Source organism: Amblyraja radiata, chromosome 1 (assembly GCF_010909765.2).
Source record: "Amblyraja radiata isolate CabotCenter1 chromosome 1, sAmbRad1.1.pri, whole genome shotgun sequence".
NCBI classification, from domain to species: Eukaryota; Metazoa; Chordata; class Chondrichthyes; order Rajiformes; family Rajidae; genus Amblyraja; species Amblyraja radiata.
The window spans coordinates 189,138,779-189,282,957 of NC_045956.1; the positions used below are offsets into that span (position 1 = coordinate 189,138,779).

A 144,179-nucleotide genomic window follows, 5' to 3' on the forward strand; every position below is an offset into this window, starting at 1 on the left:
TGTTTCAGAATGCTTCAATCTATAATAACTAAAAATTTCATTCAGTTCTCTTAATATTTAAGAAAGTTATTGGCTTTTGTCTTCGATCACAGCTTTTGAGTTAAGAATGGAAAAAGCAATAGGGAACAAGATGCTAATTTCAGAGTATGAAAATGGTCATAAATGTTTTAATACAGATAGATAGCCTTTATTGTCATTCAGACCGAAGTCTGAACGAAATTTCGTGCCTGCAGTCATACATATAATACAATAAAAACAACAATAAACACATATTAACATCCACCACAGTGAGTCCACCTAGCACCTCCTCACTGTGATGGAGGCAAAAGTCTTAGGTCTGCAGTCTCTTCCCTCCTCTTCTCCCTCTGCGCTGAGGCGATACCCCACCGGGCGATGGTACAATCTGTCAATACTGCTGGCTGTGTCAATACTGAAGATATGAAAGTGAATTAGGTGTCAAATTAAACTTCTTTTTATGCTTTATCTGATGGGATAAATTGCAGACTTGATTTTTAAAATCTCAAAGTTTTGTAATATAGTTAATATTTGTATACGGTATATCTGATCTGATTGCACAGCCTCTGCACAACAAAGCTTTTCACTGCACCTGGGTACACACGTCAATAATAAACTAAACCTAAAATAAAACCCCATGTCCCGGGGGATTATGTCCTGATTCCCCCGCTATTGAGGGGAGGTTTGCCGGCCTGGGGTGTGAGGGCGGCTTCTCATTCCGCCGCTGATGAGAAGGGGGGGAGAGTAAAATGTCGAGGTAGCATTGGGATCAATGGGTGTCTGAGGGGGACAAAGTGGGACAACACTCACATTCACTCATTCACTGTCACAGACAGGTTGCGGTTACCGGAAGTGAGGCGACCACACGTCTTGTCCGCGGGTGAACTCTCTGGGGGGGAAACGGCGCCGCTCCCTTCCCGCCAAACGGCCGCCCAGCACACTGCGCACGCGCCGCAACCGCCCGCCAGTGACCATTGGTGGGAGGAGATGCTTGTGCGCCGGGGCCAGCGGTTTGATGCGCGTGCGCTGGTACATTTGGTCTGATGGATGTGGGCATTCGGATGCCGGCCATCACTGGGGGGGATGGGGGAGATGAGGATGGGGAGGGGAGGTAGATAGATGGAGAAGGGTGTAGAGGATAGGGAGTACTGGAGAGGGTGAGGGATGGAGAGGAGGGGGGGTAGATGGAGAAGGGTGGAGAGGAGAGGGGGGGAGGGAAAGGACAGGTGTGAGGGAGAGGGGTGGGATGGGTGAGGAATGGAGAGCGTGGGTGGGGGGGTGACGGAAATTGAGGGATGAAGGGAGAGGGATGGGGGTAAGGGATGGAAGGAGAGGGAGGGGTGGAGGGATAGTGCGGAATGGAGAGCGAGTGATGGATGGAGGGAGGGGGGGGTGATGGAGGAGGTGATGGATGGAAGGTGAGGGAGGGGGTGAGGGATAGAAGGCCGAGGGATGAAGGGTGGGGTTAGGTGAAAAGGGTGGGGTTAGGTGAAGCTTCACTCAAATCCATTTTATTTTTCATTCACTTAATGAATTTGAAAGCCACCATTGAAGCTGATCTTGGTTCCCCTCATTGCTGTTATGTATTGGGAAAAGGGGAAGTACAACAGGATTGGGGGGGGTCCTTGTACATCAGTCTATGAAAGTAAGCATGCAGCTACAGCAGGCAGTGAAGAAAGCGAATGGCATATTGGCCTTTATAACAATTGGAGTCGAGTATAGGAGCATAGAGGTCCTTCTGTAGTTGTACAGAGCCCTAGTGAGACCACACCTGGAGTATTGTGTGCAGTTTTGGTCCCCTAATTTGAGGAAGGACATTCTTGCTATTGAGGAAGTGCAGCGTAGGTTTACAAGGTTAATTCCCGGGATTGCAGGACTGTAATATGCTGAGAGAATGGAGCAACTGGGTTTGTACACTCTGTGGAGTTTAGAAGGATGAGAGGGTATATCATTAAAACATAAAACTGGGCTCGGACACGCTAGAGGCAGGAAACATAGAAATTAGGAGAGTACCCTCTGTGGCAGAGAGTTCCAGAGATTCACCACTCTCTGTGTGAAAAAAGTTTTTCTCACCTCAGTTTTAAAGGATTTCCCCCTTATCCTTAAGCTGTGACCCCTTGTCCTGGACTTCCCCAACATCGGGAACAATCTTCCTGCATCTAGCCTGTCCAACCCCTTAAGAATTTTGCATGTTCCCGATGTTGGGGGAGTCCAGAACCAGGGGCCACAGTTTAAGAATAAGGAGTAAGCAATTTACAACGGAGACGAAACATTTTTTCTCACAGAGTGGTGAGTCTGTGGAATTCTCTGCCTCAGAGGGCGGTGGAGGCAGGTTCTCTGAATGCTTTCAAGAGAGAGCTAGATAGGGATCTTAAAAATAGCGGAGTCAGGGAATATGTGGAGAAGGCAGGAACGGTGTACTGATTGGGGATGATCAGCCATGATCACATTGAATGCTGGCTCGAAGGGCTGAATGGCCTAATACTGCACCTATTGTCTATGGTATCGGCACCTTGCAGGTCATCTGATGCTGTGGGCTGCAGCAGTCAGCAAAGAACAAGTGGTTGCAGGGGAACGTACCTGGGAGGGAGTGATTTGGGTGGGAAGGGACGAAATGATCAGGGAGTTACAGAGGGAACGGTCTCTGCGGAAAGTAAAAAGGGGTGGAGATGGGAGCATGTGGTTAGTAGTGGGACCCCGTTAGAGGTGGAGAAAATGTTGGAGGATTTTATTTGGAAGAAGGATCCCAACCCGAATCATCACCTATCCATGTTCCCCATAGATGCTGCCTGACCCACTGAGTTACTCCAGTACTTTGCATCTATTTTTGTAAACCAGCATCTACAGTACCGTATGTATAGAGGCACAGTGTACATAAAAAGGCTCTCCACTTCAACTTGACCATGGCAACCAAGATGCTCCATCTAAGCCAGTTGCATATGCCTGCCTTTGGCCCATACCCCTCATAATCTTTCCTATCCAGAAGTCTTTTAAGTGTTGTTATAGTACATCCTCTGGCAGATTGTTCCACACTTCCACCACCGCTTCTCTCTTTGGTATAGGGAGGTTGCACAAGAGGTCACTGGGTCATAGGGCTCAACGCACGGAGCCGCTAAATCCAACTGGAAGATATCCGTCACTTCCGGTATATGTTATTAATGCTAAAAACGCGTACTTTCCTACCTGTTAAAAACCGCCAAAATGTTGAATTTTTGCGCTGAAAAAATTGTGGGAGTCGGGGTAAGTGTGAGAGACATGTACCCAACTTTAGAATTCCAAACGTGAAGCGAAATGAAGGTATAGAGAAGCGAGAACTGAAGGGACTACAGCAGCTAAAGTGCTTGGTAAACATTGAAAATATTGGGAATTATCACGTTTGCTCACTGCATTTCATCAAGTAAGGTATTATTTGTGTTTTTTCTTGATTCCTTTGGCATCTAAAAATTCTCCGAAGTGATAAATCTGGCTGTAAAATTTTCTTCAGATGTGTTTTCATTTTGTATGTAAAAACCCACGAGAACCATGGGTGATTTAAAAAGATTACAGCCAGATTTATCACTTCTGAAACGTTTTAGATGCCAAAGGAATCAAGCAAAAACACAAATAATGCCTTACTGTTGATGAAATGCAGTGAGCAAACGGCCAATGCTTGCAATACAGTACAATACGGTTTATTTGTCACATTGCACATAAAGTGCAAGTGGAATGAAAATGTCAGCAGCGATACAATGATAAAGAGCACACACAAAAACACAATAAAAATTTAACATAAACATCCACCACAGGATTCATCAGTGTGGTGGAAGGCACACAATTTGGCCAGTCCTCCTCCATTTTCCCCCGTGGTCGGGACCTCAACCCTCCGCAGCGGGCGTCCAGATGGTAAGGACAAGGTACGAGTCCAGGTAAGTCCAGAGTCGGCTCTTCCTCACCGGAGACCGCGGCTTTAAGTTGGTGTAGTTGGTGCAGGCCGCCGGTCGAAGATTTAAAGTTCCCTCCACGCCACAGCCAGAAGCACCGCAGACTGCAGGGCCGGCGGTCGAAGCTCCCCTCCTGGGGTGATGTTAAGTCCATACCTCGCCCGCGGTAGAAGACGGCCGTGGGCCGGCGGTGGAAGCTTCTTCTTACCCCGGTTCCCCCCCCCCGAGGATCCCGGGCTGTAGACGCCGCGCCAGCTGGAGCTGTGCAGACTGCGGCTTCAGGCTGCCGGCTGCGGAGGGCCAACGAAACGGAGCGCTCCCCCCCAGCGAGGGCTCACCCGCTCCACACTGACAATCCACGCTGCACCCGCTGCTGGAGCCCCGAGCCCCGAGCACGTCTCCGGGAAAGGCCGCGCTGATCCTCGCTGATAGGCCACGGGGAGGCGACCTGGAAAAAGTCGCCTCTCCATGGAGGAGGCGACTGAAACGGTTTCCCCCTCACCCCCCACACAAAACACACAAATAAACATTAAAAACATACTTTAAAACATACTAAAAAAGTTGAAAAAACTAACGCGCTGCTGCAGGGCTGCCGCCATTGCAGCGCCCCCACCGGCCGACCGACACGGCCAAGCACACTGTCTGTTGTTGTCCCTTCAGCTCTCGCTTCTATCTACCGTCATTTATCCTCACTTTTGGAATTCTGAAGTAGGCTAAATGTCTCTCACGCTTATCCCGATTTCCATAATTATTTACAGCGCAAATTTGACAATTTCAGGGGGTTTTAACGGGCCCGCTACGCTGGAAACAATGGTAAGCGCTCACCTGCAGTTCATCGCGTGTACTCCACTTGGAGTAGCGTAGCAACAGTACGGGTCATGGGTCGTGACCCGATATGACACCTATTCCATTTCACCAGAGATGCTCTCCCCCTCCCCGGGCACTTTCCGTTGCAACCGCAAGAAATGCAACACCTGTCCCTTCACCTCCCCCCTCGACTCCATTCAAGGACCCAAGCAGTCGTTCCAGGTGCGACAAAGGTTCACCTGTATCTCCTCCAACCTCATCTACTGCATCCGCTGCTCTATATGTCAGCTGATTTACATCGGGGAGACCAAGCGTAGGTTGGGCGATCGTTTCGTCGAACACCTCCGCTCAGTCCGCAATAACCTACCTGAACTCCCGGTGGCTCAGCACTTCAACTCCCCCTCCCATTCCCAATCCGACCTCTCTGTCCTGGGTCTCCTCCATTGCCAGAGTGAGCAACAGCGGAAATTGGAGGAACAGCACCTCAAATTCCGTCTGGGGACCTTGCGTCCGTATGGCATTAACATTGAATTCTCCCAATTTTGCTAGCCCTTGCTGTCTCCTCCCCTTCCTTAACCCTCTAGCTGTCTCCTCCCACCCTCCCATCCGCCCGCCCTCGGGCTCCTCCTCCTCCTCCCCTTTTCCTTCTTTCTCCCCCCATCAGTCTGAAGAAGGGTTTCGGCCCGAAACGTCGCCTATTTCCTTCGCTCCATAGATGCTGCTGCACCCGCTGAGTTTCCCCAGCAATTTTGTGTACCTTCACCACAGATGCTGCCTGACCTGCTGAGTTACTCCAGCATTTTGTGTCTATCGTCGGTTTAAACCAGCATCTGCAGTTCCTTCTTACACAACTCTACTTCGCCATTCAATGATTCAATCGTGGCTGATTGATCTCTCCCTCCCTCCCAACCCTATTCACCTGCCTTATCCCCATAACCCCTGACACTTGTACTCATCAATAACACCCGTACACATCAAGAACACTGGATGAGGTTTATAAGGAGTTTGACGCCAGTTTCCCCCACACACACATACACGTGTAGGTAGTTTATTTATTTATTTATGTATGTATTTATGTGGTGATTTACCTCACTTCTCCCCCATATTGACCCAATCCCGCTGCGCTGCTGATTTACAACATTATTTACCTCAGGTCCGTCGGCAGCGACGTCACCAACTGCCGCTTCTCCGCCGCCATTTCCATGCGGTCGATGGGGAGACTCGGCCCGGGGCGGGACCGGGACTAAAGATCATAGAGCGGAGAGAGGGAAGGAACGGGCGATGTTTCAGGTAAAGATCTTGTAGTGAGTGAGTTTAGTATCTTTGGTTTCAGGGTCAGCAGCGGGATCGAGGAGCGGCCAATGGGAGCAGGTCCCGCCCCCCTGTGTGACGGACAACGCCAGCGGCCAATGAGAGCAGGTCCCGCCCCCCTGTGTGACGGACAACGCCAGCGGCCAATGGGAGCAGGTCCCGCCTCCCCGTGTGACGGACAGCGCCAGCGGCCAATAGGAGCAAGTCCCGCCTCCCCGTGTGACGGACAGCGCCAGCGGCCAATAGGAGCAAGTCCCGCCTCCCTGTGACGGGCAGCGCCAACGGCCAATGGGAGCAGGTCCCGCCTCCCCGTGTGACGGACAACGCCAACGGCCAATGGGAGCAGGTCCCGCCTCCCCGGCCGACGTCACAAAGGACCAGGTCCCGCCCCCTCCTTGCGTCTGTCCCCCCCCCCCCCCCCCCTCCTTGCGTCTGTCCCCCCCCCCCCCCCATGCTGAAGTTCCTCCCCTTCCTTAACCCTCGAGCTGTCTCCTCCCATCCCCCCCATCCTCGGGCTCCTCCTCCTCCCTTTTTCCTTCCTTCTCCCCCCCCCCACCCCCTATTAGTCTGAAGAAGGGTTTCGGCCCGAAACGTCACCTATTTCCTTCGCTCCATAGATGCTGCTGCACCCGCTGAGTTTCTCCAGCATTTTTTGTGTACCTGCTGAAATTACTCAGCGGGTGAGGCAGCATCGATGGAGAGAAGGAATAGGTGACGATTCAGGTCGAGACCCTTCTTCAGACTGATGGTGTGGGTGGGGAGTAGCTGCAGTCACCTGGTTCAAGGAGGAAGGGGAAGACCCAGTGATAAGACCCACTGATAAAGTTCCAATTAGGGCACATGGTATTGGGGGTAGAGTGCTGACGTTTACAAAATTGGTTGGCAGACAGGAAACAAAGAGTAGGGGTTAATTGGTCCCTTTCAGAATGGCAGGCAGTGACTAGTGGGGTACCGCAAGGCTCAGTGCTGGGACCGCAGCTATTTACAATATACATCAATGATATAGAAACATAGAAAATAGGTGCAGGAGTAGGCCATTCGGCCCTTCGAGCCTGCACCGCCATTCAATATGATCATGGCTGATCATCCATATCAGTATCCTGTACCTGCCTTCTCCCCATACCCCCTGACCCCTTTAGCCACAAGGGCCACATCTAACTCCCTCTTAAATATAGCCAATGAACTGGCCTCAACTACCTTCTGTGGCAGAGAATTCCAGAGATTCACCACTCTCTGTGTGAAAGGGAAGGGAAGGGAAGGGAAAGAAGAAGGGATTACAAGTAACATTAGCAAATTTGTAGATGTCACAAAGCTGGTTGGCAGTGAATACTGAGGAGGATGCGATGAGAGTGCAGGGTGACTTGGACAGGTTGGGTGAGTGGGCCGATGCATGGCACATGCAGTTTAATGTGGATATATGTGAGGTTATCCACTTTGGTGTAAAAAACAGGAAGGCAGACTTTTACAGCGAATGGCATGTTGACCTTCATAATGATGTGAGAAAAGGGTTAATAGAGATGGTTGATTTATACTAGAACTCTGAAATATAACTTAGAAAGAAATAAGGTGTCAGCAGAAGCCAGACTGCTAGTAGAATAGAAAGTAATGATATAAAGAACAGAGAGAAATTCTAGATAAAAAGTAGCAATAGAAATACTTCAGTAGAAGTTTTAAAAGAAGTAAGTGAAAGGGAGAAAGTACATAAGGGCAAACAGATCTGCGCAGGCCTAATGAGATTATATGAATATGTACTCACGCCCACTATGACAAGATGCTTAATTTAAATGCACATGTGATGCATGATAGGGGAGGTGTCTTTGACGTTCTCGTGGGAATCTGGGCTTTATGTTATGATTGGAAGAAGCTCAATGGGGAGGGATGAGGGTGTGACAATAGTGAACTGAAATGTATAAAGATAGAAAGCATCTCCATCTTCGTTGTGTCTCTAGAGGGCGATAGAGGAGGGACACCCTTTTCTGCGCAGAAATGTAATAAATGAGATAAACTTGTTTCTCTGACTTTGTCTCTGAGCATTTGTGAATTTGAATCTCACAACTTTGGGGGCTCGGTTTCCGGGATCAAATACTCTGGCCAGCTAACGGGAGTAGACGGACGAAGGGAAGGTGCACCCTGCTGAGTTCAGCGGTCTCAGACTCCTTGCTTGCCGTCAGCTGTTTAAGCAGTAGTATCCGGACCACACAGAGACTCGAGAAACAAGTGATAACAAGTGGGAGTAGTTGGAAATCGCGAAAAATCAATCGAGCAATTCCAGTGCACGGAACCCAGGTAGGAAAATGACTATTCAGTACTTCCTGGGCAATTGAAGAATATAAGACCTTGTACGGGCAAGGCAGGTATGATGAACACGGTATGATGAACACGGTATTAAGAATAATGATAAACACGGTGTTAAGAAAAAGGGAGGGGAAAGGCTGTAGGCCAAATCCACGCATTATGCCCAATAGTCCGTTGGGGCAAATGCAGAGCCGCAGGGGGCCAAAATACCCAGGGAAGAGAGAAGACAGGGGCCGGGGTGGATGAAGATCACCCGGCCACTAGGGGGCCAAAATACCCAGGGAAGAGGGAAGACAGGGGCCGGGGTGGACGAAGATCACCCGGCCACCAGGATGGGGAGTCAAAAGGTCGGAAGGGAAAGAGAAAGAAGATCGGGAAAAATTAGACCCCTGAGGGAGGTACCTAGGAGAGGACCCCAAGGGGGAAGGGGGTTTGTTAATGTCCCCTGTGAGGAACTTCAGGAAGGAGATGAAAAAGCCTCCTTGAAGATCCTTTAGGTCTGACAAGAACAGTTAGATCAATTCCTTTGGCCAAACACTTATACATGGGAGGAGTTGATGGCCATCAAGGGTTAATCTCTTCACAGAAGGGAAAGAAAAAAATTTGAATAATCTATTTGAAGTAAGAATGGAACGAATGTGATTTGTATGTAAAAACCGGTTTGGAATGAAAGAGGAAGTTAATATATGTGATAATTATTTTGTTTATTGCATTTGTAGATCACATTGTAAATGTTAGTAAAGTTAAAATAAACAAATTATAAAATTGAACACAGACGCCCCCCCATGGCAGAAACAAGAATTTCCACTGTAATTAAAAATACTGCAAGCCATGGGGGATTACGAACAAGCTGTAAAATTAACTCTTTGTATCCTCATAACCTGAAAAGGGGAAGTTGTAAAAATCAGCTTTTGATTTTCTTTTAATCTTTTCTTGATGTTCTTTTAGATTTCTTGTCAGTAAAGTTAATTTGGAAAATTGTTACTAGTGCTAGGAATTGGACATTTAAAATAGTGGTGAATATGGATTGAAATAATTGGAAATAAGTTAATTGATGAAACATGACCGGCTTTTATGGTTTGTTGTTTTACGGTAGACATTCAAGATGAGAAACACAGAAAGAGAGAGAGAGAGACACACACACAGACACACACACAGACACACATACAGACACAGAAAGAGAGAAACAGACACAGAGAGAGAGATACAGACACAGAAACACAGAGAGGAAAGACAGAGACACAGTGAAGAGAGAGCGAGAGAGAGAGACAGAGAAACAGAAGTAGGAGACGACAGGATGACACAGATTATTCCTTTTGAGAGGGCTAATTTTTTTTTTTAAATTAATAATAAATAAATAAATAAATAAATAAATAAATAAACCTCACCCTATATCCCTGATGGGGAAGGAAATGGATTAGCGCTTTGGAGGAGGAGAACGTGGGACAATTATTGGCCATGGAAGATTTGAAGGCACCATTGGTAAAAGTGATGGGAACCGCTAATTGGCACATAAAGATGGATGATATAAACTTATACAGCCGGCCGGCAAAAGACTACAAACATTGCCGCCGCTCACAAACTTACCGGCAACAGCGCCACTGTCAGGTCAGCTGCCGTCACTGCAGCCTGACTACCGGCCACAGCACCATCTTCTAGTTGGATGCCGTCACTGCAGCCTGACTACCGGCCACATCGCCATCTTCCAGCCGGATGTCGTCACTGCAGCCTGACTACCGGCCACAGTGCCATCTTCTGGTTGGATGCCGTCATTACCCACTTAAGGTGAACCCCAAGGAACAAAGGGGAAATACACAAGGAAAGGCAAATAATGTAGCCTATCTAATAAAAATATTAACAGCACCGCAAAAGGCATGACTTAAATAAAAATGTTGCATCAGAAAAAAAAAAAAAAGCTGGCTACGCTTACCCTCCAGGGCAGAGAGGGAGTGGGGGGTGGGCGGAGAGGAGAGGGGTGGAGAGTTTGAGGTGTTGAGGGGGCGCATCGTCAGAAGTGAGGGCTGGTTCTTGAACGCAATAATCACTCGCACCCTCACTGCAAGAAGACAGCGTGTTTTTTTTTCAAAGGCCTTGCGAGCAATGCGACTGGCAGTGTGTGTGGTTAGCAGCGGGAGGGAAGGGGCGGGGGAGGCTCCCGGCTGCAGGGTTCAGGCTTCAGGGCCTGAATAAGGGGGGGAGTGGTCGTTGGGAAAGAGGTGTGGGGAAGAGGAGGAGGAAGGGGAGAGAGGAGGAAGGGAGCGCGAAGTGGGGAGCATAACTGGCTGCGCATTGAAAGCCTGGGCAGCTGGTTGCGAGCAGCAAAGGCATTGTGAAGTCAGCAACTGGCCAGCGGCGATATTTGAAAAAAAACGGCCAGTTTGGTGAACAATTTTAGTGAAAATATCGGGAAATGATTGACCAAATTTACAGAGGAGTGGATTTCTAAAATCATAAGATGAATCGCTACTGATATATGTAAATATTTCCTCGTTTCGATGTCTGGTTTTCGAGGAGATGTGAATCAAAGAAAAAGTTCAAGCAAGCATCCCTACAAGTAAACATCCAAGATCAGAGTTTTATAATATAACTAGACCAAGGGCTCCTCAATGCGCAGTTGCGGGGGGAGGGGCGCTGCGACGTCACACACACACTACCAGCCCCCACACACACAGGGGGGAGGGGAGTGGGTGAGGGAAGTGGGGGACAAAGAGGGGGAGAGAGGGGAAAGGGGGAGGGAGGTGAAAGTGGGGAGTGGGGGAGATGGGAGTGGGGGAGAAGGGGGAGGGGAGAGGGGGAGATCGAGAAGGGGCAGAGGGGGGGAAGGGGCAGAGAGGGGAGAGGGAGGAGGGGAGAGAGAGAGAGGTGTGGAGGGCGGAGAGAGGAGGTGGGAGGGAGGGGAGAATTGAGAGATGGGGAGGGGGGAGAGTGGGGAGGGAGGGGGGAGAGAGGGGGAAGAGCGGGGGGGAGGGGGAGAAGGGTAGGGGAGAGGGAGAGGGGGAAGAGGGGATGGAGGGGAAGAAGGGTAGGGGAGGGATGGGAAGAGAGATAGTGGGGAGGGGGTTGGCGTGGAAAGAGAGTGGGAGAGAAGGGGGCTGTGGGGGAGAGGAAGGGGGGAGAGGGAGCGTGAGGGGAGCAGAGAGTGAGGGGGAGGGAGAGTTTGAGGGGTTGTCAGAGGTGAGGGCTGGTTCTTGAATGCATTAATCACTCGCTCCCTTACTTCAAGAAGAGAACCAGTCTTTTTTCAAAGGCCTTGCAAGCGAAGCGACAGGCAGCGGGTGTGGTTAGCAGCGGGAGGGAGGGGGCTGGGAGGTTCCCGGCTGCAGGACTCAGGCTTCTGGGCCCGAGTAGGGGGGGGGGGGAGTTGTTGAGTGAAAGAAGTGGGGGAAAGAGGAGGAGGAGGGGGGAAAGGAGGAAGGGAGCGGGGAGTGTGGAGCGTAACTAGCTGTGCATTGAAAGTCTGCGCAGCTGGTCGGAAGCAGCAAAGGCATTGTGACGTCACCAGCTGGCCAGCGGCAATATTTGGAAAAAACAGTCAGTTTGGTGAACAATTTCAGTGACAATATCGGGGAAAAATTGACCAAATTTACAGAGGAGTGGATTTTTAAAATCATAACACTAAGAAACACTAAGGGGCAGAAAACGCTAGTGGGTGTTGTGTACAGGCCACCTAACAGTAGTAGTGAAGTTGGGGTTGGCATCAAACAGGAAATTAGAAATGCATGCAAAAAAGGTAAAACAGTTATAATGGGTGACTTCAATCTACATATAGATTGGGTGAATTAAATTGGCAGGGGTGCTGAGGAAGAGGATTTATTGGGATGTATGCGGGATAGTTTTCTAAACCAACATGTAGAGGAACCAACGAGAGAGCAGGCTATTCTAGACTGGGTATTGAGTAATGAGGAAGGATTAGTTAGCAGTCTTGTTGTGCGTGGCCCCTTGGGCAAGAGCGACCATAATATGGTTGAGTTCTTCATTAGGATGGAGAGTGACATTGTTAATTCAGAAACAATGGTTCTGAACTTAAAGAAAGGTAACTTTGAGGGTATGAGACGTGAATTGGCCAAGATAGACTGGCAATTAATTCTTAAAGGGTTGACGGTGGATATGCAATGGAAGGCATTTAAAGACTGCATGGATGAACTACAACAATTGTTCATCTCAGTTTGGCAAAAGAATAAATCAGGGAAGGTAGTGCATCTGTGGATAACAAGGGAAATCAGGGATAGTATCAAAACAAAAGATGAGGCATACAAATTAGCCATAAAAAAACAGCCTACCAGAGGACTGGGAGAAATTCAGAGACCAGCAGAGGAGGACAAAGGGCTTAATTAGGAAAGGGAAAATAGATTATGAAAGAAAACTGGCAGGGAACATAAAAACTGACTGCAAACGTTTTTATAGATATGTGAAGATAAAGAGATTAGTAAAAACAAATGTAGGTCCCTTGCAGTCAGAAACAAGTGAATTGATCATGGGGAACAAGGACATGGCGGTCCAATTGAATAACTACTTTGGTTCCGTCTTCACTAAGGAAGACATAAGTAATCTGCCGGAAATGGCAGAGGACAGTGGGTCAAATGAGATGGAGGAACTGAGTGAAATCCTGGTTAGCCGGGAAGTGGTGTTAGGTAAATTGAATGGATTAAAGGCCGATAAATCCCCAGGGCCAGAAGGCTGCATCCCAGAGTACTTAAAGAAGTAGCTCCAGAAATAGTGGATGCATTAGTGATAATGTTTCAAAACTCTTTAGATTCTGGATTGGTTCCTGAGGATTGGAGGGTAGCTAATGTAACTCCACTTTTTAAAAAGGGAGGGAGAGAGAAAACGGGGAATTACAGATCAGTTAGTCTAACGTCGGTAGTGGGGAAACTGCTAGAGTCAGTTATTAAAGATGGGATAGCAGCACATTTGGAAATTGGTGAAATCATTGGACAAAGTCAGCATGGATTTACGAAAGTTAAATCATGTCTGACGAATCTTATAGAATTTTTCGAGGATGTAACTAGTAGAGTGGATAGGGGAGAACCAGTGGATGTGTTATATCTGGACTTTCAGAAGGCTTTCGACAAGGCTTGACCCCTAGTTCTGGACCCCCCCAACATCAGGAACATGTTTCCTGCCTCTACCATGTCCAAACCCTTAGTAATCTTATATGTTTCAATAAGATCCCCTCTCATCTTACTAAACTCCAGAGTATAAAAGCCCAGCCGCTCTATTCTCGCAGCATATGACAGTCCCGCCATCTCGGGAATTAACCTTGTAAACCTACGCTTGACTCCCTCAATAGCAAGAATGTCCTTCCTCAAATTAGGGGAGCAAAACTGCACACAGTATCCCAGGTGTGGTCTCACTAGGGCCCTATACAACTGCAGAAGGACCTCTTTACTCCTATACTCAACTCCTCTTGTTATAAAGGCCAACATGTAATTCACTTTCTTCACTGCCTGATGCCTGCTGTACGTTCATTGACTGAAGAACAAGGACCCCCAGATCCCGTTGTACTTCTTCTTTTCCCAACGACACCATTTAGGTAGTAATCTGTCTTCCTGTTTTTGCTAACAAAGTGGATAACTTCACATTTATCCACATTAAACTGCCTCTGCCATGCATCTGCCCACTCACCCAACCTGTCCAAGTCACCTTGCATTTTCATAGCATCCTCCTCACAGTTCACACTGCCACCCAGCTTTGTGTCATCTGCAAATTTGCTAAAGTTACTTTGAATCCCTTCATCTAAATCGTTGATTTATATTGTAAATAGCTGCGGTCCCAGCACCGAGCCTTGCAGTACCCCACTAGTCACTGCCTGCCATTCCAAAAGGGACCCATTAATCCCTACTCTTTGTTTCCTGTCTGCCAACCAATTTTCTATCCATGTCAGCACTCTACACCCAATACCATGTGCCCAATTTTGCCCACAAATCTCCTATGTGGGACCTTATCAAATGCTTTCTGAAAGTCCCGGTACACTACATCCACTGGTTCTCCCTTGTCCATTTTCCTAGTTACATCCTCAAAAAATTCCAGAAGATTAGTCAAGCATGATTTCCCCTTTGTAAATCCAAGCTGACTCGGACCGATCCTGTTACTGCTATCCAAATGTGCCGCTATTACAGCTTTTATAATTGACTCCAGCATTTGCCCCACCACCGATGTCAGGCTATCTGGTCTATAATTCCCTGTTTTCTCTTTCCCGCCTTTCTTAAAAAGCAGGATAACATTAGCTATCCTCCAATCCACAGGAACTGATCCTGAATCTATTGAACATTGGAAGAAAATGGGTTAATTGCGGACAGTCAGCGTGGGTTTGTATGCGGCAGGTTGTGTCTTGCTAAACTGCTCAAGTTGACCAGAGTAGGGGAATCGAGGACCAGAGGACATAGGTTTATGGTGAAGGGGAAAAGATTTAATAGGAATCTGAGGAGTAACTTTTTGACACAAAGAGTGGTGGATGTATGGAACAAGCTTCCAGAGGAGGTAGTTGAGGCAGAAACTATCCCATCGTTTAAGAAATAGTTAAACAGGTACATGGATAGGACAGATTTGGAGGGATATGGATCATAGAAACATAGAAAATAGGTGCAGGAGTAGGCCATTCGGCCCTTCGAGCCTGCACCACCATTCAATATGATCATGGATCAAATGCAGGCAGGTGGGAAAAGGGTGACCAGAGAGAGAGGGTGGGACACCTCAGTAATCAAAGCAGTCAACTCTGTGTGGAGCCACAGGAGATGGGCATGGTCCTCAATGAGAATTACTCAATGAGAAAAACAGGAGGATGGAGGAACTTGGGGCAGTAAATGGAAGTGCCTTGTGAGCAGTCAGTGTTATGGTCTAAGAGCTGGTGATGGTACTATGGTGTATGAAGGTAGACAAATCTCCAGGGCCAGATCAGATATATCTGAGGACATTGTGGGAAACTAGAGAGGAAATTGCGGGAGCCCTGGTTTAAATTTTTACGAGTTGTCTTTAAATATAGGAGAGGTACTGAAAGACTGGAGGGTTGTGTTTCTATTGAAGATTTGCTGCAGGGGAAATGCTGGGAAGCCAGTGATCTTGTGGGCTGTAGTTGGAAAGTTACTAGAGGGTATTCTGAGGGATGGGATATACATGTATTTGGATGGACAAGGGCTGGTTAGAGATAGTCAGCCTTGTTTTGTACCATCTGCTTGAGTTTTTTGAAGGGGTGACCAAAAAGTTTGATGAGCTGTAGATGTTGGATATATGGACTTCAGCAAAGCATTTGACAAGGTTCCACATGGTGGGCTGCTCTGGAAGGTTAGATCACATAGGATCCAAGAAGAGATAGCTGTATGGGTAGAAAATTGGCTTCATAGAAGATGGAAGGCTGCTTCTCGGACTGGAGGACTGTGAATGGTGGTGTGCCTCAAGGTTTGGGGGCTGGGCCCGTTACTTTTTGTCATCTATATCAAAGATTTGAGAACATACCTGGCAAGATTAGCTAGTTTGCTGATGATACAAAAATAGGTGGTTTTTCAGGTAGTGAAGATGGTTGTCAAATATTGCAACAGGATCTTGATTGATTGGCCAGGTGGTGGAGGAATGGTTGATGGAATTTAATACAGAGAAATGTGAGGTGTTGCATTTGGGGGTCTAACATGGACAGGACCGACACAGTGAATGGCAGGCTTCTGGGAAGTGTGAGGGTGGAATCGCAGGTAGATCGGGAGGCCAAAAAGTATTGAGTACAGAAGTTAGGAAGTCATGTTGCAGTAACGATATGATAGAACTTTATTTATCCAAGGAGGAAAATCAATCTGCCAACAGTCATAAAAACATGAAATACATGAAACATGAAATTAAAGTGACAAGTGAAAAGGATTGGGGATGTGCAAAGATTGGGGAAGGGGGAGAGTCAGTCTCGGTCTCAGTCTACCCCACGACAAAAGGGCGAGGAGTTTTGCAGTTTGATAGCCACAGGGAAGAAGGAACCCCTGTGGCGTTCTGTGTTTGTCCAGGATGCTCCAAAGTTTGAGGAGCATCCTCCTCTCCATGACCACCACCCATGAATCCAACTCCACCTCCAGGATGGAGCCAGCCTTCCTGATGAGTTTGTTGATCCTATTGGTATCTGCAGCCTTCGCCCTGTTGCTCCAGCACACGGCATCGAAGAAGATGGCACTGGCAACCACCGATTGATAGAACATCTGCAACATCTCACTGCAGACGTTGAAGGCGCGGAGCCTTCTCAAAATGTACAGCCAGCTCTGTCCCTTCTTGTACAGGGCCTCAGCGTTCCTGGGCCAGTCCAGTTTACAATCCAGGTACACTCCAAGATATTTGTACTCCCTGGGAAACTGCACATGCACCATTGATGGAGACAGGGGGCAGGGTGTTCCTCTCCTCCTAAAGTCCACCATTAACTCCATAGTCTTGTCGGTGTTGAGCTGCAGTTATATAATACGTTGGTGAGGCCACATTTAGCATATTGTGTTTAGTTCTAGTTACAGTGCCATAGGAAAGGAGGTCAAGCTAGAAAATGTACAGAGGGGATTTACGAGGATGTTGCCAGACTTGAGGGTCTGAGCTATAGGGTGAGGTTGAGTAGGCAGGGACTCTATTCCTTGGAGCGCAGGAGGATGAGGGGTGATCTTACATCGGTATACAAAGTCATGAGAGGAATAGATCGGGTAGATGCACATTTTTGCCCAGAATAATTCTTGACAAGAGGACATAGTTTAAAGGTTAAAAGATTTAATAGGAATGAGAGGGGTCAATTTTTCATACATAGGGTTGTGGGTGTATGTAACGAGCTGCCAGAGGATGTAGTTGAGGCAGGGATTATCTCAACATTTAAGAAGCATTTAGACAGGTACACGGAGAGGACATTTGGAGGGATATGGGCCAAATGTTGGCTGGTGGGAAGAATGTAGCAGGGACATGTTGGCCGGTGTGGCCAAGTTGGGCCAAAGTGTCAGTTTCCAAGCTGTGTGACTCTGGGACACAAGGGCCAGATTTATAAGAATAGATTGGGCTGGTTAGGACTTTATTCCTTGACTTGTAGGAGGCTGTGGTCTTATGGAGTCATACAGCCGGAAACTCACGCTTCTCTATGTTCTCTGTGGCTCCCCATGTCGGGTCCCTCTTTGTTCTTTCGGCTCCTACCCCCACCCACCACGCCAGGATCCTCTTTGTTCTCGGCAGCCCCCAATGTTGGGTCCTGCTCTGTTCTAGATGGCTAGCGGGGCTGACGCGGCCCGTCCTTGACTGAACTCCGGCACTCACCGACCGCCGGGGCTGCTGTGGCCCATCCTCGACCGACCGACCAACCGCAGGCATTCATGCAAGCGACGGCTCTCCGACACCCCTCCACTCTCACCGATGTCCCTCCTCACTCGACCGCCGGGCTCGTTCTTAATCACGGGAGCCACCGGCCGAGTCTGGCCTTAATCGACTCCGCGCCAGCCGGGAGCACTATTATAACCTCTCCCTATAGCTCAGATCCTGGCAACATCCTCATAATTAGATTGTGATATTGTATAGGTGTCAAAATTATGAGGGAAATAGACAGGGTGAATGCCGTCTTTTACCCAGGATAGAGGAATCAAGATCTGGAGGATGTAGGTTTAAGTTCAGAAGGTTGAGGATTATATAGAACAATATTGAACTTCCTGAGCCTTTCATAGAACAGTACGGATTATTTCATAGAACAATCTGATTCATTTTGTGATTCGTCTCTTATTCTAGGAATTCACTTTGTCATTTCATTTAAACAATTTCCAATAATCCTATACCCTTTCTTAAACAAGGTGACCATAACTGTTCTATACAATTATAACCACGCTTCTTGATACCTTTGTGTAGTGGCCATTTGGCCTGTTTTGCATGTCATTGATGATGGCATGTGCCTTTAAAGTTTAGACTGCCCGTTATATTGTGGGTGGGATTTATGACGTGTTTTTGGGCGTGTTTGGAGCTTAAATGCTTGCGCAGAAGTTTCGTTTTTAGTGTAGTTTGGAGCGAGCCAGGGAGAAGGTTAACCCTTGGACCAGGCGAGCCATATAAGAGATCATGCCAGATCATGCCAGTGTTACAGAGACACAAGGAGTTTTCTTATGTTTAAAGTAATAGCTGAAGTTCGATGAAGATTGTAGTAATGAGTCAGAAGAAATTTAGATGTATCTTACTGTTTTCTATCAACAATAAAGCATTTATTAATCAAAGGACTGTGTTTTTGAACTTATCGGTGAAGAAGCTCTGAAGGTCTCTGTGAGACAGATCGCATGCGTATCGAAGATATTCCTCTTATCCCTGCTCATTCAAATAGTGACTAGGGAGTTAATTTCCTGAAAATATATGAAAATCTGCCGCTACACTTTGCAATAACCTCATATCTGATGGAGATAATTCACAATGTTAACCAGCATTGCAGATGTATGAAGGAAGGAACTGCAGATGTTGGTATATACTGTAGACACATAATGCTGGAATAACACATCGGAATGACCCACATATCATTTCTATACATGCGGCCAGAAGGCTTCCTGACGGGCTGCAGCTGTAGACTGGGAACACGGCCGGAATCCTTTATCGGGGCGCCAGGGTCTCAATGCCTCCCGGATCGCCGCGTAGAAGCCCGGGTCGGGACCCGGCCGGGACCTTGGGGTAGAAACCCGCGGCTGGGGTCCGGATTGGCACCACGGAGGCGTGAAGTGGGGTGGTGCCAGCGGTGAGGCCTCGCAATGATAGGGCCTCAGCGGAGGTGAAGTCTCGTGGCGGCGGTGATGCCTCGAAGGTCGACGGTCGATGAGAGTGAGGAGGACCACTGTGAATAGGGAGTGGAAGAACAATGGAGGACTTGGCGTGAGGGAGGGGAGGGGAGGACAATGGACAATTGGGGGGGGGGGACAAATGACAAGGGGACCCGGCTTGGGGGAACTGTTGGAGAGGGCAACAAAAGGGGGAGCCGGATTTGTAACTTTGTCAGCGATGTAGGTGGCTGCTATTTGTATACATTGTGTATGCAAGCAAAAAATCTCACTGTACCTAGTCACATGGGACAATAAACTATTCCTATTCCATCCGAGTCAGGCAGCATCTCTGGAGAAAAGGTATAGGTGACATTTCGGGTCAGAACCATTCTTCAGAGTAAACAGGGATGCAACAGATGACCTCAGGGAGGGTGGAGTCCATAATGGCCCATTGATGGCCGGAGAAGACGTGTTAATGACAAGGTTACATGGGAAGCAAAAAGTGGAACTAGTGGGATAGACAATAGGTGCATGAGTAGGCCATTCGGCCCTTCGAGCCAGCACCGCCATTCAATGTGATCATGGCTGATCATCCCCAATCAGTACCCCGTTCCTGCCTTCTCCCCATATCCCCTGACTGCGCTATTTTTAAGAGCCCTATCTAGCTCTCTCTTGAAAGCATCCAGAGAACCTGCCTCCACCATCCTCTGAGGCAGAGAATTCCACAGACTCACCTCTCTGTGAGAAAAAGTGTTTCCTCGTCTCCGTTCTAAATGGCTTACTCCTTATTCTTAAATTGTGGCCCCTGGTCCTGGACTCCCCCAACATCGGGAACATGTTTCCTGCCTCGAGCGTGTCCAAACCCTTAACAGTCTTATATGTTTCAATGAGAACCCTCTCATCCTTCTAAACTCCAGAATGTACAAGCCCAGCTGCTCCAATCTCTCAGCATATGACAGCCCCGCCATCCCGGGAATTAACCTTGTAAACCTACGCTGCACTCCCTCAATAGCAAGAATATCCTTCCTCAAATTAGGGGACCAAAACTGCACACAATACTCCAGGTGTGTTCTCACTAGGGCTCTGTACAACTGCAGAAGGACCCCTTTGCTCCTATATTCGATTCCTCTTGGTATAAAGGCCAACATGCCATTCGCTTTCTTCACTGCCTGCTGTACCTGCATGCTTACTTTCATAGACTGATGTACAAGGACCCCCAGATCCCGTTGTACTTCCCCTTTTCCCAACTTGACGCCATTCAGATCTAGATAGGATGATGAGGGGAGGAGTATGGGGGGTGGGGGGGGGGGGGGGGGGGGGGGGGGGGTGGGGGGGAATGCGGGAGATACTTGGAAGTGCAGAAATGAATTGTATGTGGCCTCACTGTGACAGTGGAGGAGGCCCAGGACAGAAATGGGTCAGTGTGGGACTGGGAATTAAAATGTTTGGCAACCGGGAGAGCACATAGGTCATAAGCCATTCGGACCATCAAGTCTACTCCACCATTCAATCATGGCTGATCTATCTCTGTTCCAACCTCATTCTCCTGCCTTCACCCCATAATCTGTGATAGGCCAAGTTCGACTAAGTATGTGTTCAGTGAAATGATCACCAAGTCTATGCTTGGTCTCATTGATATAGGAGCGCACACATAGGGCAGAAATGAGGATTAATATAGTATTATTATAAAGAAGCTGCACTTGAAGTGCCTTTGCACATCAAGCTATGTGATAGAAGGCTAATGGTGGAATTAATGAGATGGGTCCCCACTGGTCCACATGAACATGATGGGCTGATTGGCATGTCGTACGACAAGAATCAAACTAATTATGAACGTGTGAATTTATCCCAAGCAATATTTATTATTTTAAGTGTGTATAAAATAAAATACATTTCTTAGCTGGGGCCAAATTAAATAAGCAGCGGCTGGGACGTTCCCGACAAACATGCTCAGTTCTCCCACCACCGTCTTCAGCGGGACCGGGAACGCGCCCGAGTCTCGCCGTTGGTGGGACCTCGCACCACGGCTCGGTAGACAGAGTAACCGGGAGGGAGCTGGAGAGCGAGGGCTGGTAGGAGGGTGAACCACGGTAATGCCTCCAGTGCCTTCAAGGTCGGCTGCAGGTGTCCCCAGGCCACAAGGATGGTGAGGGGAGGAGAGGGGATGAGGGAGATAGAGAGGAGAAGAGGGATGGGGGGGAGGGGGTAGGGTAGGTGAGTGGAGGGGGAAGGGAGGCAAGGTTCAGGGACATTGGTTTGAGGGAACTGCTCCAGTACATCAAGCTCGCAGGATGACCACATGTGTAATAATGCAAAATGAATTTTATTGTGCAGTTGTATACGTGACAAATAAAGCACTATTGAACTATTTAAAATATAATTTCTTTCCAAGCTCCATTGAATGACTGTGCACTACTGTTTTGAAGGAGTGAGGGAGAGCATGAGGGGAGGGAATGAGGGGAGGGAGAGAGTGAGGGAGGGAGAGTGAGGAGGGGAGGGACAGTGAGGGTATGTGAGGGGGAGGAAAGGGGTGGGTTGGGGTAAGGATGAGGAGAGTTGGAATGAAAGGGTGGGAGTTTAAGAAAGGCAGTAGAGAGAACTCAGGGAACTCTAGGCCTGTGAGTCTTCGGCAAACTATTGGAGAAAATTCATAGAGATTGGATTTATTTTCATTTTGAAGAGAATAGGCTAATTAGGGATAGTCAACATGGCTTTGTAATCATAGTCATATTCGAAATTTATAAGCCAAGTATGTTTTGCAACATACGAGGAATTTGATTTGCCATACAGTCATACTAATAAAAAGCAACAAGACACACAACTACATAACATTTGGCATAAACATCCACCACAACGGCTCCTCCACATTCCCCACTGTGATGGAAGGCAATAAAGTCTTATCTTCTTTTCTCTTTTTCTCCCGCGGTGGGGGAGTCGAACCATCCAGAGTCGGGGCGATTGAAGGTCCCGCAGCCGGTGATCGAAGCTCTCACGTTAGGGCAGTCGAAGCTCCTGCGTCTTGGAGCTCTCTAAGTCGGTCCCTAACTACGGAGCATGAGCTCACGATGTTAAAGCCTACAGGCTCCGGCAATTGGAGCTTCCAAAGGTTAATTCCTGACAGGGATCACAAGCACCGAGATGTTAAGTCCGCAGGCTCCCGCGGTTGGAGCTCCCAAAGACGGTCTCCAGCAAGAGGCTCCACCAGCTCCACCACGGTAGGTCGCAGTGTGTACATGGAGATACTACATGGAAATATTCACATCTCCGTTGAGGAGAGATGAAAAACATTCCCCCACACCCCCCGCACATAATACAAAATTAAAGATAAACTAAAAAATACATTTTACAACAAACTAAAAACACCAAAGGAAATAGACAAGACAGACCGTTGGCGAGGCAGCCATCATTTGTGCCACCTGGTGTTCGTCAGGTCTTGTCTTACTAATGAGTTTTTTGAGGTGGTGACGAAGGAGATTGATGAAGGTAGGGCAGTGGATGTTGTATACATGGATTTTAGAAAGGCTTTGGATTAGTTCCTCATGGTAGGCTGATCCAGAAGATTCAGATGTACGGTATTCACAGTGACTTGGTCGTATGGATTCAGAACTGGCCTATTCAGAGAATTCAGAGGGTTGTGGTGGAAGGTAGATATTCCAACATGAGGTCTTTGACAAGTGGAGTTCCGTAGGGACCTGTGCTGGGACCTCTGCTGTTTGTGATCCATATAAATAAGGGCGGCTTGGTGGTGTAGTGGTAGAGCTACTGCCTTACAGTCCCAGAGACCTGGGTTAGATCCTGACATGGGAGCTAGTCTGTACGGAGTTTGTACGTTCTCCCTGTGACCGGCGTGAGTTTTCTCCAAGATTTTAAGTTTCCTACCATATTCCAAAGACGTACACGTTAATTGGGTTGGTATAACTGTAAAATTGTCCGCAGTGTGTGTAGGGTCGTGTTAATGTGTGGGGATCGCTGGTCGTTGGGACCCAGTGGGTCAAAGGGCCTGTTTCCGTGCTGCATCTCCAAACTAAACTAAAATGACCTAGAGGTAAATGCGGGTGGTTTGTGAGTAAGTTTGCTGATGATACCAAATTTGGAGGAGTTGCAGACAGCAAGGAAGGTTGTCAGAAGATGCAATGGGATATAGATCAGCTACAGAAATGGGCAGAGAAATGGCAGATGAGGTTTAACCCGAGCATGTGTGAGGTGTTGCACTTTGAGAGGTTGAATGTAAGGAAAGTATACAGTTAATGGCAAGATTCTTCAACAGCATCAATGTGCAGGGGGATCTTGGAGTCCAAGGTCATAGCTCACTGAAGGTGGCAGCACAAGTAGATAGGGCGGTAAAGAACACATACGGTATGTTTCCATTCATTGCTAGGGGCATTCAATATAAGAGTCAGGAAGTCAGGCAGTTGGACATTTGGGGTATTGCCTGCAGTTCTGTCACCCCGTTACAGTAAAAGTGTGGAGGCTTTGGAGAGGGTGCAGAGGAGGTTCACCAGAATGCTGCTTGGATTAGAGAGTTTCAGCTACAGGGAGAGGTTGGATATACTTGGATTCACATGTTCACAAGTTATAGGGATAGATTTAGGCCATTTGTCCCATCGAGTCTATTCCGCCATTCATTCATGGCTGATCTGTCTCCTAATCCCATTTTTCTGCCTTTTCCCCATAATCCTTGTCACCCGTTTTAATCAAAAATGTGTCCATCTCTGCCTTGAAAATATCCACTGACTTGGCCTCCACAGCCCTCTGTGGCAATGAATTCCACAGATTAACTAGCCTCTGACTAAAGAAGTTCCTCCTCACCTTTCTTAAAGAACCCCCTTAAATTCTGAGGCTATGACTTGTCCTAGATTTTCCGACCAGTGGAAACATCCTTTCCACATCCACTCCATCTACACCTTTCACCATTCTGTAAGTTTCAATCGGGTCCCCCCGCCCTCAACCTTCAAAACTCCAGCGAGTACAGGCCCAGTGCTGTCAAATGCTCATCATATGCTAACCCTCTCATTCTTGGGATCAATCTCGTAAACCTCCTCTGGACCCTCTCCAGAGCCAGCACATCCTTCCTCAGATATGGGACCAAATTTGCTCAAAGTATTCCAAATGCAGCCTGACCAGCGCCTTATAGAGCCTAAGCATTACACCTCTATTTTTGCATTCCAGTCTTCTTGATATAAATGCTAGCATTGAATTTGCCTTCCTTACTACAGATTTGACTTGCAAATTAACTTTTTGAGAATTCTGCACCAGCATTCCCAAGTCCCTTTACACCTCTGATTTCTGGATTCTCTCTGCATTTAGAAAATAATCTTTATTTGTATTATTACCAAAATGCATGACTCCGCACTTTGCTACACTATATTCCATCTGCCACATCTGTGCCCACTCTCCCAACCTGTCCAAGTCCTTCTGCAGAGCCGTTGCTTCCTCTACACAGCCGGGCTCCACCTATCTTAGCATCATCTGCAAATTTGGCCACAAAGCCTTCAATCCCCTTATCCAAATCATTAATAAACAATTGTTTTCTCTGCAATGTTGGAGGTTGAGGGGAAGTATATAAAATTATAGATAGGGTAGACAGTAACAACTATATTCCCAGAGTGGAAATGTCCAACTCCAGAGGACGTAGCTACAAGGCAAGGGGGGAAATATAATAAGAGATGTGGGGCAAGTTTTTTTTTTACACAGAGGTTGGTGGGTAAATGGAACGTATTGCCAAGGGTGCTGGTGGAGGCAGATACGATAGTGATGTTTAAGAAGCTTTTAAATAGGTACGTGGGTTTGCAGGAAATGGAGGGTTATGGAGGCAGATTAAATCAGTGTAGCTAGGTTCCATGTTTGGCACAAAGATTGTAGCTGAAGTGCCCGTTCCTGTGTTGTCCTGTTCTATCTTCTTATAAAACACAAACAGCATGGATCTCTGGGGCACACCACTAGTCACAGGCCTCCGGTTCATAATACAACCTTATACCACCACCTCTGCTTCCTTCCATGAAGCTAATTCTCTGTCCAGTCAGCTGGCTTTCCCTGGATCCATGCGATCTAACCTTCTGGAGCAGCCACCTATGCGGAATCTATCAAAGGTTGGCTGAAGTCCATTACAGACAATGTCTACAGCTTTGCCCTCAATCCTTTTTGGTTACTTTCTGCAAAAGCAATTTTAATAAGAATTGGTTGAAACTCTGCTCTGCTTTTATGATTTGTGATTTATAATCAGATTTGAATTTTAATGTTGAGTGATTTTCTCTGCCATTTCCTTTACAGGAAAGTAGACCATTTCTACCGTCTAACTGAGTGATGTCATGTAAAGGCACCTCACCAAGACTGAATGTTTAGTGTTATACGTCTTATTCAGGTCTCCCCTCACTACATCCCAGTCAATGTTCCAGGCTTTCATCGATCTTTGCAGGATTTGCTTTGTATTTTTCAGCAAACTGCTTATTGTAAGTGTAGAAAACCTTCTTCCAATAGGATGCTGCCTGTGCGGAAATTTCCCGCTGGATGGATCCAGGATTTGTAATAATCATTGACAGTTTGATAATCCTTGAAGGGTTTCAATTCCTAATTTGTGTCGTCATTTTTAAATGTTCCATGACCTGCAACTGAAGCTGTGCAGACGGCAATTGAAAGAAGTTTCACTTCCTACGAAGTGATAGCTATTGAGTCCTCCAGGTCTGTGCTGCTTACAAGAGTGCTGTGAAGTGTACCGGGGTCTCTGAATCACAGAAAACCCCACAGAAAGGACATTTCTTAGTACAATTGAATAACCCTTTGAACATCTCATCCCTGGGTTTAATGGATAATTCTTCAATCTTTGCTTGGACATCCCAGCCTGTTACCTCACTGAGGAGTCTCTGCTCCACTTCTTCAATAGATGGCAGAACTGCTTCTGCCCATTTCTTGCCATCACCGTCATTGTGAAACAGAACGAGTTTCATTTCATCTTTGGGCATTGAGATCCTGGTCTTTAACTTTTCAACAAACATGTCCAGGAAGCTCTGAACATTTCCAGCAAAGTTCTGCATCACTGCATCCTCAACAATCTTTTTAGCTTTCCCAGTGATCTGTGTGAGGATTCCTTTAGCCAGACGGGTAAACGTGCTCTCTCCATCACGTTGTGTCTTGCAGTGTTCAATAACCTGGTGATGGAGCCAGTCTTTGGCCAAATTCTCAAGGTCAGTGATATACCGGTGATAGTCATCAAATGTACCCCTTTGTTTCAAGGTGCACCAGGAGGGCCACAGTGAAGTTGTTGCGGAGACTGTACTTGCTCTCAGGGTCATTTGTTTCATATCATCTACGATGTTCACTACTGAGAGCCTTGAGAGTGGCGTCTCTGAGAGCTGGCAAGAAACAAGATTGTGCAAACCGTTCTGCTTGTCTCTGGTTCTCATCCTGCTCTGTGTAAATATCAATGAAGAGATCAAAGTATTGACCCTTCATGTTTTCCAGTCTTTGCCGCGGGTCGTGTTTCTGGATGAACCTCGTCTGCATGTCTTGGAATCTTGGTACAGCGAAACCACACAGGTGAAGTTTAAACTCAGCCCTGAATTCCTCACTCATTGTGAAGTTTGGGTGTGAAATATTGTTAATTTTCTCCTGTATAATATTCAAAAGATCAATACAATATCTATTGTCATAATCCATGTCCATTTTTGTGATGTCACTGATCCATTGATGGCATTCAAGCTCGAGGGACTGTGTTATCATTTCTGCTTGATTAACATCTGATTGGTTGGCGGACATACTGACTGTTTTAGCACGTCTCGTCCATGTCGTGTTGATGTGTTTCCCTTCAATTTGAAAGCACTGAGTTCCCTGATTACAGAGAGGTTTTCTTTTTAGCATTTCATTAATCACCCTCCCTTGAGTTGCTGGGTTCTCTCTGAGAAGATTTTCAATCTCCAGTTCAATGTTTCTTTCTCTACAGGGCTGATAGTCCAGCTGTGACAGTGTGTCTTGCCACATCTTTCCAAAGGCAGTTTGCAGTTCCTTGTCACCCAACACCTGATTTACCCCTTTACACTTTAATAAAAGCTACTTGACCTGTTGTTCGATCTTCTTGTGAGATTTATTCCAACTAGCATCCACTCCCTGCAGTCCCACACGTCTGTTCACAGCATCCTTACATCTCTGCATTGAATCGTTCTGAAGCCGTCTGCATAAACTGGAGATACTGAGCTTGAATTCCTCCCTGTATTTCTCCATCAGCTGCACGTTATCAGCCCCACTTTCAAACAGAGCTTTTAGTTTATCCAGAGTCTCACCCTCCCTTTTGTTAATCTCCTTCATGATCTCACGTTCTTGTGTTTGGAGCAGTAGGTTGAGGTCACCACTGGCATTGTTTACTGTGTTTTCAGCCTTGTTTCCCCAGGAGTGTGTGAATTTGTGTAGCTCCCACTCCCAGTCCTTGTACTTCACAGAGAGCTGGTTGTAAGCCTCTGCGACTAGACTGTTCTGGAAGCTGAAAATGAAATTCTCATGTTTCACCTGCTCCCAAAGGCCAGTCATCCATTTGGTAAAGTCTGGGATTGTGAAAGCTCCTTGTTCTAGTTTCCCTTTGAGTAAACATTGAATGAGACTTTTCTTCAGTTGGAAGACGTGTTCACTATAGCCAGTGTTGACGGCAGCCATTGGGGGTGTACCTTGCCACAGACCAGGGATGTACCAGTTGTCCTTGTCAGCATCATAGTCAATCACATCATTGAACGTAACTCCCTCCACCTTCTCCAGTTTTGCTGCAGCCTCTGTCATCTTATCCAGCTGTTCCAGCAGTTTCTGACGGCCTCTCAAATTCTGATCATGTGCACTCACATCTCCAACATTCTGGTGGACAAATATACACTTTGGTCTTTTCCCCGTCAGTTTCATGCGGAGTAAGGAATGAACAACAATCTGTAAAATATCTTTCATCTCTGCGATGTTTTCCATGCCTATGTTTACCAACGTTATGTTGCTTAATCCCACCACGAATGTTGCCAGCTCATTGTCGTGTTCATAGCTGTCTGTTAGTGTTGCAAGTTCTGGAGCTCTCAGCCCCTCCGTGTCAATGACCAGGATGAAGTCACAGCCCAGCTCCTCCGCCAGGCTCCCTGTGACCTTCATCAGCTGCATGTAGGCCCCTCGAGTACATCGGCCGCTGCTCACAGCAAACCGCAAACAGAACATTGTATTGAGGAGCGTGGACTTGCCTGTGCTCTGAACTCCAATCACTGTCAGCACAAACACTCGGGAAGCACGTCCCACCTTCTCGGCCACTGCTTCCAGTACAGCAGTGATCCATGAAACAGGAACGTTGGAGACGTCTCCATCAATGAGCTCCAGTGGGAACCCATCCAGCAACAGTTCAGCAGCAACACCCGGTAACTGAAGCACATGTGGGTGGATCTGTGTTTGTTGCTTGATGTTGTGTTGTGTCACTGAGAGTTCATAAACCTGGCCCAGTTCCCTCATGAAGTGCTCAAGTCCCAGGGAACTATCAGTCATCTTCTGATCCATGTCCTTCAGCTCCTTGACCTTCTGCTTTGAGTGTTTGCTCAGTTCTTTATAATCCCTGCGCAATCCTGCCATGATTTCCCTTGATTTACTGTCCAACATCAGCTTCAGCCACTGCAAAGAAATGGCCCTGTCATCCCCACCAGGACACGTGAGGTGGTCAATGAATATCCGCATCTCCTCCGACAGGCTCTGTCTGAGCTGAGCTTCCCGGATTATTTTCTTGTCTTGGTCCAACTCGTGGTTATACTTCTCTGTGGATCTGTCCCCACGGAGTTTCATCCGACACTTCTCTTTCTCAACTTTAGACAGTCCTTGCCAGGGCTCTCCATGAAAGGGCAGCACTCTCTTTTTATACCCAGTGATGTCTGCAGGGTCTAGAATGCCCAGTATTTTGGTCAGGTCCTTGGCCCGTTGTATTTCAGGCTGATGTTCATCGACCTGAATCCCACTTTCTCTCGCAATGTCACCCATTTGTTCCAGACTCAGGAAGCTCTGGTCCCTGTCCCTCATTAGAATCACTTGTTTTACCTGAAAACAAAGTTTTTCCACAAATTTGGCCTCGTTTACATTTGTCCGAACAATGCATTGTTGAGGTTGTAACTTCAGATCTTTGAACAGTTTCTTTACCTGCTGACTGATGTTAGTGTTCACTATCAGAAAGAGTTTTGCCGGTGACTGTGCGAGAGAGATGAGGAATTCTCTTTCCTTCTCACCGATAACGTCAATGAAAATAAAGAGGGCAGCAGAGACTTTTGCCAAAAACCGAGTGTGTCCCTGGTAAGTTTCAGCGTCACCTCGGAGGTTGATGAATGCAGCAGCCTCCGTGAAAATGTCCATGTTGCTCTTCCCAGAAGGTAGATACCAGCTGATCTCAGCCATCCCATCCGATATCCCACGGGGCACATTCCCACATTCCATCCCGGAGTGCAGGAAGATGTTCTGCTGCAGCTGGGTCTGGCTCAAGGTGAGATTGAGGACTCTGGATTTGGACACCGTGCACCTTCCGAGTCTGAGGAAGGAGACAGTTGGCACGGTTGCTGTCACGATGGGCATCTCCACAACGGGGCTGTTCCCTGTGGGAGATTGTGGGCACCACATTTTAACAATGGGCCTCATGGCCCAGAGGAGAAGGGTGGCACCAGGCCCTTCCATGGGTCCCCTCACCTTGTCCCTGGGATAACTGGGCCCTTCCGGCAGCAGAAAGGGTAATGCAAGTTGGCACAGAGACATCTTCAGCATCAGTTCCTGCTGGAGAGAATGGTCGGCACAGAGGAAAATGGCAGCAATGATATCCAGAGGGTTAATCCCAGAAATCTCTGGCTCTTTCACTTCAAAGAAATCGTTGAAATCTTCAACATCATCTTTCTTGTCTTCCAAGGACTGAGCAGGGGGCCATTCAGGATTCCTCGCCAGTGAATTAGCTGAGAGGATCCTTTGGAGAAATCGCCAAGGAATATCTTCTGGTCGAGTTGGTTTGTTGTCATCCAGTTTACCCCAGGATACCTCCCGCATGGACACCAGTGACAGTTTGTGAGGATAATGATCCTGTAAACCCAAATCCCTCACAAGTTGTGGAGTATTCAGGTTTTCAGACCAGCTATTTACAGTTGATGAAACACTCGCCATTCCCACTGACTGGGTGAATGTACTTCCTGGGATCTGTATGCTCTTTCCCAGAGAGGTGGTTCTTATCCTGGAATTCCCAGGAAGTCAGGGCTCCTGTCTTGTATATTGCAGTTGGGTGAATCTTCACCAGTTGTACGTTTCTGTCCCAGTATCTACTTTGAGGCCTGGGCTCCTATTCCACAATATAGCACGGTGCCTGGATACTGGCCCAGGATTTATCGAGTTGTCCGGTCTCCTGTCCCGGGATATTTCACAGAGCTCAGATGTGTTGGGGTGCTGGAGTTCCTATCCTGGGATCACAGGGCTGGTCACTTCTTTGGCTCTGACTGACGATCCTCTTGTTGTATTGGCACCGTGTGTTTCAAGTACAGTCAGTGTGTGATCATCGTGGGTACCTGGAATTGGTCACCAGAATTATACATGGCCTTGAAATTGGATTATTATTGTCACATGTATCAAGATAGTGAAAAACTCTGCATACTATCCAGTCAAATCATACCATACATGATACAATGAAGCCTTACAAAAGTACAAGTAGCACAAAAATAAATATACCAGTGTAGAATGTAGTCTACCGTGTTGCAGTTACAGTGACAGTGCAGATTAAAAAGTACAAGAACCTCAATGAGCTATTGCTGTTTGTTTATTATTGGTATTACAGTTGTTAGATTGTGAGACTAGGATTATCCCTTTATTTTATGGGAGGACCATTCAACAAACTGACAGAAGCAGGGAAGTAGCCTCTGCCTGACGGAAGAGTGGGAAATGAGGGAATGACCCTGGTATGAGCGGTCTTTGATTATGTTGGCTATTTTCCTGGGGCAGCATGAAATGTTAATGTAGTCCATGATTGGGGGGGGGGGGGGTGGGGAGGGGGGAGACTGGTCTGTGTGATGGATTGGAATATGTCCACAACTCTGCAATATCTTATGGTCTTGGGCAGAGAAGTTTCCAAACCAAGTCGTAATGCGTTTGGATAGAATGCTTTCTGCTGTGTATCTTTTTTGAGGCCACATCTGAAGGACTGTGTGCAAACCTCGTGCCCTTACCTAATGAAAGGTGCACTTTCTATAGAGGGAGTGCATTGAAAATTCTCCAGACAGTTTCCTGCGGTAAAATCAGAGAATCCGGGAAGTGCTCACAGATTTAGGCGGCGTCTGTGGAGAGAAAAACAGTCTAAGTTTCAGGTTTACAAGGGTTTGTCACACGAGGGGAAATAGAGTAAAGCTGCCCTCTATTCTTGGTGTTCAAAAGACTGAGCGATCTTGTAGAAACTTGTGAAATTCTACCTTGATAGACTTGACACAGGGAGGAGGTTTCTTCTGGCTGTGGTTTCCAGGGCCAGGGGCACAATCTCAGGGTAAGGGTGGGCTATAAATGACCAAGATGAGGAGAAACCTCTTCACCTGGAGGTTGGTGTATCTTCAGAGTTCTCGACCCCAGAGTTCTCTGGAGACTCAGTCACTGAATTCATTCAAAACAGTGATTGGTTGAATCCTACAGGCCAAGGGAACTAAGTCGGCAGCAGTGGTGAGTGAGGTGGACCTGGAAGAGAGGATCTGGAGAGACGGATGCATAAATAGATCTCACCCAGCTCCCGGAGTCCAGCAGCAGAGCTGGAGGGGATGTCACAAATCAGACAGTGATGCCTGGCAGTGGTGGCAGTGACATGGTGAGTAACAAATGTGGATAATTCTGTCTCTGCTTCCTACCATCATTCACTGATGTAAGAGCAAAGGTAGAGGTGGTAAATTGTAACAGGTAGAATTGAGAGGAAGAAGGTGGTTAGTGTAATCAGCACTCTAAATTAAAGTGAGTGACAAAGGGCTTAGTCCAAGGTGCCCAATGTGGGGAATTGGAAATTTCCAGTTTCCTGTTGGCCATGTGTGCAGGAGGGATGACCCGCTTCAGCCCCTGACTCAATGCATTGGCCATTTGAAGTCATAGATTCATAGAGCTGTATGACACAGAAACAGGCCATTTGGATGAATTCCAACATGTTGCCCAACCAAGCGAGTCCCTCTTGCCTGTTCCTTGCTGATATCCCTCCAAATCTTTCCTATCCATGTACCTGTCCCAGTATCTTTGAAAGGATGTAATTGTACCAGCCTCCACTTTTCCCCCTAGCAGCACGATCCATAAACGCACCATCCTGTGTGGAAATAATGCCCCTCGGATCCCTTTTCCAATCTTTCCCCTCTCACCTTGGACCTGTGCCCTCTAGTTTTAGAATCCTCTATCCTGGTCAAAAAGACTGGATTTTTACCATATCTATGTCACCCCTCAGCCTCCTGCACTCCAGGGTAAACAGGCCCAGCATACCTAGCACAGTATTTGTGGATATTAGGTATATTTGAGGACACTGTAGGAGGCTAGTGAAGAAATTGTATGGGCTTGTGGCTGAGACATTCGAATGAATCATCACTAGACAGGGGTGAGGTGCGGAGACTGGAGGGTGGCTAATGTTGTGCCTCTATTTAAGAAGAAGTGTAAGGAGAAACATGGGAACTATGGACATCTGTGGTGGACAATTCACGAGAAAGTCAGAGTGTCATACAGCATGGAAACAGGCCCTTCGGCCCAACTTGGCCATGCTAACCAAGATGTCCCATCTAAACTGGCCTCCCTGTGTGCATTTGGCCCATATCCTTCTAAACCTTTCCTATCCATGTACCTGTCTAAATGTCTTTAATGTTGTAACAGTACCTGCCTCAACTACCTCTTCAGGCAGCTTGTTCCATACACCCACCACCTTCTGTGTGAAATAGTTGCCCCAGATGTTTCTATTAAATCTTTCCCCTCATGATCTTATACACCTCCCTATGATTACCCCTCATGCCCCTGTGCTCCAAGGAATAAAGTCCTAGACTGCTCAGCCTCTCCCTATAGCACAGTCCTGGCAACATCCTCTTAAATCTTTTTTGCACTTTCCAGCTTTCCATCTCTACAACAGGGTGACCAAAACTGTTGTGAGAAATTATGTGATCAACGAAAATTTCAAAACTCATATAAAAAACTGCATGGGCCGCGGGTGTTGGATAGCCGGGGCTGAAGCAGCGGCGGGAACAGATGCCGGGAGCGAGGCTGGCAAGTGTTTGCCGGGTTGGCGAGTGTTTGCCGGGCTGGCAAGTGTTTGCCGGGCTGGCAAGTGTTTGCCGGGCTGGCGAGTCTCTCGTTGCAGCACCGGCTATGGAGCAGCTTCAGTGCAAGAGTCCCGGGCCGTCGGAGGTGTCGGAATCGTTGCGCCGCTGCCGTTATAGTCTCTGTGCGGAAGCGACAAAGGGAGGGAGAGAGAGAGGGGAAGGAGACAGAGAGACGGGGGGGGGGGGGGAGAGGAGGAAAAAGATGGGGAGGGAGAGGAGGAAGAGGGAGAGAGAGAGATAGAGAGGGGGAGAGAGAGGTAGGGGGGAGAGACGAGAGAGGGGAGGGGGAGAGTGTGGTGGGAGAGAGGGGGAAGGGAGAGGGGGTTAGAGGAGAGAGGGTAGGAGAGAAGGGGAGAGGGAGGGGGAGAGAGAGGGGCGGTAAAGAGAGAGGGGGAAGAGGGAGAGAGGTAGAGAGGGGGGGAAAGAGAGAAATGGGAGAGAGAGAGAGAGATGGGGAGGCAAAGAGAAAGAGGAGATAGAGAGAGGAGAAAGAGAGAGAGGGGAGAGAGGGTAGAGAGAGCAAGGGGGAGAGTGAGATGGGAAGTAGAGAGGGGGAGAGAGAGGGGGGAGAGAGAGAGAGAGGGGACATAGAGAGGTGAGAGAGAAAGGTGAGAGAGAAGAAAGAGGGGGGTGAGAGAGTTAGGGGAAAGAGAGGGGGAGCGAGAGTTAGGGGAAAGAAAGGGGAGAGAGAGGAGAGAGGGTGAAGGGGGAGAGAGGAGCGAGGGGGCGAGAGAGTGGGCGAGTGAGGTGGGAGGGAGAGTCGAAGACAGGAGATAGAGAGAGGGGAGAGAAGAGAGGGGAAGGGGAGAGAGAGGGGGGAGACAGGGGAGAGAGAGAGGAGGGGGAGAGAGAGAGGAGGTGAGAGGGGGGATGAGAGGAGAGAGAGCGGAATAAAGGGGCGAGAGAGATGGGAGAGAGGTGGGAGAGAGAGAGGGGAGGGAGAGAGAGGCAGGGCTGCCAACTCACATGCATTGAGTGTGAGAATCACGCATTTCGCCAAATTCTCACGCTGATCACAAATTTCTCACGCTCTGTCGTGAGAAATTCTGTGATCAACGAATATTTCAAAACTCATATCAACTGCATGGGCCACGGGTGTTGGAAGCAGAAGCAGAAGCAGCGGCGGGGACAGATGCGGATGGGGAGCGGGGCTGGTGAGTGTTTGCCGGGCTGGCGAGTCGCTCACTGCAGCTCCGGCAATGGAGCGGCCTCAGTGCAAGAGTCCCAGGCTGTCGGAAGCGTCTCGAAGCGTTGCGTCGCTGCCGTGAGAGTCTCAGTGCCAAATTCGCTCAGGTGACTGGCATGGATCAGGCTGCGGCTCGGTGCATCCTGGAGGACAGCCAGTGGCTACTGGAAGTACCAAGCACTGGGTAGAAACGGTGGAAGATAGTGGACTTCAAATGGAAGTGGCTGGATAAAGCATCCTGCTTGTCTGCTACATTTTCACTTACTGTAACTGCAAGAAAAATGTTCCCGATGTTGGGGGCGTTCAGAACCAGGGGTCACAGTTTAAGAATAAAGGGTAGGCCAATTAGGACTGAGATGAGGACAAACTTTCTTCACGTAGAGAGTTATGAATCTGTGGAATTCTCTGCCACAGAAGGCAGTGCAGGCCAATTTACTGGATGTTTTCAAGAGAGAGTTACATTTAGTTCTTGGGGCTAATGAAATCAAGGGAAACAGGAAAGAGGGTAGACAAAAATGCTGGAGACACTCAGCGCGTGCAGCAGCATCTATGGAGCGAAGGAAATAGGCGACGTTTCGGGCCGAAACCCTTCTTCAGACTGATGGGGGGTGGGGGGGAGAAGGAAGGAAAAAGGGAGGAGGAGGAGCCCGAGGGCGGGGGGATGGGAGGAGACAGCTCGAGGGTTAAGGAAGGGGAGGAGACAGCAAGGATAGCAAAATTGGGAGAATTCAATGTTCAATGCCATACGGACGCAAGCAACCCAGGCGGAATATGAAGTGCTGTTCCTCCAGTTTCCGGTGTTGCTCACTCTGGCAATGGAGGAGACCCAGGACAGAGAGGTCGGATTGGGAATGGGAGGGGGAGTTGAAGTGCTGAGCCACCGGGAGTTCAGGTAGGTTATTGCAGACTGAGCGGAGGTGTTCGGTGAAACGATCGCCCAACCTCCGCTTAGTCTCACCGATGTAAATCAGCTGACATCTAGAGCAGCGGATGCAGTAGATGAGGTTGGAGGAGATACAGGTGAACCTTTGTCGCACCTGGAACGACTGATTGGGTCCTTGAATGGAGTCAAGGGGGGAGGTGAAGGGACAGGTGTTGCATTTCTTGCGGTTGCAACGGAAAGTGCCCGGGGAGGGGGTGGTACGGAAGGGAAGGGAAGAATTGACAAGGGAGTTGAGGAGGGAGCGGTCTTTGGGGAAGGCAGACATGGGGGGAGATGGGAAGATGTGGCGAGTGGTGGGGTCAAGTTGGAGGTGGCGGAAATGGCGGAGGATTATTTGTTGTATTTGCAATGTCCTCGCTCTTCAGGGAACGGGGATTCCCCTCCGCCACCATAGATGAGGCTCACACCAGGGTCTCATCCATACCCCGCAACACTGCTCTCTCTCCCCATCCCCACACTCGCAACAAGGGCAGAGTCCTCCTAGTCCTCACCTTTCACCCACCAGCCGGCAAATACAACAAATAATCCTCCGCCATTTCCGCCACCTCCAACGTGACCCCACCACTCGCCACATCATAACCCATTATTTCCTTCAGTTAAATATTTGGAAGGTAGCACTATTGTCATTTGCCACTCAACTATTATGTTTGTTTACCTCACTGACTATTTCTAAACACCCCCCCCCCCCCCAAATTCCTTTGACAGGTTGAATAGAAATGTCCCCAATCTCATTGTTTTATTAATTCAACGCGTAGATGAACATCCTCAAGGAGTGTAATCAGATGGAAACTGATTCAGATGCGATGTTTAAGAGCTTGTTCAAAGAAGGGGCATATTTTAAAGGAGTGACAGATATACCTGCAGGGGAATGTGTGAGGAGGTTATTATTTGTCTTTAGTTTTAGCTTGAAACAGGACATCTGAAGATTCAAAGTTTAATATAGTAATTGTGCTGATACTGACTCTAACCAACCACGTAATGAACATCATCCGTTCCGGAGGTTTTATTTAAACTTCACTTGGATTTAAATCACTTCAATGTAAAAGTAATTGGAAAGGGGAGCATTGGAACAAAAATTTGCCTTTGGTACATATTAACTGTAATATAATAATGTATGCATGTTGATAGGTGCAATCGAAACAAAGATCTTTTTATCATTGTGTTATGAATACCACAGAAAATATTATGTACTCTCAAGATCACATTAAATAGAATAGTATTGCTTAAATATATAGTTATTGGACTTTGCATTTCGGAAAAGTCCGCTGAGAGGAAGACAGCAAAATATTGAAAATATTGGGGGTGAAAATGACTTCAGGACAGTTTGTTAGGAAAATGAAAGAAATGGTAACAGAATACTTATACAGCTGAGTGAGTATAATTTTATGGATGAGAAATTGTGTTCAACCAATTGATGACTTCTTTGACAAAGTAACTAGCAAGTTAGATAACAAGAAAGCCAATTTGGTTTGTGAAGTGCCCCATAAAAGATTACCGCATTAGATAAGCACTTGTGGACTTGAACGTAATAGGTTAAGTCCAGGGGGGGTCAGATATGGGGCTTTATGTGTGGACCAGATATATTGCCAGTGCAGAGGGGCTAGGAGCAAGGCCAAGTGTGCATCCAGAGTCAAGATCTGGAATAGTACTAGGTGTGCAGTCAATGCTGGGACAATGGGAGTGTTCAGCACTGGGAACCTAAGCAGGTAAGCAGCTTTGATCAGGCTAGAATGGGGGGGGGGGGCAGGTGTAAGGCTGGACTCAGGGTCAGGAATGAGAGAAGGTATGCAACTGGAGTCAGGGTCCGGAGGAGTACCAGGTGTGCAGTGAGACCCAGGTTGGTTAACATGGGCCAAGTGTTTGATTATAATCTGATTTTCATACATGAATATACTACGATCATTCATGTGCTGCACGTGTTGATCAGAGCCTGGGCTCTACTGCGAAATGTAATTAGGAATGTATTTAAGTCTAACCTTATTCACAGCTAATCCAATTTAAAGCATATATATTGCATTCAAGTGCAAGTTAAAAGTCTCGCCACAGTATGCACCATATTGCACAATTTCAAGCAGAAAAATGCAAAAGCTCCCTACCAATGGGAGGGGGGACACCCTCCTCCCACACCCTCCCCCGGTTGCTACGCTCCCTCGGGCTTGGTCTCTTGCAATTTCTCACTCCCAACACTCACCCAATGTTGGCAGCCCTGTGAATGCAGTCCCTGAACACACTCATCATTTCCACCCATCGATGCCCTTAACACTTTGGTAGTCCTAGTCTGTATAAAGAAAGTTAAAATATCCTATTACGACCAGTCTGCTGTTTATACAACTCTCCATAATCTCCTGCCATATTTCCTCTAATTCCTGTTGCCTATTTGGAGGCCTATAGAACGGCTTCAACGAGATGATCATCTCCTCCTTATCTCTCAGCTCCCCCCATAAACCAGGTTGTGCAGGACTCCCACCCTCGTGGCCATCCTTGTCTCAAACAGATATACCATGCTGGTTATTCCATGGGTGTGGTCTCTCAAAGGGGAAAACACACATGTGGCACATCTGTAGCATTACAGCTGACTCTGCTGCACATAGAACATACATCACAACAGCACAGGAATAGGACCTTCAGCCCACTGTTTATGCCGTACATGTCGGCAAGATAAACAAATCTCAGCTGCCTGTACATAATCCATATCCCTCCATTCCCTGCATGTGCCTATCTAAAAGCCTCTAAATGCTACCATCATTGCTGCTTCCACTAGCAGCCCTTGTAGCACTTTCCAGACACACACACCATCTGAGTAATAAACGTCCCACACATCTCCTTTATGCTTTGCCCCTCTAACCTTAAACCTCTGTCCTCTAGTCTTTGAAATATCCACCCTGTGGAAAAAGATTCTGACTATCTAACTTCTCTGTCTTTTATAAATGTATTTACTTTTATCAGGGGAGAGAGGAGGGGGGAGAGAGGAATGGGGGAGAGAGGAATGGGGAAGAGAGGGGGTAGAGGAGGGGGGGTGTGGGGGGAAGAAAGGAAGGGGATGGAGGGCAGAGGGGTAGTGGAGGTGGAGGAGGGGTGGAGGGGGTGTAGTGAGGGAGGGGGTGGGCAGAGTGGGGAGGGAGGGATAGAGAGTGGGAGAGAGGGGGTTAGAGGAGGGGGTAGAGAGGAGGGGGGAGAGAGGAAATGGGAGGGGAGAGGGGAGGAGGGGGGGAGAGGGAGAGGAGGAGGGGAGCCGGGCTAGCGAGCGGGCTGTGAAAAGCGGAGAGAGCCCGGGGAGAGAGAGAGAGAGAGAGAGAGAGAGATGAGGAGATGAGGAGAGAGAGAGATAGAGAGATAGAGAGGAGGAGAGAGAGAGAGAGAGAGAGAGAGAGCTCTAGTACAGGGCCTGACTCTAGAACACAGCTTTCGGCAGCTCTCGGGAGTTATCGGGAAAACCGAGCCGAGGCGCTAGCATGCGTCGCCCGTCGACCTCGGAAGCGCTCGGATGCTCTCGGGAAACCTGAGATGGGGCGCTAGCGTGTCGTGCGTCGACCCAAGCTCTCGGCAGCTCTCGGGAGTTCTCGGGAAAGCCGAGCCGAGGCGCTAGCATGCGTCGACCTTTGGAAGCCCTTGGGATTTGCAGAACAGAGCCCACTTGTTCATTCTTTCTACATCTTTTGTACAACCGGGGGGGGGGTTAACATAACTCGCAGCTCATGCAAAATCAGTGCCTAGCAGGCTGCGCTCTGAAAACTCTGCGCAGCTGGCCGCGAGGAGCAGAGGCATTATGACGTCATCTTGCTCGTTAGATTTATAAAAGATATCAGATTTGTGAACAATTTGAAGAAATAAGTCGGGAAATAATGAATCAAATTTTCAGGAGGCGATTTTTGAGATCATGAGGTAAATCTCTACCGGAATATGTATTTTCACCTTTAGTGTGCTGGGTTTTCGAGGAGAAGTGAATCACAGAAAAAGACACAAATACACAAGCAAACAGACAAATACGTAAACATCCAAGAGTTTTATAATAATACTAGACTAAGTGGGACCCGTTGGGTCCCATGTTCACACGGGTGGGCTGGTCCCCCGACACAATATTCCACCTCTCCTCCAATTCTAATATTGATGGCCAGTGGCGGGGGCTTTCTGGAGCACTGGTATAGGTTCTTGGGGTGGCAGCTCAGTCCCTGAAGCCTGATGTGCTGGCAGCTCACTCACGGCTAGTGGGCTGGCAGTTGACTCATGGCTATTCCTTGAAATTACATTTCTAGCAGGGTGCAAGGCCACCAAATTCAAATCCATTTTCCTACCATTTCAGGCAGGGTGCAAGGCCACCGAATTCAAGTGCAGTTTCATACCACTTCAAGCAGGGTGCAAGGCCAAACAATTCAAGTACAGTTTTATACCACTTCAAGCTGGATCCAAGGCCACCAAATTCAAGTGCAGTTTCATACCATTTCCAGCAGGGTGCAAGGCCACCAAATTCAAATGCAGCTTCATACCATTTCATGCAGGGTACTACGCCACCACATTCAAATGCGGTTTCATACCATTTCATGCACGGTGCAAGGCCACCACATTCAAATGCAGTTTCATACCATTTCCAGCAGGGTGCAAGGCCACCAAATTCAAATGCAGCTTCATACCATTTCATGCAGGGTACTACGCCACCACATTCAAATGCGGTTTCATACCATTTCATGCACGGTGCAATGCCACCACATTCAAATGCAGTTTCATACCATTTCAAGCAGGGTGAAACCACCATAAAACCACACAATACACCAAACTCACAGTTCAGTAGACATTCAGTGTGTTCAGTTAATTCACAGCTCAGACAGAGTCGTGACCTCTCCCTCCCCCATCATGCAGAGACTAAGCCACACCCACACTTCTGGGTTTTATAACCCCTCCCCCTCCGACCGGAAAAGGTATGGCCTTCATGGCGTGATTGACAGGAGAGAGATTCTCAACATTTTTTAAACACTAATAACATTTTTATTTTTCATTGATGGGAAGAATCCTCTGCGCCTGCTGAGGGGAGGGGGACTAAGATGGCCAAAAATCACAGCCGTAAGTGGTAGCGTTTTATCTAAAATCAATATACAGTGCAAACAGGAAGTTACCCAAAGCACCCAAACCACCATTTGCAGTAGTGCCTTTTAACTTCAAGCCAAAGCACCCAAACCACCATTTGCAGAAGTGCCTTTTAACTTCAAGCCAAAGCACCCAAACCACCATTTGCAGGAGTGCCTTTTAATTTCAAGCCAAAGCACCCAAACCACCATTTGCAGGAGTGCCTTATAAATTCAAGCCAAAGCACCCAATCCACCATTTGCAGTAAGTAGTGCCTTTCAACTTCAAGCCAAAGCAACCAAGCCGCCATTTGCAGTAAGTAGTGCCTTTCAACTTCAAGCCAAAGGAACCAAGCCGCAATTTGCAGTAAGTAGTGCCTTTCAACTTCAAGCCAAAGCACCCAAGTCGCCATTTGCAGTAAGTGGTGCCTTTCAACTTCAAGCCAAAGCACCCAAGCCACCACTTGCAATAAGTAGTGCCTTTCAACTTCAAGCCAAAGCACCGAAGCCACCATTTGCAGTAAGTAGGGCCTTTCAACTTCAAGCCAAAGCACCGAAGCCACCATTTGCAGTAAGTAGTGCCTTTCAACTTCAAGCCAAAGCACCCAAGCCGCCACTTGCAGTAAGTAGTGCCTTTCAACTTCAAGCCAAAGCACCGAAGCCACCATTTAACAATTTTGATGGGTACATGGATCAGACAAGTTTTGAGGGATATGGACCAAGCGCAGGCAGGTGGGACTAGTGTAGCTGGGACATTGTTGGCCAGTGTGAGCAAGTTGGGCCAACTTTCCACAGGGCTCGGTGTTGGGGACGTTACTCTTCGCGTTTTATATTAATGATTTGGACGAGGAGATTTGTGGCCAAGTTTGCAGATGATATGAAGATAGGTGGAGGGGCAGGTAGTGTAGAGAAAGCAGGGACCCTGCAGAAGGACTTGGACAGGTTGGGAGAGTGGGTAAAGAAGTGGCAGATGGAATATAGTGGAGCAAAGTGTGGAGTCGTGCATTTTAGTAGTAGGAATAAAGGCGTAGGCTATTTTCTAAAAGGGGAGAGAATCCAGAAATCGGAGGTATAAAGGGACTTGGGAGTGCTGGTGCAGGATTCCCAAAACGTTAATTTGCAAGTGGAATTAGTAGTAAGGAAGGCAAACGCATTAGAATACAAAAACAGGGATGTACTGCCGAGGCTCTATAAAGCACTAGTCAGGCCACTTTTGGAGTATTGTCAGCAAATTTGGGCACCACATCTGAGGATGTGCTAGCTCTGGAGAGGGTCCAGAGCAGGTTTACAAGAATGATCCCAGGGATGGGTAGGTTAACCTATGATGAGCGTTTGACGGCACTGGACCTGTACTCGCTGGAGGTTAGAAGAATGAGGACATACAGAATAGTGAAAGGCTTGGGCAGAGTGGATATGGAGAGGATGTTTCCACAGGTGGGAGAATCTAGGACCAGAGGCCGTAGCCCCAGAATAAAAGGATGTACATTTAGATTCTAGGACTAGAGGTCATAGCCTCAGAATAAAAGGATGTTCCTTTAGGAAGGAGATGAGGAGGAATTTCTTTAGTCAGAGGATGGTGAATCTGTGGAATTCTTTGCCACAGAAGGCTGTAGAGGCCAAGTCAATGGATATTTTTATGACAGTTAGATAGATTCTTGATTAGTATGGGTGTCAAAGTCAGCAGAATGGGGTTGGGAGAGATAGATCAGCCATGATTGAATGCCTGAGTAGACTTGATGGGCCGAATGGTCTGATTCTGCTCCTATCATTTATGACCTGATGACCCGTTCACACTAGGGTCATAGAGTGATACTGCGTGTAAACAGGCCCTTCGGCCCAACTTGCCCACACCGGCCAACATGTCCCAGCTACACTGGTCCCTACTGCCAGCATTTGGCCCATATCCCTCCAAACCTGTCCTATCGATGTACCTGTCTAAATCTTTCTTAAATGTTGGGATAGTCCCTGCCTCAACTACCTCCTCTGGCAGCTTCTTCCCTGCATTTACCACCATTTGTGTGAAAAAGTTACCCCTCAGATTCCTATTCAATCTTTTCCATCTCAGCAACGTCTTATACAACTGCAACATGACCTCCTAACTTCTATACTCAATACTCTGATGAAGGCCAATGTGCCAAAAGCCTATCTGGTCACCTTATCTGCCTGTGACTCAACCTTCAAGTAACCTGCACCTGCACTCCTAGATCCCTCTGCTCGACAACACTACCCAGAGATCTACCATTTACTGTGTAGGTCCTCCCCTTGTTCGACATCCCAAAATGCAATATCTCACATTTCTCTCCATTAAATTCCATCAACCATTCCTCTGCCCGCCAGCCCAATTGATCAAGATCTTATCGAATGCCTTACTGAAATCCATGTACACAACGTCTACAGCTCTGCCCTCATCGATCTTTTTGGTCACGTCTTCAAAAAAATAAATAAGATTTGTGGAGGTACACAAAATTGCTGGGGAAACTCAGCGGGTGCAGCAGCATCTATGGAGCGAAGGAAATAGGCGACGTTTCGGGCCGAAACGTCGCCTTTTCCTTCGCTCCATAGATGCTGCTGCACCCGCTGAGTTTCCCCAGCAATTTTGTGTAACTTCGATATTCCAGCATCTGCAGTTCCCTTTTGAACAATAAGATTTGTGATTAGTGTGTCCTGCTTCAGCTCCTGACTAATGTACTGTACATCTGACAATAGACAATATGTGCAGGAGTAGGGCATTCGGCACTTCGAGCCAGCACCGCCATTCAATGTGATCATGGCTGATCATCCTCAATCTGGAGCTGAAGATGGTCTCACTGAGGATCATCCATGGTGCTGAGGACATTGTGGATGGCATGTAGAGTGAGCTGGTCACCCTGTAAACAATGGGTAGAAATGCAGTGGGTGCCCACCAGGGATCAGTGGGCACAGGCGGGTGCTGCAGGAGACCGTCCCTCTGTTAAACAGGTAGACCATATTGGATATGTTTGGGGGAAGCCTCTTTGGATGGGAAGAAACGGGCATTTTTGTGGCACTAGGACTAGCTCAGCTGCACAATGAGCGAGGACAAAGATCAGCAGAGCTGCAGGAAATAGGGGCTCAATTGTAAAGGGAGCAGTTGGGTGAACAAGACCCTTGAATCCTGTGTTGTCCTCCTGGTGACAGGTACTGGAATATCTCAAAACGGTTGCAGTACATTCTCATCAGCGAGGATAACCAGTCAGTGGTTGTAATATGCGTCACAAGTAACACAAGTAACAAGTAGCCTTTATTGTCATTCAGACCTTGCGGTCTGAACGAAATTTAGTTGCCTTGCAGTCCTACATATAGTAAAAATGACAAAACACACAATAAACACAAATTAACATCCACCACAGTGAGTTCACCAGGCACCTCCTCACTGTGGTGGAAGGCAAAAGTCTTAAGTCTTTGTCTCATCCCTTCTTATTCTCCCTCTGACACCATCATGTCACCACCAATGACATGTAAATAAGGGATCAATGGCTACAGGATGAAATCGTCAGTTACACAGAGTGATGGTGCACAGAAAAGGTGCTATTCCTTGCAGTGCAGGAGGCTGAGGTGTGATCTTATAGAGATAAATATAATCATGAGGGGATATTGTGAATGCACTGAGTCTTTACCCGGGGTAAAGGAATCAAGAACCAGAGTTATTTGGTTTAAGGTGAGAGGGGAAAGATTTAATAGGAGCCTGATGGACAACTTTTCATTCAGGGGGTAGTGAGAACATGGAATGTGTTGCCAGAGGGGGTAGTTAGGGCAAGTACTATATCAATATTTAAAAGACATTTGGACAGGTACATGGATAGAAAAGGTTTAAAGGGATAGAAACATAGAAAATAGGTGGAATAGTAGGCCATTCGGCCCTTCGAGCCTGCACCGCCATTCAATATGATCATGGCTGATCATCCAACTCAGTATCCTGTACCTGCTTTCTCTCCATACCCCCTGATCCCTAGCCACAAGGGCCACATCTAACTCCCTCTTAAATATAGCCAATGAACTGGCCTCAACTACCTTCTGTGGCAGAGATTTCCACAGATTCACCACTCTCTGTGTAAAAAATGATTTTCTCATCTCATCTCAGTCCTAAAAGACTTCCCTCTTATCCTTAAACTGTGACAGGGCTCGAAATTAACGGTTGCCCGGGTGCCAATGCCCACTCAAAGTGCCGCCAGGCAACCTAAACGGCGAGTCATTTTGCCCGGCTTGGCAACTTAGTTTGTACCGAAGATAGACACAAAAAACTGGAGTAACTCCGCGTGTCCGGCAGCATCTCTGGAGAAAAGGAACGTGACGTTTTGTGTCGGCGACGGTTGTGGGAAAGATGCTAAGTGTGGCGTGACGGAGGGTCGGAGCGAATGACGGGCCCCGCACAGCAGCAGCGGCGGCGGCGACGGCTCCATCTCCTCCCCCTTCCCGCACCCCGCCCCGCCCGGCCTGTTAGCGGCCGCTGCTGCCACTCAGCCAACCAAAGATTATAGAGGAGCCAACGGTGCTTTCAAAACAGACCGTTGGAGGAGGGAGGTGTCGGTCAGAGGCGGAAGTAGAGTAGGGGGGGGGGGGGGGTGATTGGAGGAGGGAGACGAGCAAAAACACTCTCGGCAGCCCTGCACCGCAGCCAGGACCGATCCCGGTCTCCGACGCTGATCGCTGCCGAACCGCCACTGGACCATCCCCGTCCCCACCCGAGAGCCTCCACACGCCCGGGGGTGGCCAGAGGCGTCAGGAGTCAGACGGGCGCGGCGCCCCCAGACCCCCAGCCCGCGCAAAACCCAGCTCACTCTGTCTGTCCCGCCAGGTTAACCAACAGCCCTGTGTGGATTGAGACGGGGCTGTAGGCGAGACAGGCAGAGTTGAGCTGCATTTAGCACTGGATTGAGCTGAAATTACCGTTCACAGAAGCCTCCGAATCCTCACTCGTGTGTGTGAGTGTGCGCATGCGCACGCGGCCTCCAAGATATTCTGTCCACGGTTGCGATTTCCGTGCCTGACAGGTGTTGTCCGAGGAGCGTTGGCCTTCCTTCCCACCTCCTCTGCCCCTTCCTCTCTCTCTCTCTCTCTCTCTCTCTCTCTCTCTCTCTCTCTCTCTCTCTCTCTCATACGCCCCCCTCCACTCCCCTTATCCTGAGACCCCTCCTCTCCATCCCACACTGATCCCCATTCCAAGTCACCTTGCAGCTTCCGAGCATCCTCCTCACAGCTAACACTGCCCCCCAGCTTCGTGTCATCCGCAAACATTAGAGATGTTGCATTCAATTCCCTCGTCCAAATCATTAATATGGGCCAAACGTGAGAAAATGGGACTCGCTACTATAATCAGTATCTTGGTCGATATGGAAATATTACGTAGAAAATAGGTGCAGGAAGTCATTCGGCCCTTCGAGCCAGCACCGCCATTCATTGTGATCATGGCTGACCGTCCCCAATCAATAACCTGTGCCTGCCTTCTCCCCATATCCCTTGATTCCACTAGCCCCTAGAGCTCTATCTAACTCTCTCTTAAATCCATCCAATGACTTGGCCTCCACTGCCCTCTGTGGCAGGGAATTCCACAAATTCACAACACTCTGGGAGAGAGAGAAGGTAGAAAGTTTTTTCTCACCTCAGTCATAAACGGCTTCCCCTTTATTTTAAGACTGTGGCCCCTGGTTCTGGACTCGTCCAACATTGGGAACATTTTTCCTGCATCTAGGTTGTCCAGTCCTTTTATAATTTTATATGTTTCTATAAGACACCCCCTCATCCTTCTAAACTCCAGTGAATACAAGCCTAGTCTTTTCAATCTTTTCTCATATGACAGTCCCGCCATCCTAGGGATCAATCTCGTGAACCTACACTGCACTGCCTCAATCACAAAGATGTCCTTCCTCAAATTCGGAGACCAAAACTGGACACAATACTCCAGATGTGGTCTCATCAGAGCCCTATACAACTGCAGAAAAACCTCTTTACTCCTATAATGAAATCCTCTTGTTATGAAGGCCAACATTCCATTAGCTTTCTTCACGGCCTGCTGTATCTGCACGCCAACTTTCAGTGACCGGTGTACAAGGACGCCCAGGTCTCACTGCACCTCCCCCTTGCCAAACCTAACCCCATTGAGATAATAATCTGCCCCCTTATTTTTGCCGCCAAAGTGGATAACCTCACATTTATCTATATCATACTGCATTTGCCATGCATCTGCCCACTCACTCAACCTGTTCAGGTCACCCTGCAACCTCCTAACATCCTCTTCACAGTTCACACTGCCACCCAGCTTTATGTCATCCGCAAACTCGCAGAATCATGAGCAGGACCTTCAAGATTGTAATCTCTGCATTGTTTCTGGTGTCACATGCTCCTGAATATAGGAATACAAAGATAGGCCAGATGAATATGTGGCCATAGGGATGGTGTAGGAGGGATGGCTGGATGTTGGGGCATAGACATTTCTGGAATGGGTGCAGCCTATACAAGCAGGTCAGTTTGCACCTGAATGGGGCAAGGTCCAATATCCTTGCTGGCAGTTTTACCCCTATTTATTGTTGAGAAGGTTTGAAACTAATTTGGTCGGGGGAAATGGGACTTAGACTACATGTGTGATTGAGGGTAAGTTTCAGTCAATTGTAGAAACACTAGGTTAGTCATTAGGTAGAACTGACATGGGAATGATGTTGTACATGGTAGGATGAGAAGGTCAAATTACATCTTTTTGTAAAGATTCTGACCAGTAAAGCACATGAACTTAGTGCTGATCAGCATGCGGGTATATGGTATTTTTGCAATCACTGAGACATAGTTGAAAGACCAGCAACTCAATGTTAAAAGGTATAGAAGTTCCAGGCATGACAAGGGCAGTGTAAGAGGAGAGAACATTGCATGATTTGTGAAGGACATCATCATTGCACTAATGAGGGAGGATGATTGAGCAGGCACTTCAAATGCAACAATATGGGTAGAGGTTAAAAAAGGGGAGTAGATTCCCAACAGTTAGCAGAAGATAGAGGAGCAAATATCAAGGAAAATTGCAGAGAGAAATTGTATCAGTGTCGATGATGCCCTCATTTACATGCTGCAGAGGGTGTACACACATTTGGACACTACTGATGCATCTGTAAGGATTACATTTTTTGACTTCTCAAGCGCCTTCAACACAATTCAGCCCCGACTGCTAGGGGAGAAGATGGAGAAGATGAAAGTGGATCCATCACTGGTACTGTGGTGTTTGGATTACCTTTCCCTCAGACCACAGTACGTGCGCCTACAGAACAATGTCTCAAGCACCATCTTGAGCAGCACAGGGGCTCCACAAGGAACTGTGCTGGCTCCATTCCTGTTTACCATCTACACAGCGGATCTCCAATATAACACCAACAGCTACTTTTTGCAGAAAATTTCGGATGACACAGCTGTTGTCGGCCTCATCAAAGGGGGCAATGAGGAGGAGTATAGAGACATAATAAGTAACTTTGTGGAGTGGAGTGCACACAATAACCTCCATCTTAACACCACAAAAACCAAGGAGATAGTTGTGGACTTCAGGAGGGGGAGGAGGAGGACTCAACCAACACCAATCACCATTAAGGGCACTGAGGTGGAGGTGGTCGCCAACCACAGGTACCTTGGGGTGCAGCTTGACAGTGAGCTGGACTGGAAGAGTCATATGAAGGCGGTGTACAGGAAGGGACAAAGTCGACTGTATTTTATAAGGAGGCTAAGGTCATTCAACATCTGCCAACCCCTGCTGTGCAGTGTCTACCATTCAGTGGTGGCCAGTGCTCTGTTTTTTGCTGTGGCCTGTTGGGGAGATGGTGCCCGCATAGCGAACAAAAACAGACTGGACAAGCTGATCAGGAAGGCCGGCTCAGTGGTCGGGGCTGAGCAACGAACGGTCCAGCAGGTGGCAGAGGCCAGAACTCTGAACAAACTGGGTTCAATAATGACCAACCCCACTCACCCACTCCATGCCCTGAAGGTTATCAAGAGCAGCATCTTCAGTCAGAGACTGATTGCACCAATGTGCAAAACTGAGAGACATAGGAAGTCTTGTATACCAGCTGCTATAAGGTTATATAATGCGCATAAATAACTGCACTTTTTTTTTTCATTCATTGTATTTTAACTTGTATTTTAACTTGTATTTTAACTTGTTAAGTATGGAAGCTATTTGAGGAAATGTGTGGTGTTATGTCTGTCTTGAAGCTGTCGTGGCACTGTAATTTCCTGTAAAGGATTATTAAAGGTATAATCTAATCTAATCTAAATCTATTGGAATAATCGGGGATTTGAATTTCCCCAGTATTGTGGGATCATCTTCATGAGATAGGATTACAAACGGTAGAGTTTTTAAAGCGTATCCAAGAATGTTTTTTTGTGCCAGAAGATAGATAGTCCACCTATGGATGGGGCCATGCTGGGCGTAGTCCTATGGAATGGTCAGATAAATGGGTGAATGTCAGTTGGTGAGCACTTTGACATTAGTGGCCGTATCTCAGTAAGTTTCTGTTTGGGTTTAAACCTCAGCAGAAGCAGTTTGACTTCACAATCCCTCCCAACATGGCCGCTCCCACTCTAGCTGGCCCTCCTTCTATACCTCCGTTGTGGCAATCCCACAGCTGCTGCCGGTCTCTGTCCCCTCTCTTGTCCTTACCTCTCACGAGAGTGATGTCTGTGGCTCCGATCACACGATCTCACCGCTCACGCTCTGCCAGAAATAACATTGGAAGTTGAGTGAACTGAACACCAGAGATAGCACTGGATAAGTGTAACACAGACCAATAGACAGCAAAACGCACAGTGACTGATTACCAGCTCCTTCCTTCAGTGTCCCGCACAGGGGTCTGGCTGCTTCAGATTGTCAGTGTGACTTCTGCTCAGAGTGTGCCTGGTATTACTGACAGCTTCAGTGCTTTCAGTTTCACCACAACCACACCCTTCGCTTTTCACAGAAATCATGTGACTGTCTCTATGGGGGTTGATTTGCAAAAACAAAACCCCCCCCCACCCCCCGTGCAACACTCACAGACTCTGCTACCAGAAGGCAGACTATTAAATCAATCCCAAGTATCTAACTGACACTACACAGAGCATCCAGAGAACCGGCCTCCACCGCGCTCTGAACCACAGAATTCCACAGACTCATAACTCTCTGTGTGAAAAAGTGTTTCCTCATCTCCGTTCTAAATGGCTTACCCCTTATTCTTAAACTGTGGCCCCCAACATCGGGAACATGTTTCCTGCCTGTAGCATGTCCAAACCCTTAATAATCTTATATGTTTCAATAAGATGCCCTCTCATCCTTCTAAATTCCAGTATAAGAGCCCAGCTGCTCCATTCTCTCAGCATATGCAGTCCCGCCATCCCGGGAATTAACCTTCTAAACCCGAGAATTCCAGAGATTCACCACTCTCTGTGTAAAAAATGTTTTTTTCATCTCAGTCCTAAAAGATTTCCCCTTTATCCTTAAACTGTGACCCCTTGTTCTGGACTTCCCCAACATGGGAAACAATCTTCCTGCATCTAGCCTGTCCAACCCCTTAAGAATTTTGTAAGTTTCCATAAGATCCCCCCTCAATCTTCTAAATTCTAGCGATTACAAGCTGAGTCTATCCAGTCTTTCTTCATATGAAAGTCCTGACATTCCAGCAATCAGTCTGGTGAACATAGAAACATAGAAAATAGGTGCAGGAGTAGGCCATTCGGCCTTTCGAGCCTGCACCGCCATTCGATATGATCATGGCTGATCATCCAACTCAGTATCCCATCCCTGCCTTCTCTCCATACCCCCTGATCCCTTTAGCCACAAGGGCCACATCTAACTCCCTCTTAAATATAGCCAATGAACTGGCCTCAACTACGTTCTGTGGCAGAGAATTCCACAGATTCACCACTCTCTGTGTAAAAAATGATTTTCTCATCTTGGTCCTAAAAGACTTCCCTCTTATCCTTAAACTGTGACAGGGCTCGAAATTAACGGTTGCCCGGGTGCCAATGACCACTCAAAGTGCCCGGGTGCCAATGACCACTCAAAGTGCCGACATCATCATTGCACGAATGAGGGAGTATGATTGAGCAGGCACTTCAAATGCAACAATATGGGTAGAGGTTAAAACAGGGGAGTAGATTCCCAACAGTTAGCAGAAGATAGAGGAGCAAATATCAAGGAAAATTGCAGAGAGAAATTGTATTGGAATAATCGGGGATTTGAATTTCCCCAGTATTGTGAGATCATCTTCATGAGATAGGATTACAGACGGTAGAGTTTTTAAAGCGTATCCAAGAATGTTTTTTGTGCCAGAAGATAGATAGTCCACCTATGGATGGGGCCATGCTGGGCGTAGTCCTATGGAATGGTCAGATAAATGGGTGAATGTCAGTTGGTGAGCACTTTGACATTAGTGGCCGTATCTCAGTAAGTTTCTGTTTGGGTTTAAACCTCAGCAGAAGCAGTTTGACTTCACAATCCCTCCCAACACGGCCGCTCCCACTCTAGCTGGCCCTCCTTCTATACCTCCGTTGTGGCAATCCCACAGCTGCTGCCGTCTCTGTCCCCTCTCTTGTCCTTACCTCTCACTAGAGTTGTGTCTGTGGCTCCGATCACACGATCTCACCGCTCACGCTCTGCCAGAAATAACATTGGAAGGTGAGTGAACTGAACACCAGAGACAGCACTGGATAAGTGTAACACAGACCAATAGACAGCAAAACGCACAGTGACTGATTACCAGCTCCTTCCTTCAGTGTCCCGGACAGGGGACTGGCTGCTTCAGGTTGTCAGTGTGACTTCTGCTCAGAGTGTGCCTGGTATTACTAACCGCTTCAGTGCTTTCAGTTTCACCACAACCACACCCTTCGCTTTTCATGTGACTGTTTCTATGGGGGTTGATTTGCAAAAACAAGGAGCGGATGGAGTTTATTGATGGGGAAGTGCAATGAGATCTTCGTCTCCTTGCTCATCAGCAAAGATCATAGAGCAGAGCAAGATAGACAACTCAAGCAAAATCAAATGGACTGACGTGTAGTATGCAACGGAGTGTAACATCCGCCATTTCAGTAAACCCGACGACTTTAGTTATGCCTCTCGCAGTGTAATCAGCGTTGCGGGGAATAGTTTGTGTTTACTATGTTTATAGTATGTTAATAGTATCTTTGCTTGGAGCCCTGCACGCAGACTGCGAGTCGTGCCCCCCCCCCCCCCCCTGTGCAACACTCACAGACTCTGCTACCAGAAGGCAGACTATTAAATCAATCCCAAGTGTCTAACTGACACTACACAGAGCATCCAGAGAACCGGCCTCCACCGCGCTCTGAGCCAGAGAATTCCACAGACTCACAACTCTCTGTGTGAAAAAGTGTTTCCTCATCTCCGTTCTAAATGGCTTACCCCTTATTCTTAAACTGTGGCCCCCAACATCGGGAACATGTTTCCTGCCTGTAGCATGTCCAAACCCTTAATAATCTTATATGTTTCAATAAGATGCCCTCTCATCCTTCTAAATTCCAGTATAAGAGCCCAGCTGCTCCATTCTCTCAGCATATGCAGTCCCGCCATCCCGGGAATTAACCTTCTAAACCCGAGAATGCCACAGATTCACAACCCTATGTGCGAAAATGTGTTTCCTCATCCCTGTTCTAAATGACTTACCCCTTATTCTTAAACTGTGGCCCCCAACATCGGGAACATGTTTCCTGCCTCTGGCATGTCCAATCCCTTAATAATCTTATATGTTTCAATAAGATCCCCTCTCACCCTTCTAAACTCCAGAGTGTACAAGCCCAGCTGCTCCATTCTCTCAACATATGACATGAATGCATGGCGGAGTAGACTCGGGGCTAAATGGCCTATTTGTCCTATTATAACATGTAAACATAAAAGAATGACATAGACCTCCAGTTATAGAGTGGGCATACTTTGAAGAGACTTTGCATTGGGCCAGTAAAATGGAGACACAAGTTACTTAGTTTAGTTTATTGTCGCGTGTGCCGAGGTATAGTGAAAAACTTTTGTTCATAAGTTCAGAAGAGATCAGAGCAGAATTAGTCCATTTGGTCCATCAAGTCTACTCCACCATTCAATCATGCTTGATCTGTCTTCTCCCCTGATACCTGTTGCGTGCTATCCAGTAAGCTGATAGACTATACATGATTACAATGGAGATGTCCACCATGCACATACACAGGATAAACAGAATAACAATTAGTGCAAGATAAAGTCCAGTAAAGTCTGACCGAAGATAGTCCAAGGGTCTCCAATGAGGTAGATTGTAGCTCAGGACCACTCTCTAGTTGGCGGTAGGTTGGTTCAGTTGCCTGATAACAGCTGGGAAGAAACTGCCCCTGAATCTGGAGGTGTGCGTTTTCACACTTCTGTACCTCTTGCCCGATGGGAGAGGGGAGAAGAGGGAGTGGCCGGGGTGAGACTGGCCCTTGGTTATGCTGCTGGCCTTGCCGAGACAGCGTGAGGTGTAGATGGAGTTGATGGAGGAAGGGAGGTTGGTTTGTGTGCTGGTCTGGGCTGCATCATAGCTGTGATAGCAGTGAATGATGGTTGTGGGAATGTGGTTGGGTGATTGGGTTGGAGGCACTGCCTCCCGACATATTATCAATGGTGGGCTGGGGGGGGGTCCGTGATGAACCGAGCTGAGTTCACAACTCTGTGTCTGCCTCCTGCGTTACTGTGTGTTGGAACAGCGATGGAGCACTGCAAGGTCCAAGGATGAGATGGCATACCTAATCAGTCTCCTAATTGGCCAGCGGGGCCTGTGGACATTAACACCGTGAAGCCACGGCCTCCGGTAAAAAGAGGCCGACTCGGGAGCTCCATGCCACGGAGTGTTCCGATCCATCCCGATGCTGGAGTTTCCATCATCCCGACGCGAGGGCTTGAACAGCGGACCGTCCGTCGGCAGCGGTGAACTGCGGAGGGATCAAAGGTCCCGAACCGTGACGGGGAACAAAGGAGGAAGCTAATTGAACTTTATTACCTTCCATCACAGTGAGGAATGTGGATTCCACTGTGGTGGATATTTATGTTAAATTTTATTTGATGTGGCTGTGTGTGTTGTTGCATTTCACTTAGTATGGCTTTACGGTAACTCAAATTTCACTGTATTCATTGGTTGTGACAATAAACGCGAACTTGAACTCGAAATCAAACTTCTTTTCATAGAGTCATTGAGTGATACAGTGTGGAAACAGGCCCTTCAGCCCAACTCGCCCACACTGGCCAACATGCCCCAGCTATACTAGTCACACCTGCCTGCATTTGGTCCATATCCTTCCAAAACGTTGGGATAGTGCCAGCCTCAACTACCTCCTCTGGCAACTCATTCCATGCACCCACCACCCCTTTGTGAGAAAAAGCCACCCCTCAGATTCCTATTAAATCTTTTCCCCTTCACTTTAAACCTATGGATGTTGCAGCTTCTGTGTCGTCCACTCCATGAGGAGCTGCGATTGGAAATGGTAAATGTTCAGAGATGGGTTAGTTAAGATAAAATGACATCCCTTCAGAAAGAGATTTTTAATTTGGCTTCACTTTTCAAAGCTGGTTCAAGTGGAAGGGGGTTGGAATGAGCGAAACCTTATGGATTTGTCACAGTGTGGGAAGGAACTGGAGATGCTGGTTTACACCGAAGATAGACACTTTACAGGTCGAGCAGGAACATCACCCATTCCTTCTCTCCAGAGATGCTGCCTGTCCCGCTGAGTTCAGAGCATGTCCCACGAGCATGCGACTCCATGCGGCAAGCGCGACCTAACGTGGTGGCTTGAGCCGTACGGCCTCGTGGGGCCGGTCCCACTTCGATCGCCGGAGCCGTATGGAGTTGTGCGGAGCTGGTCCCGACATCGCGCAGGGCTTCGAAAAACTGACACTGTCCAAAAATTCCGCGCGGCAACGGCCTGTCGGCCCGCAGCCGCATTGAGGCCGCACGCAGCGTCTTGACGGCGTACACCTAGCGCGAACTTCCCGCGGACCTTACTCGAACTTCACGTCAACTCGTACGGGATCGCTCGACCTCCGCGCGGCCCCCACTTCCGGTTTGGTCGTGCTCGCCGCATGCAGCCGCATGCTGGTGGGACAGGCCCTGTATGGGAATCACTCGACCTCCGCGCGGTCCCCGCTTCCGGTTTGGTCGCGCTTGCCGCATGCAGTCGCATGCTCGTGGGACAGGCCCTGTATGGGGATCACTCGACCTCCGCGCGGTCCCCGCTTCCGGTTTGGTCGCGCTTGCCGCATGCAGTCGCATGCTCGTGGGACAGGCCCTGTACGGGGATCACGCGACCCCCGCGCGGCCCCCGCTTCCGGTTTGGTCGCGCTTGCCGCATGCAGCCGCATGCTGGTGGGACAGGCCCTGTACGGGGATCACGCGACCCCCGCGTGGCCCCCGCTTCCGGTTTGGTCGCGCTTGCCGCATGCAGCCGCATGCTCGTGGGACAGGCCCTGTACGGGGATCACGCGACCCCCGCGTGGCCCCCGCTTCCGGTTTGGTCGCGCTTGCCGCATGCAGTCGAATGCTCGTGGGACAGGCCCTTTACTCCAGCAGTTTGTGTCTGTCTTCGGATTTGTCAAAGGATTGTATGGAGCAGGACACATCTTTAAGGTAGGGTTTAACCTGATGGAGGGTCTTTCAGCTCTTCACATGGTAACCATGGCTATGCTTCAATAAAAAGACACTGGACTAACTCAGTGTTTAAGAAAGCACTGCAGATGCTGGGAAAATGGAAGGTAGACAAACATGCTGGAGAAACCCAGTGGGTGAGGCAGCATCGATGGAGAGAAGGAATAGGTGGCCACATCGGCCAACAATGCCCCAATCTGGAGGTTGTGCGTTTTCACACTTCTGTACCTTTTTCCCCGATGGGAGAGGGGAGAAGAGGGAGTGGCCGGGGTGAGACTGGTCCTTGATTCTGCTGCTGGCTTTGCCGACCGAGGCCGGGTGGCACAGAAGGGGTTAAACCCCTCAGCGGGGGCTTTGCGCTGACCTGTCCCGTCATGTACCCTGGATACTCCTCGCTATATTACAAAAGTATTAACCCAGGATTATGGATGGAGAACCAAACATCAGCTTATTTACATTGCAGACCCGTGGTGATGGAACAAGCTCATTAATCATACTACAGCTATTTATCTTTCCTTAACATGCTAATCGAAAATACCTGGAGGGAGTCAAATCCAATTTAAACACAGTGGAAATTGTGCTGTTTATGTAGCCGCTTGTCAGAGGAACTGAGGCCTGAAAGTTTAGGATTACCAAGTTTACTCCCTTGATATCTAGCAGGTGACAATCTAAACAAGCCCAGCGTTAGTTTTGTCTGTAAGGACTGCGACTTCCAGGAACATTGCTTATTCTTTGACACGTGATGTTGTTTCATGCCAGGAGAGGGAATATCACCCCAGTGAAGTGTTTATTTTGCAAAATTGATCCCGGGCCACTTCGTTACGCTCTGATTGGGAGTTGTTTAGCATTCTATAGAGTCATAGAGTCATAGACACAGCGTGGAAACAGGCCCTTTGGCCCAACTTGCCCACACCGGCCAACATTCCCCAGCTACATCAGTCACACCCGCCCGCATTTGGTCCATATCCCTCCAAACCTGTCCTATCCATGTACCTGTCCAACTGTTTTTTAAACAATGGGATAGTCCCTGCCTCAACTACCTTCTCTGGCAGCTCGATCCCCTTTGTATGATAAATTTACCCCTCAGACCCCACACTAGGTTAGTTTAGCAGTTACTTTCCAGACACCAAGTTAGTTTAGTCTAGTTTAGAAACAGGCCCTTCAGCCCACGGAGTCCGTGCCGACTACCAATCAGTTTATACACTAGTTTAGTTTAGTTCAGTTCAGAGATACAGCATGGAAACAGGCCCTTCGGCCCACCTAGTCTGCACCGACCAACGAGCTAGCATACTCTAACACTATCCCACATACTAAAGAAAATCACTAATTTTCCAAGCAATTCGTCGACAAATGAAGATTGTTAAGGGCTTGGACACGCTAGAGGCAGGAAACATGTTCCCGATGTTGGGGGAGTCCAGAACCAGGGGCCACAGTTTAAGAATAAGGAGTAAGCCATTTTGAATGGAGACGAGGAAACACTTTTTCTCACAGATAGTGGTGAGTCTGTGGAATTCTCTGCCCCAGAGGGCGGTGGAGGCCGGTTCTCTGGATACTTTCAAGAGAGAGCTAGATAGGATCCTTAAAAATAGCAGAGTCAGGGGATATGGGGAGAAGGCAGGAACGGGGTACTGATTGTGGATGATCAGCCATGCTCACATTGAATGGAGGTGCTGGCTCCAAGGGCCGAATGGCCTACTCCTGCACCTATTGTCTATTGTCTATTGTCTGTTGTCTATTGTCAATGAGGAAATGTTTTAAACGGAGGGTGGTGGGTGTATGGAACGTGCTGCCAGAGGAGACAGTTGAGGCAGGCACTATCATACATCCAAGAAACATGTTGACAGGTACGTGGATAGGACAGGTTTGGAGGAATATGGCTCAGGTGGGACTAGCGTAGATGTCGGCGTGAGCAAGTTGGGCCGAAGGGCCTGTTTCCACGCTGTGCGACTCTTTGTGAGGTGACGTTTAAGATCGTGGCCCTTCGTCAGGCTCCAGAGACGTTGACTGGTCTGCTGCGGTACTCCAGCACTCCAGCCAGCATCTGTAGTTCTATGTTTCTGTATATAAATGAAACATAGAAACATAGAAACATAGAAAATAGGTGCAGGAGTAGGCCATTCGGCCCTTCGAGGCTGCACCGCCATTCAATATGATCATGGCTGATCATCCAACTCAGTATCCTGTACCTGCCTTCTCTCCATACCCCCTGACTCCGCTATCTTCAAGAGCCCTATCTAGCTCTCTCTTGAAAGTATCCAGAGAACCGGCCTCTGAGGCAGAGAATTCCACAGACCCACCACTCTCTGTGTGAAATTTATCAAGTCGATCCATTTATAAGCCTATTCGATCTTTTGTCCAGAAGGTAAGATGGTGACCCCTAAGTTTTAAACAGTGAAATCCTACTTTTAGATTCCCTCACAAGAGAAAACATCCTCTCTGCACAATCCTTCAGATTTAAATATGTTTCAATCCAGTCCTTTCACATTCTTCAAAACCCTAGCCTGTCCAGGTAAGAATTTCATTATTCTGTCTGGGACATATGACAATAAAACGTCATTTGAGCGTCATTTACGCAACAACATTTACGCGTGACAATGCACGACATGTGCGTCGTGACGTGCCCATGGCGTGCATCACGCGCGCATGGCGTGTGGTGAGGTGTGGTGGCGTATGCAGTGACGTGCGGTAGCGCGCGGCGCCCCAGGATTTTCGGATTCTCGCGCGCCACCTGCGTGACGCACAAATATTCCACTCATAAATAAATAAATTCCTTTCACGATCTTGTACACCTCTACAAGATCACCCCTCATCTTCCTGCGCTCTGATGAATAAAGTCCTAACCTGCTCAACCTCCTCTTATTGCAGCTGAAGCCCTGGGGCCCTGGCAACATCCTCGTAAATCTTCTCTCACCCTCTCCAGCTTGTCGGAGAAATGTAATTCCATTTAATTCACAATCCATTCATTCATTGTCCATCACTTTGGATCAGCGGCCAGCGCAACACCTCGCCTCATGACTTTCCCTTCTTCTTCGGCGCCCGCGGGGACAGGAACTCAAAGACAAATACAGAGCAAGGCTAACAGAAGCCTGTATCAGCTCAGCTGTGTTAGCTGTACAGGTTGGAGCAGGAGCTCTAGTCCATTTTAAATTGTCCCTTCCCGAATCGCTAAAGGAAATAAATCTAGCGCTGTGGTATTCCGCTAAACTCACAAGCAGGGCTGAGATTGGAAATGATCCACGTTGGTTTGAAAGGGGGTAATTGGCGTGGCATCAAATATTAGTGAACAATTACATTTGGTGTTGGAGGCAAAGTGCCAGATTACAAAATGTGTTGAGTCGGTTGAATTGGATCGGGGAGACGGATAATCCCTAAACTGCAAGGATCACTGAGCCAGGGTGATGGCATGCCACACACGGCGTTACGGTGGTGCAGCGATAGGGTCACTGCCTCGCAGCGCCAGAGACCCGGGTTCGATTCTGACTACAGGTGCTGTCTGCACGGAGTTTGCAAGTTCTCCCTGAGACCCTGTAGCAGGGACTGTCGCAAGGTTTATGAAACATTTACACGGGTACATGGATTGGACAGGTTTAGAGGGATATGGGCCAAACGCAGGCAGATGTGACTACTGTAGATGGGATGGTGAGGGGAAGTTGGGCAGAAGAACCTGTTTCCACATTGTATGACTCTGTGACCACGTGGTTTTCTCCGGGTGCTCCGGTTTCCTCCCACATTCCAAAGACTGCCTGCAGTCCGTCCTTTCACCCTTTTTTATTTTTATTTTTAGGCCCTAAAACAAAATGTTAGTTGGAGGTCTTCTTTTATGTGGTTGGTGAGGGGAGGGGAAGGGGGAAACGTTATTTCCTAGTCCCTACCTGGTCTGAGAGGCAGCTTCCCTCCGAGCTGCTTCTTCGCCCCTTCCTCGCGGCCTACCATCGGACTGGAGCGGCGTTTCCTGTCGGGACCGGCCAGGGGACTACAGCTTCGGCGGCGGCACAGCGCTGGAACACCGTCACAGAGCGGGCGATGCCTTGCCCGGGTTGCCGTGCGGTTAGCACCGGAGTGCTGTGACCACCGACTCCAACATCCGAGGAGCTGTGGCTGCGGACGTCCAGCCGAGGGCGGCACTGGATTTGGAACACAGCGGAGCCTGGGATCCGAGATCGCCAGAGTCGGAGCTCCAACCAGCACGGCCTGAGGACTCCGGGGAGGAAGTGGCCGCTCCAGACATTCCAAGCCGCTGAGGAGTGTTCACCCGACGCTGGAGTTCCAATTTCTCGGCAAGAGGGCCTACAACATCGGACTGGCTGCGGAGGCCACAAATAGTCCCCGACCTCGGGTGATTCACAGAGGAAGAGGACTTAACTTTCTGATGTCTTTCCCCACACTGGAACATTTTGATTCTGTTGTGCGGGGACGATCATGTTGAATTCTATAATGTGTTCTGTCAATTTTGTTTTTTTTTATTTTTCTATAGATGTATGGAAACTTAATTATTTCTTCTATGTAAAACACTTTGGTTTCAACGCGAGTTGATTTTAACATGCTATATCAATAACATTTACTTACTTACTTACTTACTTACTTACTTACTTACTTACAAAGACGTGCAGGTTTGTTGGTTAATTGGCCTCTGTAAATTGTCCCTATTGTGTATGATAGAACTAGTGTAGGGGTGATCGCTGGTCAGTGCGGAGTAGGTGGGAAGGGCCAGTTTGGAAAGAGGATGTACTTGCCTACAGACAAGAAGAGACACAGCTGGTGCCTATAGAAAGGAAGTGACATAGCTGCCATCCTGGTGCCATCACAGCAACCTAGAGTTCAATGCTCTTAAGACAGTTGAATTGATTGTAAACTTTAGGAGAGCTCCCCCTCCCCTCACCCCACTCACCATCAACACCACAGTCACATCTGTGGAGTCTTTAATTAAAGAAGTTCCTGGGAACCATCATCTCCATGGACCTTAAATGGGGGGCCACCATCGACTCCACAGTCAAAAAGGCACAACAGAGGATGTACTTCCTGCGGCAGCTGAGGAAGCACAATCTGCCACAGGCAATGATGGTCCAATTCTACACGGCCTTCGTAGAGTTTGTCCTCACCTTCTCCATCATGGTCTGGTTTGGCTCAGCCACCAAGCACGACACCTGGAGGCTGCAGCGAATCGTCCGATCAGCTGAGAAGGTTATTGGCTGCAACCTTCCCTCCATTGATGAACTGTACACTGCAAGGGCCAGGAAGCGAGCGGGCAAAATCATCTCTGACCCCTCTCACCCTGGCCACAAACTCTTTGAATCATTTCCATCTGGAAGGCGACTCCAGACTGTCAAAGCTGCCACAGCCAGACATAAAAACAGTTTTTATAGTAGCTCTACTCAACAGCCAAAAATCTGTAGCCTCCCTTTGATCTGGTATTTTATTTAATTCACATGCTTAATCAATAATGTTTTATTATTAATGTTTAATGTTTTATGTGTCATTCCTAACTGTCACTGTATGTCATGTTGTCACTTGCGGGTGGAGCACCAAGGCAAATTCCTTGTATGTGAATACTTGGCCAATAAACGTATTCATTCATTCATTCATTCATTCATTCATTCATTCATTCCACGCTGTATCTCCTAAACTAAACTAAACTAAACTAAATGAACAGTGAAGTTATAGTGGGGATGCTGGTGCAAATATCTGCTTTTTTATTCTCCCCGACTGTGACTCTGGAGCTCCAATCGCAACCTCTAAATACAGTGTGAGGTGTTGAGATGAAAAGATAGAATACGTGAGACAAAAGGATTGAAGAGTTGTGAATTGTGAAGCTAGAGAAATGAAAATGGGTGGAGGGGGAAGAGGAGGGGAGCAATAGGTTTGAGTCCAAGTGGGCGAGAGACAGGGCCGGTGCGCGGGGAAGGAGCTGGGATTTTCATAAACCTCCCAGTTCCTTTTTTCTGTATTATACTAGACTAAGTGGGACTTGTTGGGTCCCAGTCACACTTTTGAGGCCTGGTCCCCCAGCGCAACCCGTTCCCCAATGCAATATTCCACCACTCACCCGATCCCCCAATGCAAACAGTCCCCCCAACGCAATATTGCACCACTCACGCATAGCCCCCAACTGGGCAGGTGCGGCTCATTTCCGCTCATCTCCCAGCACTCCCTCCCCCTCCTCTTCGCCCTCCCTCTTCTTTCCCCTTTCCTCCTCCCTTCCCCCACTCCGTCCCTCACCACTCCCTCCCTCTCCTTCCCCTACCCTCAGTCACTCCCTCCCTCCCTCCATAACTCCACTCCCCTCCGTACCCCCCTCCTATCCCTCTACCCCCCCACTCCTCACCTCCCCCTGTCCCCCCCACTATCCCTCCTGACCTCACCCACTGCCCTCCTCTCCCTCTATCCCCCACTCCCCCCTCCTCCCCATCTATTCCCCCTCCTCCCCCACTCTCCTCACCTCCCCCACTTTCCCCCTCTCCCTCAATCCCTCCTATAAATCAGACCGGCAAAGTATGCCGTGGAGGAGTTGCCGATGGCCCGGCAGGCGGCTCAGTGGTTAAAGTTGCTGCCTCTCAGCACCAGAGACCCGGGTTCGATCCCGGCTGCGGGTGCTTTCTGCACAGAGTTCGTACGTTCTGCCCGTGACCTGCGTGGGTTTTCTACGGGTACTCCGGGGTTTCCTCCCACACTCCAAAGACGTGCAGGTTTGTATGTTAATTGGTTGGGGTAAAATTGTAAATGGTTCGTACTGTCTGTAGGAAAGTGTTAGTGTGCGGGGATCGTTGCTCGGCACTGTCTCGGTGGGCCGGAAGGCTTGTATCCGCTCTGTATCTCTCAACACAACTGACTTGTATTTCACTCTTGTTGTGATTGCAGGTGTTTCTCATTGGGCTGATAGCAGACAGGAAGTTCCAACACTTCAATGCTGTACTGGAAGCTTACATTCGACAGCACTTCAGTGCTACCTTGGCTTACAAGTACGTTGACAAAAAGTGATGCGTTTTCATTCATTCAATGAATCATTGAGTATCATTCAAGTTGGTCGTCAAGTAGATCATTTGAATAACATTGGCTTTTCTTCGATTTGTGGCTCGGTGGCGCAGCGGTAGAGACCCGGGTTCCATCCTGACTACGGGTGCTGTCTGTACGGAGTTTGTGCGTTCTCCCTGTGACCTGCGTGGGTTTTCTCCGGGGTCTCCTGTTTTCATCCACACTCCAAAGACGTGCAGGTTTGTAGGTTAATTGGCTGGGTATAACTGTAAATTGTCCCTAGTGTGTCTAGGATAGTGTAAGTGTGCGGGGATCGCTGGGCGGCGTGGACTTAGTGGGCTGAAGGACCTGTTTCCGCGCTGTATCTCTAAAACTAAAAGTAAGTGTTGGTGGTAAACTCATAATAGGCCTACAAATAGTTTAATTTAGTTTGGAGACACAGCGTGGAAAAAGGCCCTTCGGCCCTCGGAGTCCGTGCCGACCAGCGAATACCTGTACACTAGTTCTATCCAACACACTAGGGACAATATACAGAAGCCAATTGGCCTACAAACCTGTAAACCTGGAGTGTGGAGGGAAACCGGAGCACCCAGTGAAAACCCACGCAGTCACAGGGAGAACGTACAAACTCCGTACAGATAGCACCCGTAGTCAGGGTCGAACCCGGGTCTCTATCAGGCAGTAACTCTACCGCTGTGCCAGCGTGCTGCGCTGTGTGGTATACTATGCATCTGGCTACGTAATTCTTGCAGATTAGGAATTATCCTTCACCCCTTTCTAATTCATCCGATGTAATACATTTTGTAATCTCACACTTTACCCCTCTGTGCCACTGTGCCACTGTGCCACTCGTTTGATTAGATCTTTCCTAAATTCATAATTTTTCTGTAACAGACACGTCAACAAAGTCAATGTTAGCCCTCCGTGTTATCCTTTGTCCCATTCCTTCACTTATTTCCCTTTGTCACAGAGTCAAAGAACATTAAACAGTATAATTACATTTTTTTTTACAATTACAATACCGTTTATTGTCAATTGAACCTCAAATGAAGTTCAAACGATATTTGGTTTCTGCAGTCATACAACAAGAAAAGAACCAAGACACACAATTAACACAATTTACACAAACATCCATCACAGTGAACCTCCTTCTCACTGTGATGGAAGGCAAAGTCTTGTCTCTCCCCTGCTCTCCATTCTTCTCCCGATGGCATGTCCCGCGGCCGTTAAGTCCACGCCGGGCGATGTAAGGCCCTGCTCCGGGTCGCCTTCAACCCTGCGACTTGGGCGGGAGAAGTTGCCGTTGCGGGAGCTCCAAAAAGCGGTCTCCCACCAGGGACCCGCGAGCTCCCGATGTCACCGTGCACCGGGCCTGCAGCTGCAGCCTCCGAAGCTCCGGAGTCGGGCCGCAGCCGCAGGCCACCACCGCTCCCCATGCTCCGATGCCGGCCAGCTCCACGATGGTGGGTCCGCAGGCTCCGCGACTGGAGCCCCCAGGTCGTTCCGGTTGGAGGCCGCTCCACGGTGCTAGGCCCCAACGACAACGGAGACCCGACAGGGAAAAGGTTTAAAGGGAAGAGATTTAAAAGTTTCCCCCACCTGCCCCACACATATACACAGTTAAAAACAATATATAAACCACTACAAACTATACACTCAACGGGACTAAAAATTAAAAAAAGACAGACGGACTGCAGAGGCCGCTGCAAACGTCGATAGCGCAAGAATAAACCTATATTTTCCAGTTGAGTTGGAGGCAAGGCTCAGTGCTGCAGTTGACAGAGCTGCTGCCTCACAGATGCAAGAAATTGCAGCCAATTGTGGCCATAGCCCAGGCCTTCACACAAACCAACCTCCCTTAGATCGACACCATCTACACCTCACGCTGCCTCGGCAAGGCCAACAGCATAATCAAGGACCAGTCGCACCCCGGCTACTCCCTCTTCTCCCCTCTCCCATCGGGCAAGAGGTACAGAAGTGTGAAAACGCACACCTCCAGATTCAGGGACAGTTTCTTCCCGGCTGTTATCAGGTAACAATCCTATTACCAACTAGAGAGCGGTCCTGGCCTCCCATCTACCTCATTGGAGACCCTCGTACTATCTTTACTGGACTTTATCTTGCACTAAACGTTATTCCCTATACCCTGTATCTGTACACTGCGGACAGCTGTAATCATGTATAGTTTCATTGTTTTTGAGCCTCAAACAGTGATCCACTAACCAGGCAAGTGGAATATATTCAAGGTTTCAAGGTCAGTTTATTTTCACATGTACCAATTAAGGTTCAGTGAAATTCAAATTGCCATACTAAAACAAAAAGCAACAACTACATAAAAGTTAACATAAACATCCACCACAGCGGATTCCCCACGCTCCTCACTGTGATAGAAGGCAATAAAGTCCAAACTTCTTCCTCTTTTATTCTCCCGCGGTCGGGGCAGTCGAACCATCCGCAGTCGGGCGATCGTAACCACCGCGTTGAGGTGATCGAAGCTCCCATGTCAGGCTGATCGCAGCTCCTGTGTCGGGGTGATGGAAACTCCTGTGTCGGGGTGATGGAAACTCCTGTGTCGGGGTGATGGAAACTCCTGTGTCGGGGTGATGGAAACTCCTGTGTCGGGGTGATGGAAACTCCTGTGTCGGGGTGATGGAAACTCCTGTGTCGGGGTGATGGAAACTCCTGTGTCGGGGTGATGGAAACTCCTGTGTCAGGGTGATCTAAACTCCTGTTGGGCGAGTCCAGAACCAGGGGCCATAGTCTTAGAATAAAGGGGAGGTCATTTAAGACTGAGGTGAGAAAAAACGTTTTCACCCAGAGAGTTGTGAATTTATGGAATTCCCTGCCACAGAGGGCAGTGGAGGCCAAGTCACTGGATGGATTGAAGAGATAGTTAGTTAGAGCTCTAGGGGCTAGTGGAGTTAAGGGATATGGGGAGAAGGCAGGCACGGGCTATTGATAGGGGACGATCAGCCATGATCACAATGAATGGCGGTTCTGGCTCAAAGGGACGAATAGCCTTCTCCTGCACCTATTTTCTATGTTTCTAAGCTGCAGGAGGAGGTAGTTGAGGCTGGTACCATCTCAACATTTAATAAACATTCAGATGGGTTCATGGATAGGACAGGTTTGGATGGATATGGGCCAAATGCAGGCAAGTGGGGCTAGTGTAGGTGGGACATGTTGGCTGGTGTGGGCATGTTGGGCCAAAGGGCCTGTTTCCATGCTGTAAGACTCTATGATTCTACAATACATTGTGATTAAAAAAATACTAGACATGAAAAACAATCCAGCTGTTCACAGTGCACATAAAGTTCATAATTTCATGTCATAGGAGCAGAATTAGGCCATTTGGCCCATCGAGTCTACTCCACCATTTAATCATGGTTGATCTATTTTTCCATCACAACCCCATGAGAGGGGATCTTATTGTAATATATAAGATTATTAAGGGATTGGACACACTATGGGCAGGAACCATGTTCCCAATGTTGGGGGAGTCCAGAACCAGGGGCCACAGTTTCAGAATAAGGGGTAGGCCATTTAGAACAGAGATGAGGAAACATTTTTTCACCCAGAGAGTTGTGAGTCTGTGGAATTCATAATTATCTGGATGCTTTCAAGAGAGAGTTAGATAGAGCTCTTAAAGATAGCAGAGTCAGGGGATATGGAGAGGAGACAGGAACAGGGTACTGATTGTGGATGATCAGCCATGATCACATTGAATGGCGGTGCTGACTCAAAGGGCCAAATGGCCTACTCCTGCACCTACTGTCTGTTGTCTATTGTTTGATATTTCCATCATGGGGATGAAAGGTTGTGATTGTCAGTAATGACAGAGGCAGGGGTTAGGACACGGTTGACCAACTGCTGCCTTGTTTCAGGCTCTATGAGGGCAAGGAGAAGAAGGAGTATGAAGATTCGGTGCGAATACTACTGGAGAAATTCAACGTCCTGATGAAGTCATCACTGGAAGGCAACACGTTGCTGATGCAGGTAAGTAAACACGAGGAAGAAGCAGAGTTGGAATCTGGGGACACTTGTCCATGGATATGCTCATAGAGGGTAGACAAAAATGCTGGAGAAACTCAGCGGGTGCGGCAGCATCTATAGAGCGAAGGAAATAGGCAACGTTTCGGGCCGAAACCCTTCTTCAGACTGATGCAAGGTGGGGGGGGGGGGGGGGCGCGGGGGGAAGAAGAAATGAAGAGGAGGAGCCAGAGGGTTGAGAAGGGGAGCTGGGAAGGGGAGGAGACAGCACGGGCTACCGGAACTGGGAGAAGTCAATGTTCATGCCGCTAGGGTGTAGGCTGCCCAAGCGGAATATGAGGTGCTGCTCCTCCAATTTACGGTGGTGCTCACTCTGGCCATGGAGGAGGCCCAGGACAGAAAGGTCGGATTCGGAATGGAAGGGGGAGTTGAAGTGCTGAGCCACCGGGAGGTCAGGTTGGTAAATGCGGACTGAGCTGAGGTGTTCGGCGAAACGATCGCCAAGCCTATGCTTGGTCTCACCGATGTAGATCAGCTGACATCTAGAGCAGCGGATGCAATAGATGAGCTTGGAGGAGATGCGGGTGAACCTCTGTCGCACCTGGAACGTCTGCTTGGGTCCTTGAATGGAGTCGACGGGGGTGGTAAAGCGACACGTGTAGCATCTCTTGCGGTTGCAAGGGAAATGCTCATAGAGTCCTGGTTTATTGTCACGTGTACCGAGCTGTAGTGATAAGCAGAGAAAAGTGAAAAACTGTGGAATTCATTGCCACACAAGGCTGTGGAGGCCAAGTCATTGGATATTATTAAGGCAGAAGTGGACAGATTCATGTCTGAAATGATTCCTTCTCTCCAGAGATGCTGCCTCTCCCACTGAGTTACTCTGGCGTTTTGTGTCTATATTTGGTTTAAACCAGCATCTGCAGTTCCTTCCTGCACAGATTCTTGATTGGTACGAGTGTCAGGGGTTATGGGAAGAAGACGAGAGAATGGGGTTAAGAGTGAAAGATAGATCAGCCATGATTGAATGGTGGAGTAGACTGGATGGGCCGAATGGCCTAATTCTTCTCCTACCACTTATGAACATGAACTTTTTGGTGCATGTTATCCAGTTAGTGGAAAGACAATACATGATTACAATCGAGCTATCCACAATATACGTCTATATTACTAAAAGTCTGATCTTGACCGCATTTGGCCCACTGTGCTGCAATTTCCGAGAGAACGCCGCCACCTACGGCCGTCAGATTTGGCCACCTCGATCAGAGCCCACAACTGCCTTCCTGGACCAGTGTATTTTTCCCATCGATGAAAAATCAGAGAGAAATTAATGTTTAAAAAAAATCACCATTCTTTCTGCTGCCCCTGCTGGAGGGAGGGGGAGGGACTATAAAACCAAGAAGTGGTGTGCCTCAATCAGTCTCTGCAAGATGGAGGCCACTCTGAGCTCTGAATGGCACTGAACAAATGTCTACACAACTGTGAGTACCCTTAATGTGGTTTGAAAATGAAAATATGGTTAGTTTGAAGTAAAAAAGCACTGCCTGCAAATGGTTGTTTGGGGGGTTTGGGTTCAAGTAAAAAGGCACTCTCTCTCTCTCTTTCCCCTCCTCTCTCTCCCCACCTCTCTCTCTCCCTATCCCTCTCTCTTTCTCTCCCCCCTGTCTCTCTCCCTTTCTCTCTCTCTCTCCCCTCCTCTTTCTCCCCATCCCCTCCTCTTTCTCCCCATCCCCCCCTCTCCTCTCTCACCCCCTCTCCTCTCCCCCCTCTCCTCAACCCCCCTCTCCTCTACCCCCCTCTCCTCTCCCCCCCTCCCCCCCTCCTCTCCCCCCCTCCTCTCCCCGCTCTCCTCTCCCCCCCTCTCCTCTCCCCCCTCTCCTCTCCCCCCTTTTTCTCCCCCTCCTCCCATCCATCCCCTACCCCACCGTCCCTCCCCTAAACCCCCCTCCCCTCCACACACCCCTACCCCCTTCCCTCCACCTCTCCCCCTCCCCTCACCTCACCCCCCGCTCAGCACACCCTCTCTCTCGCCTTCTCCCCCCTATCACTAGGTATGTTGCAAAGCCTACCTGAAGCGTCGTTGAAGATCTGCTGCTGAGGGTGTGCGCGATTTTGGCGCCGTTTAGAGGGGGCGGGTTTAAAACGCGATTTTCTCTAAGCTGTTCCAATCGAAAATGTTCAGCCTAGTTAATTATTAACGAAAAATCGCTGGAAGACCCCGTCGCAAAAGCTATTATTAGTTTTAAAGGCCTTGAATAATAGTTATAGTAGTTTAAAAATCAATCTTTAAACCCGCGACAGCCAGCAACCGCAGGGTCCCATAAAGCAAACCACAGAAGTTAGGTTGTATATTTTTACATTAAAAAGGGCTTTTAAAGAACCCTTTATACAAAGTTTAATATTGCGAGTAGCTCAATTTGGCCCCATTATATCCCGCAGTATTTGAACGTTCTAAACCAGCGCGTTCCACAGGGACCCACTGGAAAGCTGATTTAAAATGGACTTTAATTTGCAGCAATTAAACACTAAATTCCTTCCATTTGGCCTATAAATTAATGTAAATGAGATTTAAAAATCATGTTTTATTGTGAATTATTTGTGAATATTATTTGGACATTTAGGCTATTTAAAAATGTTAATCATTTATTAAGAAATGGATAGATGTTTAGATCTAGTAATTGAAGTCTGAAATTAGCTACAATTAGGTAACTAACTAATTATATGCTTTAATTTCAGGTCATCCAAGTAAGATTATTTTATATTTGTTTCAGAATGCTTCAATCTATGATAACTGAAAATTTCATTCAGTTCTCTTAATTTTTAAGAATGTTATGGGCTTTTGACTGTTCACGATCACAGCTTTTTTGTTATGTCCATAGAAAATCAATAGGGAACAAGATGCTCATTTCCCAGTATGAAAATGGCCATAACTTTTTAAATACTTGAGATATGAAAGTGAATTAGGTGTCAAATTAAACTTCTTTTTATGCTTTATCTGATGGGATAAATTACAGACTTGATTTTTAAAATCTCAAAATTTTGTAACATTGCTACTATCACCCCCCTCCCCCTCTCTCCTCCCCCTCTCTCCTCCCTCCTCCCCCTCTCCCCCCCTCTCTCTCTCTCCCCTCCTCCCCCTCCCCCACCCTCCCTCGCTCCCCTAAACCCCCTCCCCTACACACCACCTACCCTCTTCCCTCCACCCTCCCCCTCCCTCCCTGCTCCCCACCTCTCCCACTCACCCCCCTCTCAGCACCCCCTCTCTCTCCCCATCAATCTCACCCTCTCTCTCTCCTCCCCTCCTCCCCCACCTTTCCCCCCTCACCCACCCTCCCTCTTCTCCTCCTCTCCCCCCCCCCCCTCCCCTCCCTCTTGCCCATCTCTCTGTGTCTCTGTCTCTCTTTCTGTCTCTGCCCCTTCTCTCTCTGCCCTCACTCTCTACCCCCCCCCCCCCCCCCTATAGATGTGACTGCGTTGGGGGCTATGCGTCAGTAGATAGGGTGGTTATGGGGTAAAAGGAGCAAATTAATAATATTCATATAATATCAAGGGGGGTAATTAGCATGAGTGCGGGGGGGGGGGGATAGTTAGTGTGTGTGTGACGCTGCATGCCGCCTCCCCCCCCACAACCGCACATTGGGGGAACAGACCCAACGGGTCTGCACTTGGTCTAGTATAGGATAAAATGAATAACGTTTAGTGCAAGATGAAGTCCAGTCAAGTCCGATTAAAGATAGTCCGAGGATCTCCTGTTAGATAGAAGCTCAGGACAGCTCTCTAGTTGTTCGTAGGATGGTTCTGTTGCCTCATAACAACTGGGAAGAACCTGTATCTGGACCTTCTGCAGTTGAACAGAGCCCTAGTGAGACCACACCTGGAGTATTGTGTGCAGTTTTGGTCCCCTAATTTGAGGAAGGACATTCTTGCTATTGAGGGTGTGCGGCGTAGGTTTTCAAGATTAATTCCTGGGATGGCGGGACTGTCTTATGCTGAGAGAATGAAGCAGTTGGGCTTGTACACTCTGGAGTTTAGAAGGATGAGAGGGTATCTCATTGAAACATATAAGATTGTTAAGGGCTTGGACATGCTAGAGGCAGGAAACATGTTCCCGATGTTCGGGGAGTCCAGAACCAGGGGGCCACAGTTTAAGAATAAGGAGTAAGCCATTTAGAACGTTAGAGACGAGGGAACACTTTTTCTCACAGAGTGGTGAGTTTGTGGAATTCTCTGCCTCAGAGGGCGGTGGAGGCAGGTTCTCTGGATGCTTTCAAGAGAGAGCTAGATAGGGCTCTTCAAAATAGCGGAGTCATGGGATATGGGGAGAAGGCAGGAACGGGGTACTGATTGGGGATGATCAGCCATGATCACATTGAATGGCGGCGCTGGCTCGAAGGGCCGAATGGCCTACTCCTGCACCTATTGTCTATTGTCTGGAGGTGTGCGTTTTCACACTTCTATAGCTCTTGCCCGATGGGAGAGTGGAGAAGGAGGAAGTGACCAGGGTGAGACTGGTGCTTGATAATGCTGGTGGCCTTGTAGATGGAGTCAATGGAAGGGAGATTGTTTTTTGTGTGATGGTCTGGGATGCGTCCACAATTCTCTGCAATTTCTTGCGGTTTTGGATGGAGCTGTTCCCAAACCGTGCTGCGATTTATCCCGATAAAAGACTTTCTACTTTTGTGCCAGTATTCTTGCATCTCTGACGTGGTGAACAATAGAATAATATGGAGACATAATTACTTGAGAGCATAAGATATGTGTAAGAGACAATAAGTGCGGAGGCATCAGACCAATTAGATTACTGCCCAGGGAGCCAGCATAGACCTGATGGGCCCAATGGTGTCCTATGTCATAGCAAGAGGATTTGAGTATAGGAGCAAGGATGTCCTACAGCAGTTGTACAGGGCCCTGGTGAAACCACACCTGGAATATTGTGTGCGGTTTTGGTCTCCTAATCTGAGGAAGGACATTCTAGCCATTGAGGGAGTGCAGCGTCGGTTCACCAGGTTAATTCCCGGGATGACGGTCCCGACCGACATATGATGAAGGAATGGGTCAACTGGGCTTGTATTCACAGTAATTTAGAAGGATGAGAGTGGATCTTATAGAAACATATAAGATTATTAAGGGATTGGACAGGCTAGATGCAGGAAAATATTCCCGATGTTGGGGGAGTCCAGAACCAGGGGGTCACTGTTTAAGATTAAGGGGTAGGCCATTTAGGACTGAGATGAGGAAAAACGTTTTCACCCAGCGAGTTGTGAATCTGTGGAATTCTCTGCCACAGAAGGCAGTGGAGGCCGATTCACAGGATGCTTTCAAGAGAGAATTAGATAGGGTTCTTAAAGATAGGGTTCCTAAAGATAAAGTCAGGGAATATGATTGTGGATGGTAAAATGCTGGAGAAACTCAGCGGGTGCAGCAGCAACTATGGAGCGATGGAAATAGGCAACGTTTCGGGCCGAAACCCTTCTTCAGACAGATTTGATTGTGGATGATCAGCCATGATCATATTCAGTGGTGGTGCTGGCTCAAAGGGCCGAATGGCCTACTCCTGCAGCTATTTTCTATGTTTCTATGTTGAATGCATGTATTGATCAGCACAAGGTCCTGATATCTCATTAACATCGGATTCCCTGTCTCTTCCCATTCCAGGGAGCTTCCCTCAAGTACTTGCCAATGATTCTTCAAGACGTTGCAACGTCCTTTGATCCGGTCTTACTGAGGTAAGCGATATAGATACAGGAACTGCAGGTGCTGGCCTACAAAAGAATGTACAGAATACTGAAGGTAGACAAGAATGCTGGAGAATCTCTGCGGGTGAGGCAGCATCTACGGAGCGATGGAATAGGTGACGTTTCAGGTCGAGACCCTTCTTCAGACTGATGTGGGGGTGGGGGGGGGGGGGGGGGGGTGGGGGGGGGGGTAGAGGAAAGGAAGAGGCGGAGACAGTGGCTGTGGGAGAGCTGGGAAGGGGAGGGGAAAGATGGAGAAAGCAAGGACTACCTGAAATTGGAGAAGTCAATGTTCATACCGCTGGGGTGTAAACTACCCAAGTGAAATATGAGGTGCTGCTCCTCCAATTTGCGGTGGGACTCACTCTGGCCATGGAGGAGGCCCGGGACAGAAAGGTTGGATTGGGAATGGGAGGGGGAGTTGAATTGCTGAGACACCGGGAGATCAGGTTGGTTATTGCGAACTGAGCGGAGGTGTTGGGCGAAACGATCGCCAAGCCTGCGCTTGGTCTCACCGATGTAGAGCAACTGAGACAAGAATACTGAAGTAGCACAGCGGGTCAGACTGCACCTTCAGAGAACATGGATAGATGATGTTTCAGGATGGCAGCCTGTCAGATAACCCTTCGCACCGACCAGCGAACACCCCACGTTCCATCCTACACACTAGGGACAATTTGCAGAAGCCAATTAACCTAAAAATCCACACGTCTTTGGCATGTGGGAGGAATCCAGATCACCCGGAGAAAACACAAGCGGTCACGTATAAACTCCGTACAGACAGCATCTGAAGTCAGGAACAAACCCAGATTCTTTGGTGCTGTGAGGCAGCAACTCTACAGTGGTTTCTCCAACTAATGGATAGAACAGGGGCATTCAAACTTTTCAGCATGAGGGCCACATTATATATTTAGCACATTTTGGGCCCTGGTGAGACCACGCCTGGAGTATGGTGTGCAGTTTTGGTCCCCTAATTTGAGGAAGGACATTATTGCTATTGAGGGAGTGCAGCGTATGTTTACAAGGTTATATCCTGGGGTTGTGGGACTTTCATATGCTGAGAGAATGGAGTGGCTGGGCTTGTATACTCTGGAGTTTAGAACGATGAGAAGGGATGTTATTGAAACATAAGATTGTTAAGGGTTTGGACATGCTAGAGGTAGGAAACATGTTCCCGATGTTGGGGGAGTACAGAACCAGGGGCCACTTTTTAAGAATAAGGGTTAAGCCATTTAGAACGGAGATGAGGAAACACTTTTTCTCACAGAGAGTGCTGAGTCTGTGGGGTACTGATTGTGGATGATCAGCCATGATCACATTGAATGGCGGTGCTGGCTAGAAGGGCCGAATGGCCTACTCCTGCACCCATTGTCTATTGTCTATATTTGTGGGCCGTAGGTAAAAAATAAAGAATTGTCAGCTTTACAGATTTAATGAACTCAAAAAAGAACTTAATTAAAACAAATGGAAGAAATTCAAAACAAAACTTGTCGCCATCAATCAAGGTTAACCAACAAAATCATAGAGTTTTAATGGGAAGGATAAAACTGCTTTTTAGATTTCAAAATGTCATTGAATTGAGGATCCAATTTTGAGGAGCCAATTATGAGGATGGACTTCAAATGCTCAAATGAATAATTCATTAAGAATTCTATGTACTGCACAAATACATTGATGAGCTAAAATTAGAGTCAAGAGTGTTTTATTGCCATATATCCCAGATAGAACAATGAAATTCTTACTTGCAGCAGCACAGCAGAATATGCAAAACCTTGATTCTATAACGTGTATACATGTACTCCAGAGGTGCTGCCTCATCTGCTGGGCTACTCCAGCACTTGATATCCTTTTTTTGTAAACCTGCACCTGCAGTTCCTGGTTTAGACTTTGGACTTTAGAAATGCAGCATGGAAACAGGCCCTTCAGCCCACTGAGTTCGCACTGACCAGCGATCCCCCTATACACTATAGGGATATAGTGTATATCGATAGGGATATACACTATCCCTATATAATGTATATGGATGTACAATCCCTATACATTATAGGGATTGTATAATGTCCCTAATACAATCCCCCTAATTGTATAAATAGGGACAATTTATACATTTTATCAAAGCCAATTAACCTACAAATTGGGAGGAGCGTGTGGGAGGAAACCGGAGCACCCGGAGGAAACTCATGAGGTCACAGGAAGACTGTACAAACTGTACAGAGCGCCTGGTCTCGGTCGCTGTAAGGCAGCAACTCCACCGCTGCTTCTTAATCCAAGATAAAAGTGTCTAAGATAAAAGATGTGGATAGAAGAAGAAAAGATGTGGCTATGACTTTCAGAGAAGGAATGGATTGAGGAGAATGTGGTCCTACCAAAGTGGACAATAGACAATAGACAATAGGTGCAGGAGGAGGCCATTTGGCCCTTCGAGCCAACACCACCATTCATTGTGATCATGGCTGATTGTCCCCAATCAATAACCCGTGCCTGCCTTCTCCCCATATCCCTTGACTCCACTAGCCCCTAGAGCTCTATCTAACTCTCTCTTAAATCCATCCAGTGACTTGGCCTCCACTGCCCTCTGTGGCAGGGAATTCCACAAATTCACAACTCTCTGGGTGAAAATTTTTTTCTCACCTCAGTGTTAAATGACCTCCCCTTTATTCTAAGACTGTGGCCCCTGGTTCTGGACTCCCCCAACATCGGGAACATGTTTCCTGCCTCTAGCATGTCCAAACCCTCAACAATCTTATATGTTTCAATCTTATATGTTTCAATAAGATCCCCTCTCATCCCTCTAAACTCCAGAGTGTACAAGCCGAGCTGCTCCATTCTCTCAGACAACCAGGAGAGACATTGAAGGGAAATCTCATTTCATAAGCTGTAGGCAGCCTGTGAACACTGAGGTGGGGTAGATCACCATGTCACAGGATTAAAGATGTCATTAGTGATTTGGTTCAAAGATAGAAACAGAAACATAGAAACATAGAAAATAGGTGCAGTAGGCCATTCGGCCCTTTGAGCCTGCACCGCCATTCAATATGATCATGGCTGATCATCCAACTCAGTATCCTGTACCTGCCTTCTCTCCATACCCCCTGATCCCTTTAGCCACAAGGGCCACATCTAACTCCCTCTTAAATATAGGCAATGAACTGCCTCAACTACCTTCTGTGGCACAGAGTTCCACAGATTCACCACTCTCTGTGTGAAAAATGTTTTTCTCATCTCGGTCCTAAAAGATTTCCCCCTTATCCTTAAACTGTGAACCCTTGTTCTGGACTTCCCCAACATCGGGAACAATCTTCCTGCATCTAGCCTGCATCTGCAACCCCTTAAGAATTTTGTAAGTTTTTATAAGATCTCCCCTCAATCTTCTAAATTCTAGCGTGTACAAGCCGAGTCTATCCAGTCTTTCTTCATATGAAAGTCCTGCCATCCCAGGAATCAGTCTGGTGAACCTTCTCTGTACTGCCTCCATGGCAAGAATGTATTTTTTCAGATAAGGAGACCAAAATTGTACGCAATACTCCAAGTGTGGTCTCATCAAGACCCTGTACAACTGCAGTAGAACCTCCCTGCTCCTATACTCAAATCGGGCAGAAACCTCATCAGAAAGATCGAAGCCTAAAATTGAAGTTCAAAGCACCAAATGTAGGAATAACTCATTGGGTGAGGCAGAATCTGTGGAGGGAAGGACAGGTGATGAGAGAGGGATATAGGTGAAACGGGTTGGAGGGGAGGGGAATGAGTGGGATAAAAGGGAAATGAGGGACTCGGGATCATCTCACCTTTATCCCCCCCCCCCCTTTCACCCCTGTCCTTTTCCATTTATATACCTCTCTGGCTCTGCATTTCACTCCTCCTGTTTCCTTATCTGACATCACCTCTGAAGAGTCCACCAGGGACTATACTGGGAGTTGGGTGCGCGCAGATCAGCGATTCCCCCAGAGAGCCCAGCTGGAGCCAGTGCCTCCACCATGTGCCGGCTGCAAGCCCGGGGATGGCGGGACTCTCACATGAGGAAAGATTGAAAAGACTAGGCTTGTATTCACTGGAGTTTAGAAGGATGAGGGGATGTCTTATAGAAACATATAAAATTATAAAAGGACTGGTCAAGCTAGATACAGGAAAAATGTTCCCAATGTTGGGCGAGTCCAGAACCAGGGGCCACAGTCTTAGAATAAAGGGGAGGTCATTTAAGACTGAGGTGAGAAAAACGTTTTCATCCAGAGAGTTGTGAATTTGTGGAATTCCCTACCACAGAGGGCAGTGGTGGCCAAGTCACTGGATGGATTTAAGAGAGAGTTAGATAGAGCTCTAGGGGCTAGTAGAGTCAAGGGATATGGGGAGAAAGCAGGAACGGGTTATTGATTGGGGACGATCAGCCATGATCACCATGAATGGCGGTGCTGTCTATAAGGGCCAAATGGCCTCCTCCTGCACGTATTTTCTATGTTTCTAAATAGTCAGAGTCACGTAGCATGGAGCACACTGCAAAACGTAGCACGGTGGCGCAGCGGTAGAGTTGCTGCCTCACAGCGCCAGAGACGCCAGTTTGATCCTGACTACGGGTGCTGTCTGTATGGAGTTAGTACGTTCTCCCTGTGAACGGGTGGGTTTCCTCCAGGCGCTCCGCTTTCATAGAGTCCGACAGTGTGGAAACAGGCCCTTCGGCCCAACTCGCCCACATCGACCAACCTGCCCCATCTACACTCGTCCCACCTGACTGCGTTTGGCCCGTATCCCTCTAAACCTGTCCTATCCATGTGCCGGTCCAAATTTCCTGAAAAGCTCCCATAGTACCTGCCTGAATTACCTCCTCCGGCAGCTCGTTCCACACACCCCACCACCCTTTGTATGAAAAGGTTACCCCTCAGATTCCTATCAAATCTTTCCCCTTCATGGCTTGTGATGCGAATAGGGCTGTTGAGCCAAAACCAAAAAGGCCTAAGGCAGGCAACGCCATTGTAGTAGGAGACTCCATTGTGAGAGGTACGGACAGGGGTTTCTGCGGCAACAGACGGGATGCGAGGATGGTGTGCTGCCTTCCTGGTGCCAGGATCCAGGATGTCACGGACAGAGTGCAGAAAATCCTCAAGGGCGAAGGTGAAGAGTGGTAGTGCATGTCGGCACAAACGATGTCGGAAAGAAGGGGATGAATATTCTGCAGCGTGACTTTAGAGAGCTCGGAAAAATGCTGAAAAGCAGGACCTCCAGGGTTGTTATCTCCGGTTTGCTTCCAGTTCCTCGTGCTGGCGAGAGCAGGAACAGGGAGATACGGGACCTGAACGTGTGGCTGAGGAACTGGTGCACGGGGCAGGGATTTAGATTCTTAGATCACTGGGAACTGTTTTGGGGTAAGGGGGAACTGTACAAAAGGGACGGATTGCATCTTAACAGGTGTGGGACCAGCATTCTGGCAGGCAGGTTTGCCACTGCTACACGGGTGGTTTTAAACTGAATAAGGGGGGTGGGGTGTCAAATGGGCTAGTGGAGGATGGAGTTAAAGGGAAAGGGTTTCTTAAATGTGTGAGCGTAGAGACAGAGGGGTGTAAAATGAGGGTAGAAGCAATAGGTAGCAAGGTGAAAAGTAAAAGTGGCAGGCCGGAAAATCCAGGGCAAAAATCAAAAAGGGCCACTTTTCAACAAAATTGTATAAGGGGTAAGAGTGTTGTAAAAACAAGCCTGAAGGCTTTGTGTCTCAATGCAAGGAGCATTCGTAATAAGGTGGATGAGTTGAATGTGCAGATAGCTATTAATGACTATGATATAGTTGGGATCACGGAGACATGGCTCCAGGGTGACCAAGGCTGGGAGCTGAACATCCAGGGATATTCAATATTCAGGAGGGATAGAGAGAAAGGAAAAGGAGGTGGGGTAGCGTTGCTGATTAGAGAGGAGATTAACGCAATGGAAAGGAAGGACATTAGTTTGCAGGATGTGGAATCGGTATGGGTAGAGCTGCGAAACACTAAGGGGCAGAAAACGCTGGTGGGTGTTGTGTACAGGCCACCTAACAGTAGTAGTGAAGTTGGAGATGGTATCAAACAGGAAATTAGAAATGCGTGCGACAAAGGCAAAACCGTTATAATGGGTGACTTCAATCTACATATAGATTGGGTGAATCAAATTGGCAGGGGTGCTGAGGAAGAGGATTTTTTGGAATGTATGCGGGATAGTTATCTAAATCAACATGTAGAGGAACCAACGAGAGAGCAGGCTATTTTAGACTGGGTATTGAGTAATGAGGAAGGGTTAGTTAGCAGTCTTGTTGTACGTGCCCCCTTGGGCAAGAGTGACCATAATATGGTTGAGTTCTTCATTAGGATGGAGAGTGACATTGTTAATTCAGAAACAATGGTTCTGAATTTAAAGAAAGGTAACTTTGAGGGTATGAGACGTGAATTGGCCAAGATTGACTGGCAATTAATTCTAAAAGGGTTGACGGTGGATATGCAATGGAAGACATTTAAAGACTGCATGGATGAACTACAAAAATTGTTCATCCCAGTTTGGCAAAAGAATAAACCAGGGAAGGTAGTGCATCCGTGGATAACAAGGGAAATCAGGGATAGTATCAAAGCGAAGGATGATGCGTATAAATGAGCCAGAAAAAGCAGCATACCGGAGGACTGGGAGAAATTCAGAGACCAGCAGAGGAGGACAAAGGGCTTAATTAGGAAAGGAAAAATAGATTATGAAAGAAAACTGTCAGGGAACATAAAAACTGACTGCAAAAGTTTTTATAGATATGTGAAAAGAAAGAGATTAGTTAAAACAAATGTAGGTCCCTTGCAGTCAGAAACGGGTGAGTTGATCATGGGGAACAAGGATATGGCGGACCAATTGAATAACTACTTTGGTTCCGTCTTCACTAAGGAAGACATAAATAATCTGCCGGAAATAGCAGGGGACCGCGGGTCAAAGGAGTTGGAGGAATTGAGTGAAATCCAGGTTAGCCGGGAAGTGGTGTTGGGTAAATTAAATGGATTAAAGGCCGATAAATCCCCAGGGCCAGATAGGCTGCATCCCAGAGTACTTAAGGAAGTAGCTCCAGAAATAGTGGATGCATTAGTAATAATCTTTCAAAACTCTTTAGATTCTGGAGTAGTTCCTGAGGATTGGCGGGTAGCAAACGTAACCCCACTTTTTAAGAAGGGAGGGAGAGAGAAAACGGGGAATTACAGACCAGTTAGTCTAACATCGGTAGTGGGGAAACTGCTAGAGTCAGTTATTAAAGATGGGATAGCAGCACATTTGGAAAGTGGTGAAATCATTGGACAAAGTCAGCATGGATTTACAAAAGGTAAATCATGTCTGACGAATCTTATAGAATTTTTCGAGGATGTAACTAGTAGCGTGGATAGGGGAGAACCAGTGGATGTGGTGTATCTGGACTTCCAGAAGGCTTTCGACAAGGTCCCACATAAGAGATTAGTTTACAAACTTAAAGCACACGGCATTGGGGGTTCAGTATTGATGTGGATAGAGAACTGGCTGGCAAACAGGAAGCAAAGAGTAGGAGTAAACGGGTCCTTTTCACAATGGCAGGCAGTGACTAGTGGGGTACCGCAAGGCTCAGTGCTGGGACCCCAGCTATTTACAATATATATTAATGATCTGGATGAGGGAATTGAAGGCAATATCTCCAAGTTTGCGGATGACACGAAGCTGGGGGGGCAGTGTTAGCTGTGAGGAGGATGCTAGGAGACTGCAGGGTGACTTGGATAGGCTGGGTGAGTGGGCAAATGTTTGGCAGATGCAGTATAATGTGGATAAATGTGAGGTTATCCATTTTGGTGGCAAAAACAGGAAAGCAGACTATTATCTAAATGGTGGCCGACTAGGAAAAGGGGAGATGCAGCGAGACCTGGGTGTCATGGTACACCAGTCATTGAAAGTGGGCATGCAGGTGCAGCAGGCAGTGAAGAAAGCGAATGGTATGTTAGCTTTCATAGCAAAAGGATTTGAGTATAGGAGCAGGGAGGTTCTACTGCAGTTGTACAGGGTCTTGGTGAGATCACACCTGGAGTATTGCGTACAGTTTTGGTCTCCAAATCTGAGGAAGGACATTATTGCCATAGAGGGAGTGCAGAGAAGGTTCACCAGACTGATTCCTGGGATGTCAGGACTGTCTTATGAAGAAAGACTGGATAGACTTGGTTTATACTCTCTAGAATTTAGGAGATTGAGAGGGGATCTTATAGAAACTTACAAAATTCTTACGGGGTTGGACAGGTTAGATGCAGGAAGATTGCTCCCGATGTTGGGGAAGTCCAGTACAAGGCGTCACAGCTTAAGGATAAGGGGGAAATCCTTTAAAACCGAGATGAGAAGAACTTTTTTCACACAGAGAGTGGTGAATCTCTGGAACTCCCTGCCACAGAGGGTAGTCGAGGCCAGTTCATTGGCTATATTTAAGAGGGAGTTAGATGTGGACCTTGTGGCTAAGGGGATCAGAGGGTATGGGGAGAAGGCAGGTACGGGATACTGAGTTGGATGATCAGCCATGATCATATTGAATGGCGGTGCAGGCTCGAAGGGCCGAATGGCCTACTCCTGCACCTAATTTCTATGTTTCTATGTTTCACCTTAAACCTATGCCCTCTGGTTCACGATACGCCCACTCTGGGCAAGAGAGTCTGCGCATACACCCTATCAACTCTTCTCATGATTTTATACACAAAACAATTTAATTTAATTTTACTGCTATGATTTTATTTCTTCCCATATTCCAAAGACGTGCAGGTTTGTGGGTTAATTGGCCCTTTGTAAATTGCCCCTAGTATGTAGGATGTGAAAGTGGGATAAAATAGAATTATTGTACTAGCTGATTGATGGTCGGTGCGGACTCGGTGGGCCGAAGGGCCTGTTTCTACGCTGTATCTCGACACTCAACTAAACTAAATAAGCCCTTCGGCCCAACTCATCCATGGTCCATATAAGCTATATCTATTTCCCTCCATTTGACAACAGACAATAGACAACTGATAATGGGTGCAGGAGTAGGCCATTTGGCCCTTCGAGCCAGCACCGCCATTCAATGTGATCATGGCTGATCATCCCCAATCAGTACCCCGTTCCTGCCTTCTCCCCATATCCCCTGACTCTGCTATTTTTAAGTCCTATCTAGCTCTCTCTTGAAAGCACCAGAGAACCTGCCTCCACCGCCCTCTGAGGCAGAGAATTCTACAGACTCACCACTCTCTGTGAGAAAAAGTGTTTCCTCGTCTCTGTTCTAAATGGCTTACTCCTTATTCTTATTCCCCTGTCCCACTTAGGAAACCTGAACGGAAACCTCTGGAGACTTTGCGCCCCACCCAAGGTTTCCGTGTGGTTCCCGGAGGTTTTTGTCAGTCTCCCTACCTGCTTCCACTACCTGCAACCTCCGGCAACCACCTGCAACCTCCGGGAACCGTACGGAAACCTTGGGTGGAGCGCAAAGTCTCCAGAGGTTTCCATTCAGGTTTCCTAAGTGGGACAGGGGCATTGAAATGTGGCCTCTGGTTCTGGACCCCCCCAACATCGGGAACATGTTTCCTGCCTCTTGTGTGTCCAAGCCCTTAACAATCTTATATGTCTCAATGAGATACCCTCTCATCCTTCTAAACTCCAGAGTGTACAAGCCCAGCTGCTCCATTCTCTCAGCATATGACAGTCCCGCCATCCCGGGAATTAACCTTGTGGCCTGCATCAGAGACGTGGGTTCCATCCTGACCTCGGGTGCTGTCTGTGTGGAGGTTGCACGTTCCCCCTGTCACAATGTGGGTTTTAACAATTAACATAACATACCTGTACGTCTTTGGTGTGTGGGAGGAAGCTGGAACTCCCATAGAAAACCCACACAGGTCACAGGGAGAAAGTACAAACTCCGTACAGACAGCACCCATAGTCAGGATCGATCCTGGGTCTCTATACGGCAGTAACTCGACCGCTGCACCACCAATGTGCCGCCCTACTGAGTGTTTCCATCTTCCAATGCCTGTGGTGCCTGTGGTGGAGTCAGGTTCCTTCATGGTCTTTTAGTTTACTTTGGCGACTATCGGCCATTCATACTAGTTCTACGTTATCCCACTTTCATAAGTCCACCTTAGACAGCACCCGCAGTCAGGATCGAACCCGGGTCTCTGGTGCTGTGAGGCAGTAACTCGACCACTGCCCCACGTGCCGCCCCATCATCAGTGCTCACTTCGATTAACATACGCGCATTGCCGCCACTGTGCCTTACGTTCTCAAGGGGTTGGACAGGCTAAATGCAGGAAGATTGTTCCCGATGTTGGGGAAGTCCATAACAAGGGGTCACAGTTTAAGGATAAGGGGGAAGTCTTTTAGGACCGAGATGAGAATTTTTATTTTCACACCGAGAGTAGTGAATCTGTGGAATTCTCTGCCACAGAAAGTAGTTGAGGCCAGTTCATTGGATATATTTAATTGGGAGTTAGATGTGGCCCTTGTGGCTAAAGGGATCAGGGGGTATGGAGGGAGGGCAGGTACAGGATACTGAGTTGGATGATCAGCCATGATCATATTGAATGGCGGTGAAGGCTCGAAGGGCCGAATGGCCTACTCCTGCACCTATTTTCTATGTTTCAGCTTCTGAAATGAGGACCCACTGCAGTCATATTAAGAGCCATAAAGGGCGGCCATGGTGGCGCAGCGGTAGAGTTGCCACTTTACAGCGCTTGTAGCACCGGATACCCGGGTTCGATCCCGAGTATGGGTGCTGTCTGTACGGACTTTGCACGTTCTCCCCGTGAACTGCGTGGGTTTTCTCCTAGATCATCGTTTTCCTCCCACACTCCAAAGACGTGCAGGTTTGTAGGTTAATTGGCTTGGTGTAAGTGTAAATTGTCCCGAGTGTGTGTAGGATAGTGTTAGTGTGTGGGGATCGCTGGTTGGTGTGGACTCGTTGGGCCGAAGGGCCTGTTTCCCCGCTGTATGTCTAAACTAATCTAAACTAAACTGAATATAACACAGTCACTAATAAATCCTCTGAGAAATGCAGCAGGAACCTCTTGTATCTGACAGTGTTCGGAATGTGGAATCTGTCACCTCAGGGTGTACTTCAGGCAAAACAGCAGCGCTGTCTTTCAGGAGAAGATTGGACAAGCACATGAGGGTTATAGGAACTGGATTTAATGAGAGTGCAAAAAAGAGTGTCGATAAGTAGCAACATGAACCAATAGACAATAGGCAATAGGTGCAGGAGGAGGCCATTCAGCCCTTCGAGCCAGCACCGCCATTCAATATGATCATGGCTGATCATCCCCAATCAGTACCCCCAATCTGAGCGCAGGTATATGCGACTAGGGGAGAATACGTGTTCGGCACGGACTAGAAGGGTCGAGATGGCCTGTTTCCGTGCTGTAATTGTTATATGGTTATATGGTTTTATATAGTACCCCATTCCTGCCTTCTCCCCATATCACGTGACTCCACTATCTTTAAGAGTCCTATCTAACTCTCTCTTGAAAGCATCCAGCAAATCGGCCTCCACCGCCTTCTGAGGCAGAGAATTCCACAGATTCACAACTCTCTGTTTGAAAAGGTTTTCCTCGTCTCCCTTCTAAATGGCTTACTCCTTATTCTTAAACTGTGGCCCCTGGTTCTGGACTCCCCCAACATCGGGAACGCCTCTAGCGTGTCCATTCCCTTAATAATCTTATATGTTTCAATAAGATACCCTCTCATCCTTCTAAATTCCATTGTATACAAGCCCAGGTGCTCCATTCTTTCAACCTACTGACAGTCCCGGGAATTAACCTGGTTCATTTGAGCTAATGGCCCTGTTATTGAGGTATGGATCACATAGAACATAGAGCAACACAGCACAGGAACAGATCCACAATGTCTGTGCCAACATGATGCTAAACATAGACTCGTAGAGTCATACTGCACGGAAACAGGCCTTTTGGCCCAACTTGCCCATGCCAACCAACATGCCCCATCTAATCTAGCCCCACCTCCCCATTTTAACATAGAAGTATAGAAACCTAGAAAATAGGGGCAGGAGGAGGCCATTCGGCCCTTCGAGCCAGCACCGCCATTCAATGTGATCATGGCTGATCATCCACAATCAGTACCCCGTTCCTGCCTTCTCCCCATATCCCTTGATTCCGTTAGCCCTAAGAGATAGATCTAACTCTCTCTTGAAAACAACCCATTTTTGGCAGCACAGTGATGCACTAGTAGAGCCGCTACCTCACAGTGCCACAAACCTCAGGTTCCATCCTGGCCTCGGGTGCTGTCTGTGTGGAGTTTGCACGTTCTCCCTGTGACTCCGTGGGTTTCCTCCGGGTCCCCTGGTTTCCTCACTTCCAAATATATGCGGGTTTGGAGGATAATTGAGCCTCTGTAAATTGCACTTAATGTGTCGGAGTGGATGAGAAAGTGGGTTAAAGTAGAACTGGTATGAATGGGATTGGACACGCTAAAGGCAGAAAACATGTTCCCGATGTTGGGGGAGTCCAGAACTAGGGGCCACAGTTTAAGAATAAGTGGTAAGTCATTTAGAAAGGAGATGAGGAAAAACATTTTCACCCAGAGAGTTGTGAATCTGTGGAATTCTCTGCCTCGGAAGGCGGTGGAGGCCAATTCTCTGGTTGCTTTCAAGAGAGATTTAGATAAAACTCTTAATGATAGCGGAGTTAAAGGATATAACCATATAACCATATAACAATTACAGCACGGAAACAGGCCATCTCGGCCCTACAAGTCCGCGCCGAACAATTTTTTTCCCTTAGTCCCACCTGCCTGCACTCATACCATAACCCTCCATTCCCTTCTCATCCATATGCCTATCCAATTTATTCTTAAATGATACCAACGAACCTGCCGCCACCACTTCCACTGGAAGCTCATTCCACACCGCTACCACTCTCTGAGTAAAGAAGTTCCCCCTCATGTTACCCCTAAACTTCTGTCCCTTCATTCTGAAGTCATGTCCTCTTGTTTGAATCTTCCCTATTCTCAAAGGGAAAAGCTTGATCACATCAACTCTGTCTATCCCTCTCATCATCTTAAAGACCTCTATCAAGTCCCCCCTTAACCTTCTGCGCTCCAGAGAATAAAGACCTAACTTATTCAACCTATCTCTGTAACTTAGTTGTTGAAACCCAGGCAACATTCTAGTAAATCTCCTCTGTACTCTCTCTATTTTGTTGACATCCTTCCTATAATTGGGCGACCAAAATTGTACACCATACTCCAGATTTGGTCTCACCAATGCCTTGTACAATTTTAACATTACATCCCAGCTTCTATACTCAATGCTCTGATTTATAAAGGCTAGCATACCAAAAGCTTTCTTTACCACCCTATCTATATGAGATTCCACCTTCAAGGAACTATGCACGGTTATTCCCAGATCCCTCTGTTCAACTGTATTCTTCAATTCCCTACCATTTATCATGTACGTCCTATTTTGATTTGTCCTGCCAAGGTGTAACACCTCACATTTATCAGCATTAAACTCCATCTGCCATCTTTCAGCCCATTTTTCCAAATGGCCTAAATCACTCTGTAGACTTTGGAAATCCTCTTCATTATCCACAACACCCCCTATCTTGGTATCATCTGCATACTTACTAATCCAATTTACCACCCCATCATCCAGATCATTGATGTACATGACAAACAACAAAGGACCCAACACAGATCCCTGAGGCACCCCACTAGTCACCTGCCTCCAACCCGACAAACAGCCATCCACCATTACCCTCTGGCTTCTCCCATTCAGCCACTGCTGAATCCATCTTGCTATTCCTGCATTTATACCCAACAGTTTAACCTTCTTAACCAACCTTCCATGAGGAACCTTGTCAAAGGCCTTACTAAAGTCCATATAGACAACATCCACTGCTTTACCCTCGTCAATTTCCCTAGTAACCTCTTCAAAAAATTCAAGAAGATTAGTCAAACATGACCTTCCAGGCACAAATCCATGTTGACTGTTCCTAATCAGACCCTGTTTATCCAGATGCTTATATATATTATCTTTAAGTATCTTTTCCATTAATTTGCCCACCACTGAAGTCAAACTAACAGGTCTATAATTGCTGTTAGTTTGGGGAGAAGGCAGGAACGGGGAACTGATTGGGGATGATCAGCCATGATCACATTGAATGGTGGTGCTGACTCGAAAGGCCAGATGGCCTACTCCTGCACCTATTGTCTATTGACTCAAAATGTAACAAGTAATAGCCATAAGTAACTCAGTGGGTCAGGCAGCATCTCTGGAGAAAAGGAATAGGTGACATTTCAGGAAAGAACCTCTTGAAAGTTGGAGATGGGATGGGGGGGGGGGTGGGGGGGGGGATGAAATAAACTTGAAGCGAGAAAAGTCCAGAACAAATCAGGGCTGGCAACAGATGACCAAGGAAGGGTGGAGCCTACAATGGCCCATTGTAGGCCGGGGAAGGTGTACTAAAAGCCATAGAATCATACTGCACGGAAACAGATCCTTAGGCCCAACTTGGCCATGCCTACCGATGTGACCACTTGTGACAGCAAAGTGGTGCAGGTGATAAAGCCACAGCTTCACAGCGCCATGAACCTGTGTTCCATCCAGACCTCGAGTGCTGTCTGTGTGGAGTTTGCACAAGTTTCCAAGGGCGGTCCAAGACGACCGGAGACCCTTTTCTGCTGCAGCCTTCATCCGCCTTCCCAGTCATCGTGACGCTCCACTAAGGTCAGCCATCGTCCTCCGCCTGTTCCACCGTTGAGGTCTTGGTTGGATTGCTCTTTGTCAGAGACCTCCCCCTCGACCTTACCGCCATGGGTGGCCCTACCAGGAGCATAGATAGCTCCAGACGGCATCGCTCTCAGGATCTCAGGTCCACACAAGCTTCTCCACCACGACAAGGTGATAATCCAATGAGAGGGATACCAAAGTGCATGACTGCACACTTTGCCACGCTATATTCTATCTGCCACTCTCCCAACTTGTCCAAACCCTTCTGTTCAGTTCCTGCTTTCTCTACACTACTTGCCCCTCCACTTATCTTTGGATCATCCATAAACTTGGTCACAAAGCCAGCAATTCCATCATGCAAATTGTTAATATACAACAGGAAGTGTCGCGGTCCCAAACATTGACCCCTGCAGAACACCAATAGTCACCGGCAGTCAATCAGAAACAGCCCCCTCTATTCCTACTCTTAGCTTTCTGCCATTCTGCCACTTCTACCCATGCTAGTATCTTCCCTCAAATCCCTTGGGCTCTCATCTTGTTTAGCTCAGGTTCATTGAAACCAAACAAGGTATAGAGTCATAGACAATAGACAATAGGTGCAGGAGTTGGCCATACGGCCCTCAAGCTAGCACCGCCATTCAATGTGATCGTGGCTGATCATCCACAATCAGTACCCCGTTCCTGCCTTCTCCCCGTATCCCCTGACACAGCTATCTTCAAGAGCCCTATCTAGCTCTCTCTTGAAAGTTTCCAGAGAACCGGCCTCCACTGAGGCAGAGAATCTCTGTGTGATAAAGTGTTTCCTCGTCTCCGTTCTAAATGGCTTACCCCTTATTCTTAAACTGTTGCCCCTGGTTCTGGACTCCCCCAACATCGGGAACATGTTTCCTGCCTCTAGTGTGTCCAAGCCCTTAACAATCTTATATGTTTCAATGAGATACCCTCTCATCCTTCTAAACTCCAGAGTGTACAAGCCCAGCTGCTCCATTCTCTCAGCATATGACAGTCCCGCCATCCCGGGAATTAACCTTGTAAACCTACGCTGCACTCCCTCAATAGCAAGAATGTCCTTCCTCAAAGTAGGGGACCAAAACTGCACACAATACTCCAGGGTTTAGTTTATTATTATTATCGACATACAGCAAAAAGATTTTGTTTGCGTGCTGACCAGTCAACTTAGAGACTATGAATAAATCAAGCTGCCCACAATGCACATGTGAGATTCAAAATCACAAATGCTCAGAGACAAAGTCAGAGAAACAAGTTTATCTCATTGATTACATTTCTGCGCAGAAAAGGGTGCCTCTCCGCTATCGCCCTCTGGAGACACAACTAGGATGGAGATGCTTTCTATTTTTATACATTTCATTTTTCCATTGTCACACCCTCATCCCTCCCCGTTGAGCTCCTTCCAATCATAACATAAAGCTTACATTCCCACGAGAACGTCCTGAAACGCCCCCCCCCAATGTCAAAGGTACCTCCCATAACATGCATCGCATGTGCATTTAAATTAGGCATCTTGTCATAGTGGGTGTGTGTTCATATTCATGTTATCTCATTAGGCATGCGTAGTTGAGCGTAAACTCGTGTCCTTCTCCCCTTTGTTCTAATTTTTTTTAAAGCTTCTGCTGAAGTCTTTCTATCTGTTACTTTTGATCTAGAATTTCTCTCTGTTCTGTATATTGTTACTTTCTATCCAAGCAGCAATCTGGTTTCATGCTGACAGCTTATTTCTTTCTAAGTTATATTTTTCAGAGTTCTAGTATAAATCAACCATCCCTATTAACCCTTTTCTCACACACAGAAGGGGGATAAAAGGTACAACATGTGTCAACATTTAATGCAAGATATAACATTAAAGTCCAACAAAATCCGATTAAAGATAGTTCAAGGTCTCCTGTGAGGGAGATATGAGGTCAGGACTGCACTCTAGTTGATGAGAGGACGGTTCAGTTGCCCGATAACAGCTGGGAAGAAACTGGTCCTGATTATGGAGGTGTGCGTTATGAAACATCTGTAACTCTTGCCTGGTGGGAAAGGGGAGAAGAGGGAGTGACGAGGTGCGAGTTGTCTTGCAGAGGCAGCGTGAAGTGTAGATGGAGTCGATAGAAGGAAGGTTGGTTTATGTGATGGTCTGGGCTACGTCTGCAACTCTGGTCTTGGATGGAGCTGTTCCCAAATTGTCCTGATAAGATGCTTTTTACTGTGCATCTGTTGGTGAGGGACTTGGAGACATGGTGAACATCATAAGCCTTCTAAGGAAGTAGATGTGTCGGTGTGCTTTCTTGGTCATTGCTTCAACATGGCTGGGCCAGGCCAAATTGCTGGTGATATTTACACCTAAGAAGGTTTAAAGTAGAGACAACTCATAACAAGAGGAGTTGAGAATAGGAGCCAAGAGGTCCTTCTGACGTTGTACACGGCCCTAGTGAGACCACACCTGGAGTATTATGTGCAGTTTTGGTCTCCAAATTTGAGGAAGGACATTCTTGCTATGGAGGGAGTGCAGAGTTGGTTTAACAGGTTAATTCCCGGGATGGCGGGACTGTCATATGCTGATAGAATGGAGCGGCTGGGCTTGTATACACTGGAATTTAGAAGGATGAGAGGGATTCTTATTGAAAGGTATAAGATTATTGAGTGTTCAAAAGGGAACTGCAGATGCTGGAATATCGAAGGTACACAAAATTGCTGGGGAAACTCAGCGGGTGCCGCAGCATCTATGGAGCGAAGGAAATAGGCGACGTTACGGGCCGAAACGTCGCCTATTTCCTTCGCTCCATAGATGCTGCGGCACCCGCTGAGTTTCCCCAGCAATTTTGTGTACCTAAGATTATTGAGTGTTTGGACACGCTAGAGGCAGAAAACATGTTCCCGATGTTGGGGGAGTCCAGAACCAGGGGCCACAGTTTAAGAATAAGGGATAAGCCATTTAGATCGGAGATGAGGAACACCTTTTTCACCCAGAGAGTTGTGAGTGTGGAATTATCTGCCTCAGAAGGCAGTGGATGCTTTCAAGAGAGAGTTAATGCCACTGTCCCACTTTAGGAAACCTGAACGTAATCCTCTGGAGACTTTACGCCCCATCCAAGGTTTCAGTGCGGTTCCCTGGAGGTTCCTGGAGGTTTTTGTCAGTCTCCCTACCTGCTTCCACTACCTGCAACATCCGGCCACCACCTGCAACCTCCGGGAACTGCACGGAAACCTTGGGTGGGGCGCAAAGTCTCCAGAGGTTTCCGTTCAGGTTTCCTAAGTGGGACAAGGGCATTTGATAGAGCTCTTAAAGATAGCAGAGTCAGAGGGTATGGTGAGGAACGGGGTACTGATTGGGGATGATCAGCCCTGATCACATTGAATGGCGGTGCTGGCTCGAAGGACCGAATGGCCTACTCCTGCACCTATTATCCATTGTCTATTGACCTTGGTGCGATAGAATCATACAGCATGGAAACAGGCTCTTTGGCCCAACTTGCCCACGCCGACCCATCTGCGTTAGTCCCACCTGCCCACGTTTGATTCAGATTCAGATTCAAATTCAACATTATTGTCATTGTGCAGTGTACAGTACAGAGACAACGAAATGCAATTAGCATCTCCCTAGAAGAGCGACATAGAATATGAGCAATAAATAAACCTATTTACGTGCATACAGTCATAGTATTTGTTTTCCTGGTGGGGGTGGGGTGTCCGGGGGGGGGGGGGGGGGGGGGGGTGATTGGCGGTCACCGAGGTACAGTGTTGAGTAGTGTAACAGCCGCAGGGAAGAAGCTGTTCCTGGACCTGCTGGTCCGGCAACGGAGAGACCTGTAGCGCCTCCCGGATGGTAGGAGGGTAAACAATCTGTGGTTGGGGTGAGAGCAGTCCTTGACGATACTGAGCGCCCTTCGCAGACAACGCTTGCTTTGGACAGACTCAAGGGAGGGGAGTGAGGAACCGGTGATGCGTTGGGCAATTTTCACCACCCTCTGTAGTGCTTTCCGGTCGGAGACAGAGCAGTTGCCATACCATACTGTGATACAGTTGGTAAGGATGCTCTTGATGGTGCAGCGGTAGAAGTTCACCAGAATCTGAGGAGACAGATGGACCTTCTTCAGTCTCCTCAGGAAGAAGAGACGCTGGTGAGCCTTCTTGACCAGAGTTGAGGTATTGTGGGTCCAAGAGAGGTCATCAGAGATGTTGATCCCCAGAAACCTGAAGCTGGAAACACATTCCACCTCCGTCCCGTTAATGTGGGTGGGGGTGTGCGTGCCGCCCCTAGACTTCCTGAAGTCTACAATGAACTCCTTGGTCTTCTTGGAGTTAAGGGCCAGGTTACAAGAGTGGCCCCCAGGTATAATTGCTGCCTCACAGCACCAGAGACCTGGGTTTGATCCTGACTACAGGTGCTGTCTATACAGCGTTTGTACGTTCTCCCTGTTGTACATGGATTTTCTCCAGGTACTCTGGTTTCTTGTCATAGGTAGGACATTCGCCCCATCGATTCTGCACCAACATTTAATCATGGCTGATCTATCTTTCCCTCATAACCCCATTCTCTTGCCTTCTCCCCATTACCCCTGTCACACATACTAATCAAGTATCAAGTACGAATCACCCATAATAATCCTAAAACATGCAGATTTGTAGGTTAATTGGCTTCTAACAATTGTCCCTAACGAGCAGGATAGAACTGGCGGGTGGCACGGTGGTGCAGCGGTAGAGTTGCCGCATTACAGCGCCTGAGACCAGGGTTCGACCCCGACTATGGGTGCTGTCCGTACGGAGTTTGCACGTTCTCCTCGTGACTGCGTGGGTTTTCTCGAAGATCATCGGTTTCCTCCCACACTCCAAAGACATACAGGTTTGTAGGTAAATTGGCTTTGGTATAAATGTAAATTGTCCCCAGTGTGTGTCGGATAGTGTTAATGTGTGGGGATTGCTGGTCGGTGCGGACTCGGTGGGCCGAAGGGCCTGTTTCCGCGCAGTATCTCTGAACTAAAAGGGAGGAAGGAACGATGACCTTATCAGGTGAAAATGAATGATAGTTGAGGATAGTTTGGGAAATTGAAATTAGAAGTCTCAAACAGGTTCAGTTGAGGTAAATTCTCAGCAGAAGCAAAATTGCTCCAACAATTGGTTGGCAAACTAGAGGCGCCAAGAGGGAATCACTCAGAGATAAAGTGCAATCTCACAGACTAAAGAACTGGATGGATTTTCAGAGCCAGCTTCATTTTCCCAGGATGGAGTCAATAATGCAAACTTGGTGAAAGGGGAGAGATAAGATGTTTTGTTGCCGATAAGAGTTTGTGCACAGGACTGTCAACAGTCTGCCAAATACCTTTCTTTGTCGCCTGTGTGTACTCTCTTCCTATTCCTGGTGATATTCTGAAGGTGCAATATCACTCTTAGCAGTCCCTGTTTCTCTCCAAATCGTCTCCCACTCCCTCTTCTCCCCTCTCCCATCAGCCAAAAGGTATAAACATGCAAATACGCACACCTCCAGATTCAGGGGGAGTTTCTTCCCGGCTGTTAAGAGGCAACTGAATCATCCTACCACAACCAGAGAGCAGTCCTGAACTACTATCTACCTCTTTGGTGATACTCGGACTATCTTAGACAATAGGCAATAGACAATAGGTGCAGGAGTAGGCCATTTGGCCCTTCGAGCCATTCAATATGATCATGGCTGATCATCGCCAATCAGAACCCCGTTCCTGCCTTCTCCCTATATCCCCTCACCCCGCAATTTTTAAGAACCCTATCTCGCTCTCTCTTGAAAGCATCCAGAGAACCTGCCTCCACCGCCCTCTGAGGCAGAGAATTCCACTGACTCACCACTCAGACGAGAAAAGGTGTTTCCTCGTCTCCGTTCTAAATGGCTTACTCCTTATTCTTAAACTGTGGCTCCTGGTTCTGGACTCCCCCAACATCGGGAACATGTTTCCTGCCACTAGCGTGTCCAAGCCCATCACAATCTTTTATGTTTCAATGAGATATCTTTCAGATGATCTCAATGAGATCTTTAATGGGACTTTACTGGCTTTACCTTGCACGAAACGTTATTCCGTTATCATGTATCGTCTCTGTGTCTCTATGTCTCTGTGTCTCTGTGTCTCTGTGTCTCTGTATCTGTGTCTCTGTGTCTCTGTGTCTCTGTGTCTCTATGTCTCTATGTCTCTGTGTCAATTTTTAATTTTCAATTTAAAAACTTTATTGGCATGATAAAAAAACATTGTTATATTGCCAAAGTATAAAACATGACATACATATTTGAAATGCATGTATAAATACAAGTATACAGTGCATGGATAGATATGTCCCTGTACATAAACTTGCAATAGCCCTTTATTGATTGCTACACGTTCTTGCAGCTGTAGGCAGTACAACACAATAGCAAGTTTAGCAATTCAGTACAGGGGTATTAATTTCTTAGTGTTAGTTAATGTCGGTTAGTGTGTGCGTACATATGTGCATGGGAGGGGACGCTGTCCTGTGGTATGGCTGCCCAGCCTGCAGCTGTTCGTTTTTCACTCTTTTATTTTTATTTTTAGTGAGTTTTAGTGTTTTGTTTATGGAGTTTTTTATGTGGGGGGTGCGGGGGGGGAGGAGGGGGAAACTACTTTTCAGGGTTCCTACCTGGTCGGAGAGGTAGCTTTTCTCCGGGCTGCATTTTCGACCCGTCCTCGCGGCCTACCAGCGGGCCTGGAGCGGGGTTTTGTGAGGGGACCGCCCAAGTACCTTGGCTTCAGCGGTGGCACAGCGCTGGAGCGCTATTGCGGAGCGGGCGATGCCTTGCCTGGGTCGCCGTGCTGGAACTCCGGTATGCTGAGACCGCCGAGATAAACATCGCGGAGCTGCGGGTCTTTGGAGCGGCCAGCTGTGGGCGGCGGCGCTGAACTTAAACATCGGGGGCCTGGGATCTCTCGATGAGATCACCAATGGTGAAGCTCCAACCGGCGCAGCCTTGTTGGCTTCGGAAGCCGCGGTCTCCGGTGAGAGAAGCAGCCGTTCCAGGGTTCCCAAGCTGCTGTGAGGATTCTCCCGATGCCGGAGTACAATCATCCGGCGAGAACGGCCTGGAACATCGGGCCTCCTTAAGGGCAACTGTGGAGGCCTAAAATAGGCCCGACTATGGGTGGACATGGGATGGGGACTGGACACTGTGACTTCCCTCATAATGGGAACCATTGTGGGGGGATGTTTTTATGTTTACATTTCTTTATTATTGTTATGTCTGTATTCTTTCTTTATGTGCTGCATGGCAAGAAGCATTTCACCACACCTAGGTGTATGTGATCAATAAAATTACCTTTGACCTTTGGTCATTCACCGCCTCTCAGGTTATGGCATGCTGTTACGTATTGTGCACCAAGATGTGCCGTATTTCCTTCGCCAAGGATTATTCTTAGTTTTAATGTATCATCTAGTTCTTTAAAATCAGGGGTTGCCACACTGAGTTTGTCAAAGTATGCTTTCCTTGTTTTGTCAAATTTATTGCATTTTAGGAGGAAGTGCACCTCTGTTTCAACCTCATCTGTCAAACAGTGGCCGCATATTCTGTTTTCTCTTGGTTGCCAGAATCTCTTCTGTCTTCCTTTTTCAACTGCCAAATACAATACAATACAATACAATACAATTCAATTTATTGTCATTTGGACCCCTTGAGGTCCAAACGAAATGCCGTTTCTGCAGCCATACATTACAAACAAATAGACCCAAGACACAACATAATTTACATAAACATCCATCACATTGCTGTGATGGAAGGCCAAAAAAACTTATCTCTCCACTGCACTCCCCCACCCCGATGTCAGAGTCAAAGTCAAAGCCCCCGGCGGGCGATGGCGATTGTCCCGTGGCCATTAAAGCCACGCCGGGTGATGCAAGGTCGCACACCGGGTTCTAGATGTTAGAGCCCCCGGCGTGCGCTCGCAGTCCCGCAGCCATTCCAAGCCGCGCGGGGCGGTGATGTAAGGCCCCGCTCCAGGAGCTCTTCAACCCCGCAACTCGGGCGGGAGAAGTCGCCGTTGAGGGAGCCCCGAAAAGCGGACTCCCTCCAGGGTCCCGCGGGCTCCCGGTGTCACTGTCCGCCAAACCCGCAGTTGCAGCCACCGAATCTCCGGGGGTCGGGTCGCAGCAGCGTCCACCACAGCGCCACCCGCTCTGGACTCGGCCAGCTCCGCGACGGTGAGGTGAGTAGTTGGCACCACAGCCCCCGTTCTTGCTGTTGGAGGCCGCTCCTCGTTGCAGCCCCAACGACAACGGAGACCCGACAAAGAAAAGGTCGGGTCTCCCGTGCAGGGAGAGATTTAAAAGTTACCCCCTCCCCCCCACACCACCCCCACCCCCCACACACATACCCCAACAAAAAATAACAAAAACTACATTAAAACATAGACATAAAATAATAAAAAACGCAGACGGACTGCAGAGGCCGCTGCTGACGAAAGTCGCGCCGCCCACCGATCACTTAGTGGTCACTTAACCTGTATTTGGTGAGGGTCTGTCTCTGCTTTATGTCTCTAACAGTTGAGAGATAGTCTGCCAATTTATAGTCTCTTTTTAGGGAACGGTAACATTCTAATCTGCTTTGGCTTTTGGTTTCTTTATCCCAATGTTCCAAGTACGTTTCTTTACATTGTTTGATAATTTGGTTCACTCTAATTGGTGATTGGGGGCCAGTATCGATCTGGGGCCGGTTAGGGTCCAGTGTGTCCGGTGGTCCAGGCCGGTGTGTCTCTGCGTCCGTGTCTCCGTGTCTCTGTGTCTGTGTCTCTATGTTTCGATGTCCCTGTGTCTCTGTGTCTCTGTGTCTCTATTTCTTTATGTTTCTGTGCCTCTATGTCTCTGTGTTTCTGTGTCTGTGTCTCTGTGTCTCTGTGTCTCTGTGTCTCTGTGTCTCTGAATAACTGAATAAGGGGGGTGGGGTGTCGAATGGGCTAGTGGAGGATGGAGTTAAAGGGAAAGGGTTTCTTAAATGTGTGAGCGTAGAGACAGAGGGGTGTAAAATGAGGGTAGAAGCAATAGGTAGCAAGGTGAAAAGTAAAAGTGGCAGGCCGGAAAATCCAGGGCAAAAATCAAAAAGGGCCACTTTTCAACAAAATTGTATAAGGGGTAAGAGTGTTGTAAAAACAAGCCTGAAGGCTTTGTGTCTCAATGCAAGGAGCATTCGTAATAAGGTGGATGAGTTGAATGTGCAGATAGCTATTAATGACTATGATATAGTTGGGATCACGGAGACATGGCTCCAGGGTGACCAAGGCTGGGAGCTGAACATCCAGGGATATTCAATATTCAGGAGGGATAGATGGAAAGGAAAAGGAGATGGGGTAGCGTTGCTGATTAGAGAGGAGATTAACGCAATGGAAAGGAAGGGCATTAGTTTGCAGGATGTGGAATCGGTATGGGTAGAGCTGCGAAACACTAAGGGGCAGAAAACGCTGGTGGGTGTTGTGTACAGGCCACCTAACAGTAGTAGTGAAGTTGGAGATGGTATCAAACAGGAAATTAGAAATGCGTGCGACAAAGGCAAAACCGTTATAATGGGTGACTTCAATCTACATATAGGTTGGGTGAATCAAATTGGCAGGGGTGCTGAGGAAGAAGATTTTTTGGAATGTATGCGGGATAGTTATCTAAATCAACATGTAGAGGAACCAACGAGAGAGCAGGCTATTTTAGACTGGGTATTGAGTAATGAGGAAGGGTTAGTTAGCAGTCTTGTTGTACGTGCCCCCTTGGGCAAGAGTGACCATAATATGGTTGAGTTCTTCATTAGGATGGAGAGTGACATTGTTAATTCAGAAACAATGGTTCTGAACTTAAAGAAAGGTAACTTTGAGGGTATGAGACGTGAATTGGCCAAGATTGACTGGCAATTAATTCTAAAAGGGTTGACGGTGGATATGCAATGGAAGACATTTAAAGACTGCATGGATGAACTACAAAAATTGTTCATCCCAGTTTGGCAAAAGAATAAATCAGGGAGGGTAGTGCATCCGTGGATAACAAGGGAAATCAGGGATAATATCAAAGCGAAGGATGATGCGTACAAATTAGCCAGAAAAAGCAGCATACCGGAGGACTGGGAGAAATTCAGAGACCAGCAGAGGAGGACAAAGGGCTTAATTAGGAAAGGAAAAATAGATTATGAAAGAAAACTGGCAGGGAACATAAAAACTGACTGCAAAAGTTTTTATAGATATGTGAAAAGAAAGAGATTAGTTAAAACAAATGTAGGTCCCTTGCAGTCAGAAACGGGTGAGTTGATCATGGGGAACAAGGATATGGCGGACCAATTGAATAACTACTTTGGTTCCGTCTTCACTAAGGAAGACATAAATAATCTGCTGGAAATAGCAGGGGACCGCGGGTCAAAGGAGTTGGAGGAATTGAGTGAAATCCAGGTTAGCCGGGAAGTGGTGTTGGGTAAATTAAATGGATTAAAGGCCGATAAATCTCCAGGGCCAGATAGGCTGCATCCCAGAGTACTTAAGGAAGTAGCTCCAGAAATAGTGGATGCATTAGTAATAATCTTTCAAAACTCTTTAGATTCTGGAGTAGTTCCTGAGGATTGGCGGGTAGCAAACGTAACCCCACTTTTTAAGAAGGGAGGGAGAGAGAAAACGGGGAATTACAGACCAGTTAGTCTAACATCGGTAGTGGGGAAACTGCTAGAGTCAGTTATTAAAGATGGGATAGCAGCACATTTGGAAAGTGGTGAAATCATTGGACAAAGTCAGCATGGATTTACAAAAGGTAAATCATGTCTGACGAATCTTATAGAATTTTTCGAGGATGTAACTAGTAGCGTGGATAGGGGAGAACCAGTGGATGTGGTGTATCTGGACTTCCAGAAGGCTTTCGACAAGGTCCCACATAAGAGATTAATTTACAAACTTAAAGCACACGGCATTGGGGGTTCAGTATTGATGTGGATAGAGAACTGGCTGGCAAACAGGAAGCAAAGAGTAGGAGTAAACGGGTCCTTTTCACAATGGCAGGCAGTGACTAGTGGGGTACCGCAAGGCTCAGTGCTGGGACCCCAGCTATTTACAATATATATTAATGATCTGGATGAGGGAATTGAAGGCAATATCTCCAAGTTTGCGGATGACACTAAGCTGGGGGGCAGTGTTAGCTGTGAGGAGGATGCTAGGAGACTGCAAGGTGACTTGGATAGGCTGGGTGAGTGGGCAAATGTTTGGCAGATGCAGTATAATGTGGATAAATGTGAGGTTATCCATTTTGGTGGCAAAAACAGGAAAGCAGACTATTATCTAAATGGTGGCCGACTAGGAAAAGGGGAGATGCAGAGAGACCTGGGTGTCATGGTACACCAGTCATTGAAAGTGGGCATGCAGGTGCAGCAGGCAGTGAAGAAAGCGAATGGTATGTTAGCTTTCATAGCAAAAGGATTTGAGTATAGGAGCAGGGAGGTTCTACTGCAGTTGTACAGTGTCTTGGTGAGACCACACCTGGAGTATTGCGTACAGTTTTGGTCTCCAAATCTGAGGAAGGACATTATTGCCATAGAGGGAGTGCAGAGAAGGTTCACCAGACTGATTCCTGGGATGTCAGGACTGTCTTATGAAGAAAGACTGGATAGACTTGGTTTATACTCTCTAGAATTTAGGAGATTGAGAGGGGATCTTATAGAAACTTACAAAATTCTTAAGGGGTTGGACAGGCTAGATGCAGGAAGATTGCTCCCGATGTTGGGGAAGTCCAGGACAAGGGGTCACAGCTTAAGCATAAGGGGGAAATCCTTTAAAACCGAGATGAGAAGAACTTTTTTCACACAGAGAGTGGTGAATCTCTGGAACTCCCTGCCACAGAGGGTAGTCGAGGCCAGTTCATTGGCTATATTTAAGAGGGAGTTAGATGTGGCCCTTGTGGCTAAGGGGATCAGAGGGTATGGAGAGAAGGCAGGTACGGGATACTGAGTTGGATGATCAGCCATGATCATATTGAATGGCGGTGCAGGCTCGAAGGGCCGAATGGCCTACTCCTGCACCTAATTTCTATGTTTCTATGTTTCTATGTTTCTCTGTGTCTCTGTGTCTCTGTGTCTCTGTCTCTGTGACTCTGTGTCTCTGTGTCTCTGTGTCTCTGTGACTCTGTGACTCTGTGACTCTGTGACTCTGTGACTCTGTGACTCTATGACTCTATGGCCCCTCCATCCCCTGTTTCCCTGTAATGATCCAACCTGCAGGGTGAGTACAAGCCAGTGCTTTTTGTTGCCATTCCCTCTGCACTCTACAAGGAAGGGGATGACTTGTCGGTAATCTTTGACTTGTGAAGAGGATCAAAGCTGCGTCTCTGCTCAAACATGCCATCAGCAGAACAGTAGCACATCAATACATCCACAAAATACTTTGATCAAACGTCTCATTGAAGTGTTTTCAAAGTGTTTTACTTCACATTTTAGAGATACAGTGAGGAAATAGTCCCTTCGGCCCACTGAGTGCATGCTGACTAGCGATCCCTGGTACACTGGTTCTATCCTACGCACTGTGGACAATTTACAGAGGCCAATTAGCCTACAAACCTGCACGTCTTTGTAGCATGGGAGGAAACTGGAGCACCCGGAGAAAACCAACGCGGTCACAGGTAGAACGTACAAACTCCACATAGACAGCACCCGTAGTCTCTTGTGCTGTAAGGCAGCAACACTACCGCTGTGCCACCGTGCTGCCCCCATGAGGCAGCTTTTGTTATTTTTATCATTATGACATTTTTATAATGTTCATGTTTAGGCCATTTGACCCGTTCAATCGCGGCTGATCTATCTCTCCCTCTCAACCCGATTCTCCTGCCTACTTACAAAATTCTTAAGGGGTTGGACAGGCTAGATGCAGGAAGATTGTTCCCGATGTTGGGGAAGTCCAGAACAAGGGGTCACAGTTTAAGGATAAGGGGGAAATCTTTTAGGACCGAGATGAGGTAAACATTTTTCACACAGAGAGTGGTGAATCTCTGGAATTCTCTGCCACAGAAGGTAGTTGAGGCCAGTTTACTCCCCATAACCCCCTGACACCCGCACTAGCCAAGAATCCGTCAACCTCTACCTTAAATATATCCACTGACTTGGCCTCCACAGCCATCTGTGGCAATGAATTCCACAGATTCACCACCCTCAGACTAAAGAAATTCCTCCTCATCCCCTTTCTAATGGTACGGCCTTTTATTCTGAGGCTGTGGCCTCTGGTCCTAGACTGGTCCTAGACTCTCCCACTCGTGAAGTTAGAGGAGGGGCGCGTGAACCACTGTCTCACCTGGAAGGACTGTCGGGGTCCGTGGACGGTGTCAAGGGAGGAGGTAGAGGGACAGGTATTAATAGACAATAGGTGCAGGAGTAGGCCAGCACCGCCATTTAATGTGATCATGGCTGATCATCCACAATCAGTACCCCGTTCCTGCCTTCTCCCCATATCCCCTAACATTGCTATCTTTAATAAGATACCCTCTCATCCTTCTAAATTCCAGAGTGTACAAGCCCAGCCGCTCCATTCTCTCAACATATGTCAGTCCCGCCATCCCAGGAATTAACCTGGTGAAACTACGCTGCACTCCCTCAATAGCAAGAATGTCCTTCCTCAAATTAGTGGACCAAAACAGCCATTCCTGCGGATGCAGGGGAAGGTACCTGGGATATACATTGAGTTCTTCCAGTTTAAGATTTAAAGGGGTAACATTTTCATACAGCTTTTCAATGTTTAAATATCTATACAGCATTGAAACAGGCCCTTCAGCCCAAATCGTCCATGGGGACCAAGTTGCAAACTGTGTTCATCCCAGAAGCCCGTGCCTGGTCCATGTCTCTCCAAACTTTCCTATCAATATACCTGTCTAAATATCTTTAAATATTGTTAGTTTACCTGCCTCTACTAGCTTCTCTGACAGGTAAAGTGACAATGTTTGAAAATATTTGGACAGTTAAATAGATAGGAAATGTTTGGAGGGACAGGGACCAAGTTAGTAACTCAGTAACTTGGGCAGCATTGACGAGATGGGCCGAAGGGCTAGTTTTGATGCTGTTTACCTCTATGATTCCAACAGTCAATAAACAATAGGCAATAGACAATAGGTGGTGCAGGAGTAGGCCATTTGGCCCTTCGAACCAGCACCACCATTCGCTGTGATCATGGCTGATCATCCTCAATCAATACCACTTTCCTGCCTTCTCCCCATATCCCTTGACTCCGCCATCTTTAAGAGCTCTATACAACTCTCTCTTGAAACATCCAGAGAATTGGCCTCCACTGCCTTCTGAGGCAGATAATTCCACAGATTCACAACTCTGGGTGAAAACGTTTTTCCTCATCTCCGTTCTAAATGGCCTACCCTATATTCTTAAACTGTGGCCCCTGATTCTGGACTCCCCCAACATTGGGAACATGTTTTCTGCCTCTAGCGTGCCCAATCCCTTAATAACCTTACACGTTTCAATAAGATCCTCTCTCATCCTTCTAAATTCCAGTGTATGCAAGCCCAGTCGCTCCATTCATTCAACATTACAGTCCCGCCCATCCCTGGAATTAGCCTTGTGAACCTACCCTGCACTCACTCAATAGCATGAATGTCCTTCCTCGAATCTGGAGACCAATACTGTACACAATACCCCAGGTCTGGTCTCACTAGGGCCCTGTACAACTGTGGAAGGACCTCTTTGCTCCAATACCCAACTCCTCAAGTTATAAAGGCCAACATGCCATTCGCTTTCTTTACTGCCTGCTGTATCTGCATGCTTACTTTCATTGACTGATGAAAGGACCCCCAGATCCCGTTGTACTACCGCTTTTCCCAACTTGACACTATTTCGATAGTAATCTCCTTCTTGTTTTTGCTCCCAAAATCCCTACTCTTTGTTTCCTGTCTGTCAACCAATTTTTTATCCATGTCAGTACCCTACCCCAATACCATGTGCTTTAGCTTTGCCCACTAACCTCTTATGTGGGACCTTATCATAGACTTTCTGAAAGTCCAGGTACACTGCATCCACTGGCTCTCTCTTGTCCATTTTCCTAGTTACATCTTCAAAAAATTCCAGAAGATTAGGCAAGCATGAGTTTCCCTTTGTAAATCCATGCTGACTCGGACCGATCTTGTTACTACTGTCCAAATGTGCTGCTATTTCATCTTTTCTAATTGACTCCAGCAACTTCCCCACCACCAATGTCAGGCTAACTAGTCTATAATTCCCTGTTTTCTTTCTCCCTCATTTCTTAAAAAATGGAAGGTAGACAAAATTGCTGGAGAAACTCAGCGGGTGAGGCAGCATCTATGGAGCAAAGGAATAGGTGATGTTTCGGGTCGAGACCGTTCTTCAGGCTGATGTGGGAGTGTGTGTGAGGGGCTGGAAGAAGAAAGGAAGGGGCGGAGACAATAGGCTGTGGGATAGCTGGGAAGGGGAGGGGAAGGAGGGAGAAAGCAAGGACTACCTGAAATTGGAGAAGTCAATGGTCATACCGCTGGGGTGTTAACTGCCCAAATGAAATATGAGGTGATGCTCCTCCAGTTTGCGCTGGGCCTCACTCTGGCCATGGAGGAGGCCCAGGACAGAAAGGTCGGATTCGAAATGGGAGGGGAAGTTGAAGTGCTGGGTCACCGGGAGATCAGATTGGTTAATGTGAACCGAGCGGAGGTGTTGGGCGAAGCGATCGCCAAGCCTGCGCTTGCTCTCACCGATGTAGAGCAGTTGACACCTAGAGCAGCGACCAACCTGATCTCCCAGTGGCCCAGCACTTCAACTCCCCCTCCCATTCCGAAACCGACCTTTCTGTCCTGGGCCTCCTCCATTCTGATGAAGGGTCTCGACCCGAAACGTCACCTATTCCTTCATTCCATAGATGCTGCCTCACCTGCTGAGTTTCTCCAGCATTTTTGACTACCTTCGATTTTTACAGCATCTGAAGTCCTTTTTTAAACATTTCTTAAAAAGTGGGATAACATTAGCTAAATAGTGGGGGGAGGGATTGACAAATTGGGAGTATAAAGATGGAGTTGAAGGGGAAGTGAGTACAGGAAAAATTACAAAAGGTTCTCGAATTAATGGGAAGGAAAGTTTGTGAAGGGTTAAAAGAGTAAGGTCAGGGCCAATTGTGAGCTGTGCGAGGAGGGGGCGTGAATACAGAGGTCAAAGTGTTGTATATGAAGGCGCAAAGTATAATGCCCCTCTTCCACTTAGGAAACCTGAACGTAAACCTCCGGAGACTTTGCGCCCCACCCAAGGTTTCCATGCGGTTCCCGGAGGTTGCAGGTAGTTGAAGCAGGTCGGGAGACTGACAAAAACCTCCGGGCACCTCTCGGAAACTTTGGGTGGGGGCACAAAGTCTCCAGAGGTTTCCGTTCAGGTTTCCTAAGTGGGACAGGGGCATAAGAAATAAAGTGGACGAGCTTGAGGCTCAGTTAGAAATTGGCAAGTTTGATACTGTGGGAATTACAGAGAAGGCTAGGGCTGGGAACTGAATATCCAAGGGTATACCTCCTATCGAAAAGACAGACAGGTGGGCAGAGGGGTTGGGGTAGCTCTGTTGGTGTGGAATGAAATTCAGTCCCATGCAAGGGGTAACATTGAAACAGGAGATGTGGAGTCAGTATGGGTAGAACTAAGGAATTGTAAGGGTAAAAAGACTGTAATGGGACTTAACTACAGGCCCCCAAACAGTAGCCTGGACATAGGGCGCAAGTTGAATCAGGAGTTAAAATTGGCATGTATCAAAGGTAATGCTGTGGTTGTTATGGGAAATTTCAACATGCAGGTAGACTGAGAAATTCAGGTTGGTACAAGAAAGGGACTTTGTAGAGTGCCTTTGTGATGGATTCTAAGAGCAGCTTGTATTGGAGCCAACCAGGGAGAAGGCAATTCTGGATTTAGCGTTATGTAATGAATCGGAGCCAATCAGTGCTTTTACCTGCTTCTCTTTGCTGTTGTTTCTTCAAAATCGACGACATCCACGAGGGGGAGAGCGGAGAGAGAGGGAAGAGTGGGGAGGGAGAGGGAAGGGAGGGGGGAGTGAGGGGTGGGGGAGGGAGATGGGGAGGGGTGGGGGATGGGGTGAGGGAGATAAGTGTAAGAATGGGGAGGGAGTGAGGTGTAGGAGGGTGGTGGAAGTGGGAGAGAGGGAGGGGAGGGGGTAGGGAAGAGTGGTGGAAGACGGAGAAAGGGGTAGGGGGAAGTGGGTGGAAGAAGAGAGAGAGAGAGAGAGGGGAAAGAGTGGGGAGGGAGAGTGGGAAGGGGAGGGTGGGAGAGGTGGAAGAGTGGGGAGGGAGGTGGAGAGGGGTAGGGGGAGTGGTGGAAGAGGGACAGAGGGATAGGGGGAAGGGGGCGGGGGAGAGAGGGGTGGGGGAGGGAGAGGGAGAGGGGTGGGGTAAGGGGGAGAGAGGGATGTGGAGGGGGAGAGATGTGTGGGGGAGGGGGAGGAGAGAGGGATGGGGAGAGAGGTGTGGGGGAGGGGGGAGGGATGGGGGAGGGAGGGGAGGGAGGGGAGGGAGATGGGGTAGGGTTGGGAGGGGGAAGAGCAGGGCTGCCAACTCTCACGCTTTGAGCGTGAGACTCACGCCCTCAAGCAAACTCTCACGCCCTCATGCTCATCAGAAATTTCTCACGTTCAGTGGTGAGAAATTTTGTGATCAACGAAAATATCAAAACTCGGATAAACTGCATGGTTCACGGGTGTTGGAGAGCAGTGGCTGCGGGAGGGATGGGAGCAGAACCAGCGGCCGGTACAGATGCGGGGAGCCGGGACGGACGAGTGTTTGCCGGGGCCGGCGTGTCGCTCGCTGCAGCTCTGGCCATGGAGCACTCCGGACAGTGCATGTCCCGGGCGTCGGAGGCGTCGGAAGCGTTGCGCCGCTGCCGCTGCCGCGAGAGTCTCTGCTGCCGAAGGGACCGACTCTCAAAGGGAGGTGGAGAGAGAGAGAGGGGAAGGAGACAGGGAGACAGTGGGGGGAGAGAGAGGGGGGGGGGGGGGGGAGAAGAGAGGGGAGAGACAGGGGGGGGTGAATGGAGAGAGAGAAGAGGGAGAGGGCGGGGGAGAGAGGGGGGAGAGTGAGGAGGGAAGGGGGGGGGGAGTGAGAGAGAGGTGAGAGGGAAGAGAGAGAGGGGGTGGAGAGGGAGGAGAGGGTAGGAGAGAATGGGAGAGAGAAGGGGAAGAGAGGGGTGGTGAAAGAGAGAGGGGGAGAGGGGGAAAGAGAGAGATAGGGGGGCAAAGAAAAAGAGAGAGACAGGAGAAAGAGAGGGGAGAGAGGGCAAGGGGAAGAGTGAGGTAGGAGGGAGAAATGGGGAAGAGAGGAGGAGAGGGGGGAAGAGAGAGAGGTGAGAGGAGAGACAGAGAGAGAGGGGATAGAGAGAGGGGAGAGTGTGTGGAGAGGGGGGAGATAGAGAGGGGGGAGATAGAGAGGGAGGGAGAAAGAGGTTGGGGGAAACGAGGGGGAGAGAGAGGGGGAGAGAGAAGAGGGGGGGAGAGAGAAGAAAGAGAGGGGGAGAGAGAGAGGGGGAGAGAGTTAGGGGAAAGAGAGGGGAGAGAGAGTTAGGGGAAAGAGAGGGAGAGGGGGGAGAGAGAGAGGAGAGAGGGGACAAGAGAGAGGGGGGAGAGTAAGGTGGGAGGGAGAGAGGGGCAAAAGAGAGAGAGGGGGAAGAGAGAGAGGGGGGGAGAGAGAAGAGAGGGAAGGGGAGAGAGTGAGAGGGGGAGAGAGGGGGGAAAGAGAGGGGGAAGAGAGAGAGGGGGAGAGAGAAGAGAGGGAAGGGAAGGGGAGAGAGTGAGAGGGGGAGACAGGGGAGAGAGAGGGGGACGGGAGAGATAGAGGGGGAGAGAGAGAGAGGTGGGTTGAGAGGAGAGAGAGCGGAAAAGAGGGGGGAGAGAGAGTCTCTGTGTCGAATTTGCCCAGGTGACCGGCATGGATCAGGCTGCGGCTCGGTGCATCCAGGACGACAACCAGTGGCTGCTGGAAGTAAGTACCAAGCACTGAGTAGAAACGGTGGAAGGTAGTGGACAAATGGGGGTGGTTGGAGAAAGCATCCTGCTTGCCTGCTAGATTTGCACTTACTGTAACTGCAGGAAAAATGTTCCCGATGTTGGGGGCGATCAGAACCATGGGTCACAGATTAAGAATAGGGGGGGGGGGGGGAGTTATGACTGAGATGAGGACAAACTTTCTTCACGTAGAGAGTTGTGAATCTGTGGAATTCTCTGCCACAGAAGGCAGTGCAGGCCAATTCACTGGATGTTTTCAAGAGAGAGTTACATTTAGTTCTTGGGGCTAACAACATCAAGGGATATGGGGAAAAAACAGGAAAGAGGTACTGATTTTAGATGAATAGCCATGATCATATTGAATGGCAATGCTGGCTCGAAGGGCCGAATGGCCTATTCCTGCACCTATTTTCTATGTTTCTATGCTTGAGTATATGGCAATAAAACTCGATCACTTGATTTTGAAGCATTCATGCATGGTGGAGGTATAATGTAGTCATAGAGTGATACAGTGTGAAAACAGGCCCTTCGGCGCAACTTGCCCACACCCGCCAACATGTCCCAGCTACGCTACCTGCTTTTGGTCCATACCTCCAAACCTGTCCTATCCATGTATCAGTCTAACTTTTTCTTAAATGTTGGGATGGTCCCTGCCTCAACTACCTCCTCTGGCAGCTTGTTCCATACACCCATCACCCTTTGTGTGGATAAAGTTACCCCTTAAAAAGTTACCTCTTAAAAATACTTCATACCAAAAACATTGAAATCATACTTCTACAGTGCACTAAAACATGATTTTAATACATCAAATTTCAAAAAGTTCCTACCCTTCTTCCACACCCTCTCCCCACTCGGTTGTTCCACTCCCTCACCGGGTAACCCCAAGGCCAGTGATCAGTGATCGCACAGCCTCCCCCCTTTCAAAAACGCTCCAATCCAATTTAAAGCATATATATTGCATTCAAGTGTAAGTTATAAGACTCGCTACAGTATGCACCATATTGCACAATTTCAAGCTGAAAAATGGGAGGGAGCACCCTCCTCCCACCCCCCCCCCCCCCCCCTCCCAACCCCCCCGGTTGCGATGATCCCTCGGGCTTGGTCTCTCACAAACTTCTCACTCCCAACTCTCACCCAATGTTGGCAGCCCTGGGAAGAGTGTGGAGGGAGAGGGAGAGGGGTGGGGGGAGAGGGGAAAGAGTGGGAAGGGGGAGTGGGGAGGGAGGGGTAGGGGGAGTGGTGGAAGAGGGACAGAGGGGTAGGGGGAAGGGGGTGGGGGAGAGAGGGATGGGGTTGAGAGGAGGAGGGGGACTAGAGGGAGTTGGGGGTGGAGAGAGGGGTGGGGGAGGGGAAGAGAGAGGTGTGTGGGAGGGGGGAGGGAGGGGAGGAGGGAGATGGGGTAGGGGAGAGAGGGGGAAGAGTGTGGAGGGAGCCGGAAGAGTGGGGAAGGGGAAGGGGGTGGGGGAGAGAGGGAAGGGGTGGGGGAGAGGGAAGGGGGTGGGGAAAGGGAAGGGGGTGGGGGAAGGGAAGGGGGTGGGGGAAGGGAAGGGGGTGGGGGAGAGAGGGATGGGGATGGGAGGAGAGGGAAAGGGGTGAGGAGAGGCAGAGGGGGAGGAGAGAGGGGAGGGGGAGGAGAGGGATGGGGCGGATAGGTGTGGGGGAGGGGGGAGGGGAGGAGGGAGGGTGTATGGAGGTGGGGGAGGAGAGGGAGAGGGGTGAGGAGAGAGGGGTGGGGGAGAGGGAGGAGAGAGGGATGGGGAGGAGGAGAGAGGTGTGGGGAGGGGGGAGGGATGGGGAGGGACATGGGGCAGGGGAGGGAGGGGGAAGATTGTGGAGGGAGGGGGAGAGCGGTGGGGTGAGAAAAGGAAAAGAGTGGGAAGGGAAAGTGGGAGGGGGAGGGGGGAAGAGAAGTGGAAGCATGGGGAGGGAGGGGGAGAGGGGTAGGGGGAGTGGTGGAAGAGGGACAGAGGGGTAGGGGGAAGGGGTGGGAGGAAAGAGGGGAGGGAAGGAGAAAGGAGGGGGAGAGAGAGGGGTGGGGGAGGGAGAGGGGTGGCGTAAGGGGGAGAGAAGTGGTAGAGTGGGGAGGGATAAGGGTAGTGATGGAAGAGGGTCAGAGAGGTAGGAGGAAGGGGGCGGGGGGAAAGAGGGAAGGGTGTGGGGTAGAGAGGGAAAGGGGTGGGGGAGAGAGGGATGGGGGTGGGAGGAGGAGGGAAGGAGAGGGAGGTGGAGAGGGGGAGGAGAGAGAGGGGATGGGGAGGAGAGAGGGGAGGGGGAGAGAGGTGTGGGGGAGGGGAGAAGGGAGATGGGGTAGGGAAGAGAGGGGGAAGCGTGTGGGGGGAGGGGGAAGGGGGTGGGGTGGGAAGGAAGGGGGTGGGGAGAGGGAAGGGGGCTGGGGAGAGAGGGATGCGGGTGGGAGGAGGAGGGGGAGGAGAGGGGGAGGGGTGTGGAGGGAGATGGAGAGAGGGGTGGGGAGTGGGAGGAGAGAGGGATGGGGGAGGGGGAGAGAGGTGTGGGGGAGGGGGGAGATGGGGTAGGGGAGGGAGGGAGAAGAGTGTGGAGGGAGGGGGAGAGGGGTAGGGGAGAGAGGGGAAAGAGTGCGGAGGGTGAGTGGGAGTGGGAGGGGTAGGGGCAGTCCATCTGTTCCCCATTCCCTATCACCCCCAATCCTCTTTCTCTATTCCCACACACGTGATGATGCGCTTCGACACAGGCTGCGGGGGTGGGGGGGGGGGGGGGGGGGGGGGGGGGGGGGGGCTGGGGCTGGTGCTGGTGCAAGGGCATATGTAAATGAGATTCATTCTGTAAACTGTGAGAATGTAAAAGTGAAATCTCTACCGAGTTGCGGTAGTCCAGTCGGGAGGAGATGAAGGCATGGATGAGTCTTTCAGCAGCGGGAGGTGTGAGAGAGGCACAACATACGCAGTACGCCAATCCTCCGGCACCATTCCCGTTTCTAATGACATTTGAAATATTTCTGTCATAGCCCCTGCTATTTCTACACTAACTTCCCTCAATGTCCTAGGGAATATCCTGTCAGGACCTGGAGACTTATCCACTTTTATATTTTTTCAAGTGTCAGTACTTCCTCTTCTTTGAATCTCCTAGTTTCCATAGCTACTCTACTTGTTTCCCTTACCTCACATAATTCAATATCCTTCTCCTTGGTGAATACCAAAGAAAATAAATTGTTCAATATCTCCCCCATCTCTTTTGGCTCTGCAGATAGCTGTCCACTCTGACTCTTCAATGGACCAATTTTATCCCTCGTTATCCTTTTGCTATTAATATAGCTGTAGAAACCCTTTGGATTTACTTTCACCTTACTTGCCAAAGCAACCTCATATCTTCTTTTAGCTTTTCTAATTTCTTTCTTAAGATTATTTTTACATTCCTTATACTCCACAAGCACCTAATTTACTTTATGCTGCCTATAATTATTGTAGATCTCCCTCTTTTTCCGAACAAGATGTCCAATTTCCCTTGAAAACCAGGGCTCTTTCCAATTTTTACTGTTTCCTTTCAACCGAACAGGAACATAAAGATTCTGTACTCTTAAAATTTCCCCTTTAAATGTCCACCATTTCTCTTCTACATCTTTCCCATAAAACAAAATGTCCCAGTCCACTCCTTTTAAATCATCTCGCATCTCATCAAAGTTAGCCTTTCTCCAATCAAAAATCTCAACCCTAGGTCCAGTTCTGACCCTCTCCATAATTATATTGAAACTAATGGTATTGTGATCACTGGACCCGAAGTGCTCCCCAACGCATACCTCCGCCACCTGTCCCGTCTCATTTCCTAACAGGAGGTCCAGCACTGCCCCTCCTCTAGTAGGTACCTCTTTTGTATTGCTGCAAAAAACTATCCTGCACACATTTTACAAACTCCAAACCATCCAGCCCATTTACAGAATGTGTTTCCCAGTCTATGTGTGGAAAGTTGAAATCTCCCACAATCACTACCTTGTGCTTACTACTAATATCTGCTATCTCCTTACATATTTGCTCTTCCAATTCTCGTTCCCCATTTGGTGGTCTATAATACACCCCTATAAGTGTTGCTACACCTTTCCCACTTCTCAGTTCCACCCAAATAGCCTCCCTAGATGAGCCCTCCAATCTATCCTGCCAAAGCACTGCTGTAATATCTTCCCTGACTAGCAATGCAACACCTCCACCTCTTGCCCCTCCAATTCTATCACACCTGAAGCAACGAAATCCTGGAATATTTAGTTTCCAATCACAGCCCTCCTGCAACCATGTTTCACTGATCGCCACAACATCATACTTCCAGGTGTCTATCCAGACTCTAAGCTCATCCACCTTTCTTACAATGCTCCTAGCATTAAAATATGCACATTTAAGAAACCCCCCGTCTCTTCTTCTCTGTTTATTTCCTTTTTTTTCTTTCTCCTCTTGTGTCCGAGTGCTTCCCTTTTCTGCTTCCTGCCTCCCATTCTGTCTACTAGCTTTCTCTATTTGAGTCCCTCGCCCCAACCATTCTAGTTTAAAGTCTCCCCAGTGACCTTTGCAAATTTCCCCGCCAGAATATTGGTCCCCCTCGGGTTCAAGTGCAACCCATCCTTTCTGTACAGGTCCCACCTTCCCCAAAAGAAGTCCCAATGATCCAGAAACTTGAATCCCTGCCCTCTGCACCAGTCTTTCAGCCACGCATTTATCCTCCACCTCGCTCCATTCCTACTCTCACTGTCGCGTGGTACAGGCAGTAATCCTGAGATTGTTACCTTTTTGGTCCTTTTCCTTAACTCTCCTCCCAACTCCCTAAATCCTCCCTTCAGGACCTCTTCACTTTTTTTACCTATGTCATTTGTACCAATATGTACCACGACCTCAGGCTCCTCTCCCTCTGATTTCAGGATATCTTGGATGCGTTGAGACACGTCCGAGACCTTGGCACCAGGGAGGCAGACCACCATCCTGGTCTCCCGACTGCGTCCACAGAAACGCCTATCCGACCCCCTAACAATAGAGTCCCCAATTACAATTGCCCTCTTCTTTTTTTCCCTACCTTTCGGAGCAACAGGGCCGGTCTCTGTGCTGGAGGCCCGTCCGCTGTTGCTACCCCCGGGTAGGCTGTCATCCTCATCCGTACTCAAACAGGAGTACTTATTTGCAAGGTGTACCGACATTGGAGTACTCCCTCGTTCCTGCCTCTGCCCCTTGCCCTTCCTTAGCGTGACCCACATATCTCTCTCCCGTGGTTTTGGAGTGACCACCTCCCTATAACTCCCCTCTATGACCTCGTCACTCTCCCTGACCAGACAGAGGTCATCGAGCTGCTGCTCCAGGAACCTAATACGGTCCCTTAGGAGCCCCATCTCTCTGCACCTGGTGCAGATGTGGACGTCTGGAGGGCCATCCGACACCATGACCTCCCACATCTGACATCCAGAATAGTACACTGCTCTGACTGTCATTCTCTCGCCTTACCCTGGATCCGATACCAGTATAATACAATAGAAACTGCTGGGAGAAATCAGCAGGTATCTGACACAAACAGCTGCTCCCTCTTGCCCTTTAAACTGCACCTTTATTATATAAACAAAAAGCACTGTACCTTTAGCCCACTGTACCTTTACTAAAGCACTGTTCCTTTAGCCCACTGTACCCTTGGCTCACTGTACCTTTACTAAAGCACTATACCTTTAGCCCACTGTACCCTTAGCTCACTGTACCTTTACTTAAATCTCTCCCTGCACGGGAGACCCGACCTTTTCTTTGTCGGGTCTCCGTTGTCGTTGGGGCTGCAACGAGGAGCGGCCTCCAACAGGAAGACCGGGGACTCCAGTGCCGACACTCACCTCACCGTCGCGGAGCTGGCCGAGTCCAGAGCGGGTGGAGCTGTGGTGGACGCTGCTGCGACCCGACCCCCAGAGATTCGGTGGCTGCAACTGCGGGCTTGGCGGACGGCACCGGGAGCCCGCGGGTCCCTGGAGGGAGACCGCTTTTCGGGGCTTCCGCAACGGCGACTTCTCCCGCCCGAGTTGCGGGGTTGAAGAGCTCCTGGAGCGGGGCCTTACAGCACCGCCCCGCGCGGCTTGGAATGGCCGCGGGAGTTTGCGAGCGCGCACCGGGGGCTCTAACATCAAGACCCGGTGTGCGAACTTGCATTACCCGGCGTGGTTTAATGGCCACGGGACAATTCGCCATCGCCCGCCGGGGGCTTTGACTTTGACTCTGACATGGGGGGGGAGAGTGCAGTGGAGAGATAAGTTTTTTTGGCCTTCCATCACAGCAATGTGATGGATGTTTATGTAAAATATGTTGTGTCTTGGGTCTATTTGTTGTAATGTATGGCTGCAGAAACGGCATTTCGTTTGGACCTCACGGGGTCCAAATGACAATAAATTGAATTGTAATTGTAATTGTAATTGTAAAGCACTGTACCTTTAACCAGAAAGCAGAAATGCTAACCTGAGGTTGCACCCAATCAGCTGCTTCCTCTAGTCTGCTTCCACCAATCAGCGGCTTCCACCAGAAACCCTCCCTATGGAGTGTGGAACGTTACGGGTTTTGGTAAAAGCCCTGACCCTCCTCCACTGTCTCCAACGGTCCCGGGCCTCTGTAAAAGCAAGCCCCGCGCCCGATTTAAGTACTCACCGCCCTGACCCTCCTCCACTGTCTCCAACGGTCCCGGGCCTCTGTAAAAGCAAGTTGTTTGACTGTGTTTCTATTCATACCTTTATCTAATATATCTGGCAACAGAGTTTGGTATTCGTGGGTATATGTTTTCAAATAATCTCGAATTTGAAGATATCTAAAATACTGATGACCTTTCAGACTGTATTTTGATTGTAATTTTTGTAATGATAAAAGGTTTCCCATTTCGTACAAATCTCCAACCTTTTTAATTCCTAGTCTTTTCCAATGAATAAACATTTTATCTATAATAGATGGTTTGAACGATGGGTTATTAGCTATTGGAGTAAGAAGAGATAGATTTCGTAATTTAAGAGTAAATTTTACTTGTCTCCAAATTCGTAAAGTGCTATGAATAATCGGGTTTTTCTTGTATATTGCATTCTTCAGCTTTATTGGGGAGAGAAGGATCGCGCCTATGTTAAAAGGTGAGCAATCCTCTCTCTTTATTACTAACCAATCTACCTATTGACATGAGTTATCCAGCCAGTGAATTACATTTTTAATATTTGCTGCCCAATAATAGTACAAGAAATTGGGAAGCGCCAATCCACCGATTTCTTTGGGTTTACATAAATGTTGTCTATGAATTTTGTGTGATTTATAATCCCAAATAAAATTTGTAATCTGGGAATCAAGTTTAAAAAAAAAAAGTTTTTAGGTAAATATATCGGTATTGATTGAAATAAATAGAGAATATGTCGTAGGAAAATCATTTTTATGGCATTTATTCTGCCTATTAGAGACATCGGAAGTGTTTTCCAGAATTGAATAAGAGCGTTTAATTTAGTAACTAAGGGAAGGAGGTTTGCATTGAATAAAGAATTATATGTTCTGGTTACTTGGATACCCAGATATTTAAATTTTTCTGTAGAAATTCTAAAAGGAAATTTTAAAAGATGTGTCGACTCTTGGGGTTTTATCGCCATGATTTCACTTTTATTCCAGTTTATTCTGTATCCTGAGAAAGAACCAAATTCCTCTATTAGGTTTAATATATTTGTATACTAACTTGAGATTTTGTAATGTATAATAATACATCATCTGCATATAATGATATTTTATTATTGGAATGTTTAGTATTATAGCCGTGAATATTCGGATGTATTCTTATACTTTCCGCTAAGGGCTCTATCGCAAGGACAAATAGCAGGGGTGATAATGCCCAACCCTGTCTATTGCCCCTGGATAAGTGAAATGTGGTTGATCAATATTCTAGCAGTCGGCCTGTCATATAATAATTTTATCCATGAAATAAAATTCTCTCCCATCTGAAATTTTTGCAATACTGTGAAGAGGTATTCCCAATCAACTTGGTCGAATGCTTTTTCTGCATCTAATGAAATAATTGATAAGTCTTCTTCAATTGTGTATGAATACATTATATTAAAAAGACATCTCAAATTATGAATGTCTCTTGGGTATGAACTCCGCATGTATTAATTTACTAACGTATTTACTTAATCTTCTTGCCAGAGTTTTCGCTAATATTTTCTGATCTGTATTTAATAATGCAATTGCTCTATATGAACCGGTATCTTCTAGATCTTTATCTTTTTTGGGTATAAGTGTGATAGTTGATTCCACTAGTGTTTCTGGTAGTGTCTGTTCTTTAAATGCATATGTATAAAGCTTGTGTAAACGAGGTGAAATTACCTCGTGAAATCTTTTATAAAATTCATTACTGAACCCATCTGGTCCCAGTGTTTCACCATTCTTCAGTGAATTTATTGTCTCTTCTATTTCTTTGATTGAAACCTGTGCTCCTAATTTCTCTTGTTCCAAAGGATTAAGTGTTGGGAGATTACAGTTGTCCAGAAAGTTTATAATTTTATTGCTGTCTGTTGATGTTTTGGATGTATATAAATGTTGATAAAATTGAGCAAATCTTTTGTTAATGTCTTTAGGCAGCATTAGCAATTCGCCTTTATCTGATTTGATTTTTAGAATAGTGTGATCCTTTTCCTCTTTTATCAGCTGACGTGCCAAAAGTTTGTGTGGCTTATCGCCAAATTCGAAATTTTCCTGTTTTGTAATTTGAAATAATCTAATAACTCTTGCAGATAAAATTTGGCTTAGTTTAAATTTCAATATTGCTATCTTGTTGTGTTTGTCTATAGTTGGATCTTTCGCGTTTTCTAAATCAAGTTGTCTAATTTGTTCTTCTAGTTGCAATTGTTCCATCCTATTCTTTTTATTTTGAAACGCTTGGTATGAAATAATAGAACTTCTAATAAATGCCTTAAAGGATTCCCATAATAGGGAGGGTGAAATATCTGTGGTATCATTAGTCTCAAAGAAAAGTTCCATCTGTTGTTTTAAGTATATACAACCGTCCGGGTTGTTTAGAATTTGGGGATTAAACCTCCAAAACGATTTTTTATTGAACATTCCTTCTATTGTTAGGAAGAAGGTTAATTGGGAATGATCAGAGATTGCCACAATTGTGATATTTTGGATTAGTTGTAAAGGGAATTAATTTCATGTCCACTAGGAAGTAATTGATACGTGTATAGGTTTTATGTACTGATGAATAAAAGGAGTATTCCATCCCGGCCGGGTTTGCAATCCTCCATACATCTGTTATATTTGTGTTTTTTATGTATGCATTTAAAAGTTCACTGGATTTTGATTTTATATTAAGTCTCTTTGAATGATTTTAATTGGGCAAGAATCTAACCCCTTTTAATTGGCTCATTAGCGCCCCTTATGTTCCAGCTACAAAACGTAATTCCTCCAATTTTCTTTTGCGCGTCGTCTTGCATTATAAATTACATTGGTACCTTTTTTTCAAATGGTGCAACACAATACCTGAAGCTTCTGGGTGTTGGGTGGGTGCTCACAGCTGCTAAACCCTGTTGGTATATCCCTTGAAAATGTGCCCTTAAGGAAATTTTTTTTTAAAAGTGCTAAATAACATAAGAATTGTGAAAAAACAGTATTAAAAAATAAAATACTGTAAGAAAAAACCACCCAATGGTGGGAGAAAAATTCATGAAACCTTCCGTAGATGTAAAGTTGCATTAAGCTCCTTTCCCTTAAACAAGTATTATAAAAAAGAAAGAACAATTCAAAACCGGGTAATATATTCAAAGAGAAAACCAGCGAACATGTATTGTGATTAGTTCGTCTGGTGTCTTAAACTGAATAAGTATTTACTATTTAATTACTGTGTTTAACTTAACAGACAAACCCCAGTATATTTAAGTAAGAATCTGCTGGTTGGGAGGGGTTAACCAAAAATGCAATCTTGGCTGCTTGCCAGCTGTTTCACTCCCTTCCAGCCTGTGATTCCTTATTAATTTGTTCTGAGCGTAACTGGGAATTTGTCTTCCCAAATCGATTACACAATTTAGTATATTGTCACCTATAATGCTGATAAGGTGTCTAGACCTAAGCACATGTGAATTCGGCGGCCATCTTATCGGCAACATTGTACTTATATTTATTTAAAAAGTCATATTTTCTCAGTTTCCCCCTCTAAATATATATAAAAGGTAAATCTCTAGATAACCATGATATTTTATTTATCCTTTAATGTCCTTTGTTAGATCTTGCGCGTATTTAAATGCTTCTTCTGGATCAGTAAAGAAACGTTCCGAGTCATTATATGTGATCCTCATTTTTGCCGGATAGAATATCCCATATCTTAAGTTCAGAATTCCTTTAAGGGTCAGTCGTGTCTTTGTAAAAAGGGCACGTTTCTTCGCCACTTCTGCTGGGTAATCTCTGAAGAATCGTACAATTTCGTCTTCAATCATCAGATTTCTTGCAAATGGAATTTTTTTCATTATGTCTTCAAGGGCTGCTATGTCGTGAAGTTTCACTATAATTTGTCTTGGTGGGGCTCCTGGCCTCGAGTATACTCTCTGAACTCGGTGTGCAACATCTATTTTCAGTTTTTCAGACAGTTTGAATACTTGTTTAAGTAAGTTGGCAGTGAAAACCCGAGTGTCCATTCCAGTCTCCTTCCCTTCTCTCACTCCAACAATCCTTAAATTCTGCCGTCTTGACCGAGCTTTGAGGTCGAGACATTTGTCGGTCATTCTAGCCAGTTGCCCAGACACTCGGTCTTGATCTTCTTTCATTCTCTTCATCGCTTCAGACATATCTTTCATCGCAGTTTCCAGATCTTTAATAGCAATGCTTTGTTCTGCAGAAGTAGTGAGAACAGGCTCCAGCTTTTTATTGTAAACTTCTTCAACCCGTTCAATTTCTACTCTTAGCTCGGTCTCTACATCCTCGATATGTTGCTGTAGAGTACGAATTGTCTCAATAACTTGCTTATTCCCAAGCTGCATACTTGTAGCCAGTGCGGAAATCTCCTTGTGTAACATATCAGCAAAGTCTTTTGACACAGCTTCTCTTAAAGAGTGTTCCTGTTCTTTTACCTTTGCATCCATTTCAGCAATGAATCTTTGACCTTCAGTTTCTTCTTCTTCAGATCCTTCTGGAGTTGTTTGAGGTGTTTTCACCAACTCTTTAACAAGTAGTCTGGTCAGAGGTCTTGACGTGGGTCGTTTGGGTAAGTTCCCTTTTCTCATTTAAAAATGCCGTTTTCCCCGTTATTTTGCAGCAATTTCTGATGACGTCACTTACGCGACGCCAGGCATCCCCGGGGAGTATTTTTAAATTGGTCCCGTCTTCTTTTAAAGTCTTTTTAGCGCATTTGTCGGGAGTGGAGCTGAATGCTGCGCCTTTCACTGCTGCATTTGTGATCAGATTTGAATTTTAACGAGGTTTGATATTCTGCCACTTCCTTTAGAGGTAATTTAACACTTGGGTCTGCAAATGCTGGTTTACAAAAAAAGACAGAAAGTGCTGGAGAAACTCAGGGGATCAGGCAGCATCTCTGGATAACGAATTAGGTGATGTTTTGGGTTGGGACCCGTTTTAAGACTGATTTTGGAGGTGGGGATGAAAAAGACAGCTTGAAGAGAGGAGGGGCAGGACAAAGTCTGGCGAGTGAAGGGGAAAGATAAACACAAAATGCTGGAGTAACTCAGCGGGACGGGCAGCATCTCTGGAGAGAAGGAATGGTGACGTGTTGAGTCGAGACCATTCTTCAGAGTCCTCCTTTGTGTGTCTTACTTCGGTTTAAACCAGCATCAGCAGTTCCTTCCTACATAAATAATCGGGGGATACAGGTGAGGGAAAGGGGGTTGATAGGCTTATGGTGGACAAAGACCAGAGATGAAAAGACAAATGGTGTGAGACATGGATTAAAGTGTTATGAGTTGTGAAGCGAGAGGAAGAAATGCAGGTGAAAGGGGGAGGAGGGGAGAATAGGTGTGAGTCCGGGTGCAGCATTGGGGAGAGAGGAGCAGATGATGTGGGAGGTGTGTGGTTAACAACCAGTCGTTCCTATAGGTCTTGGCAGACAGAGTGCAATTGTTCAGGAACTCCCGATTGTTACCATTTTAACTACCCTTCCTATTCCCACACTGACCTTTCTGTCCTGGGACTCATCCATTGCCAGAGTGAGGCCACATGCAAACTGAAGGAACAGCAGCTTATATTCTGCTTGGGGAGCTTACAACCCAACAGTATGAACACTGAATTCTCCAATAAAAAAAAAACTGCAAATCACCCCCCTCCTTTCTTCCTCCACACCATTCCTCCAACAAAGCACCCCCCCCCCCCCCCCCCCACCCCCTCCATATCCCACATCTCTTTATCTCACATGAACTCACACCCATTTATTACCTTCCCCTCCCCTTCCATCTACATTCCTTCCTCTAGCTTCACAATTCACAACACTTCAGTTCTCCCGAAAACAGATACAAAAAGCTGGAGTAACTCAGCGGGTCAGATAGCATCTCTGGAGAAAAGGAACAGACTTTTTTATCAGTCTGAAGAAGGGTCTCGACCCAAAACATCACCTATTCCTTTTCTCCAGAGATGCTGTCTGACCCACTGAGTTACTACAGCTCTTTGTGTCCATCTTTTGTTTAACCCGGCATCTACAGTGCTTTCCTACACCTCAAATGCTGCCTGTCTTGGCCAGGATTCTCTTGTAAAAGAGATTTTTAATCTCAATGAGACTTCTCCTGGTTAAATAAAGGTTAAAAAAAAAACAAAAAAAAACACTAAGGTGTTTTTCCATCTCACACCTTAGTCTTAGATTTCCAGCGTAGGTTTACAAGGTTAATTCCCGGGATGGCGGGACTGTCATATGCTGAGAGAATGGTGCGGCTGGGCTTGTATACTCTGGAGTTTAGAAGGATGAGAGGGTATCTTATTGAAACATATAAGATTATTAAGGGTTTTGACACCCTAGACACTGAAAACATGTTTCCGATGTTGAGGGAGTCCAGAGTCAGGGGACACAGTTTAAGAATAACGGGTAAGCCATTTAGAACGGAGACGAGGAAACACTTTTTCACGCAGAGTAGTGTCTGTGGAATTCTCTGCCTCAGAGTGCGGTGGAGGCCGGTTCTCTGGATACTTTCAAGAGAGAGCTAGATAGGGCTCTTGAAGATAGCGGAGTCAGGGGATGTGGGGAGAAGGCAGGAACGGGGTACTGATTTGGGATGATCAGCCATGATCACATTAAATGGCGGTGCTGGCTCGAAGGGCCGAATGGCCTACCCTGCACCTATTATTGTCTTTTCACCTCCAGTCTTTGATCAACTATCTGCCTATCAAAACCCCCCTCAACTGTATCAACCTATTACCTACCAGGCTTTGTCCTGCTCTCCTTTCTTACAACTTTCTTTCCCACCCCCCCCCCCCCCCCTACAATAATGGCGGTACGCTGGCGCAGCTGGTAGAGCTGCTGCATCACAGCGCCAGAGACCCACCTTTGATCCTGACCTTGGGGGCTTTCTCCCAGTGACCATGTGGGTTTCATCCGGATGCTCTGGTTTCCTCCCACATCCCAAAGATGTGCAGGTTTGTAGGGCCTGTATCTCTAAAATTAAAACCTAAATCAATTTGAAGAATGGTCCCAACCCAAAACATCACCGATTCATGTTCTGAGATGTTGCCTGACCTGCTGAGTTACTCCAGCAATTTGTCTTTTTTTCCTTTAGATGTAGGCAATTTTTCTGTGTCTACATCTAACGCGTTTAAATGGACTTCACCAAGACTGAATGTTTGTGTTATACGTCTTATTCAGATCTCTCTTCACTACATCCCAGTCAATGTTCCAGGCATTATCGATCTCTGCAGGTTTAGCTCCATATATATCAGCAAACTGCTGATTATAAGTGTAGAAAACCTTCTTCCAATAGGATGCTCCCTGTGCGGAAATTTCCCGCTGGATGGTCCAGGATTTGTAGTAATCATTGACAGTTTGATAATCCTTGTAGGGTTTCCATTCCCCATTTGTGTCGTTATTTTCAAATAATGCATCACCTGCGACTAAAGCTGTGCAGACATCAGTTACAAGATGTTCACTATGTAACAATCGATAGCCATTGAGTCCTACAGGTCTGTGCTGCTTACAAGAGTGCTGTGAATGTACCACGGTCTCTAAGTCACAGGAAACCTGACAGAAAGGACATTTCTTGGTACAACTGAATAACCCTTTGAACATCACATCCTTGGGTTTAATGGATAATTCTTCAATCTTTGCTTGGACATTCCAGCCTGTTACCTCACTGAGGAGTCTCTGCTCCACTTCTTCAATAGATGGCAGAACTGCTTCTGCCAATTTCTTGCCATCACCGTCACTGTGAAACAGAACGAGTTTCATTTCATCTTTGGGCATTGAGATCCTGGTCTTTAACTTTTCAACAAACATGTCCAGGAAGCTCTGAACATTTCCAGCAAAGTTCTGCATCACTGCATCCTCAACAATCTCTTTAGCTTTCCCAGTGATCTGTGTGAGGATTCCTTTAGCCAGATGGGTAAACGTGCTCTCTCCATCACGTTGTGTCGTGCAGTGTTCAATAACCTGGAGATGGAGCCAGTCTTTGGCCGAATTCTCAAGGTCAGTGATATACTGGTGATAGTCATTCAATGTACCCCTTTGTTTCAAGTGCACCAGGAGGGCCACAGTGAAGTTGTTGCGGAGACTGTACTTGCTCTCAGGGTCATTATGTTTCATATCATCTACGATGGTCACACTGAGAGCCTTGAGGGTGGCGTCTCTGAGAGCTGGGAAGAAACAAGATTGTGCAAACCGTTCTGCTTGTCTCTGGTTCGCATCCTGCTCTGTGTAAATATCCATGAAGAGATCAAAGTATTGACCCTTCATGTTTTCCAGTCTTTGCCGCGGGTCGTGTTTCTGGATGAACCTCGTCTGCATCTCTTGGAAACTTGGTACAGCGAAACCACACAGGTGAAGTTTAAACTCAGCCCTGAATTCCTCACTCATTGTGAAGTTTGGGTGTGAAATATTGTTAATTTTCTCCTCTATAATAGTCAAAAGATCAATACAATATCTATTGTCATAATCCATGTCCACTTTTGTGATGTCACTGATCCATTGATGGCATTCAAGCTCGAGGGACTGTGTTATCATTGCTGCTTGATTAACATCTGATTGGTTGGCGGACAGCCTGACTGTTTTAGCACGTCTCACCCATGTCGTGTTGATGTGTTTCCCTTCAATTTGAAAGCACTGGGTTCCCTGTTTACAGAGAGGTTTTCTTTCTAGCATTTTATTAATCACCCTCCCTTGAGTTGCTGTGTTCTCTCTGAGAAGATTTTCAATCTCCAGTTCAATGTTTCTTTCTCTACAGGGATGATAGCCCAACTGTGACAGTGTGTCTTGCCACATCTTTCCAAAGGCAGTTTGCAGTTCCTCGTCACCCAACACCTGATTTGCCCCATTACACTTTAATAAAAGCTCCTTGACCTGTTGTTCGATCTTCTTGTGAAATTTATTCCAAATATCATCCACTTCCTTCAGTCCCACACATCTGTTCACGGCATCCCTACATCTCTGTATTGAATCGTCCTGAAGCCGTCTGCATAAACTGGAGATACTGAGCTTGAATTCCTCCCTGTATTTCTTCATCAGCTGCACGTTATCAGCCTCACTTTCAAACAGAGCTTTTAGTTTATCCAGAGTCTCACTCTCCCTTTTGTTAATCTCCATCCTGATCTCACGTTCCAGTGTTTGGAGCAGTAGGTTGAGGTCACCACTGGCATTGTTTATTGTGTTTTCAGCCTCGTTTCCCCAGGAGTGTGTGAATTTGCGGAGTTCCCACTCCCAGTCCTTGTACTTCACAGAGAGCTGGTTGTAAGCCTCTGCGAATAGACTGTTCTGGAAGCTGAAAATGAAATTCTCATGTTTCACCTGCTCCCAAAGGCCAGTCATCCATTTGGTAAAGTCTGGGATTGTGAAAGCTCCTTGGTCTGGTTTCCCTTTGAGTAAACATTGAATGAGACTCTTCTTCAGTTGGAAGACGTGTTCACTATAGCCAGTGTTGACGGCAGCCATTGGGGGTGTACCTTGCCACAGACCAGGGATGTACCAGTTGTCCTTGTCAGCATCATAGTCCATCACATCACGGAACGTAACTCCCTCCACCTTCTCCAGTTTTGCTGCAGCCTCTGTCATCTCATTCAGCTGTTCCAGCAGTTTCTGACGGCCTCTCAGATTGTGATCATGTGCACTCACATCTCCAACATTCTGGTGGATAAATATACACTTTGGTCTTTTCCCTGTCTGGTTCATGCGTAGTAAGGAATGAACAACAATCTGTAAAATATCTTTCATCTCTGCGATGTTTTCCATGCCTATGTTTACCAACGTTATGTTGCTTAATCCCACCACGAATGTTGCCAGCTCATTGTCGTGTTCGTAGCTGTCTGTTAGTGTTGCAAGTTCTGGAGCTCTCAGCCCCTCCGTGTCAATGACCAGGATGAAGTCACAGCCCAGTTCCTCCGCCAGGCTCCCTGTGACCTTCATCAGCTGCATGTAGGCCCCTCGAGTACATCGGCCGCTGCTCACAGCAAACCGCAAACAGAACATTGTATTGAGGAGCGTGGACTTGCCCGTGCTCTGAACTCCAATCACTGTCAGCACAAACACTCGGGAAGCACGTCCCACCTTCTCAGCCACTGCTTCCAGTACAGCAGTGATCCATGAAACAGGAACGTTGGAGACGTCTCCATCAATGAGCTCCAGTGGGAACCCATCCAGCAACAGTTCAGCAGCAACACCCGGTAACTGAAGCACATGTGGGTGGATCTGTGTTTGTTGCTTTATGTTGTGTTGTGTCACTGAAAGTTCATAAACCTGGCCCAGTTCCCTCATGAAGTGCTCAAGTCCCAGGGAACTATCAGTCATCTTCTGATCCATGTCCTTCAGCTCCTTGACCTTCTGCATTGAGTCTTTGCTCAGTTCTTTATAATCCCTGCGCAATCCTGCCATGATTTCCCTTGATTTACTGTCCAGCATCAGCTTCAGCCACTGCAAGGAAATGGCCCTGTCATCCCCACCAGGACAGGTGAGGTAGTCAATGAATACCTGCATCTCCTCCGACAGGCTCTGTCTGAGCTGAGCTTCCCGGATTCTTTTCTTGTCTTGGTCCAACTCGTGGTTATACTTCTCTGTGGTTCTGTCCCCGCGGAGTTTCATCCGAGACTTCTCTTTCTCAACTTTAGACAGTCCTTGCCAGGGCTCTCCATGAAAGGGCAGCACTCTCTTTTTATACCCAGTGATGTCTGCAGGGTCAAGACTGCCCAGTATTTTGGTCAGGTCCTTGGCCCGTTGTTTTTCAGGCTGATGTTCATCGACCTGAATCCCACTTTCTCTCGCAATGTCACCCATTTGTTCCAGACTCAGGAAGCTCTGGCCCTTGTCACTCATTAGAATCACTTGTTTTATCTGGAAACGAAGTTTTTCCACAAGTTTTGCCTCGTTTACATTTGTCCGAACAATGCATTGTTTACGCTGTAACTTCTGATCTACAAACAGTTTCTTTACCTGCTCAGGGGTGATGTTAGTGTTCACTATCAGAAAGAGTTTTGCCGGTGACTGTGCGAGAGAGATGAGGAATTCTCTTTCCTTCTCACCGATAACATCAATGAAAATAAAGAGAGCAGCAGAGACTTTTGCCAGAAACCGAGTGTGTCCCTGGTAAGTTTCAGCGTCACCTCGGAGGTTGATGAATGCAGCAGCCTCCGGGAAAATGTTTGTGTTGCTCTTCCCAGAAGGTAGATACCAGCTGATCTCAGCCATCCCATCCGATATCCCACGGGGCACATTCCCACATTCCATCCCGGAGTGCAGGAAGATGTTCTGCTGCAGCTGGGTCTGGCTCAAGGTGAGATTGAGGAGTTTGGATTTGGACACCGTGCACCTTCCGAGTCTGAGGAAGGAGACAGTTGGCACGGTTGCTGTCACGATGGGCATCTCCACAACGGGGCTGCTCCCTGTGGGGGATTGTGGGCACCACATTTTAACAATAGGCCTCATGGCCCAGAGGAGAAGGGTGGAACCAGGCCCTTCCATGGGTCCCCTCACCTTGTACCTGGGGTAACTGTGCCCTTCCGGTAGCAGAAAGGGTAATGCAAGTTGGCACAGAGACATCTTCAGCATCAATTCCTGCTGGAGAGAGTGGTCGGCACAGAGGAAAATGGCAGCAATGATATCCAGAGGGTTAATCCCAGAATCTCCTGGCCCTTGTGGTTCATCGTCACCATCTTCGTCTTCCGAGGATTGAGCAGGGGGCCATTCAGGATTCCTCGCCAGTGAATTAGCTGAGAGGATCATTTGGAGAAATCGCCAAGGAAGATCTTTTGCTCCAGTTGGTTTGTTGTCGATCAGTTTACCCCAGGATACCTCCCGCATGGACGTCAGTGACAGTTTGTGAGGATAATGATCCTGTAAACCCAAATCCCTCACAAGTTCAGAACAGTTATTTGCAGTTTGTGGTGGGCTCACATTTAGAGATTGATTATTTCCAGCTGGTGGATCACCAGTCATTCCCTGTGGGGGACCTGGTGAATGCCGGTGAGATGGATCCTCTGACTGCCTGCTGTCTCCAGGGTCGGCCTCTCTCTGTGGTTTGGACGTCAGGTCCTTGGCTTCTTGTATTTCGGGCTGATGTTCATTGACATGAATCCCACTTTCCCTCACAATGTCACCCGTTTGCTCCAGACTCGGGAAGCTCTGATCCCTGTCCCTCATCCATGTTACTTGTTGTATCGAAGAATTACATTTGACTACAAGTGTTGCCTCACTTACATTTGTCTGAAAAACACATTGTTGTGGTTGTAACTTTGTAAAGTTATTTCCAGCTGGTGGATCACCAGCCATTCCCTGTGGGAGACCCGGTGAATGCCGGTGAGATGGATCCTCTGATCCCCAACTGTCTCCATGGTCGGCCTCTCTCTGTGGTTTGGATGCCAGGTCCTTGGCCTGTTGTATTTCAGGCTGATGTTCATCGACCTGAATCCCACTTTCTCTCGCAATGTTACCCATTTGTTCCAGACTCAGGAAGCTCTGGTCCCCGTCCATCACTAGAATCACTTGTTCTATCTGGGATCGAAGTTCTTCCACAAGTTCGGCCTCGTTTACATTTGTCCGAACAATGCATTGTTGAGGTTGTAACTTCAGATCTTTGAACAGTGTCTTTACCTGCTCAGGGGTGATGTGGCGCTGAGTGATGTGAGTGTTCACTATCAGAAACAGTTTTGCTGGTGACTGTGCGATAGAGGTGAGGAATTCTCTTTCCTTCTCACCGATAACATCAATGAAAATAAAGAGAGCAGCAGAGACTTTTGCCAGAAACCGAGTGTGTCCCTGGTAAGTTTCAGCGTCACCTCGGAGGTTGATGAATGCAGCAGCCTCCGGGAAAATGTCCGTGTTGCTCTTCCCAGAAGGTAGATACCAGCTGATCTCAGCCATCCCGTCCGATATCTCACGGGGCACATTCCCACATTCCATCCCGGAGTGCAGGAAGATGTCCTGCTGCAGCTGGGTCTGGCTCAAGGTGAGATTGAGGAGTTTGGATTTGGACACCGTGCACCTTCCGAGTCTGAGGAAGGAGACAGTTGGCACGTTTGCTGTCACGATGGGCATCTCCACAACGGGGCTGCTCCCTGTGGGAGATTGTGGGCACCACATTTTAACAATGGGCCTCATGGCCCAGAGGAGAAGGGTGGCATCAGGCCCTTCCATGGGTCCCCTCACCTTGTCCCTGGGGTAACTGTGCCCTTCCGGCAGCAGAAAGGGTAATGCAAGTTGGCACAGAGACATCTTCAGCATCAGTTCCTGCTGGAGAGAGTGGTCGGCACAGAGGAAAATGGCAGCAATGATATCCAGAGGGTTAATCCCCGAATCCCCTGGCCTTTGTGCTTGAAAGAAATGGCTGAAAACTTGTACGCCATCTTTGTTGTCTTTTGAAGGCTGAGCAGGCGGCCATTCAGGATTCCTCGCCAGTGAATTAGCTGAGAGGATCCTTTGGAGAAATCGCCAAGGAAGATCTTCTGGTCGAGTTGGTTTGCAGTCGTACAGTTTACCCCAGGATACCTCCTGCATTGACACCGGTGACAGTTTGTGAGGATAATGATCCTGTAAACCCAAATCCCTCACAAGTTGTGGAGTATTCAGGTTTTCAGACCAGCTATTTACAGTTGATGAAACACTCGCCATTCCCACTGACTGGGTGAATGTACTTCCTGGGATCTGTATGTTCTTTCCCAGAGAGGTGGTTCTTATCCTGGAATTCCCAGGATGTCAGGGCTCCTGTCTTGTATATTGCAGTTTGGTGAATCTTCACCAGTTGTACGTTTCTGTCCCAATATCTACCTTGAGGCCTGGGCTCCTATTCCACAATATAGCACGGTGCCTGGATACTGGCCCAGGATTTATCGAGTTGTCCGGTCTCCTGTCCCGGGATATTTCAGAGCCCAGACGGCCACGTTGTGATGGAGTTCCTATCCTGGGATCACAGGGCTGGTCACTTCTTTGGCTCTGGCTGACGATCCTCTTGTTGTATTGGCACCGTGTGTTTCACGTACAGTCAGTGTGTGATCATCGTGGGTACCTGGAATTGGTCACCAGAATTATACATGGCCTTGGAATTGGATTATTATTGTCACATGTATCAAGATACAATGAAAAACTCTGCATACTATCCAATCAAATCATACCATACATGATATAATGAAGCCTTACAAAAGTACAAGTAGCACAAAAATAAATATACCAGTGTAGAATGTAGTCTACCGTGTTACAGTTACAGTGAAAGTGCAGATTAAAAAGTGCAAGAACCTCAATGAGCTATTGCTGTTGGTGGTGGTCCCTGGGGGTTAGGCCACTCCTTGGGTCATCCCCCTCATCTCTTGGTGGACAGGGATGATTGTCTGCCCACAGGGTATCCCAGGTCCTGCTTGCTGGGGTGCGGTGTGTTCTCGAGCTTCATTAAACAATTTCTGAACCTGCCTAGGGTCTGGCCTTTTCCTGACCTCGTCCAGGCTGCTACATTGGTTTATTGTTGGTATTACTGTTGTTAGATTGTGAGATTGTGATTATCCCTTTATTTTAATGGAGGACGATTCAATAGTCTGAAAGCGTCCTGAATCTGGTAGGATGTGCCTTCATGTGTGTGGACGGGATGTTGAAGGACAAGAAGCCGAAGTGAAGAATTGGAAGCCAAGATACCGAAGGGACACGATGCCTAAAAGCCAATTAACCGATAGGGCACGACGCCTAAATTTGTTTAACTTCGCCAATGCATTTGATAAAAGTTTTCTCTATAACTGACCCACTTATCCAGCCCGAAGGAAATCGCTGAGCGCAAAACGACCAGTACAGTCATATCACTGAACCAACACAGGGAGCTAATTTATTCTTAATAAAAGGTAGTGTATGTATTGTGGTAGTCAAAATTAATTGTTACAGTGTTACTGTTGGTGTAAATATCTATGAAACCAATTTGGATTATCATTTTGTTAAATCAACCGAAAGTTCCAATAACACGGGGTTTTATTTTATATACAGGAAACTCCAAAAGTGGTGAAGGAAAATTAAAAGTGACCCCCACCCTCCCGTCTACCCCGGCCAGTGATGTGATGGACGCAGGGGTCTGGACCAATCGCTGAAAGGGGATCGGGCAAATCCCGTCCCTCGAGACGTCGTCCTTTCGGCATGGAGTCCGTTCGGGTTTGTGTTCAGCGTCATGCCCTTTCGGTTATTTGGCTTTAGACGTCGTGTCCGTTTGGTTATTTGGCTTTTAGGCGTTGTGTCCATTCAGTTATTTATTTATCGGTGTCGTTTCCGTTCGGTATCTTGGCTTCCACTTCTTTGCTTCGGCTTCTCGTCCTTCGATGTCCCGTCCGGGTACCGTGCCTTCATGCTTTTGTAATCACTGCCTGATGGAATCGAGGGAAGAGACCATGGTGTGAGTCGTCTTTGATTATGTTGGCTGTTTTCCCGAGGCAGCGGAAGTGTTAATATAGTCCATGATGGTTAGTCTGGTCTGTGTGATGGATTGGACAATATTCCCAACTCTCTGCAATATCTTATGGTCTTGGGCAGAGAAGTTTCCAAACCAAGTTGTAATGTATCTGGATAGAATGCTTTCTGCTATGTATCTTTTTTGAGACCATATTTGAAGGATTGTGTACAAACCTGGTCCTTACCTAATGAAATGTACACTTTCTATAGAGGGAGTGCATTGATGATTCTCCAGACAGTTTCCTGGGGTAAAATCAGAGAATCCAGGAAGTGCTCAGGGGTTCAGGCAGCATCTATGGAGAGAGAGTGGAGAGTCCAAGTTTCAGGTTTACACGGGTTTGTCACATGAGGAGAAATAGAGTAAAGCTGCCCTCTATTCTTGGTGTTCAAAAGACTGAGTGATCTTGCAGAAACTTGTGAAATTCTACCAGGCTTGATAGACTGGACACCGGGAGGAGGTTTCTCCTGGCTGTGGTATCCAGGGCCAGGGGCAGTGTTAGGTATGACATATAATTAGCATATGTGATGTCTTGTGCAAGGGACGCATGCGCACGGGAGACTCAAGGTGGCGTCCTGGAATAAAAAAGCTTGTTAATTAACTCCCGTGTCCGAGTGTTATTTTAAGTCCGTTCCAAGCACCCAAATACACAACAATTGGCGACGAGGATGAAAAAATAGAAAAGAAAAGAACTAGGACTGCCAAGAAAGAAAAGAAAAGGTTAAAAAAGCAGTTGTAATTGGAAACAAAATCTAATAGCGCCAAGCAAAAAGATTTGGCGGCAAATGGTTTTGAATTGGCGCCAAAGCAAAGAAAAGAAAGAATGTAACGGGAAGCAAGAGCGCAAGGAAGACAAGCGGGGCAATAAGTGTCGCCGAAGAGCGCAGTTGGAAGCTAGAAGCTATGGTGTCATCTTACCGGGAATGTTTTCCAGGGCTGTGCAGCCCACAGCCAGGCTCAAGCAGCCGCCACCAACTTCGGGTGACTTCCAGGACTGTGTACCATGCAAGCCATGGACAGGTCCGGCTGCCGCCACCGACTTCGGGTGACTTCCAGGACCGTGTAGCCCACGGCCAGCCCCAGTAGCCGCTACCGACGTCAGGTGAGGGCCTAGTACCGTGTAGGCCACGGACTGGTCCGGCAAAGCCACCCACGAAAACCGGGTCTCCAGCCCGGTCGCCGGAGACGGCCGGGAGCGGAGAAAGCCCGAACGTGACAGAAAGTCCGGCCTCGAGGAAAGAGGGTCCGGTCGCGCGAGAGAAGCGGTCAGGCCAAGCGAAGAGTGGGTCCGCGCGAGAGAAGCGGGGACACAGCACTTACCCGGCCCCTGCTGGCGGGCCACAGTCCCGAAGGGTGGAGCAATGGGGTCCAGCAGCTGAAACGAGCGGAGTAGCGGAGCAGCAGAGCGAAGCCGCTGTGGTGACAGCAGGCAAGCAAGTCGGCGGAGTAGCTGGGGCCGGCGACAGCGAGAACAGCAGCGAAGTTAGCGGCAGCCCGGTGAAGCCCGGAGGAGTCAGCTGCAACAGCGGAGGTCCGGAGAGGTCAGCAGCAACAGTAACGGTGGGCACAGCCCGAGAGGTCGAGGAGGCACCGGAGTCCATAGGCCAACAAGCCAGACCGGTCAATTCCTTCACAGTAAAAGCAGGACTGTTTGAATGTAATGCATTGTTAACTGTTATTAATAGTAAACCTGTGTGCATAGCAGGAATATGGTTTAAAATGTTCTAGTTGGCTATTAACATGAGATTTTGGTTTATTAGTATAAATCTATTATTAGATGAATTAGTAATAGTCAGAGGGCTGGATAATTTCTTAGAATGTAAAAGGATTAAGTACAGGGCTGAAAACACAGTGAGAGAACAGAATAGTGCACCTGAATAGCAACAGGTAGCATGGCTATAGGGTGATTTCACGAAAGGTCACTGGAGCGTAGATCCGCACCCACGTGACCGAAATTTTTAACTGGAGTACATGCGTCACTTCCGGTACATGTTAGTGAATGGGAAAACGCACTTTCACACCCGTTAAAAACATCGAAAACGGCCCGTTTTTGAGCTGCAATGAACTGTACCAGTCGGGGTGACCGTGAGGAACAGCGACCTAAATTTACAGTCCAAAAAAAAGATAGAAACTAAGGTAAATTCAAGAGGGAGCTGAAGGTGTCAAAACAGCGGAAGTGCTAGCAGACATTTGCCGTGGAGATTCGAAAGCGTTTTCATTTTGCATGTTAAAACCCACCTGAGAACCATGGGCGATTTTGCAATTTTACTGACGGATTTTTAACTTTTAATACTTTTCATATAACAAATGAATAAAGATAAAAAGTCAATAATGCCTTACTTTTGATGAAATGCAGCGAGCAAACGCGATAATTCCCAATATTTTCGATCTTTAAATCTCCACGGCAAATGTCCGCTAGCACTTCCGCTGTTTTGACACCTTCAGCTCCCTCTTGAATTTACCTTAGTTTCTATCTTTTTTTTGGACTGTAAATTTAAGTAGCTGTTCCTCACGGTCACCCTGACTGGTACAGTAAATTGCAGCTCAAAAACGGGCCGTTCTCGATGTTTTTAACGGGTGTGAAAGTGCGTGTTTTCCCATTCACTAACATGTACCGGAAGTGACGCATGTACTCCAGTTAAAAATTTCGGTCACGTGGGTGCGGATCTACGCTCCAGTGACCTTTCGTGAAATCACCCTATTCAGATTGTAGGCAAGTTGCCCCAGTTAGTTTCTGGGTGTAATTTTGAGAAATGGACCGAAGTCTTGGAGGCTTCTTTCATTTCCAATGATATCACTGCATAGAAACATAGAAACATAGAAAATAGGTCCAGGAGTAGGCCATTCGGCCCTTCGAGCCTGCACCGCCATTCAATATGATCATGGCTGATCATCCAACTCAGTATCCCGTACCTGCCTTCTCTCCATGCCCCCTGATCTCTTTAGCCGCAAGGGCCACATCCATTCTCCTCTCCCGCAGAGGAGAAGAAGAGAGCATGGTTCATATTAGGCTTAGGAAAAGAGAATTATCACACCTTATGTACGTTACTGCGGCCAGCAAAGCCCATGGATAAAACATACGAGGAGTGTAACGAGGCATTAAGGGCTCATTTCTCGCCAAAACCTCCAAGGGCATCCAGAGGCAAGGAGCCTGAACTAAAGAGGGCAAGGAGACCCTCAAAGGACAAAAGTCAAGTGCAAAAGGACAAAAGTCAAGTGCAAAGGGACAAAGGTCAAGTGCAAAGGGACAAAGGTCAAGTGCAAAGGGACAAAGGTCAAGTGCAAAGGGACAAAGGTCAAGTGCAAAGGGACAAAGGTCAAGTGCAAAGGGACAAAGGTCAACTGCAAAGTGACAGAAGTCAAATGCAAAGTGACAGAAGTCAAATGCAAAGGGACATTGCCATCCAGAGGGCAACCCTAACTATTCAAGCTGCATTTATGGGTATGCAGGTATGGAGAGAGAACCGGAACAAACAGAAGGCAGCAACGGTAATACAAGCAGCATTTAGAATGCACAGAGTATACCGTCCATACAGGGCAATGAGATTGGCAGCTATAATAGTACAAACCCATTATAGGGCACACCTTCAAATAGAAAGTGATCACAAAACTTACATGAAGGTACGCAGCAGTGTTGTACTGCTTCAGGCTGCCTACCGTGGAATGGTTGTTCGAAAGCAATTGCGGTGCATGCACAAATCTGCCAATGTCATAGAGACTTATTATCAGATGCATAAACAGCGTCAGTATTTCAAGAAACTACGCTGGTCTGCCACTGTGGAACAGCAACGATACAGAGCTTGCCAGATATGAGATGTCCACATGAGACATTATAATAGTTTGTGAAACGCAGTGGTTTGTATTCAGGCCTTATACCGCGGGATCAAAGCCAGAGAATTGGTTGAGAAAGTCAAGGCAGAACGCCATCTTAAGTCATTCATAAGGATGTGCATTACAAGAAAGCATTCCTTGATGCAAAAGGTGGCTGTAGTCACTCTGCAAGCTTCATTCCGTGGTTACCGATCAAGGACTATGTGACAAGCAGTCATTTCGATCCAGAGATGGTACAAAGCATGCAAAATAGGACATTCCCAGTTTGTGCAATATCAGTCAATGAGGGATGCAACCATTACCATTCAGGCTGCCCACAAGAGTATGGTGGTTAGGCAGTGGGTTAAGCAAAAGAGAGCTACTGCAAAGGTTCAGTCAGTCTCCGTATGATTTGGTATCGGAAAGACTTCCGCAAACTGCACTACAATTGCTGTATATTTCAATCTCACTACATTGCTTATGAAGCAAGAAAACTATACAGAGTGCAAATCAAAGCCACTGTTGCAGAAAGGGTAATGCAAGTTGGCACAGAGACATCTTCAGCATCAGTTCCTGCTGGAGAGAGTGGTCAGCACAGAGGAAAATGGCAGCAATGATATCCAGAGGGTTAATCCCACAAATCTCTGGCTCTTTCACTTCAAAGAAATCGTTGAAATCTTCAACATCATCTTTCTTGTCTTCCAAGGAATGATCAGGGGGCCATTCAGGATTCTTCGCCAATGAATTAGCTGAGAGGATCATTTGGAGAAATCGCCAAGGCAGATCTTCTGGTCGAGTTGGTTTGTTGTCGTCCAGTTTACCCCAGGATACCTCCCGCATGGACGTCAGTGACAGTTTGTGAGGATAATGATCCTGTAAACCCAAATCCCTCACAAGTTGTGGAGTATTCAGGTTTTCAGACCAGCTCTTTACAATTGATAAAATATTCCCCATTCCCTCTGACTGGGTGAATGTACTTCCTGGGATCTGTATGCTCTTTCCCAGAGTGGTGGTTCTTATCCTGGAATTCCCAGGATGTCAGGGCTCCTGTCTTGTATATTGCACTTGGGTGAATCTTCACCAGTTGTACGTTTCTGTCCCAGTATCTACGTTGAGGCCTGGGCTCCTATTCCACAATATAGCACAGTGCCTGGATACAGGCCCAGGATTTATCCAGTTGTCCGGTCTCCTGTCCCTGGATATTTCACAGAGCTCAGACGACCAAGTTGTGATGTGTTGGAGTGCTGGAGTTCCTATCCTGGGATCACAGGGCTGGTCACTTCTTTGGCTCTGACTGACGATCCTCTTGTTGTATTGGCACCGTGTGTTTCAAGTACAGTCAGTGTGTGATCACCATGGGTACCTGGAATTGGTCACCGGAATTATACATGGCCTTGGAATTGGATTATTATTGTCACATGTATCAAGATACAGTGAAAAACTCTGCATACTATACAGTCAAATCATACCATACATGATACAATGAAGCCTTACAAAAGTACAAGTAGCACAAAAATAAATATACCAGTGTAGAATGTAGTCTACCGTGTTAGTTACAGTGAAAGTGCAGATTAAAAAGTACAAGAACCTCAATGAGCTATTGTTGTTGGTTTATTATTGGTATTACTGTTGTTAGATTGTGAGATTGGGATTATCCCTTTATTTTATGGGAGGACCAGTCAACAAACTGACAGCCGCACGGAAGTAGTTGTTCCTGAATTTGAGTATAAGATTTGAGTATAAGAGCAGGGTGATTCTACTGCAGTTGCACCGGGTCTTGGTGAGACCACACCTGGAGTATTACGTACAGTTTTGGTCTCCTAATCTGAGGAAAGACATTCTTGCCATAGAGGGAGTACAGAGAAGGTTCACGAGACTGATTCCTGGGATGTCAGGACTTTCGTATGAAGAAAGACTGGATAGACTCGGCTTGTACTCGCTAGAATTTAGAAGATTGAGGATCTTATAGAAACTTACAAAATTCTTAAGGTGTTGGACAGGCTAGATGCAGGAATATTGTTCCCAATGTTGGGGAAGTCCAGAACAAGGGGTCACAGTTCAAGGATAAGGGGGAAGTCTTTTAGGACCGAGATGAGAAAAACACTTTTCACACAGAGAGTGGTGAATCTCTGGAATTCACTGGCACAGAAGGTAGTTGCGGCCTGTTCATTGGCTGTATTTAAGAGGGAGTTAGATGTGGCCCTTGTGGCTAAAGGTTGGATGATCAGCCACGATCATATTGAATGGTGGTGCAGGCTCGAAGGGCCGAATGGCCTACTCCTGCACTTAATTTCAATGGTTCTATGTTTCCCTCTTCTACCACTCCCGCTACCCCTCTACCCCTCCCTCCCTCCCCACTCTTCCACTTCTCTCCCACTCTCTCCTCCCCCTCTGCTCCCTCCTCTCCCATCCCTCTCTCCCCCACCCCCCTTCCCTCTCTACCCCACCCCCTTCCCTCTCCCCCCACCCCCTTCCCCCTATCCCTGTCCCTCTTCCATCACTCCCGCTACCCCTCTCCTCCTCCCTCCCCACACTTCCACTTCTCTCCCCCTTCCCCATCACTCTCCCTCCCCACTCTTTCCCCTCTCTCCCCCCACCCCTCTCCCCATCCCTCCCTCCTCCCCTCCCTCCCCATCCCCCCTCCCCCACATCTCTCCCCCCCATCTCTCACCCCCTACCCTGCTCTCCTTTCCCTCCCAAATCTATCCCGTTTCCTCCTCCTCCTCTCCCCTCCCTCCCCTCTTCTCACCCCCCCACCCCCCCCCCGCAAACGGGGAAACAGACCCACTTGGTCTAGTATATATTTAAAACTCTCGTGTTGGTTTATCTGGGTTCTATTTCGCGAATATTCGTTTTTGGCATTTGTGACTCTCCTCCTCCAAAATTTGCAAAAACGAAACAATTTTTACAAATACCTGTAGGGTATTTCCTCCTCCTCTTAATGTTTGTTAAATTAGAACATTTGCTTCAACTTTTCTCTGCTTTTTTGGTAAAAAACATAAAACATTTCAAAATGTTAAAAATATCAAACTGCTTCTCGCCCATAGAACGTTGGCAAACGTTCCATCGTGTGATGTCACAATGCCCACATATGTCCAATCGCAATGGATCTAATTTACATAAGTCTTTGCTCCAGCCCCAAACCCCCTCCCCCCCCCCCCCACCCGCCTGATGTTGCAGCACGTTCCATTGTGTGATGTCACAATGCCATCCCTCACAGATGGCCAATCGCAATGGATCTCATTTACATATGCCTTTGCTCCAGCCCCAGCCCCGCCCCCCGCAGCCTGTGTCGAAGTGTGTGATCACGAGTGTGGGAATAGAGGGAGAGGAGTGTGGGTGATAGTGAGTGGAGGATAGATGGACTGCCCCTACCCCTCCCCACTCTTCCCCCTATCTCCCCTACCCCATCTCCCTCCTCCCCTCCCCCCATCCCTCCCTCTTCTATCTCTCCCCCTCCCTCTCTCCCCTCCTCTCTTTCTATCTCTCCCCCTCCTTCTCCCCACCCTCTCACTCCCCTCCCTCTCTCCCCCCCTCTCTCTCACTCTCTCTCTCCCTCCCCCCTCTCTCTCTCCCCTCCCTCCCTCTCTCACCCCTCCTCTCTCACCCCTGCTCTCTATCTCTTCCCCTCCCTCACCCCTCCCCCTCTCTCTATCTCTCCCCCCCTCTCTTTATTTCTCCCCCTCTCTCTCTCCTTCCCATCCCCTCTATCTCCCCCCCTCTCTCTCTCCCCCCCTTCTCTCTCTCTCTCTCCCCTGCTCTCTCTCTATCTCTCTCCCCCCTCCCCCTCCCCACCTCTCTCTCCCCCTCTACCCTCTCTCTCCCTCCCCTCTCCCCCCTTCCTGGTCCACTCCCTCCCCCTCCCCTCACTCCGTGTTCCCCAAACCGCCTCATCCCCCCGCTCCCTGTGTGTGTGGGAGGTGGTTAGTGTGCGTCTGAAACCGCAGGCCCCACCCCCCCACAACCGCACATTGAGGGGACCCCGTCTCCGTCTTACCACACCGGTGTGTGTGGGGGGAGGTTAGGGTGCGTGTGAAGCCGCAGCACTCCCCCCCCCCCACCCCCCCTTCCCCACCGCACGTTGGGGGTACAGACCCAGTGGGTCTGCACTTGGTCTAGTAACTTTTAAACTCTCGTTTGTTGGTGTCGGGTTCTAATTCGCGAATATTCGTTTTAGGCGTATGTGAATCTACTCCTCCAAAATTTGCAAAAACCAAACAATTTTTACAAATTCCCGTAGGGTTTATCGTCCTCCTCTTAATGTTTGTAAAATTAAAACACTCGGTTCATCCTTTTCCTGCTTTTTCGGTAAAAAACATTAATATTTTCAAAATATTAAAAATATCAAACTGCTTCTCGCCCATAGAATGTTGACAAACGTTCCATCGTGTGATGTCACAATGCCCAATGCTCACAGATGTCCAATCGCAATGGATCTCATTTACATATGCCTTTGCTCCAGCCCCAGACCATCCCCCCCGCCTGATGTCGCAGCACCTTCCATTCTGTGATGTCACAATGCCATGATCATATTGAATGGCGGTTCAGGCTCGAAGGGCCGAATGGCCTACTCCTGCACCTAATTTCTATGTTTCTATCCCTCACAGGTGGCTAATCGCAATGGCTCTCATTTACATATGCCTTTGCACCAGTCCCGCACCCGCGTCGAAGCGCGTGATCACGAGTGTGGGAATGGAGGGAGAGGAGTGGGGGTGATAGGGAGTGGGGAATAGATGGACTTCCCCTACCCCTCCATCACCAGCCTTCCCCCTCACTGCACTCTTCCCCCTCTCCCCCCTACCCAATCTCCCTCCTCCCCTCTCCCCCAAATTTCTCTCCCCCTCCCCCACCTGCTCTCCTCATTCCTCTCTCCTCCCCCCTCTCTTCCCCATTCCCTATTCCCCTCACTCCTCTCTCCTCACCCGTCTCCTATCTCCCCCTCTCTCACACTCTTCTCTCCTCTCCATCTCCCCATCTACCCGTCTCCCCTTCCCCGAGCTCCTCTCCTCCCCCATTCTCATCCTCCTCTCTCTCCCTACCCCCTCCCCCTTCCATTCCCTCTCCTCCTCCTCCTCCTCCCCATCTCACCCCCCTCCCCTCCCTATTACCCTCACCCCTCTCTCCCTTTCCACCTCCCTCCCCACTTCCCCTTCTCTCCCCTCTCCCCCTCCTCTGCCCCCCACCCTCTCCCCCATCCCTTCCCCTACCGCTCTCTCCTCCCCCTCCCCTCCACAATCTCTCCCCCATCTATTCCATCTCCCCTTCTCTCCACAACCCTCCCCTCACTTCAATCCTCTCACCCTCTCTCCTCAACCCTCACCCCCCTCCCTCTGCCCCCACCCTCCCCGCTCTCCTCCCCACCCCCTCTCTCCCTTACCCCCTCCCCTTCCCATTCCCCCCTCCCTCCCCACTCTTGCCCCATCTTCCTCCCCCTCTCTCTCCCTTACCTCTCCTCCCCATCTTACCCCTCTCCCCTCCCTCTCTCCCCACTCCTCCCCTCCTCTCTCCCCCTCCCCATCCCTCTCTCCCCTTCCACCCCTCCCCCTACACTTCTCCCCCTCCCTCCCCACTCTTCCCCTTCTCACCCCTCTTTCCTTCCCTCCCTTCCCCTGCCCCTCTCTCCCACTTCCCCATCCCCTCTCTCCACCCCTCCCCCACCTCCCCATCTCCCGCTCTCTCCCTTCCCCCCTCCTCCCCATCCCAATGTGCGTGTGAAGCCTCAGCCCCCTCCCCCACCCCGCAACCGTACTTTGAGGGGATAGGTCCCAGTGGTCTCCCCTCTCCCCACCCCGTCACCCCCTACCCCTCTCACCCCTGCTGTGTGTGTGGGGAGTGGTTAGTGGTTCCACAAGGTTCCATTCTTGGCCCCATTCTCTTCTCCCTGTATATGCTCCCCTTAGGCCAAGTCATTGAAACGCACGGCATTTCCTTCCATTGCTATGCAGACGATACCCAACTCTATCTCCCCCTGAAGCCCAAAAACCAATCAATCTAATCCACTACTCAAACCTCACGTCAAAAACCTTTGCGTGATATTTGACTCAGCACTGAAATTTGACATACAAATCAATGCCATGGTAAAAGCTAACTTCTTTCAGCTTCGGACGATAGCTAAATTAAAACAATTCCTCCAGTTTGATGACCTGGAAAAGATCATCCTCACATTCATCTCCTCCCGCCTAGATTACTGCAACTCCCTTTACACTGGCATCAGCCAATCTTCCCTGCCCCGCCTGCAACTGGTCCAAAATGCCGCAGCGAGACTCCTGACGGGCACCCGAAAAACGGACCACATCATCCCGATCCTCGCCTCTCTCCACTGGCTCCCTGTGTGGTTCCGTATAAACTTCAAGATACTCCTCCATGTCTACAAAGCCCTCAATGGGCTTTCCCCCACCTACATAAAAAGTCTTCTCACCCACCACTCCACCTCCAGGCCCCTCAGATCGGCCGACTTGGGGCTGCTGAATATCCCACAGTCTCGGCATTTTCTTGCATTTTCTTCAGCCGAATATTGTGCCCCTGTTTGGTCCAGGTCATCCCACACTCACCATGTGGACACCCAATTGAACTCAACAATGAGGTTCATCACAGGAACAATCCGCTCAACACCACTCCCCTGGCTCCCTGTCCTATCCAACATAGCCCCTCCACACATCCGGCGAGTAGTCCTCACTCAAAGGATGCTCCAAAAGACCAAAAACTCCCCTCACCTGCCAATTCACATGGACATCTTCAACCCACCCACTGCTCGACTTCCATCTAGACGACCAATTTGGAAGAACCCACCACCAGCTGATTTCACCATCCAATCAGCTTGGAAAAAGGAATGGGAGTCCAAGGACATCTCAAATAAACATCTGGTGTCAGACCCCACCCTACCGGTCCCTGGCACCAATCTCCCAAGGAAGCAGTGGACGACGCTGAATAGATTCAGGACTGGACATGGCCCCTGCTTGGCCAGCCTTCACAAATGGGGCAGCAGCCCAACCCCATGGTGTGCTTGTGGAGAGCAGCAAACAATGCAACACATCATTGAAGCATGCCCTCAACAAAGACTCAAAGGAGGACTTGTCACCCTTCATACAGCAGATCAAGAGGCAACTGCTTGGCTAAAGGATTTTGCATTCGCTAAATAAGTAGTCTCGGCATAAGCTCAGGGGCGACCGCGCCTTTGCGGTTTCAGCCCCTAGGCTGTGGAACAGCATCCCCTTTCCCATCAGAACTGCCCCCTCCATCGACTCTTTTAAGTCAAGACTAAAGACTTATCTATACTCCCAAGCCTTTCCTGACGTCCTCTGAGTGAGGGCTACATGTATATATGTATGTAGTCTGTTTTGTTGTGCTATTCTTATAACAAATGTAAAGCACTTTGGCCAACGAGAGTTGTTTTATAAATGTGCTATATAAATAAATGTAACTTGACTTGACTAGAGTGCGTGTGAAGCCGCAACACCCCCTCCCCCCCACCGCGCGTTGGGGGAACAGACCCAGCGGGTCTACACTTGGTCTAGTAACTATTAAAACTTTCGTTTGTGTCGGGTTCTAATTCGCGAATATGCGTTTTAGGCGTTTGTGAATCTCCTCCTCCAAAATTTGCATAAACGAAACAATTTTTACATATTCCCGGAGGCTTTTTCCTCCTCCTCTTAATGTTTGTAAAATTAGAACACTCGGTTCATCCTTTTCCTTCTTTCTCGGTAAAAAACATTAAAAATTTCAAAATGTAAAAATATCAAACTGCTTCTCACCCATAGAATGTTGAAGAACGTTCCATCGTGTGATGTCACAATGCCCAATGCTCACAGATGTCCAATCGCAATGGATCTCATTTACATATGCCTTTGCTCCAGCCCCAGCCCCCCACAGCCTGTGTCGAAGCGTGTGATCACGAGTGTGGGAATAGAGGGAGAGGAGTGGGGGTGATAGGGAGTGGGGAATAGATGGACTGCCCCTACCCCTCCCCACCATCTCCCCCCACCCCTCCCCCTCCCTCCACTCTTCCCCTTCTCTCCCCTACCCCAGCTCCCTCCTCCCTTCCTCCCCCATCCCCTCACTCTCTCCTCCCCTCTCCCAATTCTCTATTCCCCTCACCCCTCTCTCCTCACCCCTCTTCTCACTTCTCTCTCCTCCCTCTCTCCTCGCCCCTTTACCTCCTCCCTCTCTCCCCCATTCCCTATTACCCTCAACCCTCTCACTCCTCCCCCCTCAGCTCACCCATTTCCCCTCACCCCTCTCCTCAACCCTCTCGCCTCACCCCTCTCTCCTCGCCCCTCTCTCCACAATTCCCTATTCCCCTCAACCCTCTCTCCTCAACCCTCTCTCATCTCCCCTCTCTCATCACCCCTCTCTAATCACCCCTCTCCATCTCCCTCCTCACCCCATCTCCTCCCCTTCCACCCCTCCCCCTACACTTCTCCCCCTCCCTCCCCACTCTTCCCCTTCTCTCCGCCCACCCCTCTCTCCCCCCTTCCTTACCCATACCCCTCTGCCCCTTCCACATCCCGTCTCTCCACCACTCTCACATCCCCTCCCCCACCACCCCATCCCCCGCTCTCTCCCTTCCCTCCTCCTCCCCCTCCCCAATCTCTCCCCATCACCCTTCCTCCTCCCCCTCTCTCCACACCCCTCTCCCCATCTCCTCCCTCTCCTCCTCCCTCCCTCCACCTCCCCGTTCTCCTCCCCACCCCCCTCCCTCCCCATTCCCCCCTCCCCTCCCCACTCTCTCCCCATCCCCCTCTCCGCCCAACTCTCTGCCCCATCCTCTTCCTGCCTCTCCATCCCCTCTCCCTCCTATCTCCCTCCACCCCCCTCTCTCCAACCTCCCTCTCTCCCCTCATCTCCCTTCCCCCCTCTCTCCCCTCATCTCCCTCTTTCACTGTCCCACTCTCTTTGCCCCTCGTGATAGGGTAGGAATGGGGTAAAAGGAGCCAATGAATAATATTAATATAATATCAAGGGGGGTGGTTAGTGTGTGTGTATGTTTGGGGGGGGGGTGGTTAGTATGTGTGTTTGGGGGGGTGGTTAGTGTGTTTGTTGTGGGGATGGTTTGTGCGTGTGTGTGTGAGTGTGTGTGTGTGTGTGGGGGGGGGGGGGGTGGTGGTTAGTGTGTGTGTGACTCCGCAACCTGCCCCCCTCCCCCGCAACCGCGTGTTGAATGGATGGGACCCTCTCCCCTTCCCCCTCCCCACTCTCTCTTCCCTTCCCCCCTCCCACCCCTCCTCCACCCTCCTTCTCCCCTCCTCCAACCCCCACTCCCCTCCCTTCCCCCTCTCTCCCCACTCCCCCTCATCTCTCCCACCTCTCTCCCCACCTCCTCTCTCCCCTCTACTCTCTTCCCATCTACTCTCTTCCCATCTACTCTCTTCCCCCCTCTTCCCCTCCCACTCCCCCACTCCTCACCCCATCTCCCTCTTCCCCCTCCCCTCTCCCCCCGTGTGTGTGTGTGTGTGGGAGGTGGTTAGTGTGCCTGTGAAGCCGCAGGCCCCTCCTCCCCCCTGCAACCGTACGTTGAGGGGACGGGACACAGTGGTCTCCCCTCCCTCTCCTCTCCCCACCCCATCTCCCCCTACCCCCCTCTCACCCCTCCCCCCTGTGTGTGTGTGTGGGGTGGTTAGTGTGCGTGTGATAGGGAGTGGGGAATAGATGGATCTCATTTACATATCCCTCTCCCTCCCTCCCTCTCTTCGCTCCTATTTCCCCTCCCTCTCTCCCCTCCCTCTCCTCCCCCCTCTCCCACCCCCTCTCTCTCTACCCTCCTCTCTCCCCTCCTCTCTCTCCCCTCCTCTCTCTACCCTCCTCTCTCTACCCTCCTCTCTCTCTCTCTCCCCTCCTCTCTCTCTCTCTCCCCTCCTCTCTCCGTCGGGTGGTTAGTGTGCGTGTGAAGCCGCAGCAACCACCCCCCCCCCCCACCCCCTGCAAACGCGCGTTGGGGAAACAGACCCAACGGGTCTGCACTTGGTCTAGTATATATTTAAAACACTAGTGTTGGTTTGTCCGGGTTCTAATTCGCGAATATTCGTTTTAGGCATTTGTGAATCTCCTCCCTCAAAATTTGTAAAATCGAAAAAAAATGTTACATATTGCCGGAGGGTTTTTCCTCCTCCCCTTAATGTTCAACCTTTCCCTGCTTTTACGGTAAAAAACATAAACATTTTCAAAATCAAACAGCTTCTCGCCCATAGAACGTTGGTGAACGTTCCATTGTGTGATGTCACAATGCCCAATGTTCACAGATGTCCAATTGCAATGGATCTCATTTACATCCGCCTTTGCTCCAGCCCCAGCCCCCCTTCCCCCGCCTGATGGGCCTGTCCCACTTTGGCCGTCAGTTCCATGGCAGGCCGTTGGCGCGCAAAGATTTTGTTCACTACAAAAATTTCGGAGCCTCGCGCGATGTCGCGCACAACTCCATACCCCTCCGCGCTTCTCAGTGGGACCGGCCCCACGTGGCCACACGATGCCCGTGCACCTCAACGCGACCACGAGGTCACGTAATTTGCGTGCCAAGGACACGTAAGTGGGACAGGCCCTTTACACAGAATGGTGGCGCACAGAAAAGGTGCTATTCCTTGGAGTGCAGGAGGATGAGGTTGAAAGAGTTTAGAACTGAAAGGGTTAAGAGTGTACGGGCAGAGGAACAGCTCATGCAGGAAATATGTGAAAACAAGATAAAATGCTCTGTGTAAGGTACACAAAATTGCTGGGGAAACTCAGCGGGTGCAGCAGCATCTATGGAGCGAAGGAAATAGGCGACGTTTCGGGCCGAAACCCTTCTTCAGACTGATGGGGGGTGGGGAAAGAAAGAAGGAAAAAGGGAGGAGGAGGAGGAGCCCAAGGGCGGGCGGATGGGAGGGTGGGAGGAGACAGCTAGAGGGTTAAGGAAGGGGAGGAGACAGCACGGGCTAGCCAAATTGGGAGAATTCAATGTTAATGCCATAAGGACGCAAGGACTCCAGACGGAATATGAGGTGCTGTTCCTCCAATTTCCGCTGTTGCTCACTCTGGCAATGGAGGAGACCCAGGACAGAGAGGTCGGATTGGGAATGGGAGGGGGAGTTGAAGTGTTGAGCCACCGGGAGGTCAGGTAGGTTATTGCGGACTGAGCGGAGGTGTTCGGTGAAACGATCGCCCAACCTACGCTTGGTCTCACCGATGTAAATCAGCTGACATCTAGAGCAGCGGATGCAGTAGATGAGGTTGGAGGAGATACAGGTGAACCTTTGTCGCACCTGGAACGACTGCTTGGGACCTTGAATGGAGTCGAGGGGGGAGGTGAAGGGACAGGTGTTGCATTTCTTGCGGTTGCAACGGAAAGTGCCCGGGGAGGGGGTGGTGCGGGAGGGAAGGGAAGAATTGACGAGGGAGTTGCGGAGGGAGCGGTCTTTGCGGAAGGCAGACATGGGGGGAGATGGGAAGATGTGGCGAGTGGTGGGGTCACGTTGGAGGTGGCGGCAATGGCGGAGGATTATGTGTTGTATTTGCCGGCTGGTGGGGTGAAAGGTGAGGACCAGAGGGACTCTGCCCTTGTTGCGTGTGCGGGGATGGGGAGAGAGAGCAGTGTTACGGGGTATGGATGAGACCCTGGTGTGAGCCTCATCTATGGTGGCGGAGGGGAATCCCCGTTCCCTGAAGAACGATGACATTTCCGATGCCCTGGTATGAAATGTCTCATCCTGGGAACAGATGCGGCGTAGGCGGAGGAATTGGGAGTAGGGGATGGAGTCTTTACAGGGGGCAGGGTGGGAAGACGTGTAGTCCAGATAGCCATGTGAGTCAGTGGGTTTGTAATGTAGCCATGTGAGTCAGTGGGTTTGTAATGTAATTTGTAATTTCGCCGAACACCTCCGCTCAGTCCGCAATAACCTACCTGACCTCCCGGTGGCTCAGCACTTCAACTCCCCCTCCCATTCCCAATCCAACCTCTCTGTCCTGGGTCTCCTCCATTGCCAGAGTGAGCAACAGCGGAAATTGGAGGAACAGCACCTCATATTCCGTCTGGGGTCCTTGCGTCCTTATGGCATTAACATTGAATTCTCCCAATTTGGCTAGCCCGTGCTGTCTCCTCCCCTTCCTTAACCCTCTAGCTGTCTCCTCCCACCCTCCCATCCGCCCGCCCTCGGGCTCCTCCTCCTCCTCCCTTTTTCCTTCTTCCTTTCCCCACCCCCCATTAGTCTGAAGAAGTGTTTCGGCCCGAAACGTCGCCCATTTCCTTCGCTCCATAGATGCTGCTGCACCCGCTGAGTTTCCCCAGCAATTTTGTGTACCTTCGATATTCCAGCATCTGCAGTTCCCTTTTGAACAAAATGCTCTGTGTAACTGAGATTGCGATGTAATGCATGACAAAAGAAAAAGATTCAGGATGTTGGAACTAAAAGGACAAGACCCCGGATTGCTAAATCAAATCACTTTTAAAGACAGGTCTGATCCAGACAAAATAAGAACTGGTGCCGGCAAAGATAAGAGCTAGTGGAGGGATGTGCTGAGGAATGTGTTAAGGAATGTACCGACTGTGTGATTAACAGCCTGTGAAAACTCAAGTCTAAATGTACTGTTTGCACAATACAATTGTGTGGGACCACAAGGGGCACCGAGTATGTAGCAAAGTTTTGCAAAGAAAGTCTGAAATTGGTTTACAAGGGTCCCTGTCACGAATTATTCTGAACAGCTCTGTCACAGAGGACTCCGTGATTTACATTCCCAGGGACACATTCAGAGACTGAAATCAAGTGCTGCTGAAAGGTCATCAACTCAGTGAAAGTCGCCCTTTGGTCTGCCCGAGCTTTGTTGGCCTCCCAGCGGAGTGAGATGTCCGTCGGGGAATGTTGCCGACTGGCCCGCTGCAGACGGCAGGAGTACGTGCTGAG

At 48.1% G+C, this 144,179-nt stretch overlaps 2 protein-coding genes and 1 long non-coding RNA gene across 3 annotated transcripts; 1 reads left to right on the forward strand and 2 right to left on the reverse strand.

The window, feature by feature from the left end:
- Nucleotides 1-9,802: 9,802 nt before the first annotated feature.
- Nucleotides 9,803-18,769, forward strand: LOC116977559. Its single transcript, XR_004413253.1, has 3 exons — nucleotides 9,803-10,006; nucleotides 11,394-11,396; nucleotides 18,737-18,769. It is a non-coding gene; the product is annotated as an uncharacterized LOC116977559 (long non-coding RNA).
- Nucleotides 18,770-18,899: 130 nt separating this feature from the next.
- On the reverse strand, nucleotides 18,900-51,330 carry LOC116988884 (up-regulator of cell proliferation-like). Its single transcript, XM_033045927.1, is given in 7 exon segments — nucleotides 18,900-19,137; nucleotides 25,757-26,398; nucleotides 26,400-27,106; nucleotides 27,155-30,588; nucleotides 31,243-31,350; nucleotides 51,086-51,139; nucleotides 51,231-51,330. Coding segments are annotated over 4 exon segments (4,512 nt in total). The 5' UTR covers nucleotides 30,080-30,588; nucleotides 31,243-31,350; nucleotides 51,086-51,139; nucleotides 51,231-51,330.
- Nucleotides 51,331-119,050: 67,720 nt separating this feature from the next.
- On the reverse strand, nucleotides 119,051-125,945 carry LOC116988954 (interferon-induced very large GTPase 1-like). The gene has a single exon (XM_033046052.1). The coding sequence runs from the start codon at nucleotides 125,697-125,699 to the stop codon at nucleotides 119,223-119,225; it is 6,477 nt and encodes a 2,158-aa protein (XP_032901943.1). The 5' UTR covers nucleotides 125,700-125,945; the 3' UTR covers nucleotides 119,051-119,222.
- Nucleotides 125,946-144,179: the final 18,234 nt, after the last annotated feature.

What these genes read in the sequence shown, in the direction of transcription:
- LOC116988954 (XM_033046052.1), bottom strand. Translation starts at nt 125,699, where the DNA reads ATGGCGAGTGTTTCATCAACTGTAAATAGCTGGTCTGAAAACCTGAAT.